This window comes from Phyllostomus hastatus, unplaced genomic scaffold (genome assembly GCF_019186645.2).
Source record: "Phyllostomus hastatus isolate PE091 unplaced genomic scaffold, TTU_PhHast_1.1 phas_contig_402, whole genome shotgun sequence".
Lineage (NCBI taxonomy): Eukaryota > Metazoa > Chordata > Mammalia > Chiroptera > Phyllostomidae > Phyllostomus > Phyllostomus hastatus.
Window position 1 is genome coordinate 2159174 of NW_025333873.1, and position 141217 is coordinate 2300390.

The 141217-nt window shown below is 54.1% G+C and overlaps 1 protein-coding gene across 1 annotated transcript; it reads right to left on the reverse strand.

Annotated features, from left to right (window-relative positions):
• Positions 1 to 944: 944 nt before the first annotated feature.
• PLB1 (phospholipase B1) lies at positions 945 to 117788 on the reverse strand. Its single transcript, XM_045844325.1, has 58 exons — positions 117752 to 117788; positions 103041 to 103045; positions 100073 to 100139; positions 98868 to 98930; positions 95361 to 95391; positions 94765 to 94814; positions 91529 to 91619; positions 91139 to 91190; positions 88961 to 89047; positions 84708 to 84770; positions 83888 to 83967; positions 82925 to 83000; positions 82037 to 82141; positions 80935 to 80991; positions 76375 to 76446; positions 75490 to 75564; positions 73662 to 73725; positions 66182 to 66240; positions 64316 to 64389; positions 62778 to 62821; positions 60554 to 60662; positions 57803 to 57857; positions 57436 to 57513; positions 54087 to 54152; positions 53663 to 53763; positions 51513 to 51594; positions 48915 to 49019; positions 48687 to 48782; positions 48373 to 48444; positions 47210 to 47248; positions 46650 to 46710; positions 45646 to 45704; positions 44641 to 44714; positions 41352 to 41395; positions 40695 to 40803; positions 40024 to 40075; positions 39548 to 39628; positions 38947 to 39012; positions 38153 to 38253; positions 37066 to 37147; positions 36313 to 36417; positions 35134 to 35229; positions 34518 to 34589; positions 28444 to 28509; positions 25220 to 25280; positions 24620 to 24678; positions 22896 to 22963; positions 22596 to 22639; positions 22278 to 22377; positions 18503 to 18554; positions 17414 to 17494; positions 15829 to 15891; positions 15189 to 15283; positions 13774 to 13855; positions 12676 to 12780; positions 12097 to 12192; positions 6099 to 6173; positions 945 to 4575 (listed from the first exon to the last, which is right to left on the reverse strand). Exons 1-58 carry the CDS (start codon positions 117786 to 117788, stop codon positions 4381 to 4383), a joined length of 4299 nt encoding a protein of 1432 aa, XP_045700281.1. The 3' UTR covers positions 945 to 4380.
• Between the last annotated feature and the right edge of the window lie 23429 nt (positions 117789 to 141217).

Genomic DNA, 141217 nt, shown 5'->3' on the forward strand with positions numbered 1-141217 from the left:
GGCCCCAGAGACAGTTCTGGAAACTGCTTATGTTTCCTGTTTCCCCAGGGGATTTCAGACCCAGAGATCCCCATCACGTCCCCTGCTGGGAAAAATGAGTTACAAAAATAGAAGCAGAAAAGAAATGTCGAAATTGAACCTCCACGTATAATGACTTTATCATCGATCTACCGGTCACAGGAGATAGGTTCTGAGCTATTTTCCCAGTAAGCGGAAAAAACCCAAGCTGCCCTTGGAGGCCTCCCTTTGGGCAAAGCCTCCGAGGCTCCGCCACAGGGCCCCGGGCGCCTCCCTCTCTAGGGGGTTGAGCCTTTGGCCTACTCCTTTCCGCTCCACGTAGACAGGGATGTTGGTTTGGTTGCTCTGGCTTTTGAGAGCACAGAGGACTAGACGGCCTGGGTAGGCCAGCTTTGTGGGTATGTGGCCTGTGAGGGGCCCGGAAAAGCCCTGCACTTGGTTTAAAGCTCTGCTGTTGCTATCTTAACATTCTTAATAATTTTTCCACAAAGAAGTCATGTATTTTAATTTTGCACTGGACCCCACACATAGAAGAGCCAGTCTGTCATCCAGACCAGGATGCGGTAGTCTTGGGGAGGGCTGGCTTGGGGGACTTGTTCCAGCTCCAGTCGTGGACCCCAGGCCCATTTCAACCTTTGACATCCAGTTTAGAAACAAACTTAACCTAAAACCAGACCTTTGTACATGGTAGTCCCCTGGCAGAGTGGGCAGAGAAAGCAGCTGCCTCCCCGCTGATCTGGGGGTTGGGTGGTGAGAGCCTGTCCCATCTTGTGTCCTGGACCCGAAAACGTTTCCCACATTTAGGGCCCACCCAAGATGACAGCACTTGGAAGGAGGCTGTGCCAAATATCTTCTCATTATTGTATTTATTTTACAAAGCCCCTTGACTAATCCATTGGAGTTAACATTGATGTGGGCAGGAAGTTAATTACCGAATACCTGTCTTTTAAACTGTAGTTTTTATCTCATTTAATTCTTCCGAAAAGACTGGGAAGACATAGCGTCTGCTTTAGGTTCCCCCGTCTGGAAGACTGAGGTAACAGTAGTGTGTCCCTCCCTGGGCTGCCGTGGGAGTCGATGACTAATACGGACTTACTGCTGAAAGCAATGCCTGCTCTATGGTAAATACACAGGAAGTAATGTTGGTTTACTAAGTATTCCATCTGTTATCTCTCCAGAAGACCAATATATCTGATTTCTAGAAGTTCTATTTGATTCTTAGTTCTTTCATAATTTTGCCTTCATTTAAAAAAATGGTGCTTTATTCTCATCTCATGTTTAAATCCCTTTGGTCTTTAACCTTTCTAAACAAACATACAGTCTGTCTTCAGTGCTGGTATAAGACTGTTATGTAAGATGTGGGGCTAATCCTGCCTTTTGTTGTGTCTGCTGATTCTCACAGGGATTGCGTCTTCATTAGAAGATTTGTCTGCTGCTAAAACTCCACACATACTCCTTGTAAAATAAATCATAGTCCCTTTCAGTAATGAAAAATATCATAGCTTATTAATGAGAGTTCTTTGGACCAATTGGAAGCAGAGGAGCTCATGGTGCCCTCCCAGCCTTGTGAAGACAATATCTTCCTTTTCCTGGGTTTTCATTTTGTACCACGTTTATCTGCAGTTGGGCCTAATTCACCACAGGAATCATCTATTTTATGTTTTGGGGTTTCCCCTGTACCCCGGACACGAGTCTCATTTTGACGAACGTCCCATTATGTAACGGAACTATAACTCTGGGCCAACTTCCTCCTCTCTGAGCCTTGGTTTTCTCCTCCGTAAAAAGGGGATGATAAGAGGGATGCAGACATTTTCACTATTGGGCACCATGGGGTCTATTGTAGTGTGAACCCTCTGTCAGCTCTTTCCGGTGTTGTATCTCTTTGCACTAACCTCTCTCAGTAACATCTATAGACTCAAATCAGATGCGGCCTGATAGCGCAACCACTGGGCCAGCACGATCACTACTAACTCCTTACCTTTCCCAGAGTGCCCCGCTAATGCCAGTGTGCCCGGCTCATCCATCCCTCCTCCTCTTCTCCCGCGTTCCTGCCGTCCTCTCCGTACACCAGGCTCGTGCATCCTCCCGCTTCACAGAGTTCGCTGTCTCCACAACCCCTTTCTTTTTGGCCCCTGACTAAATCATCTCTCCATCCTTCAGAGCACAGTTGAAGTTCCATGTCCTTTATGAAGCTTTGGACCAAATTCAACCCACACTAATCTCTTTTGAGTGTAAAAAGCCCCCGTGGAGAGGAACGTGGAGTGCAGCTTTCCCAGGATTTGGTGGCTTCGCTCACGGTGAGGCTGTGGGTGTCGTCCTAGTGAAACGGAACATCCTCCCACAGGTGAAGGGCGCGGCATGTAGCCAATGTACGTGAACTCCCGCCAGGCCCGAGTAGGTGCTCTTAGTGTCTTTAAACTTTGGCTTTTGGGTATATACTTGGTGGGGATGTGGGGGACCTGACTCGTGTTCCTCCAGAAAGGACATCTCTTTGTGACAAATGTCCCTTGGTTATGAGCCTGGAATCACTTTTTTTGTTATTCTTGTTAATTGTTCAGACTGAAGGCTCAAGGATTACTCACATAGTGTAAATACCAACCCCAGCCCGGGCTTTTTTGAAGTCAGAGCTATTGGAAGAATGGAAACTTGAGGGGAAGGGGCGTGGGGAGAGGGACTTTTGGATTTAATGCGTTCCATCTGTTGTCACACTGTGGTGAGCTAGGAGCACAAGCTGCGAAGTGACAGTTCTTCAGGACGTGTGAGTCTGTCACTATGTCTTTCGGTCCAGAGGAAGAAGTGGAGCAGGACTGCTGTCCCCATGGTACAGAAACAGAAATGGAAGCTAAAAGAACACTGGGACGGGAACTAGGTCTTGTGGGGACTCCATTCTGTTTGCAGAGGAGAGAAGGTGATGAGCCTTCACAAGAGGGAGGCAAGCAATTCTCATCCGTACACCATTGCCCGGTTCCCACACCCGTCTCCGGCCCTCTCCACTTCCCCGACAGCCTGGACCCTACCTCCACTCTCCGCGGAGGAGAAAGTAATTCCTTCCCATGTGCGCAGAGTGCAGTTACACAGCACGTGTGTCTATGTTTCTGTTTTCCAGCGGTGCCATGAGGTGACATGGGTACTGAGTCCAGTTTTATGGAGGAGCTGTCTGCAAACCTGGGGCTCGGGCTGGGGATGGGGTTTGCTCCAAAGGCCACACGTCCAAATGGCACATCTGGGGTTTTAACTCACACTCTTTGTCATCCCGAGCTGTGGGGTCAGAGACGTATTTAGAATGCAGGTGGTAATGGATTTTTTTGTTTGTTTGCTTTTTATTGAGGTGAAATTCATAGGACTTACAATCAGCATTTTAAAGCAAAAAGCCAGTGTCATTTAGAACATTCACAAGGCTGTACAACCGCCACTTCTATTTTCAAAACTCCTCTGGTGCCCGCTCCCTGGGTTTCCGTGCAGGACAAAAGGAATCCTCTGGGTTTTGTCTGGGTGAGACATCCGTCCAGCTCAGGGCCTTGTGCCTCGCAGGGGCCTGTCTCTTGAGACTCTCCAGCTCTCTCTCAGAAACCTGGTAATGTAGAAGAGAAAGTCTTTCCTAGATTTAGCACCTTGAGGGAATCAGGTTGAGGATATGTGAATTATGCATGTTCTAGTCCTCTTATTTTTTAAAAATGACATTTCCAAATTGCCTTCTCCTAGGGAACTTTCCCCAGGGAACCGCTCCTAGTCTTGAGAGCAGTCGGACACACTCGCCTCTCCGTGTCCCAGGGCTGAATTTCACAGTCACTGGGCTTCTTGTCTTTCGAAGGAGATTGTCTTCTCGGTCAGGTGCCTCACAGCCTCGGCAGCGCTGCAGTGCCCTACGCTGTCCTGGATACAAAACAGGTGTGTGACAGGTGTGTGTCGGATTGTATTGGATGGCGGCCAGCCAGCTCCCAAGTCCTAGCCACCACCTGGTGACCAACATTTTCCTTCTTTTGAAACAGTGGGTCTGGCGGCTGAGGAGCTGGGCTGGAGCTGGGCTGGAGCTGGTAGGGACTGGTCAGGCTCCGGCTGGCCGTCACTCGGGCAGTTTGCACTGCTGCCTCACTGAGCAGATGGAAGGCTCAGTTTTCCTGAGAGCTTCACACAAGTTCACCCAAGAGTAGAAGGGCTTTGGCCTTTATTTAAACTTGCCAGTTCCAGGAGCATAGGCCCCAGGCTTCAGTGAGTCGTGGAGGTCCTTTTTGTGTCCTGCGTCACCAGGAGTTGAAGCCAGTCTCTCTGTGGTGGTCAGGGGTGGCTGAGGTAGAAGAGGCCTGATGGGAAATGGTGTGGCTGGGGGCACCTTGGATGAGCGCCCCCACTCTGCGGGTGGGCCTAGAATCTCGTTGAAAGATTTCCCCTCTGGCGCCTTCTCACGGCTCTCCAGGCCATCACCGAGCCGACGCCAACGACAAGGCCACCTCCTGCTGCCACGGGTGCAGCCCAGGAGAGCACAGCGGGGCCAGCCTCAGCCTCTGCAGGGTCCTGGAGCAGCTGGCTGTTCCTCAGGGTGTGGAGGTAAGGGCGCTCCTGTGGAGGAGGGAAGGGTTGAGGGTCAAAGGCCTCTGAAACCAGCCACCTGCCCACGTCAGGCCGGCCGATCCCCGTCCCGGAGATGCCGCACCTTTCCACAGCACCTCCGTGTGTAAAGCTCCCTGATCTACACTGTGCCCAGATCTCCCGAAGGAGGAGGGCTATCCAGAGTGGGTGAGAGCCCGCTATAACCTCTTTGGGGTGTCTCATCGCATCTCCTTTCCTGTCGACCCGATTTTGAAAGATTGGGGGCTGACAGGTGACCAATGAGAGTGTCCCGGGGAGCTGGCAGAGCCCCCAACTCTGTTTCTCCTAGGCCCCCGGGGACAACTGTCCCCATCCTCCCATCCAGGGGTGCCCGGGGAGCAGAGGAACTCTGTGTAGAAGGACAGCTGGCTCTGTAGGCTGGAGAACTGAATATGAGAGAGGCGGGGGAGGCGGTATGTGGGCCCGCCCCCTGCACGCCTCCTCCCGGGGAGCACTCATTGAGCGCCTGCCTGCCGTGTGGAGCCCTGTGTGGGGAGCTGGCACAGCACCCGAGGGCTAAGATATGACCGAGAGATAAAAGGAGCCTGTCAGTGTCTTAACAGAGGTATGAACAGAACAGAGAGGCCGAGACAGGTGTGTGTGTCTGGGGTGGAACCGTAGAGTGAGATAAGGTGGAACCATAGAGTGAGATAAGGCGGAACAGTAGCCCAGACAAGGCCTGAAGGATGTGAACATTTTCCATAGGCGGGGCTGGGGGCCAAGCCTCTGGGAGAAGCAGAAGGCAGTCGTGGGGCTCATCTGGGAAGCTGTTGCAGTTTCAGGAGCAGAGTGTCCAAGGCAACTGAACAGAGAGGGTCCAAGGGGCCTCTCTTCAATGGGCAGAGGGAAACAGGGAGGGCTTTAAGCAGTCTTGACAACGCTGGAGTCACTTCCAGGGATGCTGCTCCACGTCCAGCAATGATTTGGGGGGTGGAGGGAGACAGAGGAGCTGGGAGCAAGTGAGGGACTTTGCCGATGACCTGGGTGAAGGCAGTAGAGGCCTGGGATACGGCAGCGGTGGAAAGGGAGGAAGAGAATGGCAGGCTCCCAGAACAGGCAATGGTGTCTTCTTTCTCTGTGCCTCCCTTCCTCCCCACTCCCAACCCTGCCCCCACTTACTCCCCCCGCTCCCCCCCATGGCGTGCCTGGCCTGGGAGAGCTCCTCAACCTTGTTTAAGACAGAGTATGACTCAGACTCCTCAGGGTAGAGGGTGACTCAGGTTCTGGCCAGCACTGCCGCCTCCCCTGAGTGCCTCTTCCTGCTTCAGTCTGTTGCTCTCTGGCTCCCCTCACCCTTGGACGCGCACCCTGAGGAGCTGAGAAGTGGCCGGGGCAATGAGGAGGGTGAGATTTGAGAATGGCGGCAGTGAATGAAGGTGCGCCAGGCCAAAGCCTCCCAGGGGGCTTTTGCTGTCTCCAGCTGGATTTATCAGCGCCCCCCACGCCCTCCCCAGGCATCTGGTCCGCACTGGACAGGCAGGACGTTTACTCACAGGAGAGGGACACTTGAGTTTGGTTCGGCTGTAGGTGAAGTTGTTGGAGGTTGTCTTACGGCCCACTGGTTCCAGCTGACGAGAGGAAAGAGAAACCCTGACTCCCTCCAAAGCTGGGAGGAGTGTCCCATCCCAGACTCCTTCCCTTTGCAAGAGTGAAACCAGCAAAGAGTCTAGACCCCAGGCAGATACCAGCAGCAGCCCCGGGGCCAGAGCTGGCCCTACTCTTGCTCACAGAGCCACAGGTCCGAGTCCGCCACAGTCAGGGCTGGTCCCCAAGTCCGTGTCCTGGATGTGCTGAGGCCAGCACAGACCGGCCAGTCTAGGGGCCCCAGTGAGTGGAACGTGGGGCCCAGACCTTCATTTCCTGCTTCCCTTGTGGCGGCTGTGGTCGCAGGCGTTGTGCACGTTCAGTTTATAGAATGGTGACAATCCTATTTACCAGCTTCTAGAAGTGTGCGGGGCCAGTCCATCTCAGGAAAACTTGGAAAGCACATTGGTTACCGTGACACCGTTGCCACACTTGGTTTGTCAGCTCTGAGAAGTCTGGTTTTCTCACCTGAGCATCTTGGTATGTTTTCCCCGTAGAGTAAAAGGTTTACTCCAAACATTCCCGGGAGCAACAGTGGTTCTCAGAGGTTCTGCTTAGTACTGTTGATCCTTGGACCCTCTGAGAATGAGCTGGAAGCTGCTGTACCCCCTCCTCCCAGCACCTTCAGCCAGTGGCCCGTCCCCTGACGTGTGGCCAGTCCCAAGAAGGATGGACACCTGGCACTCTCACCTATTCAATTGTCCTGAACATCTGGCCTCCACTATCTTCTAATCTGCGTCCCTGCCTGTTGTTTCTGACCTCACGGGTGCCTGACCCCCCCGCCCCCATACAGCCTGTGCAGGGAGTGAAAGTACTCTGCCAGCTAATGACCACACCTGGCTCATGACCTTGCTTTCTGTGGTTTTAAAACCTTTCTGCCTGTTCCTGGGTAGCACAGAGGAGGAAGGGCTGCTCTGACTCTGGGAGAGACAGTGTGGTGACTGGGAAGAGCACAGCGGGTCTGCAGCTGGGGCCCTGGCTCTGTGGATACTGACTGCACGTTGCTAGACTGGCTCCTGAACTGCCCCAGGGTTAGCTGTAGGGCATTAAACCCTATCCTGACCGCTCCACACTGAGCCGTTGTGAGCATCCAATGAGAAGATGCCAAGAGAGCACGTGTGAGCAGGAGGTGGCTTACACATGTAAGACATTATTATTTCCACTTAGCGCTATCGTGACAGAAGCACCTCGTGGATGCTGAAGGCCAGGTTGGGTGATTCCCAACGATATTCCAGGAACCCAGAAACGAAGTGGACTTGAGGGGGGTAATGACTGTATGGGTTTGATGATTGCATGAGTTTCTCCTTTCTTCCGGTTCCTCGCCATCAGAGCACAATGCACTGCTCTGTCTCCCAGCCTTTAACTGCCCCCTCCTTGACCCCACACCCCCTCCAGCAGCCTTTGCTCTCACTTCCTGCAACCCCCGGGCAGAGTCGCGTGCACTCACTGGCCTCCCCTCTGCTCTGACACCCGTTCCGTTCCGACCAGTCATCAGTCTCCTCGCCTGACTGAAGCTCTGGTCAGAGTCATGTATGTCCTCTATTTTGCCAAAGACAGTGGTCACTTTTTTAGTTTTTTGTCTTCATCTTGTTTGACTTTTCAGCAATATTTGTCAAAGTTGATGCCTCCCTTTCCAACCACTCACTTCTCTTGGCTCCCTGGACACAGCGCTCTCCTCGCTTCCCTCCGCCCTCCCCCCACATCCCCCTCTGTTGCTGCTGTCAGAAGTTGGGATGAATGTCCTGGGGCTTAGTAGTTGGTCCTGCACTCCTTTCCTCCGCCTGTTCTTTCCCCAGGAGCTCTCAGTCAAACCCGTGGTGTAAACGCCACCTCTGCACTAGTGACCCCCATGCTTCTTCCCAGCTCTCCATCCCTGACGGACTCTCTGAGCGCCAGGACCATACATTTAGCAGCTTAACTGATAACACTGGGTGTATTACCACATCCAACACAGAGCTGGGACTTCTCCCTCCCAAGCCCCCTTGTCTCCACCACCTCAACCATCCACCCAGTTTCCTCAGCCCCAAACCGAGGAGTCCTCTTGTATGCCTCTTTCACCTCAGGAGTCAGTCTAAAACATCTCCCACGTCTGACCACCCTCTCCTCCTCCACGCCCTCCCTTGGTCCCGGCCACCTTCACCTCGCCCCTGGACTCCAGCAGCCTCCTAACGGTCTCCCCAGGCCCACTCCTGCTTCCTTCTAGTCCATCGCTGCTCAGCAGCCAGAGAGTAAACCGGCTCACGTGGCTCAAAGCCATCCCAAACCAGGCTCCGCTCCCCTCTCTGACCTTGCCCACTCTCCGGCAGTCACACTGGCCTGTACGTTCCTCAGACGCCTCAAGTTCATTCCTGAGTCTGGACCCACACAGGCCCTGTTTCCTCGGCCTGGAAGTCTGGACCTGACCCCGCATGCCCGGCAGCCTGTCCAGTTCATGTCGCTTCTCCCGCGATGCCGCCTCCTCTCCCACCATTACTCTGTCATGTTACCCTGCCATTTTTTTTAAAGCTTTGAATGTGGTCAGAAATGACCTAGTTTACTTGTTTATCCGTCTCATCCTAACTGGACTGTAAGCGCCACAGGGACAGGGACATCTTTTCCACTGCTGCGTCCCCAGCACAGTGATTCTCAGTAAGTGGTGGCTGAGTGAGTGGATGGATGGAGAGGAGCCACTGAGCCCTGCGTGGAGCAGCCCAGGGGCAGAAGGCCTGGGGCTGTTCTCCCTAGAGCCCACCTTTCTGACGCCAGACACACAATGAAGGGCCAAGTGACAGGCCTGGGCCAGAGTGCAATGGGGGCGGGTGGGCCTCTAGGCCACTCTGGGGATGCACAGAAAGGTGGCACCAGAGTCAAGTGGTGAGGCGGGTAAGAGTCAGGAGGAGTGGGGTGGAAGGGCGGTCCAGGGTGAGGGCTGGGCCACAGCAGACACACACAGGCAGAGTCAGCACGGGCAGCGCAGGAAACTCTTCTCCTTATTAGATTGCCAAGTGCAAATCAGGGTGGCAGAGTGGCTGTCAAACAGGTTAACCAGGGTCAGGTCCCAGGGGGCCGGGTGTGCTGTGCTGAGGGGCCTGGCCTTTCTTCCTGGGGGAGGGGTGGGCCTTAGGAATTGGCAAGCAGGGTGTGACTGGGCCATATTTTCATTTCTGCGGACCACTGCAGTTGCTCTGTGCGAATAAGTCCCAGGCAATTGTTTGCAAACCCTCTATAATCATGTCACCTGGGGAGCTTTAAAAACATACTAAACCTAGGTGCCACCCCAGATGAAGAGTTTCTGGGTGTGAGGCCCAGAACATTTTGTTTTAAGTAAATTTGTTAATGAAGCTAATACACATATAGAAACAAGTACAAATCATTCCCCTCTACCGTCAGTGAGGAGCTGATGACTTTTGACGAAGTGAACATAGCCTGTAACGTGCATCCAAGGGACAGAACATTGCCAGTGGCCAGAGCCCCGCCACCCTCTCCGGGTATAAGTCACCCTCAGTGAGGCCATATGTCAATTTGCTTGTTTTTGAAATATATGTATCTCTCTCTAAATATATCCATATATCTATATCTATATATCTAGATATAGACATCTATATATATCTGTGTGTTGTTGAAGTTTTCTTCTCATTGTAAGGTATTCCATTGTATAACTGTGTCAGGTTTTTTTAATCTTCATATGAGGATATGTGCACTGATTTTAGAAAGAAATATCAATGTGTTGCCTCCCATACACGCCCTGAACGGGGGCCAAACCCACAGCCTTTTGCGTACAGGGCGATGTTCCAACCAACCGAGCCACTGGGCCAGGGCCCGCCACCTTTTTTTTTTTTTTGGATCCACCCTCCTGTTGGTGGACACTTGGGGAGTTTCCCACCTGGGGATTATGAGTGGTGCTGCTGTGAAAACGCTGTCTGCATCTCTTGGTGAAACCGTGTGTTCCTTTCTGATGGGGAAATACCCAGGAGGGGAATCTCTGGGTCACAGGGGATCTAGACGTTCAGATTTAGTAGATACGCCCAAGAGTTTTCCCAAGTGGGTGTAGGCATAAATTGTTTCTAGAAGTCTCCAGATGATGCTACTCTCCAGCCGGAGCTGAGAACTGCTGTTGTGCCGGCTGCAGCCTGGAGACAGGGACATCAGTCAGGAGGCCAGGCTGTCGCCCAGTGCCTGGGGAAATGCAGAGAGTAGCTGAGAGTGGGATTTTGACAGGAGGAAGCGGCCAGCAGTGAAGGAATAGGCATCAGGGGGAAAAAAAAAAGGAAAAGGAAAAACTTGATAAGAAGACAAAAGAATAAAAAGGAAGAGAAAAACACTTCCTGCTGATATTTCTGGCTTTGCAAAAGTCTCTGGAAGAAGCATAATCTGTTAAGAGAGGAGGAGCAGGAGACGAAAAATTCAAAGTGTGTTTACTGCCGCAGTAGGAGACACTGGGAGCATCGGCCAAAGCCTGCAGACACTATGTCACAGGGCTCTAATTACGAGACATGAATTCACCGGCTGCATATGCGCTTATCTGGCCGGGAGGGGGAAGGCCACGTGGTGCTGCGTCCAGAGCACTAGGCAGTCAGACCTGGGTTCTATTCCCTGTTCTGCCACTAACTGGCTGTGTGGTCCTGGGCCAATTGCTTCATGTCTCTGTGTTTTACTTGTTGAGCATTCTGGCTAGATAACTCCTCAGAGCCCTTTTAGGTCTACGAACCTATTATTTATCCTCTAGGGGTGAAATTCCAGTAAGAAAATAATCTGAAGAGTTGGCATGGTGTGATAGCTTTATAGCTGAGATGATTTTGGATGAAAACACTGGACTACATAATTATTTCCCCAAATTATATAGCATAGGAGAAGACATTCTCTGATGATTTAGTTCAGTTTTGTTTTGTTTTTGTTGTTTTTAAAATTTAAAGTATGGCTGGGACAGGGGTGGGTGGGGGCCATGGGCCGTGTGGTAGCATTGTCACTGTGGCCAAGTGGCTGCGTGTGCCTTCTGTCCTGAGGAGGGGAGGCCGCTAGACAGGAGGAAAGGGTGCAGCTCAGGGGAAGCCCATGCTGTGAGTGAGACCCCGGACCTCCTGCATGAGCTGACAGGTGCGGGAATATTTGCACAGCGGGGGCGGCAGGTCTCAACTGCAGTGAATCGGGCAGGAGTGCCAAGTGTTTCCTCCCCAAGGGAGGAAAGAGGGGATGTGCACATTTGGTGGGTTGGGGGGGGGGGCATGGATTGGGTTACCCACCCAATCCTAAGAGACTAAATCAAAAGACACCTGTGGATTGGAAAGGCATTTCCTTGCTCTGGGCAAGAGGACACAGCTACCTCGGCTACTGGTCCAGCTCTGGGCAAACATGGCTCACTGCTGGCCAGGGAGTAGCCAGCCATAAAGGGCAGGGGCAAGGCCTGGTGTTCCTGTGGCCCTGGGGCTCTAAGTTCGTTGCATAAGGTCTCCTTTACCACCTTAAGAAAGGATGAGAGTAGGTGGCAGCCTGGGAAAACAGGCCGGGAGGCTCTCTCCTCTCTGCTGGTTAAAGAAACACTAGTTGAGGATGTGTTGAGACTAGGGTGATGGGGCTGACATTTGTCGAATGTTAATTACTGCGCTGGGTTCCGTCCACACATTATCTCACATTTCTGAGATCTGTGTCGGGCTCATTGTTTTTACAGATGTTGACACAGATGGCCGGAGAAAGGATCATTTGCCCCGGATCACACGGTCACACGGTCAGGGCCTGACGCTGTCACTTTCATCCAGTGGCTCTGACTACACAGTTGTCCCCCGCGGCACTGGGGCATTATTACTGAGGGAGTCAAATCTGTCAGGACGGATGCATGGCATGGCCCTCCCTATTCAGCTCTGGGGAGAGAGGCGCCTTGTTAGCCAGGAGGTCGTTGACGCCAACACCCTGGCGTGGCCCCCGGGCACTCACCATGTTGTTCCACAGCGCGATGGCCATCTCGGCATGGCCACGTTCCGAGAAGTGGAAACAGTCTTCGGAGAAGAAGGTGAGGTCAGCTCCTCCTCTCTGTGACCAAAGGGAAGGGGATTATCTCCCTGGGACAAGGGCACTGCTACCGGCCACCCCCCCCCCCCCAACACCTTGCAGGCACCCTGGGCATCTCTCCTTCCAACCTTGCTGGCAACTGGCTCAGATACTGTTGGAGAGATTCCCCAATTTTTGAATTTTTATTTTTAAATAGAGATGAATCATAACTGCCCACAGTCCATCCTTTCCCTTCAGCATCCCTGCCCTCGTGGTAGAAAAAGAATAATATTTTTAGGACGCTCTCTATTCTATCCCAACCCAGCAAAGAGCAGAGCTGTGCCTCAGAAGCTTGGTCAAATGTTGCTTTTCTCCTTTTCTTTCCTAGTGCAGCTAGGTTGCAATCATACTCCAAAAATGCACGCAGGGGAAGCATAAAAAAAAAAAAGCCCACACAGAGAAGAAAATCCATCGCCTAAGATACAGCTTCTACACACATGCCTCCCAGACATGCCTGCCGCTCACCTCGTCCAGGGGGACGAGGGTGTTCTGGAAGAAAGGCTGCACGACCACCGTGAAGTCCTCGCGCTGCAGGTACTGGTGCCAGTAGGAGAACCTGGAGACACCGCTCTGTGGGTGGGGAGAGAGGCTGCTCTACCCTCCTGGCAAGGACGGACAGGCTCTGGGCCCGCCACCTGGGGTCGGTCAGGACGGGGGCCGACCCCCCTGGACGAAGGTGACTTAAAGGGTGCGTGCAGAAGTAGCATCCAATCCCACTCTGAAGTCTCCATAGGGCTGGGTCTGAGCTGCTCAGCGGCCTGTTCGGGCCACAGGCCTCCCAGTTCTCACGGCACGAAGAGGGGCCTTAGGAGACGGGCCCCAGTTCAGGTCCTGCTCAAGTGGGGCACACTTCCATGCCAGCTCCCCCAAATGCTCATGAGCTTAAGGGGATGGGAGTCCACCGTCTTTGGATTTAGTGCCAAAGTGTGGACTCTAAGAGAGAAAGACCAGGTGTGCTTATTCTTAAGGAGCTTATAATCCATTTGGGAAAGGGAGACAAGCTGTGAAGAAACCCCATGGGGACGAAGGAGGGCCAGTGGCGTGCAGGCGGGAGCTGACGTGCGGAGGTGTATGCAGGTGAAGTCCGTCAGGGGAGGTGGCTAGGAAGAGGAAAGGAGACACACCTCGTGCGTGCGTGAGACGGGTAAGTCGCGGGGAGGCTCAGAGTGGGCATGTCAGGGGAGGGGACAGTGAGTGGGTGGGACTAAGGAGCCAGAGAGACCAACAGGCAGTGCACGCCACCCTCCCTGCCCGGGTGGGCTGGAGGCCGTCACAGGACAGGTGCCCTGGCAGTGCAGTGCTGCTCACGGGCCTCACCTGCTCAGGGCTGACTGGGGGCAGTGAGGGGGAGTTCACTCGGCCTTCCCGCTGAGATTTCTCCCGCCCCTCTCCTCCCCAGCCTTGGTGTTCGAGTCACCTGCGTACATATTCCAGGGGCTGTGATCTGCCTCAGGGAGTGACCTGGCTCTCAGGAAAGCCCTGCTGAACACACAACTCTGGAACCCTCCCACTGGAGCAAAGGCACCTCCTATCTGGCGCAGGAAGAGGAGGGGTGCGGGTTACCTGAAAGTTCCAGTTCACTTGCTTCAATTCTTGCATCTCCAGCATGTTCTCCTGGGAGCGTCGGAAGCAAGAGCAGTTGCTCCTGTAAGAAAGGAGTCCCATGGAGAAGCTCCCTAGGCGCAGCCTGGCTCTGGGCCTCAGGGAAGCTGACCGCCACCCCCCCCCCACACACACGCAAAGGAAGCTGCCACCCACAGGGGCCTGGACCCTGGACCCTGTGCTGCCTCACAGGGGAAGGTGGGACACCCGTGCCCCCACAGCACATACAGCCTCGCTGACTCGTGGACCCAGGTCACAGAGCTCAGCAGCACTTGTTAAGAGGGAAGGTGGGAGAGCTGGCACCCGATGCCTGAGCATCCCCGGGGACAGGCTGCCCACCCCCCGTGCCGCCCGACCGCGCCATCCCAAGCTTGTGGCTTCGGGGGTTTCTCCAGGGAAGGACCAGGTGGGGCTGCAGTTTGGGGAAGACTGTGTGGCACCCAGTCTTTCTTCATGTTCCTGACGCCTCCCTTCTCCACCTCCGGCTGCCTGGGACTCTCCCTCGGGGCTCCAGAGCAGGGAGACTCTTGAGAAGCTGGGACAGGTCAGTACTTTGGGGCAGGTTGCCAGGTAGAATGCCAGAGCAGCAGAAGCTGGAGGAGCCCGTCGTACCCCCGGGCATCGGCTGCACCCCCTGGGGGCCGCTCGTCATCGCCCCAGCAAGTCCATCTGACCCCAGCTAGGACCTTCGACCCCCCCGCAGAGTCTCCTCCCCTGAGGGCAAAACTGGGGATCCTCTGGCCTCAGAGGATGGCCACTTCCTACCAGGGTTGCAGCTGAGCTTTAAATAAATTCTAGTCCCTGGCTGAAATTCTCGTCTCACGCTGGCTTGCAAGGACAGTCACGTCAAGGATGTTATAAAACCCATGCTTTCCTGAGAGCCTGCCCCACAGGGACCAAGGACTTCACACGCATTTCCTCTAGACCTCCCAACTACGTTGCAAGGAGATTTTACAGGCGAGGAACAAAAGGGCCAGAGAGGGTTAGGTGGTTTTGGGCACGGTCCCAGAGTCCACCGAGCCAGGGTCGAGGCCAGACACAGCGGTCATGAGCGCTCGGTGCCCTCTGTGGCCTCTCGAACGTGGGACCACTCCCATGGAGTCTGGGGTCACCGACAGTGTCGGGAGGCTTTAAGGATTATTTGGTTGGCCTGCCCGACTTTACGGAAAAGCAAACAGGGGCCCTGAGAAATGAAGTGACTTGTATACAGTAGGCATTCCATAACGTACAGGCATTTCCAACAGAGTTTCCCAGTTCCTGGCTAGTTGTCTTCCAGACAGGACTGTCTGCTCTGCCTGTACTGGTCCCATCATTGGCATTTGTGACCCCCAGTCTCCCCAGGCACCCTCGCCCTGGGGCCGTGGCCGTGTACTCACTGAGCTGCCAGCGGCATGTCACATTTCCCGCCCTGGCCCTGGTGCAGGCCGGCCAGCTCCATGACCTGCACCACGTTGACGAAAGCTCTGGGAAGCTGTGGGGAGCAGAGGGGTGGGCTTCGTGAGTCCCCAGGCGGTTGGGGAGTCGGGGCACTGGCTCCTGCTGGAATGAGCCTCAGGGACAGCACCTGCAAGCCAACTTCCCCCTCCCCAGTTTGACCAGTAAAGAAATTGAGGTCCAGAGGGGGGCCATGACTTGTATTATTCTCACTGAATCTCCTTTATCCGCCCCACTTTCTACATTGAGAAAGCAAGACACAGAGGAGTCACTTGCCCCAAGTTACATTGCTGGGAAGCCCCAGCACCTGGCTGCAACCAAGGCTGGTTGGCTCCAGAGGCAAGCTCCTTGCCACCAACAATACAGTTTAACTGAGTTAGAATTTCCCCCCAGAGGAGCTGGGCAGCTGCCTCCTCCCGTCCTGTCCCGTCCCATCCCGTCCGGCTGCCCGCTCACAGTGGGGCCCTGCTCAGTGTGCAGCTCACAGAGCACAGCTTGCCCAGATGCACCCTGGGAGCAGCCCAGTGAGCAAGAAGACAGGCGGGTTCCTGGCAGGAGCTGGGACCCACTGCTCCTTCCTACCTCATAGAGGATGTCCAGGGCCTGCTGGATGTGCCGGACGTATTCCCCAGGCGAGTGGGCCTCCTGTGAAGGAAGAAGGGGTGCTCCTCAGCCCCTGGGTTTTGTTCAGGGGAGGGGGAGAGTGATCTGATGCCCAGCAGAGGGCTGGGATGGCGGCAGCGGGGGTACAGAGGAGCTCTGATGGCACCGGACGGGCTGGGAAGCCCAGCCCTCCTTGCTGGTGGACAGAGTCTCTGGGAAGAAATCATCTCCAGACCCCTGCCGGACACCACGAACCATCCCCACCTCAGCCCTCTCCTGGGACCACAGACCCTAGTGGTGCCGCGCCCTGCCCCTTCTCCATCCCACCCGTCACCAGCCTCAGCCGTCTCTAGTCAGGACGGTGCCCCCCTGATGGCCGTGCTCTCCTTCCTCCAGGCGTCGGCCCTGCTGGCCCCACTGCCTCCCTGCCGCCCCCCCCCCCCGGCTCCTACTGTCCCTGGTGACTCAGCTCGGGGGTCTCCTCCCCGGCCCATCTGCTGACCAGAGGCTGACTCCACCCCTTCCCAGTTAGTGCTGTGGGGTGGCGGCCAGGCCCTTCTCACAAAGATGTTTGCAGGGGTGGGAACCTGTTCACACAAGGGACAGGTACTCTGAAGCTGGTAGAGACATTTTCCTGTACCAAGTATCCCCAGGTGGCCCTGGGGTGACCTCTGGCTTCCCGGACCCCCTGGAGTCCAAGCTGCAATGGTGATCCCCACGGCATTGTGGTCCCCACGGGGCTGTGTCACTTCTGCCCCCAGAGCCTGCGCAGCGAGGCAGAGCGTGGAGGGGAAGGGGCCCGGGAGAGCGCGAGCACCCCTGTGCGGGGAGGGAATCCTCGTCAAGCCCCTGTGGCTGTCTCCCTGAGGCAGGAGGAATGGACGGTAAGGGCCTTCTCCCCCCGCCTGTGTCCGTCAGACACTTTACCACAATCTCTGAGTGATGGCAGCTGTCTTTTTCTGGCCAAATAAAATACAGGACGTCCTCAACTTAGAACAAGATGTATCCCAAAAGTCACAGCTTCCCAAAGTTAGTAAGTCTGGACATGTTTCCCCACGGAACAGGGTCGGGTTCCCAGGCCGGCCGGCCAGCCGAGGCCGGTCACCTCGTGACCTCCCTGCAGCGCGGCAGGCCCTCCGATGGGGCCCAGCTCAGTTTCATCCAGCCCCTTAGGGTGTCGTTTCAGCTGCCCTCCCCACAGAAAAACACCAACACGCAGGGCAGACACTGCACACAGGTGTGGGGCGGACCTTGCTAGTTATCCACTGGACACCAGAAAACCGTATGTGCGTGCACTAGAGAGGCCCCCCCATCAGCAGTGCCCAAAGTGTGGGTGCTCCAGACACTTCTGGAGTCAGGAGACCAGTGAGGCTGGTCCCCGAGGGGCCTCTCAGCTGCAGGAAACGCAAGGCCCCCCGGAGCACGTGTGAGCCAGGGCAGACAGGTGCCAGGGCGAGCGGGTCGGTGTGACTCCCATGAGGCAACTCAGGGCCCTGGGCACGGGGAATGCCGCCGGTCGGCCACTCCTGCCTCAGGCCCCAAAGGGGGCCGGTCAGGGGCCTACCGGGTTCTCGCAGTAATGACACAAGTCGTTGCCCCCGATGAAGAGTGTGATCAGCTTCCAGTCTTCCTCCAGGTTGACTTCCTGAGGGGACAGGGGATCCTAGGTTTAGGGCTTGGTGGCGGGGGGGCACGTTGTGGGGGTGCTTCCCAGTCTAGACAGCCTCCCACCCCACCGTCTCTCACTCTGCATCACAATGGAGAGAAGATGCCCGGTGGAGCCTCCCTAACCCTGACCTTGGTGCTGCACAGGAGCTCCTCAAAGAGTGTGTGTGTGTGTGTGTGTGTGTATGCGCGCGCGCGTGCACGTGTGTATGTGAGTCTGCTCACACAGTGCAGGGGACTGACTGTTTGCCCTTTGAAACCCTCTTCGGAAAGCTGAAGTCCCCTGTGAAGAGGAGTGGATGAACCCACCCGTGAAAACGTGATCTGAAGGCCTTCAAAGGGGCCGAGGGCAAGAGACGCAGCTAGAGGCAGAAACCCAGTGCTGCCCCTTGGGAGAGCTCTTCAGGCGTGGGACAGGGAAGGGGACAGGGGAGGGCACAGGATGGGGAGCCCTGCGTGGACAGAGAGCTGCGGTGGGGGCTGGGAGGCCCTCCAAGGAGCCTGCTTTCCCCTCAGCCACCGCCATAATAGGAGTCCAGCCAGGAGTTGAGTTCCAAGGCATAAACACAGAGCATAAAAAAAACTACTGGTGAGAAGGTTGCGAGGGGCCAGCGCAGCGGGAAGGGGGCAGGATGGAACGAGAAGCCTATTTTTAGAAGCCAGCATTTACATAATAGGGCTCTGTGACACTGACTCCGGGTACAGTGGGAAGCTGCCCGAGCCCAAGGCCATTGACCTCCAACTCTCTGCTCTATCCCTCCCTTCTGCTGCCAGCCCTAGGGGTTGGGGTGCCAGGGTCAGAGTCAGGGGGTGCAGCACAGAGGGTGCCTTTGTGGTAAGGCCTGCTTCTTGTGGGTCGTTTGGTCCCTCTTTGAGGCGGACCTGGAGCAGGAGCTGCAGGGGGGCCTCGGGGCTCTTTTACAGCCTCTGTGCCCACCCGCACCGGAGACCCAGTGCCTCTCAGGGTGCCCGGGGGTCCCGTACTCACTGGGCTGTTTTTCATCCGCTCCACCAGGTCCCGGGCCTGGGCCGGCATGTCCCTGAGCAGGAGGAGAGAAGGGACTGTGAGAACTGGCCCAGGAGCAAGAGCTCAGGCTGCAGGAGTTTGGCCTGACGAGGGTGTGTTTCAGGAAGACTGATGTTGTGTTAGGTTTATTCCTTCAGAATGTACTGAGAGGCTTGTTTCTCAAGAATTCTCAACCGAGCAGTAATCAGAGATCTGCCTCGGACCTCCGAGCCACGTGGACCCAGCCCCAGCCCCAGCCCCAGCCCCAGCCCCAGCCCCAGCCCCAGCCCCAGCCCCGGCCCGGGGCTAATCTTCAAGCCTCATCTCTCTGCAGGCCGGGCCCCTTGGGCCACTCGGGGCGGCCTCTGCGCAGCCTCACCACCAGGGGTGTTCCCTGATAGCTCATCCACCTCTTCCACTGCACGCTGAGTCTGCTCACTTCTTCTTCGGGCTGCCTGCTTTAAAAATAACCTTTTGTGTATTTGAAAAAAGCCATAGCCCTAAATTATCCCGGCTTTTTCCTTTCCAGGCTTCCCGACTCCTTTAATCTCTACTTGTAAATCCCACTCTCCGTGCCGTTAATCCTTTTGCTTTTCTTCTCTGTCATTGCTTTGGATTTCTGAACCATTCTCTGTCTCCTCGCTCTTGCCTCTCCCGACAAACCAGGATGGGGGAGACGAGAATGGACAGGGCTTGCTCTCCCTTCATCTCCAGGCTGTCTGCCACGAATAAGGAAACGGATCCTTCTGGAGAGGAGATCTCTACGTCAATGGAATGCTACTCGGCAATAGGCAGACCACTGATAACTCCAGCAACACGGACGCACCTCCAAGTAAACTTGCTGGATGAAAGAGGTTAGACGAGAATACACAGTGTCCAATGTCATTCATGTAAAACTTCAGAAACTGAAGACTAATCTACAGTGACAGAGAGCAGGTCAGTGGAGTAGGGCAGGGACTGAAAGGGGTGAGAGGGAGAGATGACAAAGGGGCACAGGGAACTCTGGGGAGTGATGGATGTGCTTATCACCTTGATTGCCGACGGTTTCACAGGGATGGGCATATAGAAAACTTACCACACTGTAGCCTTTTAAAGACAGTGTATGGCATGTAGATGAGAGGTTATGTCAGCAAAGAGATACAGCCAATAAGCAAGGGTGTCAAACTCATTTTCACCGGGGGCCACATCAGCCTCGTGGTTGCCTTCAAAGGGCCGAATGTAATTTCAGGACTGTGTCAATGTAACCACTCCTTAAGAGTTAAGCGAGAGCTCGGTGCTGCCACTGGATAAAACAAGGTGGAAGGCCGGATTCTGCCCGAAGGCCTTGTGTTTGCCCCCTGTGCAACAGAGGCTTCCTTGGAAGAAGTCACAGAAACAGCCGCTGGTGCAGGGTGGCCAGTGAAAATCCCTGCGTGCCCACGATGAGCCGAGCAGGTGGCCAAGCACACCAGGCACCCTCCCTGCCTTTGTTTCCCGTTCACTCCTCCAGGATCGCACCCCTACACTGTTGCTAGTGCTGGGTAACATTGGAAAGCTATAAAGCAAGCTTGTCCTGATTAAAGGGCACCTATAACCTTTTAATGGGTTTAAGGTGTACCTAGTGGGGATTCAGTGGGGATAAGCCCACGTGAGCATTAGAGGGGAAGGCAGAAATGCCCACTTCCTCCTCTCTCCCCAGCCAGGTTCCTCAGGCTCAGAGCAAGCCCCGCGCCCCACCCCCACCCCCGCCAGCCTTCTCTGTGAGCTCCTTCATCCACACCTCCTTCCTTTCCTTTCCTGTCCCTGTGCAAAGGGCCCTGCTCTCGGAGCTCTCCTTTCAGCTCTGCTACTGACTGGCTGTGTGAGCTCACCCACGTTACCAAGACCAGCCAGGGCTGAATTTCTCTCTCCTTTGAAATGAAGGGGTTGGACGAGATGATTTCTGGGGTCCCTCCGGGCCTGCCTCCCTATTTGGAGTGCCTAGTCCTCCTGCTACGCTTCTCTGTTCTCTTGGGTGCGCTCCCAAGTACAAAGTCATTTCGGTCTGCAATGTTGCCGTATGCAACAGCTTCCCCCCGCAAAGTTATTCCTTTAGTTTCCCTAACTAGACAGCAAGCTCTCTGCACAGAGGACATTCACCTTTTGACTGTTTTGTATCTTTTAGTAACCACCTGGGGGCTCAGCCCCTGGCAGATATCCAGTGAATTCTTATTGATGGATTGAAAGGAGGTTAGATGCTTAATAAAACCTTGAAACTAAATACCCTAATAATGGCAAACTTTTTTTTGGCATACACATTATATACTGTAGTGAGCGCTTTCCATGGATTATTGTCTTGCTTAATCCTTACAACAACCCTGCAAAGTGGGTACTCTTGCTATCCTTATTCATAGATGATGAAACTAAGACTCAGAGGGGCTAAGTGACTTACCTAAGGTCACACAGCTAGCAAGTCTGGGAGCTGACAGCTGGACACACTCGGTCTGACCCCAGGTCCTATTATCTTAGTTGCTCGGCTGTGGTATTTACTTTTCTATTTAGGTGGGCTTATCGTTAACTACACCATCTTAAACACAGAGCGTGGCCACAGGAGAGAGAGAGCAATGCTCCAGCCTTGCTCACTTAAGTCAGTGGCCTGCTGTCCTTTCCCCAAACCCGGGACACCAGAGACATAACAAGAAGCTGCTACTTCCCCTGCCACTGGCTCACACTGGTGGAGGTGCTGAGTGGCAGGAAAGCAGAAAAGACAGCGAGAGGAGTGAAGCGAGAAAGGGGCTTAAATGCCCGCAGACTGAGGCATCACCTCCCGGTTAATGCAGCCGGGGCTGTGGAATAACAATGAAAGGACAGCGGTGACCATGACAACGAGAGCAATAACTGTCATAGTCACAGCAGCAGTTAGATGTCGACATTATGACCCCACGAAGCCCAGTTTTTCCGCAGAAAAAGAAGTTCTTCCTACTTATGACGTTGAGGAACTGACATCGCTTCCTGTGGCTCAGAGGCCCGACAGAGCATGGGGCCCCGGCAGGGTCTGAGCGGGGCGCTCCCTGGGAACACAGTGAGTCCAGGCAGCGTCGTTTCCTTGGTGATCTGAGTGAGTGTGGCCCTCCTGCCACAAAGCACATACCCAGAAAGACCCGCACAGGAAGTCAATGAACTCTGTGGGGCATTTCAGCTGTAATGGTCTGGGCGGGTGTCAACAACAGAAACCCGAGGGAGATCAAACACCTGCCGCTCCGTTCCAGGGGCCCGAACATCTGACTCCCTAATGCCCAAGTAACAGCTTTTTCAGAATCGAGCACTGGAGGTTCCGAGCCAAGGGGGCAGAGAGGCAGGGTGGCCGTCCACAGGGTCACACACTAAGTTCCCGAGTTTCTGAGAGGTTCAGGAGGTCAGCAGGACAGCACCCCGGGGGCGGGGGGTGGAGCTGTGTGCTTCCTCCTGCTGCCCTGAGAGGCAGTAACAGCACCGCAGGGCAGAATGGAGGCCCTGAGTCAGCCTGGCCGGATCCTAGCATCTCTGATAACTTTTCCTAAGAAGCTTGGACCATTCAGGAAACTTTGTAAGCCCCAGTGTCCTGCAGGGTGTGAGGATGAGTGAGATCATCCATGTGCGGGGCCAGCTCAGGGCCAGGCTCCCGGAGGAGCTCTGTGCGGGGCAGCGATTACTGTTCCCCTGGGCCTGGGCCCCAGGTGCCTCCCTACCGCCCCGTCCATGTCTTCCACAGCTCCCCAGCCTGCCCCGCGCTCTCCCTCCTGTGCCCACGTCCACTCACCGAGCTCTGGCCCCTTCCACAGCCACGTTCAGTCCCGCCGTCTCCTCCTGTGTGCCGGTGGAGAACCCGAATATTCGAGGATTGAACTTCTTCAGAATGTCTTTCAAGAGGGAGAAAGCAGACAGCACAGGTGAGTGGGAGACAGACGTGCAGTGTCAGGGCCCAGGTGGGGGGCTGGACAGTTTTGGGTCTTTTCGGGGCTGGCTGACTTCCCTCCTGGCAGATAACTCTCTCTGCCATTTCTCGGAGGGAAGGCCCTGGCCTCCCCGAGGGGCTGTTGTGGCCGCAGTGACGGTGCTTCTTCGTGGTGCTACTTACTGGGCAGTGTGGTGTGGGTCTCCAAGGCCCCGTCCCCTCCAACGCTGGGGGAGAGAAACACGTCTATTCAAATCCCCCGACCTGCTGCTCCTCGGGTCCTCATATTGCCGAGTCAGAACCAGAGAGTGCCCCTGGTGGGCGGGGGGGGGGGTCCCCATCACCCTTAGGACTAACAGGAGCAAGCGGGCCTCTCCCGGCATCCCGGAGCGGAGCCATGGAACCTGGCCCCGTCTCTGGAGGGCTGACAGGGACACACTGCTCACAGTGTCACCCATAGAGAATAAGTGGAGAAATCCTCACCTCCAGGACAGCCCCCGCCAGGACACGAGCAAGTCACTGGAGTTGCTGGGGCGGGCTCCCACCGCCGTCTGTGAGGGGCGAAGAGCAAGCAGGCAGCAGGTTCAGGGCGCCGGGAAGGGCCCCTGCACCTCCTGCAACCGCCGGACCTGGACTCACCTTCTCTGAAAACGGTACCAGCTTTTCCCCAGGACACTTGGTGTCCGAGCTGCCCCGACTCCCCAGTCCGCTACGTGCAACCAGTGCCCGAGTGCTAGCCTCTCCTGACCCCAGCTCCTCCTTTGCGTTCCCTTTGCCATACTCTGGGGTGAGACTGCCGTCTTCTCGCCATGGACAACCCTCCGACCTCCTACCTGACCCCACAGTCCCCAGCATCCGTTCCCTTCCCACCAGGCTGTCCGCTCGTCTTCTCCCCTGAGCGACCCATTTCTCCACCCTTCCCCTGATGCCGACCTTTCCGTGCGGCTCCCTCGCCCACAGGGCCAAAGCCAAAGCCCTTCACCAGCTTCCTGAGTTCACCGTAGCCTGGTTTCTACCCACCTTCCTTCCTTCCTTCCTTCCTTCCTTCCTTCCTTCCTTCCTTCCTTCCCCCACTCCTTTCCTGTCCACACAGACCTCCAGGTCTCAGCAAACTGAGCTGAAGGCCGAGGGCCTTGGACCTGCCTGCCCCACGCCACCCACTGCGCCCCTTCCGGGCACGCTGAGTTCCCTGCGGTCCGGCCGGGAACGTCTAATTCGTTTTCTAACGCCTGTGTCCGGCTCTAGCTCCTCTATAAAGCTTTCTTTCAATGCTCTATCTTTAAAAAAGAAATTCTTCTTTGAAACTTATAAAAATAATACCTATGCACCATAACTAGTGAAATGATTCAGTAATCTAGCCCCATCCCCACCTCACCCCTAACCCACATATACACACCACTGAAGCTGATCAGTGGTGATGAGCCTGGTGGGGTGTGTGTGTGTGCGTGTGTGCACGTGTGTGCACGTGTGTGTGCATGCGCACACACATCTTTTTATAGCTTTCTCCATGTTCATACCAAAATTAAAACACATTCCCATATTTATGGGGAAGTTGGTTGTTTTTACAGAAATAAGGACCTGATTTTAAGTCCCGCATGCTGTCTACATGATTATGTAGCTTCTTCTGTGTAAGCTTCTCATTTTCCCAGCTGAACAAATTTCTTGAGGGTCACAACTGTGTCTCATACTTCTTTCCCCCCGGAGTTGCTAGCAGAGTGTCTTGCACACAGCAGTAGCTGCGTAGTTGGCTAACATGATTCCTTTAGTGAAACTGTGCTTCCTGTGTGCTCTGCTCCCTCTGTGAATTGGGCTCCCTCTGCCCCAAAGAACACATCTTTAAGTGGGGTGAGGGGCGCTGGGCAATGTGTGGGTTGTAAGACCCCCATTCTGTGAGTCTAGCAGATGGAGATGAGTTTCCTGATAAAGGCAGGCAGACTTGGGTGAGTACCCCAGCACACAGACGCAATGCTCGGGGGTAGAGGGGACAGAGGGGAGGCAGCTTCTCCCCAGGGGTGGAGGTGGGGCCTGAGCTGGAGTGTAGAAGGGCGGCGAGTGGGGCATCTACACTGCCTGGGGATGTCTTGTGGCTGCGGTTCAGTGCCTGGCCCAGGTGGGTGTGTCAGCTGAGTGCAGAGCCAGCACTGAGGGAGAGCAGATTGTGCACGGGGCTTGGCCGGGGCCCACGCTGGGCGCGGTTCAGCACTCACCGTCAGCGAGTCACCCAGGGCGGCCACCACTCTGATGTCTGCGGGTCGGAGCTCGTGGACTAGGGTAGACAGGCAACAAGATGGATGGTCAGGGGGAGGTCTTTCTTTTAAACCATAAACTTGACCAGAAGTCTGAGATCCTGCTGTGGGCCCACAGGTTCCCATTACACTTATTTCCAGCCTAGGGCATTAGCAACATTGACTCTTGCATCCATCTAGAGCAATCCAAGGCACTGAAGGTAATGACCTTGCTGGCTATTGTCCATCCTGAGAGAGCCCAATTCACAATGGAGTGGTCCAGAAAGTTCTGGCTGTGGGCATCATGGGTATAGGCAGGGAGGACCCCCAGCCCCTGACCGTCCCCACCTCACTGGGCAGGGAGGCCTGAGGGACACCAATGGGACTAAGTGGACATGAGAAGAGGGGTTTGTGGAGAGGCCTGGGGGACCCGAGGGGGTTGCAGGCCCGCTGGCCGTGGGTAGCACTGCCCAGGAGTCAGCGAGGCCTGCTCCTGGCTCCGGGGGATGTTCATAGGGTCTCCCACCACCCGCATGTTCATAGAGGCCTTTCAGCGAAGGGGGGAATGACGTCTTCACTCACCCGAAGTGGGAACGCTGCTGGAAGGGCTCCATCCCATACACAGGAAGTCGCTGCCCCAGTTCTAAATCAACAGGAAGAAAGATACAACGCCCAACACCCATTGTGCAGGGAAGTTAGCTTCAGCCCAAGAATGAGCTCAGTGATTGTTAGCAGAGGCTAGAACTACTTCCTTGCAGGGGATCCTGCGAGGCTAAGACCTGTTGGTGGTGGACGGACTGTGAGGGACGTGAGAGGAGAAAAGGAGTGTCTGCCTCTCCCTATGCACAAAGCACACCACGGTGGGCACGCACGTGCACGCTCACACGGCGTTTTCCGTCTCCACTATCTACGCTCTTAAATGGAGCCGCAGTCCTACACCAGAGCCGGGGAGAAGCAGTGCAGTCACACCACAGCGGGTGTCCCGGGGGACCACAGGCTCAGATGCTGATAAGACATCACAGGTGGTTTGGGGACTGTTGTTTAACAGGAAGCTAATGGATACTGATTGCCATGCTAGGGCTGAAACAATAATTAGAATATTTTTAGAAAAAGAACACAAAATATTTACAATTGCAAAGTTCCTGGTTTCTATGTATTTTTTTCTGGGCGTGTGTATATGTTTTTGGATGTTTAACTTCATAGCCAACCCATTCCTTGTACGTGTAAAAAGTAATGTCTGTAACCTGCATACCTTTAGTCAAATTTCTTTGTAGCTAAACTACAGAGCAACTTTTCCAGGTGCTGGAGGAAGGGACGGGGTGAGAAGCAGAGGGCACAGAAACGGCCAATCCCGGCCAGCTGGGGGAGAAATCAGGTCTCCCCCCCAGAGCCCCAGACGCCTGCCTGTCCCCAGGACGGTCTGGGAGACGAGCCCAGGGCTGCATACACAGCCGAGCTCCACGGGCGGGGGTGGACGGGTCAGCCGGTTCTCTGCCAAGGCTGTGGGAGCTCATCTCTCCCCTTTTGGTCAGATGATGATGAAGACAAGCCTTGTTAAAACACTCCTCTGACGAGGGAGCAAAAATGAAACTTCTTTTAAATGGCATTTGCTTAATTTGATATAATTTAGTTTGTTCCGAGGAACTGCTCAATCCATCACCCTGATGGATTCCTTCTTCCGTGCGGATGTCCTACTGAAGTCAAGAATGTGTCGTGTGCCAGTGACAAATGTTGGAAGAAATACCATTGGGAAAAAAAAAAAAAGCTCTATAGCTGTGAGTACTTTAGAACCATCTCAGCTGGCTGATGAGCCAGGGCCAGCAGGCACTGCACAGACCCACAGATACAGGTGGGAGTGTGGGCGTGTGCCTCCGTCACAGGGGAGAACCGCACGCTGCAGGGTGCCCAGACACCCTGGGAGTCCCGTTAAAGGCAGACTCTGATTCAGTGGGACTGGGGTGGTGCCCAGGACTCTGCATTTCTAACCAGTTTCCAGGGAATGTTGATGTCACCTGCCTGTGGCTAAAACAGCAAGGTGTTACACACACACACACACACACACGCACACACACACACACATTCTAGGCCTGGGTTTCTAACTCTTGTAGCAGCAGAAGCGCAGACACACAGACTGTAAGATCCAAGAGGGCAGGCCCAGGCCCGCTTGGCTCTCCTTAGGTACTCGGCACTTAGCACAGTGCCTGCTTCACTCAGGCACCCAGCAAATAAACGTTACAGAATTAAAGGCCTGATGGACAAGACGCAGCTGACATTTCCATTATCATGAGTTCTGGTCAATAGCTGGCCTGGGACAAGCCTCTGTTGGGCTAATATGAGCCTGGAAGAGCCCAGAGAGGCTGGAAGTTTGGTGTTACCCTGGCCGTGACGCTGGCATGGCTGGGGCCCCAGGACTCAGAATCTAATGGTTCTTCAGGAACTTCCTCTAAGTTAGTCTCAGTGCGTCAGCGAGCTTGTAGAAGGCCCCCCTCAACCACTGCTGCTGCTCCCCAGTCCATTTTCCACACCAGTCAGGGACACCTTTTAAAGGTGAACCAGAATACGTCACCCTCTCCGTGAGCCTCCAATGGCTTCCCACATCTCTCCACTTGGAGTCCAATCTTCCCACTTAGGGATTCGGATTGTGGATGATCTGGCCCCTGAGAACTCCTCTGATCTCATCACCACCCCCACCCCCACCCAATTCACATGCCCACAGCCACCCTGATCTTCCTTCTCCTCCTCGAACACACCCAACTCAACGCCATTTCTGAACCTTTGTGTTCCTGGGTCCTGCCTGGGACTCTGGCTCTCCAGGTAGCCGGTGTCTTTTCATCCTGCATGTCCCAGCTCTCATCTTTCCTCCCCAGGGAGGCCTGGCCTGCCCACAACTCCTCAGAACTCGCCACCCCTCCCTTGCCCCACTGTGCTGTCTCACATCGCTTTTCTCTGAGTGGCCCTCATTTCCTGAAATGATTGTGCTTAGCTATTTACTGAGTGCCTCTTTTAAAAACATAGACTGTAAGCCCCATGAGGGATAAGACCCATCTGTCTGGTCTTCTGCTCTATCTCCCTGGGATAGTGCCGGGCGCATAGTAGGTGCTCAGCATGGAAATGACCTCTATGTAACTCCCCAAGGCCAGGGTCATGTCTGCTATATCCCTAAAGTCCCTCCAGCCTCTAATACAAGATTGGATATACCACAGATGCCCCACTGAAACTGGTGGTTGAGCTCCTGTCCCGGTGGCCGACAGACCTGATCTGGACCAGGCCTGTCCTACAAGGCCTGGTGTGGTCCAGGACCCTCCAGGCCACCTTTGGAGGAGCAGTCCTTAAAGCCCTGGCTCCTTCGGGGTTCCTCAGAGCCAGTATGGTTGACTTGAACCAAGCCAGCCTTGGAGACCCACCTGGATATGCATCAGCTGTCCACTGGGCCCAGCCTCTGGAATTAAGATACTTTCCACTCAGCCGCCACCTTTCAGCAAGTCAGCGGCCCATCACACCCGCTGCCTCCCTGTCATCCTTTCCTGAAAGGCTGAGTTGCCCAATCAGAGATGATGCTTGTACAAAGGTCAGAGGAAACGGACCCACGGGCACTTCTACCTGTGGGCTGCTGATGTCAGATAAGTGCTTGAGAACATGCTAGGGCAGTCCCAGAACTTTGTGGTTCAGGGAATTTTTTTTAACATTCCAATTTCCAGTTTGTAAGAAGGGTACACTTCTGCTTAAGCAAATCCTCTGAAACCTGCCTCGCACCCTGAATCACCCTCGTTTGTCCCTGAGAGAGGCAGACATGAGTCCGGAGTTACCTCGACGGCTGGCTGGGTGGGGTAGGTGTAGTTACTGTTCCGGACGGTTCTCAGGAAAGGCTCGTTCTGAGAGAGAACAGAAACCATGGAGGGGGGTTGGTTATCTGGCAATATTGAAGGTTGCTTAGGGAAAATAAGAACTAATAATCCTGTCTTCTAGATTTATTTAATGTGATTTTTCTGCACTCAGATAGAAAGAGCTGTGCGAACATAATTTTGTTCATTCCCTAGAGGGTTTTGCACATCCGCTTTGGCAAGGGAGACACAGTGAAAGGCCTGACGAGGGTTCCACGCATGTTTTATTCGGGGTTCTACGCTTCCGTTTCCCCCCAGCACCTGGACATCTCCCTGATCATCGCAACGATCTGTTTTCTTTCCTTTGTCATTTCTCTGCCAAGAGCTTCATAGCATTAGAGTGTTATGATTATCAATTTATTTTTACTATCTGCTCTCGTCCTCTTTTGAACTACGTGTCTTACCCCCTTCAGGTCAGCTTTACATAGTCTGGCCATGCCTTTTCTCACGGACACCCTCTTCGTTCCCTGCCCACCTGTCTAGTTCAGGACTGGTTCTCACACGAGCCCAGTCGAGAATCCAGGTCTATTTAGTTTCAGGCAATGGGTGCATCAGGAAGGACGAATGGAGGCGAAGGAGAAACGGGAAAAGCAAGGGACTGAGAACACGTAGACACGATGGCGAAGCAAGAACCAGTGAGCAGGACCGAGATCAGGAAGCACCAAAGGCCCAGCCAGGGCTGTCTACTCTTCAGGGGATGGGCAAAGAGTGGGGCAGAAGGGCCATGGTCTGCAGTTTGGGGACAAGAAGAGAGAACCAGAATGTTGGAGAAGACATCATGGGAGATCAGTTCCCAGGGTTGGAAACTGACTGCTCCTGGGCTGAGCCCACCCAGGAGATGTTTCGATTTGTTCTGCTTTATTTTTTGGCCTGAACGGTGTTCACAGAGGGGGAGGGGTGAGAGGAGACAGAACCTGAGTGCTCTCAGAAGAAACACGCGCTCTTCGGTCCTGGCCCCGCCACTTCCTCCTGGCGCATGCCCGATCCCGTTCATAAGGTCGTGTTCCTGCCTGGCCTCAGATGTGAGTTTGCAGCATCTGAAACCCCCCATTTTACAGATGAGGGGCAGCTGAGGTCCAGCGCGCGGAAGGGGCCCGTTCCAGGTAGAGAGCAAGTAGGGAGTGAGCACGGGGCCTGGCCTGACTTGACAGGCCTTCCTGACCAGGAGCGGCCCGGTCCCATTGCTCGCACTGGTGTCGGGCCCTGCGCGGTCACAGAGGAAGGGGAAGAGAGGGACTCAGCAGTCACCTTGGAGGACCAAAGCTACATGCACAAATCTCCCAGCCTCCAACTCCCCCCGCCCCCGGCCCGCTTTCAGAACACCACGTGTGTCTCTCCTTCCTCCTGGGTCTCTGTTCCTAGCTGGCACGTGGGCCAGAGGAGTACTCAATGCCAAGGGCAGGAAGTGCGCCCGGGACTGTCTGCAACAGTACAAGGCAAAAGAGGCCTTATCATGGCAAGTCACCATGGCTAACTAGGCTCGTCTCCAGCCAATGTCATTTAGCTTCCCCTGAGCATTCGCCACCACATGAGGGCAACCTGGGAGTACCCTACCCGTAACTGAGCCGCGGCTGCAGAGTCCCCGCGTGCTCAGAGCACTGTTCTGAGTGCCAGGGTGAGGGGAGGGCATGAGGAGGCTTACGACCCCCAATCAGGCAGAGAAGGCGAGAAGCTAGGAGGTGGCAGTGAAGCATCAAAGAATGCTGTGGCCTTAAGTGCAATGACTGATGAGGAATGGCCTTCAGTAAGATCTGGGAATGTGTGGTCCTCACAGACCAGACTCAGTGGTGGGTGCGTGGCTGTTGAATATACTCCCCCCACTTCAAGGGAGCCTTGACTGGGCCTAGGGCCTGGGGGCTGGAGCTAGTCCCAGAGCAGCCAGAATGGGGAAAGACAAGAGGACAGAGAAGCACCCTGACCTTACGAAGTGCTGAAAGTCACGCTGGAGAGTCTACTGGGTTGCATGACCCAAGGGCTGGGGGAGGGGCCGGAGAGACAGACCGAGTCAAAGGGGTGGGAGGCGAAGGAGACACCGGAATTCGGTGGGGAGGGAGGCCAGCGCAGGAATAGCAAGAGCAGGTCCAGGCCAGCGGCGGACAGGTGGCCTGGGCTGCCCAGGGCTTGTTTTATTGACCGGAGGCTGCGTGCCATGTGCATGAGTCAGCGCGACTTAAAGGCCGGGAGGAGGGATTCCATCGCCTAGTCCGACCGGCTCTCTTTGGCTCTGTTCGTAACACCAGTGAGTAAAAGGTGAAGCCCATTAAATTCCGGGACAGGGAAGGCTGTGCAAAGACAGGGTGGCCTGCCTGGGGGTGGGGCAGCGCCAGGACAGCCGCCTGAGGTGCATCAGCAACGTGAGCCAGAGGCTTCGGGGAAAGGTCATGTTCACTTGGCTGTGTCACTAGGTTTAAAGTTCCTCGGCGAAGGGGTGGTGGCTCTTTTTTTTTCCAGTTCCATGCTGCTCGGCCCAAACCAGAGCGCACAGGCAGGTCTGGGCAGCCCCTGAAGAGGGGCCGTGTGCCAAGGAGGCATGCCTACCGCATGAGACAGGGTTTACAAGGCTCACCTGTGACAAACAGCTGAGGGAACTGAGGAGAAGACTCAGGGGAGGGGGCGGGGACGGTAGGAGGGAGGAGGACCTAAGGGCCACGCCACTCCAAACGCTGGTGCGCGACATGCTAGGCTAATTCCACAGCCTGCTAATGGTTTGCCACTGGGCAGTTTGAAAGGCACTGCCTTGAGAGTGCAGAAATTTAAGCAGAGGCCATGGTAGTGCCTTGGGAGAGATGTGGTAAAATGACCCATTTATTCTATGAGAACTACATCTACGGGGCTCCCATGTCCTCCCTGCCAAGAGCCTAAGGTTATATGATCCTGTGTTGTTTTGTGATGGAAGGTCGGACCACATAACCTTTAGCAAACAAAGGGCTAAGTACCTGAATGGGGGAGGGGTGGCAGTGGAAGCCAAGGCAGGGGCGGCCAGAGGGGCTCCCGGGAGAGTCCCAGTGGGTAGGGCCCCTGCCTGAGCTTCCGTGGCTGCAGAAAGGTGCAAACACTGTAACACTGACAGAAATAGGAATGTCCTAAGGCTCTCTAGAGAGTTGGGGAGACAGATATGTAGTTCCTATTTTAGCACTCCATACTCAAACATTATTTTCTGAATGACAGTTTGTTGAGTTGGGGGTGGGGGATGGTGAGTTCAGGGCAGGATTTTAGGAGATTCAGAAGTCCAAAGCATTCAGAAGATAATAGTGTCCCCCATGTGTAATTAAAAACAGAAACACCGCAAAACAATACGTATGGTGGAATCCAACACACCTCTGCTTTTTCCAAAAGGAAAGACTGGATGTAACATCACTTGAAATTATTTTGGTCTCTCCCTTTCTCGGCCTCTCTGTCTCCCTCTCTCTTTGCATCTCTCTTTGGTTCCCCTGCTTTGTTGGTACCTGGCCCATTCCTGTAAGCTGCTGTCTGGGTAACCTTATACCACGTAGGGAAAAGCAGCTCTGAAGGGTTAGAAGCACAGAGGTGGAGTTTGGGAAAGGATCAAGAAATAAAGACACAGGTTGGGGAGTCTCATACAAAGAATTTAAGAGGATCTCCTGGAAATGGACGAATCTCAGGGGGAAGAAATGGGGGACAGAGAAGAGAGAAGAGCACTGAGACATGACAGCTGGACAGTGTGGAGCAGCTGGACAGACGTGGAGCTGGACGAAAATGTCTCAGCTCCACATTTTCGAGGCTGGAAGAAGGAAGGAGGGTTGTTAAAAGAGATGAGAATGGGCAGCAACTAGAAAAACAGGACAACAAGGTGCTTTTGCACCCAGGAAACTCACGGAGGAGGGAGTTAACTTTGTCAGATGTTTAGAGAGGGCCAGATGAATAAGAGCTTAAAAAGGACTGTGCTGGTCTTTCAGCTGCTTTCTTCAAAGCCTGCACAGCTGCCGCCAGCTGCCCTGGGCTAGGGAAGGAGCGGGCAGAGAGGTGGTGAAGGCGGGAGGGGACGGCCGCCATAGTGCACAGGGTGGTTATTCACAAGTTGGCTATGAAATCATTTGTCCATCCTGGAAGTCCACCAGAAATCCATGGAGTGTTGTTAAGAGGCCAACCTGGCCAGGCAGGATGCACTTGCAGTTGACTGGGGCGGGGGAGGAGCAGGGAGGAAGCTGAGAAAGCGCCCAAGTGTTTGCATCTGTCTTGGCCCCCTCCTCCCCAGTGGGTCCTGCCTGTTGCGTCTATGTTTAGACACAGCTAGCACTAAAATATGTGCTGCCTGGCCCCTGTCAGCTCACACTGAGATGCTGGTGGACTTTTATATAGCTCTGAGGCACACGGGAGGGAGCAGATGGGACCTGGGGAACACAGAATGCTACATTGCCTGGTGCGGTGAAATTGGGCTGGCCAACAGATGGAGCCTTTGGGAATGGGCTCTGGGGTTGCCTGGCAACCGCTGCTTCCAGGCTGGGCTTCTAGGGTTCCGGGAGGCTGGGTTTGCTCTCCTCTGCTCACCAGTGGCTCCGTCAGGCTCTGTCCGGGAGGAGGAGCAGAGCCCACTGTGACCTGAGTGTTGGTGGGGCGGCACCCTGTCGGGGCTCCTTGCTTGGCCTGGGGCAGAGGGTGTCACAGGTCACCCTGAGGTCCATGGCAACAAGTGCTCCCTGACCCAGTGCCTTGGCTGTAACCCGGTACTTAATAATTGTTTGGAGGCGGGGGATGGGGAGAACAATGACGGCTCCCCGGAATGGGTTGTTATTACTTCTACTATTTAATGGAAGACATCCATGGCTGATGTTCAGAACAGACACAGGAGTTATAAAAATGTTGACATACTTACCTCCAGCATGGTTTACAGCCTCTGCTCTGAGTCCCCAAATGCCCCTACTGCAGAGGTGGCCTGGTTCCTCCCCTAGGGCCCTTTGGACATGCTCAGGATACAGCAGTTAAACCATTCACTCCTGGCACAGCAGAGTCCTCTAGGTCTGTGCCCCGGCCCTTTGGCCAGCACCTGGCCTTCAGAGTGGAGGCATCCGTGGTACCCTGGCTGTCCCATCTCTGGACTATCTCCTTTGCTCCTTTGCTCCATGCACCAGACCCAGCAGCCAAGCCCTCTGTGGCCATGGCCCTCACTTCCTCAGCCCTCCTTCCCCACCACCCTGGCTCTCCTGATGAGGCTGATGGCACACAGGCTGAGCCTGGGCCGCAGACAGGGGTGGGGAAGGTAGCAGACAGGGCGCCCTCCCTGGAGCCCTGGTAGACACATGGGGGGGGCCACTCCCGCTCAGCCTGGAGGGTAGGACCCACTGACGCTGACGCAGCTGACCCAGGAGGGAAACCCAGCTTCCCAGATTGGGTCAGAACCTTCTTTCTGCTTTTATTGCCACTGAGGGCTCTTGGGCCTCAGCCTTATTTGGTTAAAAAGTCATAAGATAGGGCCTAGAAGAGGGAGCCGAAGGCAGGCAGAACATGAACCTGCCCCCACCCCAGGCCTGAAATCAAGCTGAACAACCACTTACATTTTCCTCCTTAAAAGGAGCTGAGTTCTCACCAAGGCCACTCCGGCTTGCCCTTCCTCCACCCAGCTCACAGGCTGTCCTCTGTGACCCTGTCCTTGCCGGAAACTCCCGATTCAGGCTCTGCCACCACGAACCACAACTCCGGACCTACGGGCTTCTCCCTGGGCCTCCCCCTGCGGTCTGACTCTCCTGCCTACCCACGTACCCCTGCTCAGACAGGCCGCCGCCTCCTCCTTCTGGCTCTCTGACTCGCTGCGCAGGAATCCACCTCGCTCATCCTGACCCTCCACCTCTGCTTGGGCCCAGGCCTCCTCTCCCACCTGCTTCTCCCCTTTCTGTTCTCATCGACTTCCTTCCGTCCTCCCGAGTCCATCTGCTTCCAGATGAGGGGCAAGATGGGCAGGGAGAATGCTGTGGGGGAGGCTGCAGGGGTGGGGTCAGACCTCCGGGTCCTGCAGAGGAGTAAAGCCGGCCCTGCTCAATTACCTGAGTGGGGCAGGAGAGGGCCACGTCTGCTGTCAGGTCCAGGGTGTCGGTTTTCCTTCCTAGTGGCTCAAGCTGATTGGGGGAAAAACAAAGACACAGGTGTACTCATTTGTTTCCATGGCCATGAACTTCCGCGGGCAGCATCCTGCCGTGGGAAAGCTCCAAACACCATTTCAGGGGCTTTGGCCTCCGTTCCTGGCTCTGCCAGCTGCCAGCTGTGGGATACGGGGCGAGTCCCTGAGCCTCTCCAGGACTCAGCTTCCTCATAAACTCACAGCACAGCAGGGCCGTTGGGAAGCTTCCGCGAGGTAACGTGGCTTAAGCCGCCCAGCACAGAGGCTGCCACGCAGGAAATGTGGACTGTGTGAAGGGCCTGCCTTGCGCTCCTGCAGAGTCCCTCGGCAGGGTTCTAGGCACAGAGGAGAGGGCGTAGCTAACCCTGGGGTCTTAGGACTATTTTCAAGTCTATAGGCGCCTACAGACGTGCCTGCCAGCCAGCCAGGCAGCCACTGCTCCTCTGTACCTTGCTGGCAAAGGGAGGCCAAGAACACTCCAGTCTATGGGAACTGGTGCTTTGCTATAGACAAGGACCCCAGGGGTACCCCATTTAATTTACCATATTGACCCAAAGGGCTCTGGCGAGCTGGGAGTGGAATTTCTGACTGGGGTGGATGCAGTCCGGGGCGAAGAGAGACGTATCCGGGCGCCCATCCTGGAGGAGAGAAATAGGCTTCCTCAAGATCCCATCAGTGCAGAGGGCAGAAGGGGAGCTGAGATCCTTGGCCTGAGCCCTGGGCTCGACCCCTCGACCCCTTCCTCCCCTGGGGGGCTCCGAGCTGTTGGACTTGCCGGGCCTGCTCACCTCGAGGGGGAGATCAGAGCAATCCCACAGAGCCAAAGCCTTGGGTGACCACCCCCAGCCCCCATCCTCCTTTCTGGCCCCACAGTTTCCCCTACTGAATAAAAAAAAAATGCCGTATTTGCTTTTAGGCATGTTGGTGTGAGGCCCTGGCCCGTGCCATGGTCAAGGGCATGAGACCCAGTCCCCAAGGAAGCCTTGGCCAGCCAGCTGGGAAAAACCACTTCCCAGCCCTCGGCCCGAGAGAACTGGTGGTCTTGGTGGGGAGAATGGGGCCGAGGCTGGGGCAGGCCTGGACAAAGCCACTACGGGGCAGTGGGCCAACCACCTCTTCCTCGAGGCACTCAGCGGTGCTCGAAGCTCCCTCCAGTCAGGCGGAGCCCTTAGCCTGGAGGCCCAGCTGGACAGAGCTGAGGGCCCACCCCGGCCCGCTCACAGCACTCTCCTGCTCCGGGTGGGAGTGTCAAGCCCAAGGCACAGCCAGGGGTGCAGACCGAATACCCCAAGCCCTCCTTTATGACTATGGGGTCGTGTACATGTGGCAGAAAGTGAATATCTGGGGCTGGAAACGTTCACATCTGCCCTCTCCATCCCGTATTTCCTGCATGACTGTAGGAAGACTGTTGACACCTCTGAGCCTGTGCTATATGGCGATGCTAAAACTCACCTCAAAAGGCAGCTGTAAAGATTGTGCGTCTGGCAAGCACAGTGCCTGGCACATAGCAGATGCTCAGCACAGCAGAGGCTGCTTGCCCATGCCCGGTTGCCTCTGGGAAGGCAGCTCGGATGGTCCAGGAGGCTGCGCCCACCAGACCAGCACCCGGAGAGCCGCCCTGGTTGTTCCCATTTACTCACACTCTGACGGAAGCACATGGCCTCTTTGCCCTGAACTTCCTGTCCTCCCCGGAAGCCCCACCGGAGAGGGCAGGGACCTACCTCCAGGAGGGGGAGGCGGACGCTGTGGAAGAAGGGCTGCAGCACCACGGAGAAGTCCTCCCGCGTGTCATAGCGGCCTGACTCCACCAGCTCGCGCATGCTGCTCTGGGGACACACCCACAGGTGCCTTCAGCACAGGCCCTAGGTGGCCCAGGAGCCCAGCGGGGAGGGGTGGGATGGGAGTGGTGGACGGAGCCCCATCCCCCTGGGAAATGAAGCGGGTGCCGGCTCAGCCCTTCCCTTGGGCAGGCAGACACACTTGGTTGCAAAGCTCTCTCCAGAGAATTGGGAACAGGTTGGGTCACCTTTTTCTTTTGCTTTTATGTGAACTGCAAACTCTGAAGGGCCAGGCAAGAAGTCCCAGAAGGAATAAAAACCTGGGAAGAGCCTCCAGAGAGGCCCCAGGCCTGCCTGTTGACGAGGTGAGGAGTGGGTGGGGTAGGGGCCGCTGGACCCCCAGGGCGCAGAACTGGGGCTCCCATGGGGCACCCAAGGCTACTGTCCTCAGGTTGAGTGTTAGGGCTAAGCCACCATGGGTGACTGGGCCACGGGGGCTTTGCCACCTCGATGCCTTTGGAATGATGCCACCCAGCCGGCTACCTGAGACACCTCTGCCAGGTGGGGCGGAGGAAGGGGCCTAGACGGTGAAGCTCCCCTCAAACCCTGCATGGCTCTTCCCTCCCCTGTGTGCCTCCCCTCAGGGGCTCGGGGCTGGCGTGCTCGCCGAGGTGGGGGAGAGCTTCTCGGTCTCACCTGGTAGGCTCTGGTGACGACCTCCAACCTGGCCAGCTCTTGGGAGTTCTCCCGAGGGGTCAGCACACAGTTACAGAAAATGCTGCACAAAGAGAGGGAGGCAGGGGGCCGAGCCGAGGCTCTGGTCAGGGGCTGGTCCTGTCGCACGGGGCGGGTCATCTGAGTTCGGGCTCAGGAGCAGGTGTGCCGTGAGGCTCTGATGCGCATGCCCCGGGCAGGTTTCCCACCTGACACGGGGACTGGGCAGGTCCCCACGGGGGCATGGATGAGCACCCTCTCACAGTAGCAGAGCACCAGGGCTGGCCTGCAGGCGCTGGGCCCGAAGCAAAGCATGATGAACGAACGAATTTAGCCAATGAAGATACCATGTGCAATTTTCTTACATAAAACAGAAGTGCACCCTCTGGTACTGGGGCTGGGATTTGGGGGCCTCCAGTGGCTCATGTCCCCAGACAGCTCCTTCGTTGACACTAGTGACACTGCATCTTTGCTTTGCTTAGGAATTATTTCATGCCCACAAAATATACTTAATTTAAAAGAGACTGCATCTCTAAAGCGCTCAGGACAGTGCCTGGTTCACAGTGAGTTCTGTAAAAGTGTTTGCTCAGTAAGCAAGCGTACCTACGAGGTACAAAGAATAATACAACATATACCCACGTATCCTCTCAAGCACGCAGCTTAAGAAACAAAATCCGAGCTTGAAGTTCCCTCCCTAACTCACTCCTGCTAACCGTGACGAGATTGCGTGGGTCATTCCCTCACCTCCGCTTCAGTTTGACCGCCCCATGCTGTTCCTCACAGGCTGGGTGACAGACACCGTCTCTCAAGCCCTGGCCTCTGCCCCAGCCCTGGCCTCTGCCCCAGCCCTGGCCTCTCCCTCTGGGCTCCCCCGTGTCACACAGGTTCCTGCTGACACCCCGAGGTTGGATAAGGGGTGGGGCATGGCTCCAACCATCCAGATAGGGGTGGTCCCGGCTCAAGGACCCCTTTACAGTGTTGGGCACATGGACAGACCAAGTCACAAAGGCCCCGAGGAGCCACGGCCGCACAAGCCAGACCAGGGCCAAGGGCGGCCGGCACTGCCTACCTGGCCTGCTGCGCCGGGCATGTGTCTGGGCTCCCCAGGAATGCCTGCCGCATGACGCTGGGGCTCATGAAGTCCACAAGGTTGACCAGGGCTCTGGGCACCTGAGGGCAAGAATGCAGGTGAGAGGGGGCCCCAGGGGGACCCCAGGGGCTCCCCCCTCCGGCTGCCTTAGGGCCCTGAGAAGTGGGAACACGCTCCAGGGGCCCCGTGGAGTGCCTGCCCAGATGTGCCCGAGTGGAGTTCTGCGGAGGCGTCCAAACCGGGCGACCCTAGGATCCTGCGGGCCGTGTGCACCCCGGGGCTGCAGTGTGAACGGCACCTCCTGGAATGGGACTGCATGGCAGACCCAAGTCTGAATGCTGAGAGCTCAGCCCCATTCAGCCATTGGTTAGTGAACTCAAGTCTGCTAGCTTTAAATTTAGTGGGACAGACACCCGCTTCGGCAGGACATTAGCCCCCAACCGTTTCTCTCTAGCTCTGCCTGAGCTCTCTAGCTCTCTAATGCTGCTGAGCAGGCCTAGGGACGCAGCCATCCAGGGAACCACCCGGGGGCCAGAGGACAGCAGTGGCTTGCCTATGCCGGGGGGTGGGGACAGAGCCCATTGCTGGGCACTGGATCAGAGAGGGGCTTGCTCTAGACACACTGTGTGGCCCAGAGCACAGTGCCAGCTGCTGCCACCAGGGAATGTCCCAGGGAGCAGTGTGGGGACAATTAGCACACACACTGCTTTCCCTTCCTCAAGCTTGAGAGCCTTCTGGGCTGGTCCCAAGTACAGGGAGCTGCTGCCACCCACCTCTCTGTGCAGGATGTCCAGGGCCTCACGGAGATGGGCAAAAAAGTTGGCTGCAGAATAGAGATTCTGGGAAGAGACAGGAGGGAGAGGAGGAGCTGGTTAAGAGGAGGGGGCGCGGGGGCAGTTACAGGTCCCCCGCCCCCGGCTCAGCCCCGAGACCTGTCCTCCCTCTGGCCTCCAACTGTCTCCAGCTCATCCTGCCAGGATCTGAAACGAACAGTTGACCCCTCGCTGTTATAAAAGGGGGCCAGCCAGAAGGCTGGCACTTTCAGCCAGAGCTTTATTTCAGGGGCAGAAAGTGGAAAGTCCTCCTTCTTCCTGCCTGAGGTTTACAATTCCTTCTCTTTCTGAGTGCTCAGGAAGGGTGAGAGAGGGAAGTAGAAGCACCACTGATCTGCCACCTGCCACCTCGCACTACTGGGACATCAAGGTGGGGCCAGAAACCTGAGGGCAGTGGGTAGGAAGTACGTGCGTGCACACGCAGAGGTGTAGTTGTACGGTTCTAGGGTTGACTTTAAGGGCTGTTTTCAAAGAGGCTCTCCAAGGCCTGCCTACAGGTCAAAGTCAGGGGCAACCAACAGGCCCGCCCCGCCCCCGTTACCGAGTCTGTGCAGTAGTCGCATAAGTCACTGCCTCCAATCTGCACCGTGATGACCTTCCAGTCCTCGTGGAAATTTACTCTCTGCACAGAGGGAGGAGAACGCTCGGTGACTTCCCACAAACAAGCAGGCAAATGCAAAACGCCCCAGCTCTAGGAAGTCCATTTAACCCTCTCAGACTTCCTCGCCCACTTGAAATAATAGAATCAGAATCTCAGAGCTGAAAGAATTTTAGAGGTTTATTTATAGACCACAGAATCTCAGCACCAGGAGGGACCTTCAAGGTCATTGTGACCAGCAATAAATGTCTTCCCATTGACGCAATCTCCTCCAGAAGGCCTCCAACCAGGGCTGCCCTACTGCCGCTTGAATGCCTCTCGTGACAGGGGGCTCCCTAGTTTCATGGTAGACTAATCCATTTGGGGACTTTTGTGGGTTAGAAAATGTGTGTTTAAGAGTAACCATAAATCCGACTCACGTGGTCATCTTTCATCCTCTGTACCAGAGCCTGGACTTGGCCTGCAAGCTCCCTGAAAAGGAGAGGAAATCAGTCTCGTTCAGGAACGGTGCCTGGATTTCCCCGCCTTAAAAGGTCTGAACTGGAGGCTTCCATAACGTTAACCCGACTGCATGAGCTGGTAGAGACCCTGGGAGTCTGAGCGCTTCTGCTTCACGGCCTCTGGCTCCTCAACTGAGCTTCCTGTTAGCTCCACTGAGGGCTAGCGACAGGACACCAGTGGCCTCTACAGAAGGAGGTTCTGGCTGGCCCGTCCATTTGTTTGGCACACTCTGACCTTTGCGGGGGAATGGCCGCTTGTAGGGCTTTGGAGAGGGCGCATCTCTCTAGCACCATCATGCCATGGTAAGTTGTAAACACTGGACGAGGCTGGTCAGCTGGTCGAATGATTAGAACATGCTGCACATGAAAGTGAGGTCAGGAGTTCAGCCTTTAGGGTCACGGCCGTGTCCAAGTTCCAGCCTCTCTAGCTTAGCGACCGGGGCGGCCAGGGAAGGGAGTGGCAGGGAGCCTATCAAATCACTGGTGTGAATGGATGAATGTGCCCTTTGCACACAGAGGGCAGTATGACAACCTTAAAGGGGAGTGCCACCTACAGCCCGCCCCCCCCCCCACCCCCGCAAGTGCCGTACTCAGCCTTTGCTCCAGGAACAGCCTGATTGAGGAACGCATTTGTGTCGTTGGCACCACCGGTGCCCAGTGCGTAGCCTGTGAGATAGCCGTTAAACTTCCGAAGGATATCTGGAAGAGGAAGGGGTGAACAGGACACAGAGTGCTTAGGACAGAAGGCCAGGGACCTTTCCTGGTCTGGGGTCCCCGCAGGGGGCTGCGTTACCATTCTCAGGCAGCCCGGGGAGAGGCAGCAGAGGGTACACCCAGCAGGAGCTGGGGCCTCTCTGAGTTGAAATGCCTGGAGGACAGGGTGGGCCAGGGCAGCAAGAGTCTCCGCTGGTTTGCTCACTCTCTTTCTCTGTCTCTCTGACAATTCACAGAGGATTGTGCAGAGAATCCTCACTACCTCGTTTGATTTTCTCTGCACGCTCTGGGCCGGTGGAAGAAACCTGAGGCTCAGGATGTTGGGGAACTCGCCCTAGGTCCCCTGGCAAGCACAGAGGAGAGCCAGGGCTTGACCCCAGGCCCCTGGGCTCCATACATGGTGTTGATTTCACCCGCTAAGCCGCCCATCCGTGGGCCTGTCCTCCCGTTTCAATGGTGGTTGGAAGGAAAACGCTGTTTTCTCCTTTCTCAGCTGAGAGGCGCCCTCGAGCCCCAGCCTGGCAGTCACTTACTTGGTAAGGTGGTCACAGTCTCCAGGGAGCCATCTCCTCCTGAGCTGTAGGGAGTAAGCCAGTGAGACTGAATCAGTACGTAGGTTTTTCTTAGCGCCCACACCATCAGCACCTGTACATGGTTTCATCTGTGTGTATTCGAGAGAGTCTGAGAAAACCTGAACCCCCCAGTGGGCCGGGTCCCCCGTAACCCAGGATTAGAAGGTAAAAGAGAGCTGTTTCTTTTCTCCACCAAGTCGGGAGTGCGAGCGCTCAGCCGGAACACACTGCGTGCCCAGCCCAGAATGGCACTCTCCACGGCGACCTAGACCCATAGGCGGTGGAAATCTCTCTCTCAGCCCACTTTAGAGTGAACAGTTCTAGGAGAAGAGAGAGAATTATACAAATAAACGTGAGACAAAAAGTGAAGCCCTCATTTTGACCAGATTTACATGAAACATGAAAGAAAACAGATCCACACGAAACAGCTAGTCTACAGGAGACCTGCCAATTAACGTAATTTGTGTTCATTGCACCATGAGCTCCACAGCTGGGCTTTGTTCCTCTGTCGTCACCACGGGCAGAGAAACACAGAGTAGATGTTTCACAACTCTCTGTAATGCAGGGTTCAACTCCTAATTAACAAGACAAAGAAATGCATTTTTTTTTGGCAAGTAAATTTTATTTTGGTCCTTTGAACGGTGCCCAACAAGACAGTTTATTTCAACTGAGGAAAAGGCAAGGCTCCGAAGACTGGTGGGCCCTGTGACTCCCACCGCCCGGGGCCCTCGGAAACCAGGGCTGCCACACCTCCCTCTGCGGGTCCTGCCTGCAGCCGCCACCTCCCATCCCGCCCGTGAGGTCGCTCTCTCCACTTTGTGATTTTTTTTGGAGGAAGAGGCTCAACTCACAATTCTAATTCATTTAGAATCATTCATTGCTGAGCATTTCTCATCCAGAAGCTTTAATGACTTCAGAAAATTGCTTTTCTCAGGCTAGCCCAGTACAGTGATTTTTCAACCTTTTTCATCTCGTGGCATACAATTCGCATTCTGTTGCACACCAAGAAATACATTATATTTTTTGATGATTTGACCAAAAAATAGGTATACTATCGATTCATTCACACTGAATGGCTACTATCGTGCTGGCAGCTGTTATTTTTTAACTTGATGATCTAAGGGAAAGGCAGTCAGGGCCCCCGACTAGACAGCCAGGTACGGCCTGCTTTGAAAGTCCTTGCTGCACACCGGTGGAAGGTCATTGCCCTAGCACGTGGACAGTCCCCAGGAGATGCTGACAGGCACATGAACAAAGAAAGCATTCTGGGATTGAGGGAAACACGCGATTAAACAGATGCAATTTTTAAAACCTTTTTCCATGGTAGGTATTCTCAGAGCCTTTCATGTGCTGAGATGCATGTGAATTCCCCAGAGGAAGGACACAGTAGGTAAGGTTTCCCGAAAGTACAAAGACTTTTGCCCTCTTCAGGACCATGGCTGGGGCTGGTGTTCCACTGAACAAACTTTGGGAAACGTTAGTCTATGTGTTCCACCGCATGTCGAGCTGTCTCTCCAACTCTGACCCCGAGCTTCCGTTTTTAACACATGGGGACCTGGGGGCAGGTACGTGAAACATTTAGAGCAAGCAAAGGGTTTAAAGGCATAGCAGCCATTGAATGAATAGAGGAGGCTGAGTATGTGAGCCACTGAATACGTAAGGCTGACACATGAGGCCTCACGGGACTTCACCTGCAGGCAGAGGCAGCGATGGCTGGGTGTTTCCTCTGCTGCAGAGAGAAACGTTTAGCCGAAGGTCTCCTGCCTGGGTCTGACTCTCGGGGCCTGTCCAGTGGGCCTGTGGGTAAAGTTGGGCAGATCACCTCCCTTCCCTGGACCGCACCACCAGGCACAGCTTCTCCTTCACCCGGTGGCTGGTCCATCTCTTTTCTGTCTTTCCGCGCAGTGATGGGTGGCCCCTGCCTCGGTCAGCTAAGGCTAAATGCAGCTGCCACAACCCCATCCTTTGCCGGGGCTGGAATGCGCTCTGCTTTCTTTCTCTCCCTCTGGCTTTTCTGTTTCTTGCAGCCTCAAGAACACCTGGGGCCGGGTGGTCAGGAGGGGAGGCTCTGGTTGCCGGCCTGTTCGGGGACCCCCTACCTGGTTGAGGCGTGTGGGAACCTAGGGGCATCCGGGGCTCCAAGGCATGTGCCCCAGCTCTTAGGGGTGATGGTCTCACGCTTCCCACGCCCTGGACCCTCTCTGTGGGTGGCTACAGGCTGAGCAAGGACGCCTCTCTCACCCAGGAGAACCTTTCTCTCCGACGCTGTCCTCGGGGTTGACCAGGAAACTGTCACGGTCCTAACTTTCCTCACTCCCTCTCACTTTCTCAGAAGGAACATTTCATGTGAACGCACCCTGAAGGGAGGAGGCCAGTGCACTGTTAGCTGCGCAGTTTCTCATCAACACTCTGCCCCCTGGTGGCTGGTTTTGCTCTAGTCGTTCCAAAGTCTGAGCTAATCGCCAGTCATGGAGAAGCACACACAAATCTGAGCTTTATTAGGAAAAAAACTTAAGAATGCCCCCGTCCAGCCACTCACCTGACACCTTGTGTCTGGGATGTTCTTTCTCACCCGTTCCATGACCTAACTGCTATTCTGTCAGGACATGACGGGGCTACCACCTCCTCTGGGAAGCCAGGGCTGGGTGTTCCCCTTCCCTTCCCTGGCAGCGCTGGGGCACCCTTTACCGCCACAGGGCGCCAACTGCCCGCGAGCATGGGCGTTTGCCCGCGCCTCCCACGCGTGCCCCTCGCTCAGCGTCTGCTGTTGTGATTTTGTCTTGGTTATTTCCTCCCGAAGTGTGTCGCACTGTGGAGTTTTCTCTGCAGGCGTGTACATGCATGTACATACACGTAAAGGCGGAGGTGTGACCACAGACTGACGTGAACAAACACATAGAGACAGGACACAGAGACGTATACACGCAAACGGGCAGGTGGAGACTCAGAGATTTGGTGCTTTTCGGGTGCATTTCCTGTTGGATTTGCTGACCCAGGAGCCTGATAAGAACCCTGGGTTGCTTTTTCTGCACAATTTAAAAAAAAGAAAAAGAAGAAAAAGGTCATCAATAGTAAAAGACCCTCTCCACTCACCACACTCACACTTCGCAGGCGTAACATAGGTTTTCCTTCTGGAAGCCCCTTCCAGACCAGTCCTTGCTCTTGGTTATTTGTTAATTCACAGGAGACAAAGCCCCCCCAGTCTCCGGGGATGAACCCGGGGTAGCTAGGGGTCAAGGGTTATCGTTACCTATAAGACAGCCCCCGATACTGAGTGGTGACGTCAGGAAGGTCGCCTGGTTTGGAGCCAATTCCATTGCCAGCCTTTGAAAACACACCAAAATCCAGAGGGAAATCAGCAAGCCAGAGAAAACGGAGGCTGTCAACGCGCACGGAGTCTGCAGCTGGCTCCAACGCCCCTCACCACGCATGCGCGAGCGGAACGCTGGGCCGGCGGTCAGAGGACCCGCACTCGCCTCCTGTGGGCGGCAGCTGGCTCCCAACTGCGCTGGGGACGGGCCTTGCCTGCCTCACAGGGCTCTTTGGACGCCCAAACTGGATCGGAGCTGTGAAAGGGTGTGGAAGACCCTAAAGTGCTTTATGAGTGTGAGACACGCTCCTCAGTTCTTCGTAAGCAACGAAGAACAAGCTCGTGGGTCTGAGTGGATGGCCGGGGGCAGATTCCTTGTGAACTTCGCATTTCTCTTCTTTCCCGCTGGGACAGTCTGTAAGGCGCTCTCGTGGCTTTAGAGGTGCTGCCGCAGAGTGGTCCTTGGGGATGGCAAAGAGCCCCACTCCTCAGAACTTAGGGGCAGAGCTTTAGCCACAGCTTGGGTGCCTTTGAGGCTTCCCACGCAGATGCAAAGAGGCAGCAGGTGGGAGGGTCTGAGTCGCTTGGAAAGCAGCATCCGAATGGAAAGGGGCACCCACACAGGTAGGTGTAGAAGATTTTTTGAGTCAAAATGACATGTTTTTGCAATTGTTAAGAAAGTGTTGTTAGGTGTGCAGAACCTCTACTATCTGAGGTAATTCAGTTCACTCCTAAAAAAGACTTCCCTTTGCACACCTGAGTGAGAAAGTGGCTGCAAAACAAGCCGTCGCCATGTTCTTGGATTGACAAGGCCTGGAGAAGGCTGGGTTGGGGGGTGGGGCATAATGCAGGGCTCAGGAGTGCAGGCCCTGGAGGGAGGGGGAGGACTGGGACCTGAACAGACACAGCCACCCCCACCCCACCGCAGGGCCCAAGAGTCCTTACGGTCAGAGAATCCCCCAGAGCAGCCACGACTCGGATGTCTGCAGGTCTCAGGGAGTGCACTGGGGAGACAGAGGGACACGCCTGAGTCCGTGGAAAGGAAGCTGCAGTCAGAGTCTAGTGCGTCTTTAAGCGAGATCAGAAACACTGCTCAGCTGTGCTCTGGCCACGCAGGACTCAGGGTCCATGGTGCCCTAGAGGCAGAGGTTACATTAAAACAGGCTTTCCCTATAAGAGACTTAATGAAGGAACCCTGGACCTATGGGGAGAGAAGGGTGCTGAGAGAGAGGGGGAAGGAAAGGGGATGGGTAAATGGGTGCGAAGGAGGGGAGGAGGGAGGAAGGAAGGGAGGGGAGGGAGGGAGGGGAAGGGGAAGGGACAGCATGGTGGGATCCCACCACGGCAGTGCCAGCAGTCGTGTGGGACACCAGCTGTGACCTGTATGGACAACCAGATGGACACTGGACCATCTGAAATGAGGGTTGGGGCCTGATGCACAGTCCAGTTAGAGCTGGGTTCCATATTTTCATCAAGAATCTGAGACACAATCATGCCAGGTCTTTCTGGGCCCTCAAGTGTCTCCCAGACTCCAGGAACTCTCCAGCCCTGCAGGCGCCGGCAGTGATTGCAGAGCCGGAAGCCCCAGGACAACCTGGGAGCTGGCTGCCTCTTGGGACTCCCTGGGCACCTGGCCCCACCTCTGACCTCATGAGGTCACTCCACAGGGCTAGGTCACTGGACGGGGAGCTCACGTGGCTCCTGCACTGTGTTCCCTTTAAGAGACAAACAGTTCCTGGCCTGGTAACCTGGAGGCCTGCTACACAAGCCATCTCCACAGAGCAGAGGGGGACAAATCAGGGACTTGTCCCAGGTGACCACCCAGACAGGAAGCAAGCACTGGCCATAACTGCATCACTGAGTTACATGTAGAAATTTTGTCAGAACATTCCTGGGCTCCTGAGTCCTATGGAGAGGTCCTGTGTCCCGGTGTGTCCCACGGGGCTCACCTGAGGTGGGTGGTGAGGCAGAAGGGGCTCTGTCCTCGCACAGCAGGTGACTCCCATGACCCTAAGGGCAGAGAATGGATCTCAGGGCTGGAAGGGACCAAAGAGACTCGCCGGGTGTCAGACACACAGAGACCTTAACAAACACAGACTCCTGCATACCCCCAGCCCAGCCAGGGAAGAGCCCAGAAGGGCATTTAAAGAGGGTCCCTTGGCAATTCTGAACATCAGCCACCCTGAGGTCGGCTAATGTCGTTCAGAGCCCTCCACCAACTAATGGAAGAATCGGGGCATCAACAACCCCCCCCCCACCCCCGCTTCCATAGCGGCTTTATAGGGAGGATAGGTTCTTCACCTACGTCTTTGCTGAGGCTGAGAATTGATTGGCTGGGCCCCTTCTGGGCTGTCACTTACTCTGCTCTCCACCCCATCTGAGGTGTGCGTGGATGGATTTTATAAGAGTGTGAACACCCTTGTTCTCACCCACCCTGTTGGGCGAGTCCCAGCCCAGGGGGTGCCCCCTGCACAGGCTGGCAAGGGGAAAGGAAGCAACAGGCAGTTACCTGCACACTGTTCTTGTAGGTCCTCAGGAACGGCCAGGCCTGTGGAAGGAGGGGGTGAGCAACCGCAGTGAACTTGGCTTCTTTTCTGCCTTGCCCTCTGTTCGCCCACCCTTGGGGGTGCGGGGTGCTGGCCTGGGTAGAAATGCTTCAAACACGGTCAGCCTCCCCGCTCCATGTCACAAGCCCCTCCCTGCCAGGGCGACCCTAGGGGCTCCTTCCCAGGGTGCACTGGGGCCTTCTCTGCAACTCAGACCCAACCCCGACCCAATCGGAACCCACAGGAACAATCAGAATACACCCTGCAGTGGCTCCTGGGAATGACCATGTCTGCTCTTCACCTCCTGTGCAGCTGGCTGGGGGGGCCGTGTCACCTCTTCCTCAACCCCGGCCCCTGCCAGCAGAGCACCCCTCTCTGCCAGCACAAGCCCGTGTCCCTACTCCCTGGGCCCCCCTTGCCACTCCATGCCACTCCTACCCTGCAGCAGCCTGGGTTCCTTCCTGCCCAGGCAAGAAAATCAAGCTCTCTGAGGTCCTGCCTCATGCAAGCCCAGGCCAGGGGGACCCCACTGGGAACACAGAGGGGCTCACAGAGGTGAGGGAGCCGCTGCAGAGATCCAAGAACCTTTCAATCCCACGTGGGTGAGTGGGGGGATTTGATTGGCTTTGCCTTCCCGGTTAATGTCTGCTTTCTTAGCTCCAGCTTCCAAACGACCACCCCCACCCCCACCCCCGCCCTAGCAGGGGGTTTCTGTTCCTCGCTCCTCCCATCGTGCCATGGAGACGGCTACATGGAGTGTCCTTCTGTCCCTTTCTGCCCTTGATGCTGTCCCCAGCCCTAGCCTTCCCAATGAGAGTTGGATGGTAACACTGTGCTCCCCTTTCAGACTGGAAGGAGCTGCATGTACTGGGGCTCACTGTGACGGGAGGAGACAGGGGAGCGCCCACGGCCCCCTGGCCACCAGGGACTGACGTCCATCCCAGTCCACCCGGATGGGACACCGCGGACGGTGACCCGGAGTCTGGAGTGAGTGAGCAGGGGAGCAGAGCTGGGGCTGAGGGTGGGGCCCTGGTAGGCAACGGGCTGAGAAACCGTAAGGAGACTTTAAAAGGCTGGAAGAGAGGCTTTGGGTGGAGCCGTGGCAAGGATGGGCTTCTCACTCTACCTCGTTCGGACACGTGATGTTGATCTTGCTTTCAAAATCATGGCGCGTCGTCTTCTGGCCGACGGGCTCCAGCTAAGCCAAGAAGCAGGAAGATGGGGAGTGAGAAAGAGGCGGCGAGAGTGGGAGCCCAGGCCGTGGTCCGGGCTGGAGGAGGGTGGGGGTGGGGGGGACAAAGGGAATGGGTTGGCTGTCCTTGCCGTGCGGGGCTCCCATGGCCTGGACCTGGGCGAGGGGCCTCTGAGCCCCAGCGAAATCTTTCTGGAGTCTTTTTCTTATCAGAGGGAGGAGCATTCTTCCCGCCTGGGTCGCCTTACCATATTGGTCCAGAGACCGCTGGCTGCGTGGGCATGGGACTTCCTGCTGAAGTGGAAACAGTCGGGAGCGAAGAAAGAGCTGTCAGGCAGCCCCTCCTGGTCGCGGGGCAGACAAGAGGGGCTGAGTGAGGAGACGTCCGGTGGTGCAGGTGACGCTCAGAAACAGCTGGACACCATCTGTGCCACGCCCCCCCCTCCCCCGTTGTCCACTACATTTGCTTTACTTACCGAGGTCTTCGGCATGTCCACTTTTTCGAAGAACGGCTGCAAGACCACCGTGAAATCTTCCCTCGTGTCGTACCGCCCACTCTCGACCAGCTGGTGAGTCATCTCCTGTGGGAGGAGGCAAGGGGGACAAGGGTCAGGGGCTCTCCGCGTCTGCTCGGTCTGCATGCGGTCCCCTTCTCTGCTGCCGTAGGATTAGACGGAGTCTGGCCCTGCAGTGAAATCACTCTGTGGCAAAATATCAACTGATCAGGAGCCAGCTAGTGACCTTTTAAATCAGCCTTTACCTCCATCCCCGGCCCCAACCTCTGCTGCCATCGCCTGCTTGACCTAGGCCTCGAGAAAAGGAATGTAAGGAAAACTCTGAGGCCGTCCGCTTGATCCCCTTTAAAGCTCCTGATTCAAACTTGCGGGAGGGGGGCGAGTATTTGATTAAATGATTTCTTTGGATAATTCTTACATTTACTTTTTTTCCGTCCTACATTTATTCAGAAAATCAAAGGTGAGTCACCAGCGACATTTGTTGCCTATTGCGGCGCTGGCCCGTGGTGTGTGTGAGCGCGTGGGCCCCTGGGCCTGCACGCTCCCGAGACTCTCGGATCTCCCTGGGAGAGTAATGAAGCTGTCACTCTCGCAGCTTCCACTTGGCCTCAGCTCTGGGAGGACTGATTAACCCAGTTCTGGCTCCCACGGGTGCCAGACGGCCATCCCACGGCTTGCCAGGTTCGTGCCATTTGGGGCCAGAACCCTGGCTGGAGAGGGAAGTCAGGTCTGCATACACGAGAACATTAGTGTGGCCACTTCAGAAGATACCGAGCACTTTCTTTGCCCAGTGGGAGCCAGAAAGAGGGCCCCTGTACTGGAGACACCTCAATTTTGACCTCCCAGGAAGTCTCCTATTTATAGGCAGAGCCATGAGGCAGAAGGTGCAATGCCACAGACTAGCTGTGTGACAAGATGCTTTCCCGCTCCAGAGCTCTATTTGGCAAGACCTGGACCATCCCTTAAATCCAGTGCCGCTGGTTACTCTGTGAACCAGCCACACTGGCTCCCAGGGGTACCGGGCGTCTCTGGAGAAGTGAAAGAAATAGTGTCTAGAATGCCTGGCACAGGGGGCACTAACAGCAGCGATCGTCTCCAGGAAGAGGGAGGGGAACCGTGGCTTTGGCAGGAAGTGGGGAGTGAGGGGATTCGGAGAGAGGGCATGATGGCCTCAGGTGGCTGAGCTGTGCGCTTCTCCGGGCACTACGTTAGGGTCTCGGATCAGACCTGGGAACAGCCGGCCAATCTAGAAAGGTTGGTGAAGGCAGGTTTGGTGAATAGGTCCTCTTTTTGTCTACCCAGCATCTGAACCCACTTCCTATGTTTGGAAAACTCTGCCGTATGAAGAGCAGCCTGCCTCTCGCTGCAGCGGGTGAGAAAGGCGAGCACTGGCTCTCTCAACGCCCCTCACAACGAGGGCGCGGGCACTCACCAAGGGTCTCCAGTGAACACTCCCACTCGGGGGCAGAAACTACCCCGAAGAAGATGGAGGGACGGCACAAACTCCATTCTGCTGAGGGTGGCAGCCGCATCCTGGGCTAGTTCTTTGGTCTAATTTGGACTCTTATGGCTTGGTCCCTAAAATTCCATGATTCTGGTAGCTTGGCCTCTGGCTCTAGCTTTCTAGCTCTTCCAGATATTGTGCTTAAATAATAGACCTGCTTAAATAAACCAGAACTGCATAAGCCTTTGTTGCGTGCACCCGAGACGCCCACCTGGAACAGGTTTGCTCTCAGGGCCTCAGCGGCCTTCCCTGTCCTGGTGTAGCCATGGGGACACAGGCGCCTGCGTGCAGAGAAGGCAGTGCAGCTGGGAGGCATCTGCAAGGCCGGCCGGTGGGGCCACAGCATGAGAGAGAGAGGTTCGTTCTCCTGGGCCCCGATATCCCTGGCGGGGACGGCTGCCACCCAAGAGTCTGCTGGGAAGTGGTTCTGCTCTAAGGAGTCCCTGGACGTGAAGGATGAGTCCACCCTAGAAGCGGTTTGCAGTCCATTCTAGAAGGGCCAGACAGCTACTACGGTCCTCTCGAGTGACTGGACAATTATCTGGGGGGAAACTCAAGACTGAATCAAGGGAGTCAGCTGCTCTGGTCCAAGCTGTGATGGGAAAGGCTTGGAACGCACAACCCACAGGGTGTTTAGAGAGCTCCTGCCGGCTTTCCTTCTCCTCCTGCTCCCCAGTAAGGCCTCTTCCCTTGGGAGGGGAGGGCAGAGGGAATGCATGTCACCTCACGGAACCCCCCAGGTTCTCTTGGCTGGAAAAGGCTTCCCACTGGGAGTTGGGCTCACACGCATTCCCCGTGGTCAACGGGAAACACTTGGTTTCGTGTAAGGTCAGGAACCGAGTCTTGGTGGTGTGTCCAGTGACTTGGTTTTAGAGCTTGATTCAAATGAAAGGAACCACAGCCCCTGCCGCCTTGCAGGGTGTCTATAAATCTGCGGACCGGTCAGAGAGAACCTCACACTCAGTTGGGGTCCAAAAACACGTAGGCGTGTGCTCATCGTCCAACCAGAGCAACCACGTCACACAGCAGTTCCCGTGCAGCCCGCTCCGCCTCACCTGGTACCTCCTGTTCACCTCGATGAGGGCGGCGAGCTCCGTTGAGTTTTCCTCTGGCGTCAGGACGCAGGGGCACAGATTCCTGCAGAGCAAATGGAAGAGATGCCCCGCCCCCCCCAAATCACCATCTGAGTGCACGATGCAGAAACAGTGGCTTGAAATCCAGAATCCTTTAATGTGGAGGTATCAGGGGTCAGTGCTAACCAGGGCCCTGGCTGTCTGACTTGTCAACAGTGCCAGATAAAACTGAAGGAAATTTCCCAGACCTGGATTTGCTCGTGAAAATGAAATAGTTACTTCTCCTGACATCCGCAGGAGATGCCTTTCACGGAGCTCAGCTACTTTGGGATCGTCTGAAGCAAGGAGCTGGAGGTCAGGCAGGCCTCCTACTAAATGACGGTAGAGACAACAGTGATCATGAGAACAGCTAACACACCATGAATACTTGCTGTGCCAAGGGGTTTATGGGTATTAACCTGTTGAATCCCCTTTAGCCATTCTAGAACTGTCATTATCCCCATTTTATAGTTGAGAAAACTGAGGCTCAGTGCAGTCATCTTCTCAAGATCACACAGATGCTAAGAGGAGGAGCCAGAACTTGAACTCAAGTCTGCCTGGGATGAACCTGAGCTCTTGATCCCTAGTTAAACAGCTTCTGCCCAGTCTGTAGCTCTGATCTGGACGAACAGCTTGCAAATCCGGGCTTTTGCTCTGAGAAATAAGGGGATAACATTGTGGATGGCTCTGGGTAGACTCAGTGCCTCCAAGGAAAGTGCCACCACCGAGACGAACAGCAGAGAGGCAGGGAGGGCAGCGCACTGCAGAGGTGGTGGGCCAAGGTGACCTTGAGCCTGCCTAACGCACGGTCAGTGACTTGGCCACTTCAGAGCTGAGAACCACCCTGGCAAATGCCTCCTCTGAGCCTTTAGCTTCTTCGATGGCCTAACAAGCCTGCAGTGACGGGCGGCAAGAGAGTTTTGGGTGAGCTGCTCTGAAACGGAGTGAAAACACTGAGCCCCGCGTGGCCCAGAGGCTGGAGAACGTGGGAGCCAGGGGATGAGTCAGCGGCTGAAAATAGGACGCCTGACACCAGCTGCGCTAACAGGCGTGTGTCACCCAGCAGCCATCCTCCCACTCTCAGCACCCGCGGGCCTCCTGAGGGGCCCCGTGCAGTCTGGGCCCCCAGGTGAGGTTTGGCATGATCTTCGGGGGAGCAGCCAAGATACCTCTTCATTTCAAAGAGCAAACCTGGCCCTTGTGAATTATTCATTCAGCCATTCAGCCAACAGCCACTGGGCCCCTGTGCTGTGCTAGCAGTGACTCAGACACAGGGTTCAGGGCTGGGGGAGAGGCACATGAATAGTTACCATGTGATACGCTCGGGGCTATGGTGTGGGGGCGGGGTGCAGAGCTGGGGAGGTGGGGGGCGGGGATGGGCACAGCCACAGTGACCTCAGCTAATGGTCCAGAGGAGCCCGGCAGGGAGCAACGCCATGCAAAATGTTCACGCTCGGTGGGAAGGACATCTTACTCCTGAGGGTCACGGACATGAGTGATACGAGAGAGGGAGCCACCTTCGTTCGGCCGTGGAGACTGGGGATGAAGAAGGCCTCCTGGGGCCACCCCAGGCCCAGGGCTCTCTGTTCCCCGGGGGAGACTCTGTCCTCCAGACCCTCCTGGTTCTGATCGGACCACGCTCTCCTCTAACAAGCAAACGGCCCTACGTTTGTCAATGCCCAGCCTGCAGCACCGTGCCAGACAGAGGCTCCCTCTGTCCTGGACTGGACTGGAGTCCCTGGGGGAGGGGGAGGAGCTGAACACACTGAAAGGTCGGGCCTAGCAGCGGCCAATGAGCCTGGCCCACCCAGGCCCCGTCTGTTCCTCATGCTTGACTCTTCCCTCCCTGGGGGACTGGAGGGTGTTCCGAGCGGCCATGGCAACAGAAGCACGTGTGGGTTGCAGGTGCCTAGTCCAGGAGGAGCCGAGGTCTCCACTGGGGTCACAGAAGTCTCCTCCATTAGACCCTGTCAGCTTAAAAAATGGGGCAGTCTCCACGCTGCTCCCGCTCCTTTCCTTCAGTTTTCTAACTCCTCAGAGTCACTTTCTGCGAAGGGTCCTATGGCCCTTTCGGCAACGGGGGAGAAGCTCACCTGAGGATCAGCCTTGGGCAGCTGACTTTCTTCTCGTTGTACAGCTCCCTCAGGTCGGTGATCTCCAACACCTTTACCAGGTTCACAAATGCCCGGGGAACCTGAGCGAAGTCAAGGTCGGTCACCGATAGGATCAGGGCTGGGCGGTTGCTCCTGCTGGGGGTCAGGCCTACGGCCTTCCATCTGGCCGGGTCCGCTTCCTGCATCCCTGCCTCCCCCTCCTCTGCCCCTCCCCTCCCCGACAGCACCAGTGTGTTCAGGCTGCTGGGACCAGGGCTGACAGCGGGGTCACGCTGGTCTCCAGGCAAAGGGGACCTGACAAGGCGGTCTCAGCCAGGAGCCAGAGCCGCCTCCAGGCCAGGCCTGAGGCCCAGGGAGAGCCGTGGTCGGGCTGCACAGAGGCCACGTGCGCCGGCCTCCGTACCTCAGCATGCAGGATGTCCAGGGCCTTCCGGATGTTGTCCGTGAAGTTCTGCGGAGAATAGTGGGCCTGCGGGGAGAGGAAACACCCAACACTGTGTGTCACCCAATCTCTGCGCAGACCAGGGCCACTTTTTCTCCTGCACCCCCTCCTTCCTTTGTGTCAGCCAGAATGGGCGACCCTGAACACAAGTTTGCCTTGGGACCCCAGCCGCCACACCACCCCCACAACCCTCAGGCTCATCACGGCTATGACCCCCGTCTCCTGAGGGGGAGACGCTCTTTCTCCTGCATGGAGCCACGGAAAGCTCCGGATCCATCTCCTGTCAACTAGGTGCAGAGCCCCAGCTAAGGCGCGTGCCGTTCTGGGCCCCTCCAAAACGGGGTGTTGGAGCAGAGGACCACTGAGGTCGCCTACAGCTTGAACACACTCGGGTCCTGTACCTTGATTTCTTCTGCTCAGACCTCAAGCGCCCACAGCCCAGCCACACCACTTAAGGAGGGTAACAGGGCCCCGGGAGACCACTCTGCCAAGCACCAACACATTTTAATGGTTATTTCTCTTGATTTTGATACTTGCGGTTCTTAAAGTTTTTTAGAAACAGTGGAACGCTTTCTGAATGAACTCCAACAGAGAGCCCTGCTCTACCAAAGGAAGCAAAGTTGCAGGGAAGTGGGGGAGGGGTCCATGGTCCCATCTGTCCCAGGAGGCAGCCCCAGGGGTCCACCATGGGCCCCTCCCATCACAGCCTGAAACCCCCACACCCTGGTGACTTTGATGCCAGGAAAGGAGGGCTCTGGGGGGCAGGCTCACCCCTCAGGCCAGGGGCTCCCAGGCCACAGCAGGTCTCACCACTTCCTAAATCTCGCTCAGCTGGTCCCTTTTCTGCCTGACAATGGTCCTGGACTTCAGGTCCCAGCCGGAAAGTGTCCCCTGCTCTGTGTAAACTCCTGACACAGGAGTTCCGCCTTCAGACGTCTGTGTGCACCCCCAGGACCTCGGTGTGGTGCTTTCCTCACCGGGGTACGGTGAGCTGTCTGTGTTCCCCACCCCCCTTCCCACGGGCTGAGCATCTTGAGGACAGAGCCTGTGTCTCACTCGCCTGCGTCTCACTCGCCTGCTCGGCCCCCAGGGCAGTGCCTGGCACGTAACACGCACCCAGCAAATGGTACTACAAACAAAAAGCATCTTGTTTATCGGAAAGCCCTGCAACCAAACTAAATGGAAGGCACCAAGTGGGCAACACCTATGGCAAGGGGTTTCTATAAATCAATAACGAAAAGATAAATACCTTAACTGCAGACAGCCAACAGGCATAATATAGAATTTACCAAAAGGAGAGATTCAAACAAGGGAAACAAAAGTTTATTGCTATGTAGGAAGTAAAAAAAAAATGCAAAATTTGAAAACAAGGTTCAGTTTTTCTCATTTATCAGAATAGCAGTTATTCAATAATGCACATTGCCAGCTGGGGTGTGGGGAAAGAGGCCTGACTGGGATACACAGGCTGGCAGTGACTTGGTCATAGGTATCCAAAGCATTAACAATGTGCAGTCTCCAAAAAATCAGATGGACAGAAATGTGTGCATACGGCACAATATTAACAAGTGTAAACTCTAGGCAGTGGGCGCACGGGCACTTACCACACACACCTCTCAGTGCCTCGGTGTGTTTGGAAATACAGCACTGGGGGGAGTATACATATGTTTTTGCTTATAAAGCTTGCTACCTAGAGCCCTGGCTGGCGTAGCTCAGTGGATTGTGTGCGGGCTGCAAACCAAAGTGTCACAGGTTCGATTCCCAGTCAGGGCACATGCCTGGGTTGCAGGCCATGACCCCCAGCAACTGCACATTGATGTTTCTCTCCCTCTTTCTCTCTCTCTCTCCACCCCCCGCCTTCCCTCTCTAAAAATAAACAAAAAAATCTTTAAAAAAATGTTAAAAAAAAAAGCTTGCTACCTAGAGTACACACTAGGAAACAACTGTGGACATGCATAAAGATGGTTGTTTATCCTGGTGTTCATGTGTAATAGGCATAATTGGAAGCAATGCAAGGTAAGCACCCAATAATTGGGAACAGTTAAGTAAATTACGGCCAATCTACATTACGCGCTGCTATATGGTCATCAAGAATTATTTGAGAGAAAAATAAATATTGATAGAGGAATACCTTCCCAATGTGTAGCTATTGAAAAAGAGCAGGTGACCAAACAATACTTTTGGAATGATATCATTTTTAGAAAATAATAAAGCATTTTCTCCACATTCACAGAAAATGCTCGAGACACTTGCCAAAGTGCTAACAGTGGCATTTCTGGATGTTGTGATTAGGTCACAGAGAATGTTTTTTTTTTCTCTGCACTTTGATATGTTCCTGTGTGTATTACTTACACAATTAAAAAAAAACTTTTTAAAAAAAGTCAGCTGCATTGAATGCAGAAGAGGCTTGCCAAGAGTTTGGGCTTAACACAAAGAACCACCACAAGCCCTGGCTGGCGTAGCTCAGTGGATTGAGCGCGGGCTGCGAACCAAAATGTCGCAGGTTCGATTCCCAGTTGGGGCACATGCCTGGGTTGCAGGCTATGGCCCCCAGTAGGGGGTGCGCAAGAGGCAACCACACATTGATGTTTCTCTTCCTCTCTTTCTCTGTCTCCCTCTCTTCCCTCTCTAAAAATAAATAAATAAAATCTTTTAGAACAAAAACAAAAAGAAACACCACAAAACAATTTACACCTGCTCAGGTTACTGGCTAGGGCCACCTTGCAAATTAAAAAGCTGCCCAACCTGGAAACATTCTTGGACAACTGGGTTCTGTGGAAAGCACCTTTGCTGAGGGTGGCGGCTGGGGGGGGATGGCTAGGGGGGTGCCTTCCTGCTCAGAGCTCCTGGGAGTCCAGGAAGAAGCATCGCTCCTTCGGGGTGGCCGCCTGGCCCTGGGGTCTCCCACCAGCCCACAGGGGACTGGGCCCTGACCTCAGCCTCAGGGCCTGCGTTAGGAGCTCAACTTTCCCGTACAAGTGACAGCACAAAGGCGGAGATGGTGTGGCAGTCGGATACTGGAGAAAGGAGCCGACCTATAATGAGCTATGAAGACATGCCAGACTTCTAGAGATCATTGGAGTGTCATCTTGGTTTCTAGAATGATATGCTCAGGCTCCCTTGACAGAAAACCTAATCAGGACTCATCTCACCATCATTCCCGCTGGTGCTATCGATGCTCTTCCGGGAGGTGGATGCCGCCTGGGTCTTGAGGCTAAGCCCAGGCTGGAGCCACGCCAGACCACAAGCCCCAAGCCCCAGCCCCGCCGCACTGCTCGGGGGCCCGGGGCAGAAACCCTCCCCTGGGACCTACCGGGTTGTTGCAGAAATCGCAGAGGTCATTGCCCCCTATAAACATGGTTATTATCTTCCAGTCTTGCTGAAAATCTATCTTCTGAAATGAATAGAAAACGAACAAGTAAATGTCTCACCCCAGAGTCATGTCAAGGAAAACACACAGTGCCGAACGCTGGCAGGATTGGGCCCGTACACACCCCAGGTTTAGAGGGTGTTGCTATTGGTTATTGTTGTTTTTTTAAAGATGAACTCTCTGGACTTCCCAGTGGCCCTGTCCTCCCCCAAAGCTGCCTCTCTCTGTCTTCATGGATTTCTTCTGCCTAACCCCTGTTCTGGGACCTCCTACCACAGGTGGTCCCAGGAGGCACCTCCCCCAGACTTACCAGTGTGTCATTCTGCATCAGGTCTACCAGCCTCCTGGCCTGAACGGTTAAATCCCTGCGGGCGGACACAGGAGGGAGTCATGTGCAAAGCAGGGACTGTGAGGCTGGGGCTGGGAGGGGACTCAGCAGAGAGGACAGGAATGAAATCTGTGTCAGGAAAGCTGGACTGAAGGTCAGGCTCTTGTCACAGAGCTGGGGGAGTGGTGGGAGTCATGTCCGTGGGGCGAGAAGAACAGCACACACCACACGTCAGGAGGTGACTGCCGGGGGACTGTGTCCTGATGGGCGTATTTGATCACCTGCTTTGCTTTCCGTCCCATGCCAAGCTCATTCCAGGCAGACAGAAGGCTGCGTGTGAGCATTCCGTGTCATGCGTGGCTCATGCCATGGCCTCGGCCTCAAGGGGCCCTCACCCTCCAGGTGACATAGCTGAGCCAGACATTCTTGAGTTTGACATTGAGTTACCTCTTGGTAACTGTGGGAAGGTGATTTAAGTTCCCAGTCCAAAAAGACTACAAACGCGGAGAAAATCCCCAGTCTCAGAGGGTGCGTGGGAGCAGGAAGTGAGATGGGCAAAGCAGCCCTGTGCAGCGAGGGTCCTCACTGATGCCAGACAGCGTGGGTTTGAATCCCAGCCCCGCCACTGACCAGCTCTGAGACCTTAGCAAAGTACTCGACCTTGCCAGCCCCCCGTTTTTTCCTGTGTAAGATGGGGATGGTGAGCACAGCTTCTTCACGGAAATGCTGGGCAGATTCAATAAGGTGCCCCGAAAGGACTTAGAACAGCCCATGGTCAGCACCCACAGGATAAATCAACCCGTGAATTATTTGTGCCACCACCATCAGCATTATCATCAAGGACGTCTCTGGCACAGCCGCTAGCAGGAAACATTAGCCATCCTCTTCCTCTCTCGACTATCGGCCCAGCTGGCCTGGTCTTAGTCACAGGAGAGTGGGGATCAGTTGGCCTGGGTGGGAATTCTGGGTGAGCCACGTAAGCTCGTTGAGCCTCCGTTTCCTCGTCTGGACATCTGAAGTTATCAGAGCAGCTGCTCTGTCTGCGGACCTGTGTTTTGGGGTGCTTTGTTGGCCTCCCTGTATCACCAGTATCGCCATTAAGAAAGCATGGGTACCGGACCCTCCGCTTTATCCATGGCACGGTCCCTGTGTGGAGCACAGGGGACAGGGGAAACAGAGGTACTTTGTAGCCTGCTCGCTGCCGTGTATGTCTGAGGACTCGCCGTCAACCCCGGGACAGAGCCCGCAGGCACCAAGCCAGCAGACCACGTGCATGTGGCTGGGCTGACGCATCTGCTCAGGCCCCTTTGCCTCCTTGTGCTACAGTTTCTGTGACATGGGAACAACAGCCTCTCACCCTGCCCTGCAGCCCAGGACGTGCTGGATGTCCTGAATGGGTTACTTGAACGAAAGAGCCCCAGGCCTCTGGGAAAGCAGGGAAGAAATCCAGGGCCATGTGAATCACGCTCCGTTTTGGCTGCTTTTATGACTAAGGTTTCCTTCTAGGATGCCTTCCTGACCTAGTCATGCTCACAACTGCCTCTCCGCTCACCCCACCAGCTGGCATGTGCTGGGAAGGAAGCAAAACTACAGTAGCACTACGGTAAGCCGAAAATTTAAAGCAGCGGAGTGGTAGCCTTTCGGCCCGCCCCCACCAGAAGGACAGCGGAGCCACGGAATACATTCTAAACCGCATTGGGTTTCGCAGGGCCTCTGCTCTGGGCAGTTCGCCACCTTTCCCGTCCTGAACACCTGAGAGTTAGTTACCTGGGTGGCTCCTAGAATGAGAACTGGGAGGACGAAGCTAGGGAATCCAGGAGCCAAAACGCAGGAATCCCTAGGAACTACGTGGTAAAGTGAAGCTTGTGGTTATTCTGGAGGAAGAACAGGATGTAGAACAGGATCTTTCCTCTCATTTTCCCTGGTCTGGGAGCGGCATTCACTCACTCTCCGTCCAGGCAGCAAACCCCGTGGAGCGCTCAAGGCCCAGGACCTCGGAGAGACATGCAGCTAACAGGACCCAGGAAAGCCAACCCTGTCCATTCGGTCGGTGCCCGTGACCATGACACGGGGGTTTGCTCGCTCACTAACAGGTTCCCCGGGTGGGTCTTGCATCCCTGCTGTCCTGCTGCTGGGACCACCGTCCTGACCCGATAGGTGAGTGCTATTTACAGCTTGCCAGAACTTCCACATTCAACGTGGCATTGAGTCCTATGATCACCCTGGGAGGGTTCACTGCCAGCCCTTCCCTTAGGCTAAGGCTTCGTGAGGCCAGATTGGGAGGAAAGGGGGACAGGGGAGCCAGGACTCAGACTCAGGGGACGGGTGCCCTTTCCATGCTCCAGGCAGGAGGCAAGATCTAGAGCCCGAGAAAGCTGCTCAAAGAGCGTGTCTGAGGAAGGGAAGGTGAAGAGGAGAGGTAAAATAGAGATTAGCAAACAATGAAAACCGCCTCACAGTGGGCCCTCTTCCGGTCACTGTCTTATGTGGACGTGAGGTTCAGAGACAAGAAGATGTAATTTGCTCAAAGCACACACCTCGCGTCAGAGTCGGCTGCCCTGGGGTGGCGTTGGGGGTGGGCCAGCGGCTCCTTCTAGTGTCCCTCAGCCCCTTCCGGTCCAGCCTTTGACCCTGAGACCGCCCCGCAGACCAGCCCCCCAGCTGTCAGCCGTAAATCCCCACCCAGGCCAAGCCCTTCCTTACGCAGGTCCCCAGAAGGCCCGAGCTGCTCACCCAGCCACGTTTCCCGCCACAGCCTGGTTCAGGAAGGCTCCGGGGCTGTTTTCTTTCCCGGTGCCAACAGAGAAGCCCTTGAGGGAAGGGTTGAATTCCCGGAGGATGTCTGCAGATACAGGGAAGAGGGAGTTTAGTGTTCCCCAGAACAACGTTCCAATTCCTCTCACACCGCTGGTGGGTGGTGTTCAGGACCAAGCACAGCCCTACCCACCGCCCCCTCCCCGTGCCAGTCACTCAGCTAGGAAACCCTGCGACAGTTGCTGGTGCTGAGTGTCTTTCCAGGTGCTGATCGGCCATTTGTGTGTCTTGGTTTGGAGAAATGTGGATTCAAATCCTTTGTCCGTTAAAAAAATTACAGTAAAATACACACAGTAAAATTTACCACCTTAATCATTTTTAAGTGTGCAGTTCAGAGGTATTAAATATATTCGCAATGTTGCCTTTGCCCATTTTTAATCGGGTTATCTTTTTATCTCTGAGTTATGAGAAACCTTTATATTTTCTAGATACAAGTTTCTTATCAAATATATAATTTGCAAACATTTTCTCCCTCTCTTTGGGTTGTCTTTTACTTTCTCTGGGTTGTCTTTTTCCTTTGAAACACAAAAGTGTTTAATTTTGTCCAATATATCTATTTTTTTTCTTTTTGTCACTTGTGCTTCTGGTGTTATATCTAAGAAGGCTTTCTTTAACCTAGGGTCATAAAGATTTGCTCCTCTGTTTTCTTCTAAGAGTTTGTTTCAGCTCGTGCATTTAGGTCGACGTCTCATTTTGAGTTAATTTTTGTGTACAGTGTGAGGTGGGGGTCTGACTCCACTCTGTGTGTGCAGCTATCTAGTTGCCCGAGAACCATTTATTAAAAAGATGGTTCTTAAGCTCTGGCTGGTGTAGCTCAGTGGATTGAGCGTGGGCTGCGAACCAAAGTGTCGCAGGTTCTATTCCCAGTCAGGGCACATGCCTGGGTTGCAGGCCAGGTGCCCCTACAACCGCACATTGATGTTTCTCTCTCTCTCTTTCTCCCTCCCTTCCCTCTCTAAAAACAAATAAATACAATCTTTTTTTTTTTTTTTAAAAAAAAGATGGTTCTTTCCCCATTGGACAGTCTCCACATAGGCTACCTGTGTCAGGAGAGTCCACCTGAGGGGTGACATTGTCTCAATCCTTTGTAAGTGACTTTGGCGAAAGTTTGTGAGCCTACTGATTTTCAGTTATGTTATCCATGGTAATTGCACGGGAATCAGGGAGCCCAGCAAGCTGTTGTATAAGCTGGGCCTGCTCACAACCAGTCCATCTCGCTTACAAAATCAACCCAATCCATCTCTGAGCAGTAGGGGAGTTTATTAGCAGCTCTTGTGTATAGACCTGGAAATAAAGAAGACAGGGAGCACTTGTGCCCCAGAACTGTACCTACTAAAATTCAACAGGATTTGCAAAGAGCAAAAACAGATAACAAGCGTGATGTCCAATCAGCTCTGCCTGTGTGGAGATTGAGCAGTCCCTATCACCAGATTCTTAGTGAGTTAAAGCTCAAATAACCTCCTAGCTGGGATATATCTGAAGATATATAACCAAGGGAAAATTGCAAGAAGAATAATTGAGACTGGGACTGATGAAGTTCCTCTTGGGTGTAATTATTAGCTATAAGATTGTAAGGGGGAAGAAAGCAATTTTAACACTTATTGCGTGTGTCTTTAAGAACAAGCACAATGACGTGTGTACTGAGAAGATTAACAAGACAAGCTTTAAAAAAATCCTTCCAGGCAGTCACTTGAACTAAGTAACTTCGTCTTTACTGCTGCAACAGTAGCGTTTCCTAAAGCTACACACAGGAATGGAATGTCTTTGCCTGCAGTGGTGCCTCATGCAGCCCAAACCCTGATCAATGTCTCTCAGTAAGAGAAAGATGTTCTGCTCAGAATGACAGGCATAGACAGCAAAGAAGTGTCTCCTTTCCCTTCTTTCTTGAATCATTTCTCAATAATGACTTGCACTAAGATTTGACCTGAGATCTCTAAATACAATTTCAAAAAAAAACCCCCAAATCTCCCAGGCTTTTATCTCAGTGCGATCACATCGGGGAAGCAGCGCCCCCTGCCGAATGCGGCTGTCTCCTGCCACCGGTTCCCTGCTAAGCCCGAGGCCGCCGCCAGGGGGCGCTGCAGAAACGCTCAGGGTGACCACGAGCCCGCCCTAAAGCCCAAGTAAGAGTGTGGGGACTCACTGGCCAGGGTAGTGACGGTGCTGAGGTTCCCATCTCCGCCGACGCTGGGTGGTGGGAAAAAAAAGAAAGTGAAGGTTAAAAATGCCAGCGACTCTGAAACATCTCGGACACTACCAAGACAGACGTTTCTGCTTCTGAGAGACACCCCAGGGGCTTGGAGACTTTGACTTAGGATTTCAGTAAAAACCTTGAAAACCAAACCAGAACACAGCAACTCCTCTCTCCTCTCTCCCCACACACCTGAACGTCCACACAGGAAGTGGTCGTGGCTGACTTTGTTGGTTTATAACTTTGAGTGTTGACCTTGGGGCAGGGGTGACTTTCACAGCGGCCGGCTTCTGCCCAGCTTCCACAGGGAAAGAGGCCTTCCTTGGACTCAGAGTCCCCTCTTGCCCCACTAGCCCTGCAGCTGCGCACTGCTGCTGTTACTGAAAACCCAGTAAAATGGGATGCCCTCATGGCTCTTTTCCTCCTCGGCTTGGCCAAACCCGTTTTCCGAGGGGATCTCTTTGAGAGCAACCCATCTTCCAAGCCACTTCTCAGACTCCAAGGAAATCAAATTGGATGGGTTTCTAGGCATGAAAACATATAACATTCCAGAGTTTATTGAGCCCTTTGCTTTTCCAGATTCCTTCATTCTCTGCCAAGTATGTCTGGGAACGTTTTCAAGGTTCTCAAAGTATTTGGGGTTTAACCCTGTGTAGCAGCAGGAGGGAAGATGCCAGGGATTCAACATGCGGCTGGCGCCAGAGACGCCGGAGTCCAGGCCGAGGAAGCCCCAGGCCTGCCCTCCATGCCTTCGAAGCTCAGAGGTCACGTTCTGCTCGCTGCGGCTTGGGGAGGCCTGGATTTGACTGCAGCCAGAGCAGGAGCGAGGCTGCAGGAAGCCACTGTACAAATGGGGGGAGCCACCAGGTTAGGTGTCAACAAGCATCTACTCTACTTCTTGCTCTTTGACCATCTGGCTGTGTGATCTTGGACAGGTTACTTGCCTTCTCTGGGCTTTGCTTCCTCATCTGTAAACTGAAGGCCCTTTAATAATGACACCGGCTGCCACTTATCCCTACTTTGTGTTGGGCACTGTGCTGGGGTACTCAAACCCTCATGACAGTGCTCATGCAACATTATTACCCCTGCATCAAAGGTGAGAAGACCAGCTCAGAGAGGTTAAGTAACGGGCCCACAGTTGCACAGAGCTGGCAGCCAGGGTTCAGGTACAACTCTGGTTCCAAAGGCTACTGCCTCCTTCCAATATTACTTCTCAGAGGGGGAAATGGGAGCTAGAGAAGCTTTTCCAATCCAAACATTTATGTCGTTTCTTCTCCAGACTCTCCCTGGTCCCAGCTCCTGCTTTGGGAAATGCAGTGGTTTGGGGAAGCCGACTAATACCATCCTCATATTAAACCTAGAAGTTCCTCATGAGAAGTACTAGGTGGCTCATCCCTCTGCTGGAGGAATGGTTTCCCACGATGCCCAGGGGTCCTCCCAGCCCTGCCATAACAGGTCTCCCTTTGGGGCCTTGCCACACCGTCACTCACCTCCAGGACAGACCTCGATACTGAGTGAAGACGTCCAGTATATCCCCGGGCCTGGACCCGGCCCCGTTACCTGCCTGAGAGGGAGCAACAAAGCAATGAGTTTCCCTGCCCGCTGGCCAGGAGGCTGGACCTTGTTCTGGCCGGGATCACTGGAGCACTCCCCAGAGTCCAGACGGCACCCTTTCCAGAGATGAGTGACAGCTCCTGCTGGGAAGCCTGGCCTGGCCACCAGTGGGCTCAGCCTGGGAAACCCTGCTCAGACCAGGCTCAAGTGGCGCCGGTCCAGGAAGAGCACTGTGAAGAGTAGACTCTGACGTCCATTCTCCAAAGGGCACATTTCAGGGCCCAGCTTTCGTCACTGGTAACAAGCCCTGAAATCCCTCGTAAAGGAAAGCGTATCACAATCCTTCTACGTCACCCTGTCTCACATAAGAGCAATGTAGAGCAGTCATCAAGTGACGTGCCACGTACCTGTCCCTCAGCGGACGAAGGAGCGGGGTCTTTAAACCACAGTCTGGGCGCGCTCTGCAGGTGCACAGCCCTGGCCGAAGGTGTGTTATTTCTGGGCAGGGCCATGCTGAAGGGCACGAGAGCCACCCCCCGGGTGCAATCCCTGATCTGGCGCCCAGTTCCTCTGCTACCTGCCAGGTACGCCGCACTCAAAGCGCGGCCTTCCCAGGAAACCCTGAGCAGCTGTGCTGGTTCTTGCTCACGTCCTATTCCCAGAGCATCTTCCAAGAGCCAGGTGTGGGAAGGGGGAGCGTGGGGTGGGGAGCGTAGAGGCAGGTGATGTCGGGCCACACCTGGCAGGCAGTGGTTAGGGCAAGCATTGCTAAAACCAGCTTGCCTGTCCTTCCCTGGGGGTGAGGAGCAGCAGGGCCTTTGGGGTGACAGTCACTGAGGGCTCCGGAGGAGACAGCTACAGCACAGGGACAGAATTCTGGACTGGGAGGCAGGACCCATGAGTTCTGGTCCTGGTCCGGCACTTACAAACCGTGTGGCCAGGGACACTGACTTTTCGTCACTTGGCGTCACCTTCTTTACTGGTTTAGGGAGTGTCAGACTCCAGGGGGCTTTGTTGAGGACATTGAGTGAGATAATAATAACATCAGTGCGAACAGGCCGAAGACATGGAGGGTGTCACTGGTCTTGGGGGACACTCGGCTGGAGGCCCTGGGGCTGTTGCCGGCAGTGGGGCTCGCTGGCGAGGAGCTGCCGTCGAGTGCAAGTTTCCGTCCGGGACGCTCCGGGACTCCCCAGCCAGGCTCTCTGAGGCCTGACGGGGCTTTTCACAGATAGCTCTTTGCAGGACAGAGCTCTTTGTAGGGCTGGGGTGTCCCCAGGGAGGGGCTGCAGAGATGGGCCAGGGTCATTTTTAGGAGCTCTGGCGCTCCCAGGACCCGTGTGCTCACACGGCACTGCCCCACCCCCACCCCTGCCACCCCCATCGGCACTGGTTCCCGTCTCATCATCTCTCTGCCCCTCCCTCAGCTTCCCACATGGACAGACACGGCCCCAGGTCTGTGAAGGGGAACTGCTCCGTGGGTGGGAGACCTAGTCCAGCTCTGCTGTGTGATTTGGGCTCGGTCACTTCCACTCCAGGGCTCCCGTTGGCACCCCCACCACCTGCCCTCTCATTTGTTCCAGCATTGGGAGAGGCAGGACGAGTTTAGCGTGAAGGTGGGAAGAGGAGATGGGCAAGGAATGCTGGACCCCAGGGTGGGTGCGGGGATGGAGAGGGACAGAAGATCAGGACCCGAGATGGCAACATTCAAGAGCTGGGCGCGAGGTTCCCTCTCTCCCGGTTCTAGTGTGAACCCAGGAGAGCCCCTCCCCACCCCTCCCCGTGCAGTCAGGGTGACTCACCGTGAGAGAGTCCCCCAGCGCGCCGATCACCTTGATGTCCGCCGCCTTCAGCCTGTGAACTGAGGACCCGCAGGAGTGAACGGAAGAGCGAGGTACCCACCTCCTCTGAAAACAAAGGACGATCTCCCAGGAAAACGGAGAGAAGGTCCGTCTCTAACAGCAATTTGGCTTGGACAATGACATTAGGGGCCCATCCTTGTCACAAGGCTCAGCAGCAGCAGCAGCCCTGGAGCCGGACTACCAGTCTCCCTCCCTTCAGGGCGCCTGCGTGCAGGGCCCAGGGCTGGACCGTGACCAGTTTTCCAAGGGGAGTCTGCGGGCTTTCGGTGACCCCGGTGCCGCAGGGCGCGCAGTCCTCCTCAGGGTGTGACATGGCCCACGACCGATACTTAATTTCCCCCAGGATCTGGTCGTATTTGGGGTACAGCGACTCGTCCTACTGCAAAAATTAGCGCAGCTCCTCTACAGTGAAAAGGGAACTGCTTTCATACCACTATTTTTAAAAATCCAGGTGAAATTCATAGAACACAGAACGAACCGTTTCAGAGCCAGCAGTCCCGTGGCACTGAGTGCTGAAGTCCCAATGTCGTGCACCCACCGCCTCGGCTGGTTCCGAAGCATCTCCACCGCCCTCAGAGGAGAGGGGCCCCTAGCAGCCGCCCCCCCATTTCTCCTGCTCCCCCCGCCCCTGGCAACGGCCCATCTGCTCCTGGCCGTGGGTCCTCCTATTCTGGACATTTCGTAACAAACTCGTCCTGTACAATACACGGCCCTTTGTGTCTGGCTTCTCCCGCGTCCACGACGTTTTCCAGGTTTGCCCGTGTCACAGCGTGTGTCAGTGCTTCACGCCGCTGATGGCCGAGCGGCGTTCTGCTGCACGGATCTGCTGCCCCGAGGGACACTGGACACTGGGTTGTCTCCGCCTGCAGCTCTCCCGAATACTTCTGCTGCGAACACCCGTGCATCGAACACGAGTGTTCACCCCAGTGCCTGTGCTCCATTATCTGGGGATACCCCTAGGAGTGGGAGTGCGGGGTGGCCGGGGGTCCTCTGATAACCCTCTGTTCAGCATTTTGAGGAGCCACCGAACCGTTTCCTACAGCCTGACTCCGTTCTCTCGCGCACGTTTACGCACCTGCACCCTGTGCTGTGGCCGAGCAGCCGTCCGCTCGCAGGACAGACACATTCCGCCCCAGGCAGGGGCTGGGTGCCGGGGACTGCGCAGTGACCAGCAGTGTGCAGTGCCCCCGAGGACCTCGCAGGCTGCGGGGGCGGTGGGAAACACCCCTGGCTGTAACAAGCTACAGGCGGATGAGCACTCCGCGGGGTGGGAAGGGGTGTGCAGTCCTGGGGCTGCGGGGCTGGTCCGCCCTAGGGCAGCGGCGGGGGGCGGTTCAAACCCGGCTTCACGGAGAAGGCGACGTTCGAACTCAGCCTCGGGACACGGCTCGGAGGCAAGGGGGCGGGAGAGCCAGGCCGGGGAGGGCGAGCGTGAAGGACGGATGCGGGCTGGTGATGCGTGGGGTGTCCGTGAAGGACAGACAGTGGTCCAGTTTGGCTTCAGTGCTGGGTAGTGACGGGGACTAACAGCAATAACGCTGAAAAGCAGGTTGGGGCCACAGGCCTCTTGTGCCTGGCGAACCTGAATGTTGCTATACAGGGTGGGGCAAAAGTAGGTTTATAGTCGTTGGTGTGGAAAATAATACAATAATTAATAATATATAAGAACACGCTGTGTTTTGTGTACTCCCCACTGCAAACCTACTTTTGCCCCACCCTGTGTGCATAACCCGCAAGCGTACATCCGCACTACATTTATCCACCCAAGCGCGTTTTGGGGACCTCACCTCGGAGTCTTTCTGCCGTGTGTGGCTCCGCCCCTGCCCCACACCTCCCCTCCGTCAGAGTGCCTTACGGCCACAGTCACCCCGACTTGCCGTCGCTCCCCTTTCCTCCCCCATGTGCCCCGCTGTCTCCAGCTGAACTCAACTGTCAACTAGCTTCCAGGCCCTGGGGGAAGTGGAACGTACCATCTGTACCAGGGGGCGGCCCACTGCCAGAGGGAAGAAGCCCATCCTTTCAGTGGGCCGTTGCTTCAGGTGGATAAACTGAAACTTGTGCGCATGGAGGCTTTCTCGACACCACCTCTGCGCCGACTCCCTCCACCAACATGCAGTGAAACGCAGGGGCCGACCGTGCACCTGGACTACCTAGAGCCCGCTTTATCCCCCAACGCCCAAATCACGCTTGTATAGTTACGCCTGTGGAGGAAGCTGTACTGACACTCAGGGCAGACAGTGTCTTGTTTCCCTCCGTGGAGACGTCTTGTCTACCTGACTTCCACCCTGCTTGCGGATGGGGAACCGCTGCCCCCTCTGAGGACCTGCTCTCATTGGAAAAGCGAAAGACCCTGCCTCTTCCTATCACAGCGTGCAAACTAACAGACACGTGGGTGTGAATGAGAACATGCAAAATATGTAGGTGTGTGGTCCTCAGATGTGAGCACGCATCAGTATCCTCTGGAGAGCTGGTTAAGCCACAGATGGTGGTCCCCACCCTCAGAGTTTGGGAGTCAGTCGGTCTGCAGCGGGCCCAAGGATATGTGGTCAGAAGAACAATTTCAAGGCGCAAAGCCAGCTGCACACATTAATGCACATCCACAAGGCTGAGCCCCAGAACTTCAAAATGACCTCTTCTCAGAGAAATCAGACTGTGCAAAAGAGAAAGAAAAGGCAACCGAGACCACCTCCCCCCAACTCTAGAGAGTTCATTTTAGCTCCTGGTGATGACAATCAATCACCATATTCTTGTTGCCATAACGAATGATGCAGTGAATTCTGAGACCGCTCTAGGGTGTAAAGGTTAGAGGAAGTCTCTGGGGTTGACAAATGTGGAATGAGTGGATATATTTGCATCAAAAGCACATTACGTTTTGGTAAAGAGGCAGCTGAAAGGGGCCATTCCTGTCTCCAAAATTTGCAGCAGACAGAAAACACACACGGGGGCACGTGTGCATCTGTACGTGTGTAGAGAGACTGGGTACTGTGTGGTGGGGGAGGGGGCTTCTCCTGTGGGTCAGTCTAAAGGGTTTCCTGCAAGAGATAATAAACCAAAGGAGCCAAGCCTCGATAGGAGGAGTGTGACTTACCTGGACTTTTGTTAAGATAGCGCCCAACACATATCATCGGCTTAATAGCTACAGACCTTGATTTGAGCTCTGTTAGTGTCATCGTATATGACAGAGACACGGCTTGGAAACACAGCAGAGCACTTTGGCAATCGCTCTCCTTGGGGAAAGAACTATTTAGAGATAAGATTAAATGTGTGTGGGCTGATTAGCTAAACATTATCTGGTACAAACTGTGCACCACCTTGAAAGAAATTGATAAACACATCATTAAATCATCAAGATTTCTTCAGAGGGGACCTCTTATCAGAAGGCCATCCAAACGATGGCGAAACACCGCACGTAGCAAGGAAAGGACAGGCCAGTGCAGAGAATGCGGAAACGGCTCTCTGCACGTGAGGAGAGGGGTGCCCAGGAGACAGGCTTGGGCTTTGGAGTTTTGTCTTGTGTAATCCAGCAACTTAAACCACTGGGTCCATAATCTGAACCCCAACTTTCTCTTCTTTGCTAGCTAGGGATGCCCAACCCATAAGCTCTCCGATCGTAGGGACCCACGTAAAGACGTCTCTGAGGGGGGTCAACGGCCGGCACAAGCCTGGAACCTTGTTTCCGCCTTTGAAGTGCTGTTGGTGTGAGTTTATACAAAACGCATGCGCCTCGCACAGAGTAGGAACTCAAGAAATGTGTTAAAGTAAATGACGGGCTACGTGAGGGCTCTGTGTCAGGGACCTGATGGCTTTCCAAACTCAAAGGGATGGAACCTACAGGGAAGGGAAACACTTATCCATCCAGACATCTTGGGGTGAGTTTGAACTTGCTTAGGCTGGTCCTGCCTAGGGACGGACGGGCTGCCCCTCCCTGCGGGGTGCGTCAGTACTCCCTCGTCACAGGCGAGGTTGAGCTGCCAGACCCATGAGTGAGCGTGGCTCCAGGAGCAGTTCAGGGTCTACACTGGCCATCACGCTGCCGATTCACAATGAAGCGAAGCCCTCCGTGATCACTCAGTGCTGTACCCTGGGGCACATTCGTATCAGCGTCTGAGTGGCTCATCTCAGCCAAATGGGTAAAACAAATGATTTCAGGGACTTGGGAACCAATGGCTTAAATGAATGCACTGTTCTGATTCATACTCCTAGGGACAGTGGCATATACTATAATTATAATTACATAATTAGCTTTTTGGATCCCTGCGTTCAAATACCAAGATGACCAGCTTCAATAGACAGCCAATGAACCATGTGCCCTCTGGCTTCTGATTATTCCCACTCTTGCCTGCAAAGTGCTACTCCTTTCCTTACTGGGAAAGCTTTAAGGCAGCTACTAGGCCCCCCAATCTTTTTTAAGTTATCCCAGTTGTGTTAGGGACAAGGCCATGGAGTGATATAGAATGATACACGTATTTACCAAGTTTCAAAGCCCGCGGGAGAAAGCGCCTGGCACACTGCACTGTGTGAACTGAACTGGAGGGAAAAACGAGAGGCTTGTATTCATTCATTGGCTACCCAATGCCCAGTGGGCTACAAAAAATCACATCAGCCCTGTCTTTCTCTCCAAAGCCCCACAGATCCGTGGAAGAGGCTTAGCACCTGTGAGCTCCAAGGCACTGAGAGCGCGGCAGCCTGGGGTGCTGCCAGCATCCCTGGCCTGTGGAGGAGGCAGCATCCTGTCTGGAAACACCACTTTGGTTGGCTAGTTACATGTCTGTGCACTGGTTTGAGAGAAACACTGGAAAAGGGGACGACCGAAGGTTTCTGGAAGTAACTCTGAAGGCAAAACACTTACTTTATAAGAAAAATGGTTTGACAGAAGATACTTTGGTCTAGTTGGTTTTGAAAGCCCTTTCAACCATGAAAGCGGTTGATTTGCTGAGTGAGAAATATTTGAGGATTCAGACTAGTTCAGCAAACAGGTATGGGCCCTGACCAGGTGCTGAGTCACTGGGGATATAAAGATAAGATAATCTGTTAAGCATGTATCAGATGCCTGCATCTCCAGGAGGAATTGCAAACTTGATCTCCAGAAGAGTCAACGACCTCACCAGAAATTCGATCATTATCAAGGGCAAGTAATAATGTGACCTGTGCTAAGTCCTTCTGCCCGCCCCCACGGTCACGAGTAGGTTTAAAATGTCAATCACAGATCATGCACAGTGTGTTTCTCACTACTGTCCTCAGTGGTGGCCACTTGTCCAAACGACACTCTCCAGGTGGGACTCGGACATGCAGGCCCAGGCCGATCTGTGAGTGCGGCCGCGCAGTGGGAGAGAGGGTGCGGGCCCCAAGCGCACCTGGGTAGACCAGGCAGGCTGAAATCTACCCGTCTGAGTATTCAAATGGCTCCCTATCAGCAGAGTATCTCAGATCTCAAGGTCGTGAGATTTCTGGCACTTCCATGTCCACGTTCCAGTAAACAACAATCTTCGGGGTCAGGGAATGAAGAAGAGGTTCGTGTTTTATTTGGTTTATCTCAGATGCTGAGATATGCTCTCGTGAACTGGTTGGCCGCCATGGCCACGGCAGGAGAGTAATCTAGACAGGTTTCGAAATGCTATATAGATCTCTCTCCCAGAAGGATAAGATTAAAAAGAGGCTGGGTGCTATTTCACTGTGAAGACTACGGCTATTAAAACATAGACGTTCTCCCTCTCCTCTTCTCTCTCTATACATGGACACATACATATATTACACACACCTTTGTGCTTTTGCTATAGGAAGGCCTGCATGTGAAGCTAATAATTTATCTCTGCTGCTAAAGTCCTCCTAGTAAACTCACCAATAGGCGTGGGTGTCACCAAGCATGTGTGTGGGGGGGGGCAGCGGGGGGAGTCAAAGACTAAAAGTGTTCGAGTGTGAGACTGTGTGTGCGTGTGTGTGTGAGATCTCAATCGCCTATTCCTTCAGTCTGCAGTTTAGGACAAGAGCCAGTTACACACTGAAATTTTAACTCCCCACTCACTTGGCTCCGTGAGAGTGTGTAGGGCCGAGACACGGGTGAGGGAGAGGCTAACGGCAGCCCGGGTGTTTACGTGTTCTGCGAACACGCAGCAGGAGGAGGCAGCTGAGGACAAGGGTCTGCATCCCTGAAAGAGTCCGGCTGGGCGCTGGGGCACCTCCACACTTAGTTTTTGATCCTGGAAGGCCCATGGGAAGCACTCGGCAAACATCCGATCCATGAATGGACGAGCGAACAGATCAATGAACAAATGAGTCTCCCTCCAGGGCCCTAGCTCACTGCTGCAGAAACGCTCCTGGCTGCCGTTTTGTGATTCCTGCGAGTCCCCAAGAGCGAGTGCCTGACCCCCAACCACCCCCCCACCCCGCCGTGAGCGAGGCCCACCGCCATCGCTCCCAGACCAGCTGGCCTGGAGGAAGAGGCTCAGCCCTTAGGCAGCCCCCTTCTGACATGGTCTCTGCCTGGGACGTTCCATGACTCTCCTCTTCATGGCCCAACACCAGTCTCTTTGGAAACACTGAGCAGCAGCAAAAACAGCGCATTTCTAAGGCAGCGCGACCTCCCATTCTGCACAGGGTTGGAGGGCACCCAGCAAGTGGCGCCGATGGGGAGTGGGGACTGGCTACAGTTGCTTCTGGCTTCGAGGTGGTTTTGCTTTCTGAGAGCAAATCCACCTCATCAAGGCTCAGAGGCAGGGACAATGACGTGAGCTGTCCCTTTGCGGAACATGGCCTCGTGCCCAGTTAATGCTTCATAAATGCTTGCTGATAGTGTTATCATATCTTGTATATCATATGGCAGCATACCGTATCATCCCCTGCTTCAGTTATCAAATATCCAAACACAGGCGTGAACTTACAAGTGTACAGGCACCTGGTACACAGGTTCCAGACCATGACAACAGAGGGTCACAATAAAGTGACTCATCACCTTTTTTGCTGATGGAGGGTATTGCCTTCCATTTGTATTTTTTTTAAAAAGCATCATCGCCCTGGCTGGTGTATAGCTCAGTGGATTGAGTGCGGGCTGTGAACCAAAGTGTTGCAGGTTTGATTCCCAGTCAGGGCACATGCCTGTGTTGCAGGCCATGAACCCCAGCAACTGTACATTGATGTTTCTCTCTCTCTTTTTCTCCTTCCCTTCCCTCTCTAAAAAAATAAATAAAATCTTTTTTAAAAAGTTACATTAAATCAATATTCTTTAAAAAAAAAAAAAAGCAACATCCACGAAGCACAAAGAACCAGGCATGCCTGTGTACACAGAGCTATTTCTACTGCCCTCCAAAACCCTCTCAGTGAATCTCAGATTGTGCGGAAAGCCCTCATCATCCCATGGTTGCTTTTACTTTGGGGAGTTCAGGCCTCAAACGAGCTTAAAAACCCCTTGACGCAGGCCCTGTACCTGAGGTGGGAATCCTGTCGGAGGGATCCTTGTCCAGGCACCTGATCTCCGCTCCGTCTGTCACCTGGAATGAGACACGTGGAGAGATAAGGGGGAACGGAGCACGTGCAGTTGGGTGAGAAGCGGGGTCTCCACTTTGGAAAATCTCACGTAATACAGCAACCTAGGTGTCTCTTACCGTCTCTCCCTCTCCTGCAGCACTCACAGTTGGGTGTCCACAGCATCCTGTCCACGTGCTCCCAACCCTGCCCCCTCCTCAGGTCCCTCCGCCTCCGCCTCCACCCAGGCCCCTGGTGCTTCCTGCCCGGGATACTGCCGGGTTCACAGCATCATCACCTTCTGTCCGCTGGGCTTCCGCCCCAGCTGCTGAATCCACCCGGAGGGGTCTCTCTCCCTCTCAATACAGTAGAACTATGTCACTGCTCTGCCCAACTTCTCAGTGAAAGCAGGGATGTTTGTCTGTCTGGGGTATTGGCTGTTTCCCCAGAGTTAGTTGCTCTGACTCGGTGCTCCCTGAAAACCCCACGGGAACTTGAATTAAGGGACTTATTCCGCTGTGCAGTAATTGCTGGTTGACTCCACCAGACTGAGTTCCTTAGGACAAGCAAGTATTTCATTGACATTTTTACCTCCTGTGCCGGGTACCCATCCTTCCTCCCACCCACCCACCATCTAGTCATTCAACAAATAGTGACCAGGTGGCGGCTCCGAGTGCCCGCCTTCACTGGCCTGGAATCCTAGGGGCACAGAGCAGGTAGGCAATCAATGGCTGTATCCTGCAGGAGTGTATCGCTCCCTATGATCAGACGACAATAACAGCGACACTCATCACAGCAGGCCAGACACTGCTGCAGGTGCTCTATACTTGTCATTTACTGTGATTTACTAACAACGCCACGAGGCAGGACCGTGACTTTCGGCACTTCCCGTGTGAACATAAACAAGGCACGGAGAGAGTGAAGCACCTTGTCCCGTGACACAGAGCCAGTGAGTGGAAGAGCGTGGATTTGAACCCAGGGCCAGCTCTCTCCCCTCCCGGTGCCATGTGACCCTCAGGTGTGTCCTCGCTGCTGTCAGGAAGTGCGGGGCAAGCCGGCGAAGGAAAGCATGTTTCACTCTGCATTTCTCGGGCTGTGTGGGGCTGGCCCAGGCCACCGGCGCTGCCTCCACCTGGGGTAATGCTCACCCTCGTTTGTACAACAAGGCGGCAGGGATGGCACTAGGTCGAATTCGTCACAACCCGTGTCAGCCCCCAGTCCACGGAGAACAAGGACGCCAACCTGCGAGTGTCTCTGTCGGAGCAGTGCGGGTGCCCTATCTACTCTTAGCAGGAAGTATCCGGGAGAGTCACGAGATAAGCAATAAGCAGGACGTGAGTAAGTGGAAGGTGGCTCCTGAGGTGTGGGCCAACTTCTGGGGACTTTTGGTCTCAGAAGTTGTCTGGTTTCGCCATATTTCTTGGCTTCTTCTTGACTTTCCCTGCAAACTAAGGCCTCAGCCGGGTTTACAAGGACTTTTTCGAGGTTTGAGAAGGGCCAGAAGAGCCTTGCCTCCCAGCAGGATAGACAGGCCGTGGGCAGAGCCGAGCACCCGACACTCCCCACGAAGCCATAGGGTTGCCAGGCTGGTCTCAGGACGGCGCCGTAGGGCAGACCTGCTCTAAGTACCGAGGGGACAACCATGCGCCTGCTCTGCCGCCCATCCCAGCCAGGACATCCCACGGGGTTCCAGGACACAAGGAACCACATGGAAGCTTCCACTACTCAGCAAGGTGCATGGCCCCCTGGTGCACTCCCACGTGCGCCGACCACAGAAAACCTCTCCGTACCTCTGACTTCTCGTGGAGGTTTGTCAGCGTGGGCAGGTAGTCGCTGTTGCTATAGGTGAACAGGTAGGGGTTTTCCTGCAGAGAAAAGTCAGGGGGTGTAACCACGACCCAGAAATCTAGGCCCTTTCATCCTCAGGCTGTATCATCCAGCCGTGCCTTTGACATTGGGACATTCACACCATCATTCAGATGAAAGCCATTCTCTGGCTTCGCCTCTCTGTCCCGCCCAGGGGTCCCCTGAAGGAGCCCGCTAATGCTCCAACATTTCCCCGGTGCGACAGTCCTCCTCTCTGGCTCTCCACCTGGAGGTGCGTGCTGCCAGCAGGGTACATATATTTTCATGAAAGAACAACTTAATTGTAAGCTTCCTGGCAGCCAAAGGAAAGAGGGAAACAGGGTGAATGATATAGTTCTTATAGCCTAGTAACAAAAAACTTACAACTCATTGAGAAAGCCAGAACGTTGACTACCATTAAGGGGTAAAAGGAATTCTACTCATCGATGTTATTTTCTCATCTGTTTATTCAGCAACTTTAATTATATCCCTATTACAGATTTGGCACTTACTTAAGAAATCCATCTTCACATTTGGGACAGTTGGTGCCAGGTGAAATATGGTTTTTGTCCCTCCTGTGCCTCCACAGGTGTGGAAGGAGCCATCATTCTACTAAAACAGCTCAATTCTGCTAAAACGGTTAAATTTGATAAACCTTAGGCATACCAAGTATGCAAAGCTGGGATCAGACCCAGAAAAACAGACCTAAGACTCTATAGTGGCTAATGTCTCAGCCAGACAAGCCATCACTCCACGGCAAAGCCCCCCTGGTGACCCCGTTTCTCTCCCGGTTCAGTGACAGATGCCCTCCCCACCCTGCCCCAGCCTACCTGAGAGGGACACTTAGTCAGCCTTCTCTCATTTGCACGGAACGGCTCATCCTTCTGTCCCGCAGGCTGCATCTGTGAAAGAAGGCGACCTCCAGAACAGGTGCGTTGTGCACAGGTGGCAGCACTCCAGGTGCCACTGAGAAAGACTCGTCGGTCTGATGTCTCTCCGAGTCCGACCGTGGACCAGCAGCCCCAGCGCCACCTGGGAACGCACCAGCGAGGCGGATTTCCAGCCCCCACCCCAACCTACTGCGTCGGAAACCCTGGGGTGCGGCCCGGCTCTCGGCATCCAACGGGCCCTTCCCGGGAACCTAGCGCCCGCTTGAGCTGAGGCCCAGGGCACTCGAGGAATCATGGATTCCTCGCCCACATCCCCTGACAGCACGGGAGACACTGAACCCCAGGGGGGCCGGGCTGGGACCAGGACATCAGGGTCCTCATGGCAACCGCACGCCTCTCGGTGGGTGCACGGCTTCCTATGGCTATGGATTCAGGGATGAGAGGCGGCGGCACCAGCTCTGACACAGGCAGCCGCTGAAATAATAACCGAAGCCCATCTGACAGCCCGGACAGAAAGCGCACAGTGGGGCCACAGGCGGAGGCATTGAAGGCGGGAGGGGAAACGAGGGCGGTGAAAAACTCGATGTGGAGGCAAGTTTTTAAAAGTGCCTTCTGCTGTCTTTACACGCTCGTTCTGAGTCTGTAAACACTTAAAAGAAAAGGCAGTGGCCTTGAGACATCACAGGTTCCCTTCTGCACATTGAGCTCCCACCACTGGAGGAGATCCCTTTAACACCTCTGTGTGGGGGTTAAAAATTATCAGAAACTGTTGAGGAGAAGGCAGGGAGGCTCACAGTTGCTGTCAGTGCTACTTCCCCCAGCATCCGGGCTCCTACGATAATATCTCTGTCCCTTGTCATCCCTCCAGGGACCTTGACGGGTACACAAGAGACAGGAGGCTCCAGGATGGAGCACCGTGTCCGGCTCGGTCACAGGCTCTGCCATCCCCTGGGAGGGTTTCAGAGTCCTGGGCAGTATCTTATCCCAGGATCTGCGCCCACTAAGCAAGAAGCAGGGAAAGAATTTTAGCCTTAGAGGAGTGGCAACCCTTCAGCTCAAGGGCTGGAGGAGGAGCTGAGGCCCCTTTTTCAGTTTTATTTTGATGGCGGACACTCCTAGAAAGGGGAGGGCCCCCCCAGAGTGGCCAGGCCCGCTCGCACAGGGAGTGTCGAGGGGGCCTGGGCTGGCAGCCAGATGTCCGTCTGGCCTGCTTCCTTCTCTCCAGTCTTTCAAAAACTTAATCAGTAATAGGGTCTGGAAAGAAGCATTGGAAGAGCCGCACCTTCATGATTCTGGTGGATGGATACAGCAAGCCTATGTGTCAGGGATCTCAAAGAAGGAAAATTCATAAGCTTTCCCAGCAAGCCCATTTCCCTGAAGAATCTTGGCCTAAACATCATTCTTAGTCACCTGCATCATCCCTCCTGCTTCCACTCGTCCCCTGTCACCCCACTCTGGCCCTCGTCCTCGAGGGGACAGGGAGGGACCACCACCGTGTCCCTCCTCCTCCTGCCACCTGTGGGCACACAAACGCACACCTGCCCCAGGCACATCAGGGCTGGCATCTTTAGTCGCTCACATCTCCCCTGCACAGCTTCCCTGCCACCCTGACGTGACCTGGAGTGTGGGGGAGGGGGGCGGCCTCAAACGGTCTCTCCGCGGAACATGTCCACCGGACCGGGAGCAGTGGCTGCCAGTTCCCACCCTGCCCTGTGGCTCCAGCCCCTGGCCCCGGGCTTGGCACAAGCTGGGGGTCAGCAGTGGCTGGGAGGGCCCGGGAACTGAGTTCCCCGAAGGTAGACTTCCTTAAAATTGCTGTGGGGGGGGTTAAAGCTTATCAGAAGGTATTGGGGAGAAGGCAGAAGGGCCTAGGCAATGACTCATGTCCCCAACGCGAGACCCTCCTCAGCTCCGTGCCGGGAGCCCAGTTCAGTCTGGGGGTGCATCCTGCCGGGACGACGCCAGGCATGCGGGGTTCCTGTCACTGGCCGCTGGCCCTCAGAGCTCATGCACACGCTGGGACTTGGCAGTGGGGGCCGGGGGGGGGGCGGCAGCAGACGTTGGTGTGGCCCCACACAGCCACCCTGCTCCCTGGAGTCCTGGGCCGGGGGCAGGAGAGGGGCGTAGAACCTGGGCGCCCGTGGTCACGGCGGTTCTCCGAGCCCCGCTCCGCTCCCCGCTCGGGCGGGGCTGCGTGTGTCTGCGAGTGTGGGCACGGGCAAACACACCGGACTGTTAGCTCCGTGCTCTCCGTGACGCCCAGCACGGCAGGGGCTCAAGGGGCGAAGGCAGACTCCTGGCCCCACTGTGTCTCTGGGAGGACCCAAGATGGACCCAAGCGTGAATCACTCCCAAAGCCCTTAGAAGCCAGCGGAGGGTTATTACACCCCTTTGGCAAGTAGACAGAATGGAGACCCGGAAAGGCCATGTGACTCACCTCAAAAAACAAAACAAAAGACACACCTGGGACGAGCCCTCCCTCTTTGCGGGCCTGGCCGCAGGAACCCCGAGAACTCTCCCCAGGAAACGACGGGTGGTCGGGGGACATGTCTGGGGAGAAAGGGGGAACTGCCCACCCAGAAAAGCCGCCCCCGCCTCCTCGGAGCCCCTGTGACATCTCCTGTGTCCCGGCTCTTTAGCCTCCAGTGTGAGGGCTTCTGTGCCCCCCTGCGCACCTGCGCATCCTCGTCCTCGCTCTCAGGTGGGTTATAGTATAGGACACTGCGGCGCCGGTTTGAAAGGACAGGACATCACCTCCTGTGCTTTCACCTGGAGTGATCACCTGGGCTCAATAAAGGCAGCTGTCACTGCTGCCACCACCCCTGCTGATGCTCAATAGCAAGAAGAAGGGAGAAAGAGGGGAAGTGGGATCCTCTCTCGCTCTTTGCTCTCTCCAGCGTCTGCCTGGCTCTCCAGTGCTCCCTCTGTTCTCGGGGCCTCCTCATCCTGCCTTATCAGACCAGCCTACGGCCTCCTGACGATAGTGCATGTGGCTTCCTTCCCTCCATGCCCCGCACTCACAAAGGTCTCTTGCCTAGGAATGCCCACCCTGACCCTGTCTGGCACACCCTACAAAGCCAGTTCAAATCCCACCACCGAGGGGCTGTCCTGACCTCCGGCCCATACTGCGTTTGGGTGCACAGTCCAGCAAATCGCTGCTGGCTGAGTTCAAGTTTACTCTTGCTCCTCTGAGTCGCCTGACCCTTCCAGCTGTGCCCTAGGCTCAGTGGAGGCGAAGGCCACTCGGGGTGTGTTTTGTACCTTCCTCAGACCCAGCACAGGGCACACTGAAGGCTCCCTTCTGTTGCTTGCGGGGGGAGGGGGTGACACGGGAGGGGCAGGAGATGGGCTTGGCTCAGCTGCAATCATCAGCCCCTCTTCCCCAGCAGGAGGGTGGCGAGAGGGTGGCCCCGGCTGGAGGGGCTGAGTTCTCTTCTTCTGCCCTTCACAGGAGACCAGCAGCAAAGTGGTTTCCTGGCGGGAATATCCCACCCAAGGGCCCGACCCACTCACCAAGAAATCGAGTGCTTTCCTATTAAAGGAGAGCGTAATTCCTTTGACTAGGGCTGCCTGAGGCCAGTCCCTGCCCCCCGTCCCGCCCTGCTCTCTGGCTAACCCCGCTGAAACACAGCTGCTCCTTGAACACAGCGGAGCACGGATTTGAGAAGATGGGGGGAAAATGTTCTAAGCCAAGGAAGAAGAGAACCAATCGCCTGCCACTGGCCGTCTAAAAACAGGGCGGCTTGGATGGGGAAAAATGCACGGCGAGATCGGGTGCCTGTCTGGGGCCCTGGAAAAGCTCAGTTTTGACATTCCAGTCCATCCACCGACCGTCCCAGGTAGCCCTGGGGGGCCTTGGAGGGGTGGGCCAGACCTGTCATGGTGACGGGAAGAAGGGCTGTCTGGGCCGAGCGCTCCCTCGGGGCCTCAGTGAGCCATACACCTGCTTGTGCTTGGGCCAGATGTTATGATCTGGGCTTCGTGGAGACCCTGAATTCCCACGACTTGTGAGAGCCAGAGCTAGGATTTGAACCCAGGTCTTCATCACTTGAAAGCCTGAGTTCATCCCGGGGACCAGCCTGGGCCTTGAAACCACGTGAAGGCGCTCGAGTGGGACGTGACAGGCAGCTGGCCTGCAATCACCCTGTGAGTCATTCCCCTGGGCCCCGCCTCCACGTGCAGCTGCCCCCGGACTTCGAGGCCACGCCCCCACCTCTGAGGGGAGCAGGACTGAAGCCCAGCGACCCCCGCACACCACCAGGGCTGCTGTTGCAGCTCTAGGGCGAGGAGGTGAGACTCCCAGGTGGTCAGAGCTGGGCTGGCCCCAGATGAGGGGACGATGCCTGGTGGCCCAGAGCCACTGCCCAGGGATCCTGCTGGAGCCCCGCAGCCCCTCCCTCAGAGCAGCGGGTGAGTGGGTGTGGCCGTGGTAGCCCCGCCCCTCCTGTAGACCAGGTCCCCAGGCTGACCCTGCACCTCCCCTGGTCCCCGGCAACTCACCATGCTGTTCCAGAGATTCAGGGCGAGTGTGGTGGCATCCTGGAGCGGCCACTCCTCCTGAAAGAGAACAGATTAGAGCCCCTGTGTGCCCCCAAACATGGGGTGCACCTGCCACGCACTTTGAGGGTGTCCCTGGCAGAGACGGGGTGGCCCTGATCCGTCCAGACTCTTTTCTCTCAGCCCCTTTCCACTCAGCAACAGCAGGCACTTACAGGACCTCTGTCTGGGTTCTGGGCTTGCAGGAACGGGTCAGACCCCCCCATTATCATGGGGTTCTCCCTAACTGAACTAAACAGAAGCAGTGGTGACAGGGGAGTGACTCATGTGTGGTCGGAGTGGAGGGGAATGGGAACTAATTTTCCTCCTTCTCCTTCCAAACCACTGTTAAACATCGAGAAAGTCCTGGAGAGGGCACGGCGGCTCCAACAGGCAGGAGCCAGGAGCCTGGGGCAGGGACTGTCCCAGACACACAGTGCTGAAGGCTCAGCGGTGTCAGAGACCCTACGGAGCACGTGCTGACCCGCCACCATGCCCATGGTCTGGGCGCTCCTCTGGGCAAAGGGCATTGGCCAAGTGACCTGGGGGGAGGGGGGCAAGTCAACCCTCTCTTCCGGAAGGGGTGGAGGGAGAGCTACAGACAGCCTATGGACGGAGGAGGGTGACATGCCCCCACTCAAATTCCATCCTGAGTAGTCACAACAGCTAAGAGGTGCTGAGGGCCTCCCAAGTCCCCGACACCCATTTACTCCTGCAACCTGATCCTCGCCCTGGAGGGAGGGACTGTTGGTAATGGCCCTGATTTCACAGAGGAGGCACCCACGGCACGGAGAGCTCCAGCAACTTGCCCAAGGTCACACAGCTGGCCAGTCTCAGAGCCGGCAGCCATCTGGCTCAGGCCCACGCTCCTGACCACTGGGCCGCTCTCCTCTAGGAACCTCCTCACGGGGCTCCCCGGCCCCGTGGGAAAGCGTCCAGGAAGTGTAAGGGAAACCTTACACTGCGGTACCTTCCCCCTGAGAGTGCACGCCCTGGGCTCGGGGAGTCCCAGCTGAGTGGGAGGGGGAGAGGGTGTGGGCCAGGCTCCTACGGTCACCTCACTCACCGAGCGTGGTGACAGGGCTGTCTCGTAGAAGAAGGGCTGGAACACCACGGCGAAGGACTCCTGCTCGTTGTACTTGCTGGAGGCCAGCAGACGCTCCCAGCTTTCCTGAAGGGGAGAGCAGAGACGGGCGCCCAGGAGCTCGAGCGAGGCACAGCCTGCCGGGTCCTCCGGCCGGGAGCTCCCAGCCACCCCTCCGTCACAGCCGCCCACTGCACGCCGGCCCGAACCAGCACCCGACGTAGATCTGACATATGTTCCTGGAGAGCGCAGGAAGCACACACGCTCCGTCCACGGGCTGAGGGTGTGCCGGCAACGGATGTGCCATTAACGGCACAAAACATGTCACCTCTGGAGTAAGAGAAGTGCCACACAGCTTCATACATAACTTTCTTCTTAAACAAAAGTCATCGTGTCAACCAACATATGACAACAGGAACTGTGCTTTGAGCTGCGTGCTGACAGGGATGATGGCTTCCACTGAGCCATCCTCGCCCTCTTGGGGTCTCTTCTCTGAATCAGAAAGCACAGCTTTGGGGCCTCCGAGGCGCCCTTGGGCTGTCGTCTGGGGGCTTAGCCCAGCTTAGGGAGAATCAGCTCAGCAGTCACAGATGCTGCGATCAAAACCATTTCCAAACAAATCTGCCAAGTCCTTCGCTATCTAAAGCACCACCCCGCCCCCACCCCCAGCCTGCCGGGATCGACCTCCCCACTTTAGGCACCGGAAATCAAGTCGTGGCCAGGGAGTGCACCGAAGGCAGCTCTGCGGTCCCTGACTCCGCTGGAGAAGTCCTGCAGTCGCAGACTCATGCCTTCATTGTGCCTGTCGCCCCTGTTCTCCCCCATAACCCCCTGCCCCTGCAAGCCGCCAGTCTCCCAGGGTGGGCTCACCTGGTAGGACCACTGTGCCACGAGCTTGGACAGCTTCGAGGTGTCCCCTGAGCACGTACAGGGCTCTGCCGCAGGGCTGCGGGGTAAAAGAAGCCAGAAAGGAGAGCGTGGATGCAGCGGGGGCTATGCAGGCTGCCCCATGGAGGAATGAGAGGGCTGGGGGGCTATGCAGGCTGCCCCATGGAGGAACGAGAGGGCTGGGGGGCCTCGGTGCTGCTCAGGGAGCGGGGAGGAGCTGGATGTCTCGGCGGGTGCAGGGAAAGGAAGCATGTCCACGGCGGAGAGAACAGAGGGCAAAGGCCCACTGTGATCTGGTTGGCGGTCTGTCCCTCCATCCGGGTGCGGAAGGGATGTGGGGACGAGCTCCCTCTCACTCTGCCTCCCAACATACTGGCCCCTCGCTGCCTCCACACCGAAGCCCACCTCCAACCCTTCCTCCGCCTGCTCTGCGTGTCCCTGCTCTTCAACACCCTCCTCTCCTCCCCGCTGCCCGCTGCCCGCAGCCCCAGCGGTCCCTCCCCTGGCTTTCGCCACGTGATCTTCTTTTCTGGGTGCAAAGCCAGACATCTTAGGTTTTGGGTTCAAGGAGTTTAAATTCTGTGACACACTTCAGAACTACATGGGAATTCAGCTCGGTGAAGGTAAGATATATACATATATATAGGCTACATGTTTTTGTTTGTTTCCATTTTGCCAAACCTGCCTCTTAAACTCTCAGATCGTTCTGCTGGGGGCAGGCCATCTGCTTACATCACCCCGACTGCGTAGTTCGCCCTCTGACTCCGTGGCCAGAACACCGCTCCAGCCACCAGCTGCGTGACCTCGTGCGTGTGGTGGCTTCATCTCTCTTGCCCCCCATCCTTTAATCTCTCCCAGGATCAGTGTGTGTGAAGTGCCCCACCCAGTGCCTGGCACTCGGCAGCCACCCCACACACGCTGGGTCCATTCCACTCCCCCTTGTACCTGAGCTGGGTCCCCTGACGCCAGGGAGAGACCCCCACAACCTCGGAGAGGTCCACCAGGTTCACAAAGGCTTTAGGGACCTAAGAGGAAACCAGGGGGAAGAAGAACATTTGCAACGTCACCATGGCTGCCCAGGGTCTTCCCTGGGGCCATTGGCTGGAGGCCTGATTGGGGTTTGGTTGAGCAGGAGGTGCCTCTTTGGGAGAAGTTTGGTTGGGGGTGGTCCAGAGCCACCTTCCCTGCTGGTTAAGCAGAAATGCGTCACTCACTGCTGCTTGTGGTGGGCGGGGCACCACCCTACCGCAGTGACCATAAGGAGGGGGGACCACGATGGGAGCAACACAGAAGCTGCCCTCTGGGAGTCTGAGAGTCTGCAGCGCTGGCTCTCCCGGTCACTCTAGGAAGGGAAGTCTCGAAAGCTCTCAGGGACCCTCCAGGTCATCCCTGCCCCCGTCTGGGCAGGAAAGGGTGGGGTCGTGAGTCCCCAGGGTGAACTGTGCTCTGCTCCTTCTTCCTGCCCACAAGGCTCTGTCAGAAACACCTTTTGCAAGAGAGAAGGGTTCTACAGCTGACCCAGGTTTTCACGCAAAGGATGAAAAGACCGGCTCCTCCAGACCTCTTCCCTAGTCTTGACCTTCCTCATGGGATGCCTGCCACTATGCCACTTCTCAACCCCATGGAGGCACTTTGAGAGAAACCAGAACCTTCCCTGCCAACTCTCAGGACAGTCTCCCCCCCCCCACCACCCGTCTGTGGAAGGCGGCCATGAGGAAGCGCCCGGGGCGCGGTCCCCCAGAGCTGGGGAAGCCTCGAGCCTCACCTCCTGGAGCAGGTAGTCCAGCATCCTGGTCAGCTGGTCCATGCCGCCTGTCACGTGCCTCTGCTGCGGGAGGAGAAACATGCTGAGTGGGGGTGGGAACGGGAACAGGGGGCCGAGGAGGCCTGGGCTCACAGGCCTCCTCACCTGTGCTTCCCCCTCCCCAAGCCCCCACCCCACCCCGAGATGATAGAGACAGAGGCCCTACTGGACCCCAGTTTCTTGCAAACAAGCAGAGAGTTCCCAGAGCTCCCTGGGGTTTCTGTCCATTCTGACTTCCCCAACCCACCATCCACTAGACAAAAATCAGACTCCCCCAGATAAGAAGTTCCACATCAGGGAAGGGCAAACTCAATGTCGAGGAAACTCGACAGCTCGCACTGAGGGATGGGAGACAGGACTCACTCCAGAGGCTGATGGAGTCACTTCTGTCTGAAGAAAATCAGGTCCAAGGGGGAACACAATTACCCTTGGATTTCAGGCCCCAGATGGGCCTAAAACTTCCACATGGCGCCCTTTTATCAGACTTCTCCCTGCCACCAGGTGTTTAAAGAACGCCTTCCCACCCAGTGCCTGGCAGGTAATGAGAATAAACAAGCTAATGAGAGCATTTCAAAAGTAGACCCTGGCTTACCTTTTCCGAGTAAAAAAAAAAAAAAAACCCAAAACAAAACAAACAAAAAACACAAAACAAAAATAAACTTTTACACCAAGACAAACTCCTCAGCTGCCTGCTAACCAGCTGTCCCCCGAGGGGACGTGGCTCAGACAGGAAGACGCAGGAGGCCCAGGAGCTGTGCTGAGTCCTGGGGGAACACGGGCGGTGATTCTGCAGACAGCTGCCAATCACTCAGGCTGTGGCTGCCTGGACGGCTGTCTCCCTCCCTGCTCTGGAGCACTCCCCGCCTCCCCTCCCCCTGCAGGAGTCCCAGCTCGCTGGGGTTCGAGGCTGTCCTCTGGAAGCCAGCTCAGCCTTCTCTGTTGCCACAACTAGCAACAAAGCCTGGTGCCTCATTTCCTTCAGTCTCAGTGAGGCTCTCTAAACGGGACCTTAAGCGTCTCCATTTTCCCTCTGAAGAGTCTTGGGGACTGTCTGTCCAGAAAGCTCCTGGATGCCCACATTCAGGTCATCATCACCCTGGGTGCTGCTGTCCCAACTGCAGACCCTGCTATAGAAGCCTCTCAGCCCAGGGCGTATTCATGGCTACGGAGGGAATGGGGCCACCCAGTCACTGCAGGGACTGCGTGGTGGTCGCCTGGGCCCCGACTGTCCCTGGTCCGTGGTGGAAGACACTACATTCTTACAAAACGTCCCTTGTCTATAAGGGCACATGTAATAGACTCCCCCTTGAATCCAAAGTCAGGAAAAGCTTATTTTCCCAAATGGATTTGCACATTTTTATTTATATCTTTTGCTTTCAGTCAGAAGAATGTTCTATTATGAAACCTGCGCCTGAGACAAAACTTAACTTTTTCTAATAATTTTTTTCCTTGGGATTATTCCAAGGAGTAGGATTGTTCAGTCAGAAGATACCCGAGTAGCCTCCACTGCTTCTAAAGGCATTTGTGACAAATAAATGCGTCGATTTTCTTGTGGTGCCCCTGACTATGTGTTTTTTCTTCATTTTGTCTCTTCTTCTGACTGCTGCTTTCATCTTACTCACAACAAACCAGACTTCACAGAAGAGTGGTCAGCGTCCAGCCCTAGAAGCATCTTTGTTTCACCACAGTGGGCAGCCCGGAGCCAGCCGGGAGCCACAGGGTCCTGTGTGGGAAACGGAAGTGGAGGTGGGACTTACTCCCGGCTCCCAAGACTTGGTGGTCTTTGCGCAAAAGGAAAATCAAGATAAAAGGGAAAAAATGCAGGAAAAAGGGAACTTGAGTAGATGCAAATAAGCATTGGCACGATGAACTAAATTTGTGGAGCAGACGGCCCAGCTGAGGTCCTAAGGTGCGAATAAATCCGCACCTGCCAACCTGACTAGGTGTCCACATGTTGGAGGGACTGCACATACTGACAGTTTGATAACAAGTGCTGGGGAAGTTGTCGGGGGTGAGACCCCCGACACCGGAAGGATGGAAGGGGTGCAGCTGCTTCGCACGGTAACCGGGCAGCCTCCGTTACAACTTAAAGAGTGTGTGCCTGATGACTAGCGATTCTGTTTAAGACTCTGTTCTAGGGACTTTTCTCCCAATCACTTCAAGCATGACCCACGGAGTAAGAAATATGTCACATTACCACCCAAGGCACACACCTCTGCAGGAAACAAAGCCCAAAAACCATGAGTCAATATTTACCTTACAACATGTAATTGACTGTAACATTTCACAGTCTATTCTTTTTCTATTTTTATCATTTTGATTGCAGTCTTTAAATTTAATTTTGACCCACTAGTTTATTTCAATCTGCAACCTGAAAATCACTGTATTCGGGAAAACACACACATTCTGGGAAATGAACAAAACTAGAAATACCTGCATGGCCATCAGTAGGGAAATGATGCAACACAGCTTAGTAGGTCTACACAGTGGGATACTATTTAGCAAGTAACAGGAACAAACTCGATCTATGTGTATCAGCATGACTATATTTTAAAAATATTCGGTCAGTGAAAAAATTGTTCATGATCTAATATTATCTGTGTTAAATCTCTTTCTCTTGCACATACACACAAAATACTATATACTAAGATTCACAGATATGTAAGAGGCTTGGAAATGAAAAGAGGGAGAGGATTGGAGGTGACATTGTAGCTTTAACTGTCATATTTTAGTTATTTTAAGGAGAAACATTTGTGCTTTGGTGATCTAACTGAAAATTAGCAACAGTAACCGAATGAGTACATGCAGGTGCAGGAAGGCCTCATAGCCAAGAATGCTTCCAAGCATAAGTACGTGAAAGAAAGCAAGAATTCACATTTGGACGCTTGAACTCGAAAGCATAGGGGAGAAATCGTGAACGAGTGTACGCATCTGTGAAGGCATTCGAATATTTAAAAGTCAAACAAAAGCCAGCAGGAACAGAACTCACCCTAAATACAACAGCACGTGCCTGCACGTAAAAAGGGAAAGTGAATTCCCGCACAAAGAGACAACTCACAGATGGGCAGGTCGATGAATGGATACACAGAGGGCTACAGCAATGCCTAAGAGCTCGCATGAATACATAAATCCATGCAGAAATTTCGGGGTGCACTGTCTCCAAAAAGAGGGCACAGAATAAACAGGGCTTGTGAGCTTCACTTTGCATAGGAGAAAACAGAGGGTGAAGTAGAACAATGAACCTTCAAGATCTATATCCCACAAACCCAGGAGATGTGTCGGGCTATCCTTCAACAGGGGCTGCTCTGGTGAGGTGGGCTGCCATCTGCATTTTCCCAGGGCCCAGCATCACCAAAGGAAGGGGTTGGGTGGAGGGACCTCGGTCCCACTCAGGGGGAACACAGGGCATTTGGAAGAAGGCCAGAGTGTATGTCGTGCGAGAAGGGCACAGGTCGGAGGAAGGCAGCACCCCAGAAACTTCACCCGTGCCTGTGCCATGGCCTGGCAGAGGCCCTACGGTGGCTGGGAGGATGGCGGCAGGTAATTGGTCTGTCATGAGTGGCAAGGACAGCGTGGTGTCAACCAGACGGCAGGCCCTTGAAGAACATGTGTGCCATTTACATCATCATAGCCCAGGTGTCTCCCCAACCCTTCCACTCTCAACTGATCCTCACCTGGACAACCGTCTGTCAGGACATAAGTGCTAAATAGTCACCCACAGAAACAACAAACGAAGCCACGTGTTGCAAGTCCTGCATCCGGGAACACCAGAGAGCCTGCAGGATGGTCTACACATGTGAACAGTGGGCTTCCCATCACAGCCAGAGCTCTCGGTGAACTACAGCTCAAGAGACTGCATGCCTTGCTTTAACCCCTCAATCCAGTGCTTAAATGAAATCAGAGTTAAAATAGGCACAATGCTTTTTCCCTAGGAGGCCAATACTTCTCAAGTGTAGCATGATCATTGGCTGAGCTCCTTCCTCTACATCTCAGTTCCCTTTACCTGATAGGAAAGACGGGTGAGTTACACCACCTGTCCCTGTACATGGTTCCTATCCATCCATCCATGCATCCATGCATCCATGCATCCATCCATCCAAACTGTGCAATAGGTGCCACGAGGCCCCGCCCAGGTACAGATCAGGCAGGTTTAGTTCACTGGCTCTGCACCCCCCAAGGCACTGCCGTCCCTCTGACCCCAGCCTGTGGCTTACCTGTTGGGTGAAGAGACACAGGTGGCAGTGGTTGGTGTTAGTGAAGAACACGTTGATGAGCTTCCAGTCATTTTGGAAGTCAAGTTGCTGAAGAAAAAGGCAACGGCATCAGAAAGGGATGGTGGTAAGACCTGCTTCCAAGAGAACGCTCTTTACATTATTTTTCAGTTTCACACACCCACATGCGTAAAATCCTATTTATGGACTTTTTAAAGTATATGGTGGGTAACTCAATGTGTATAACTGCTCTCAAAAGCAATTTGGCAAAATCTACTTTAAAAAATTTTAAGGGCATACCCTTCGTCCAACAATTCCATTTCTCCAAATGTCTTTTAAGGAAATAAGGATGCTCAGAAGGTTTAGCTGCATCAATGAAGCCTTGTTTCTAACATTAAAAAACTAGAAACATGACCTGGCTGGCGTAGCTCAGTGGATTGAGCGCGGGTTGCGAACCAAAGTATCACAGGTTCCATTCCCAGTCAGGACACATGGCTGGGTTGCAGGCCATGACCCCCAGCAACCTCACATTAATGTTTCTCTCTATCTCTCTTTCTCCTTCCCTTCCCTCTCTAAAAATAAATAAATAAAATCTTAAAAAAAAAGAAGTAGAATCTCAAGCTAGGCATGATTTCTTAAAAAAAATGGAAACAACATAAATGTCTAAAATAGGGAATTGCTGTGGAAACTGTGGAACATTCATTATACAAAACACTGCATAGCTATCAACATGGTGTTGGAAAATGTAACATTGTCATGAAGAAATATCACAGTTAGAAAAGCAGGTTATAAAAAGTATCTACATCTAGTAACAGCTCTGTTTTATAAAATATACACATGTGTTTGGAATAAATGTGCTTGGAAAAAAAAATGGAAGGGGTTATACCCTGAGTTATCAACAGCAATTATCTCTGGGTAAGATTCCTTTTGTTTACCTGTGTTTTCTGGTTTTTCTGTAATAAACACGTATCACTTGTGGAACAAAAAAATAAACATTTGTTTTGCTCTTTTAAAGGCACCGTGATGCAGGTGCGGAGTGCGAGACTGCAAATCAAACACTGGATTGAGCTCTGACTGGCTGTGTGGACTCGGACTTCCCATGAATCCCTGAGACTTCAGTTTCTTCATCTATAAAATCACAGGGCTAGATTCAAGACCCCCCAGGTATGTTCCGGAATGTTGTGATTACTCCAGAAATTCTGGCATTCTCTTGTTAGGGGGGAAACCAATTTTTTAAAACTTTTATTTATTTTTAGGGAGAGGGGAAGGGAGAGGAAAAGAGAGAGAGAGAAACATCGATTGGTTGCCTCTCGTACATGCCCCAACCAGGGATCAAACCAGGCATGTGCCCCGACTGGGAATCAAAGCAGCAAATTTTTGCTTTGCTGGATGATGCCCAACCCACTGAGCTACACACTGGTCAGGGCAGGAAACCAGCTCTCTATGGCATATCCCCTGCATTTGTCCTTGTCCCTGTATAACCTGCAATGACCCGGCTTTAACGCCTGAGCTCTTTAATGAGCACGTGGCTGATGGGGACGGCGCTGCCCTTGGTTCCAGTGGTCCAGGCTCAGTGCTTGGTTAGAGCCAGCTGGGTACCAGGCCCCCGGCATGTCGCCCAGGCACCCGGCCAGGTCACAGAGGCCTCCACCCCTCCACCTGAGAACTAAACACGGTAATTAATAACAACCACCACCACCACTTCTGCAACGATGACAGCTACAGGCCTTCACGGAGCATTGCCTCTGTGCCAGGCACGGCCACCACCTCATTTACTACTTCCTAAGTCCTGTGCTACAGCCTCTCGTTATGCCCACTTCACAAATGGGAAAACTGAGGCTTAGAGAGGCTAAGTGCCCTAACCAACATTATACAGCGAGCAGGTGAAGAACTCAGGGTTCCCATTTAAACCGCTCTCCCTCTGGGCCAAGCTCTCTCCCACCTCCCTAAGTGGGAAGTCACGCAGGCCCTCTGCTACCACACAGACCACCACTGTGCACCTAAGAGGTGGCCCTGTGTTCCAGCAGCCTCCAGGAAGAGCATGTGAGGAGCGCCCTGGCCACGCTGGTGGCTGAGTTCAGGGCACAACGGCCGCGGGGCCACAGCGGCCTGGAGTGTTTGGTCCGAGTGCCTCTCGGCAGGCACGCGCAGCCCCAGCCACAGAGCCGGGCGGAGTCCTACCTGGTTCTCTTGCATGCTCCTCACCAGTTCTTTCGCCTGAGCCCACAAGTCTCTGCACGGAGGGAGGTGGGTAGAGAGAAGATCAGTTAGATACAACTTTGCCCAGGGCTGGAAGCTTGACCCTTGCCCCAGCCCGAGAGCCAGGCTCTGAGTTCAAAGCTGCCCTGTACCACCCCTGGCTTCTGGAGGGCAGACCCTGACCTGATTTTTAACATTAGGCCCATCAGGGAGACTTAGGTCAGCACAGGAGATGCATTTTGGCCTTGGCTTAATACAGATCTCTACTTTTAAGCCTCTTCGACTAGTCCAGCCCCCACCCCCGTCCTCCTGCCCAGATGCCCGAGACCGATGGGAGCGCACAGCCCTGGGAGGACCAGCGAAGGGACTTACTCAGCAGCACTGTGGGGCACCGCTCTCTCCCCCAGGGGGCACACGGGCCTCAGCACAGACGGATTGAAGTGTCTGATGATGTCTGAAAGGGCTAAAGGGGGAGCTGGTGTGAGGGTGCGGCTCTGATGGTCAGGGGTCACCTGTAGAGACTGACCCCTCGGGGGTGAAGTGCCCAGGGTGGCTGCCCCTGTTCCAAAACCCTGCCCTTCACACCCGCCTTAGGCTGTGAGGTCAGCCTCGCAGCAGGCCCCTGGAAGCGAACTGAGCTAAAAATTAATCTCTCTCAAGGGCTAGACCAGGCTCAGTGCTGAGCGCCTTATACTTGTGAAGGGGAAACTGAGGCTAGGAGCAGGTACACAGCCTACCCGAGGTCTCTAGGCTACCTGGAGTTGTGTGCTGTCGACCCAGTGGGGAGAGTGTGCTGGGCAGGCTGCCTCCCAGCCCCTCGCCCCTCCTGAGAGTGACAGCAGGCTGGGAAAGCTCCGGGAGCGACAGGGAATATGTCCCAGAGCTGACAGCCAGAGGACCGCTAAAAATAGTGCTGCCAGGAGCAGCGCGGTTGTGTCTTGCTCCCGAGAGAGGAGAGGGCACAGCGGGGAGAGTGTCACGGGAGGGAGGCGCCCCCGCCCCCTCTCAGTTCTCCCCTCCTTCTGCCCCCACCCAGGGGTGCCGGGGGCTCCGCGGGAGCGGGATCCAGGAGGCAGCGCTGGAGGCTCCTTGAAGGAGCTGACGCTGCAGGCAGGAGGGCGTGGGGGCAGCAGAGCTGGGCTGGGCGCCAGGAGACTGGCCGCTCGGCATCGACAGCTTGGGCAGCCACTCAAAGCTGTGTGTGTGGCTCAGTCGTCCTCATCCTCAGCCGAAACTGCTGAGCTCCCTTGTATAAGCCCTGGCCAGCCCGGGAAGGAGCCCACTCTCACACGTGGTGAGAAAATAAAAAGCTCTGGGGCCAGTGGACGACTACAGGACAGTGTGTGTGTGTGCACATGTCCGTGTGTGTGAGTATGAGTGTGTGTATGAGTGTGGGATTGTGAATGTATGTGAGTGTGTGTGTGTGACAGTGTGAATGACTGGGTGTTAGAGCCTCTGAATGAGTATATGAGTGTGAGTGTAAGTATGAGAGTGTGTGTGACAGTGTATGAATGGCTGAGTGTGAGAGTATGAATGAGTGTGAGTATGAGTGAGTGTGAGAGTGTAAGTATGAGTGTGTGTGTGACAGTGTGTGAATGGCTGAGTGTGTGAGTGTGTGAATGAGTATGAGTGTGAGAGTGTGTGACAGTGTGTGAATGAGTGTGAGTGTGTGTGTGAGAGCGAGTGTGTGGGGGGACCTTCTCCTCCCTGGCATCAGGATGGTCTGTGAGGGCGAACGACCTCCCCAGTGCTAAGTCTTTGGAAGAGAATTGCTTTCTAACTAACGGCATTTGTATCATGTGGCTTCTCTGGTCGAACAGGACCGGGGCTCTTTTCCCCCAAACCTGCCTGTCACTCCATCGACATCCGCTGTGCGCCTGCTCTGTGCTGTCCGCCCCTCTCTGGCTCTCCGAGGGGCTGGGCCACCTGTCTTCTCAGGGACCCTGTCTCGCGCTGAGACAGTCCCTCCCCGCCCCTTTTCAGTGTCCCCATCTGCACACTGGCTGTGGTGGGCGAGGGCACGGCTGGATCCGGAGAGCTCTGCGGTCCTGGGGCTGAAGGACAGGCGGGCTGAGCTCGGGCCGGCCCTCACACACTGCGTGGGCAGAGCTGTCCCTAGAGCCCTTTCCCCCGGGAAGACCAGGCGCTCCTCTGCAGGCCCAGCCACCAGCGGAACTTCCCGGCCCTGCGCTCCTCTCCTCCCCGCCTCCCCCGCATTCGGTGGGCCGGATTCACTGGCAGCTACAGGAAGTGCTGCCTCTGAGGACATCCAGGTGCCCGCTCTGCTCTCACTGCCCTGCCTTCTGCGGCATCTCCGGCCAGGTGGGACTCCTGGTCACTCTGCTTAAGGACGGGCAGTCAGGACTCGTTACCGGGTGGGCAAGGGACAAAAAGAGGAGGCAAATTGCAAAATCAGGCAAAGCAGCTGTATTTGTGGTTTCAGGGTCTAAACTACATCTGATCCTCCTAGACACCACAAATACGCCATTGCATTTCTTTCTCCCCTTCCGTTTAAGGGAAAACAGGGCCAACCCCAGGCAGAGCTGGGACAGCCACCCAGTCAGGGGTGGGGGAGGGGCTCCACTTTCAGAATCCTTCGACCCTTTCCCAGGGGACTCTCCTACCACTTTGGCCACCAATATCCCCTCGCCTGTTGATCGGGTCCTGGAGGGCTGAACACCAGGCCCCCGGATCCCCTGCCGGAAGGGGAGGGCTGCAAGCAGCCAGTGTCTGATTCACCCCTGCCCTCTGCAGGAGCCTCGCGATTCCCAGGCCCTGGTGAAGCTCACTGGCTGAACCAGCAAGACACTAGCCCCCTCACTGCCCCTGCTGTCACAGGAGTGTCCGCTCTGCAGGGCACACACACTGCGTCTGAGCCTTCTCACTCCAGCTGTCAGCAGTGGCTTCCTTGGCAGTGACCGTGAGCACCAAACAGGTGACTCTCACATCCCGCTGGGCTAATTCAGCCGGTGTTAAGGGACTCGAGGTTTCAGGATTACCTAATACAGTCACAGGGGGCTCCCATGTTAAATGGGAAAAAACAGGTTACGGGTGGCCTATTATAAACACATTCTTATGTAAAAAGGCCAAAACATTACAATGATGATCTCCAGACAGTGGGATACAGGTGGCTTTCATTTCCTTCCTTCTTCTGAATCCAACTGACATAGTTGTAAGTGAGGGAGTTGTTACAAAAGGAACAATAGACCAGGTCTTCTCCCGGCGGGGGTGGGGAGCGGGGAACAGGGGTGGTGGGGGCAGTTCCCCAGGTGAAGCACTGCTTGTCCAGCTCTGGGGTCACAGGGGAGACGGAGCCTCGGGACCCTGGCCTGGGCCTCTCCCGACGCCCCTCCCACGTCCTCTAACCTACCAAAGCCTCCTGGTCCTCTTTGCTTGGGGACCCTCAGACACAGTTCTCAGGCCCTCCTTCCAGGGTACATTGACCTTTCATACCCAGGTTCCCTGTCTGTCCTTCCCTTTTCTCCTTAGGCCCCATGACAAAGTGGCCAAAGGGGAACATCTCTTCATTTAGCACAACGCGGCGGTGTCAGGAGAGACGGGGACCTGGCCACGAGTCTGGAGTCTGGCCATGAATGCCCAGAACTCACCTGTCACCACGTCCACGCACGCCTGCTGTGGCCTAGTTCGGGTCCTGCAGCTAGAAGGGAACAGGCACGGGTCAGGCTGTGTTTGTCACCTGCCCGCCACCCTTCTCCCGGGCTGCTATGCTCTGCTCCCTGACACGCTCCAGCTCAGCCTGGCTCCGCCTCTTCAGTGACCCCCCCTGGAGACACAGCTCAGATGGCAATGGAGCCGCCCGGACAGGTGCACAGCTTTATCTGGCCCAGAGCTGGAAGGGGCTGTGGCCCCCGGTGGAGAAGGAGGCTGGCCCTGGTCCACCCCACATGCTGCCCCCTGAGCAGAGCAGGGGCACCTGGCTGCTGGTGGGAAGCGAGAATCCCACATGCGTGTTCCCTGCTTTTCCTCCCATTCACCCAGAGGAGCCCGGGGTTGCTCGATGGCACAGGAGGCAGGAGACTGGGTTCTGGCCCTGCTCCTAAGGGACACCTGCTCCTGGGGGAGCCTGGAGCAAGGCCTTTTCTCCCCGGGCCTGGGGTTTCCCCGTCAGTGGAGCAAGGGGAGCAGATCCTCAGAGGCTCCGCCCAGCTCTGCTGCTCTGTGACTCCAGCATAGTTACCATGGCTGCTCCTCTGCGCCGGCTGTCCCCGAGTCTGCTCTCTGGAAGAGATAGGAGGTGGCGTTAATGCAGCCAGGGGAGGGGGCGGAGCCCGTCTGTGCCCCTGAGACCGCAGCTGCCTGTCAGACAGGCCCTGTCACGGATTCCCGGGGGCCATGGGTCGGCAGAAAGGTCCAACTGCCCATGCTAGTTTTGCAGGGAGGGAAGAAAATCAGGCTTCCTCCGCATCAGGGGCGTCAGAACCCAGAGAAATAGGAGGTGGGCGTGTTTCCCTCAGAACAGAGAGCAGGTGCTGGAGAGCGTAGATTTAAATGCACGGTAAAACCGTATGAATATTCTAACTAGAAACAAAAGAGACTGTGTGACTGTCCATCCTCTACAGCTAACTTGGTTCATTGCCTGGGCCCCTGGGGAGCACGTAAGCAGCACCAGGGCAGGAGTCTGCCTGGTCTGCGCTCTGGACTATGTTTCTTGGGCCTAGAACAGTGCCTGACACATCATAAGTACTCAGTAAACATTGGTTCAATAAATACTAGCTGAGTGAATGAAATAAGTTTCTGATTTTCCTCTTGGTAAAGTGCTGGATGGCACAGGACCCTCTCTATTGGAGACGTGCCCTGGCCGTAGGGCTGGAGGCGAGGTTGTGGTGACCCGCCCCCCCGCCCCTCCCCCCACCAGGGAGAGGGTCTTTTGCAAGGTCCCAGGGACGTTTGGAGTCCTTCCCGGGACATAGAGGGTGCTCAGTGCACAGGAGCTATTGTCAGTGTTATTATTTTCAGAGACGTTAATCCCTAGAAGACAGAGTCTCCAGGTGCGGTGCTGACAGCTGTGCCCACCCTGCCCACACCCGGCCTGCTGCCACTTCCCTTCAGTACTGTCATCATATCCCCCCAGCGCGAACGACAGCCAGTCTATAAAACTGGGTCACACCCGAGGAGCCCCTCAGCAGGACAGGCTGGCCATGTCATTTCCCGGGAGTCCCTCGTCCTCAGTGAGGAGGAGTGCGAAAGGCAACATTTCCAGGGAAGGATAACCAGTTAAATAAAAGTCACACCACAACGCCAGTCAGGGATCACAAAGAAAGATGCCAGCAGGTGGAGTCCTGAGGGAAGCAGCCCCCCACCACCCCCGGATCCCGGCCCTGGGGCCGAGGCCACAGGGACACCTGTGCCTGACCCAAGGGGGTCTGACCCACAGCAGAGCTCTCGCTCAGGACAAGCTCGATGGTGGGGGTGGGGGACAGGGTAGGTGAGGAGGGGAGCAGAAGGGGAGAGTAAGAGGAACAAGGCTCAGAGTGGGCAGAAGAGCTGGGGAGAAAGGTAACGCGGGCCGACGCAGCACACTCCTGCGGCTCCACCGTGCCCACAGCCGCACTCCCTCCCCACCCTCCCCTGGCCGAACGCCTGGTTGCAAGACCTAGCCCTGTGGCAGGCCTGGCATGGGGGACGCAAAGGGAAGTCAGACACAGGCCCCGCCTTCACGGTGTGGGACAGAGTGGATAGTAACGTCCCTGGCATGGAGAAATGTCTCCGACACTTAGTCAACGCCCAAAATGCGGACGACGTATTACAGGATGACCTTACTTAGGTCACGCACACACAGGGCAGCCTCTCCCCCGTCCCAAATGTGCGTGTGTGGGCGTGTGCCCGCACACGCACTGAGGCAGACGCGTAGGAGCAGTGAATGGGGTCTTCAATATACACACGCATTGTGGTTGATTTTTGCTTATATTAAACACGAATCACAAGTGCTAGTTTGAAAACAATTTTTACAAACATTTACAGATCTGATATTTTAGTTCTCTGACGAAAAGAGAGTCCGGAGCAATTAAACAAACAAGGGCTGGCCACTGACAGAGGTAAGTGTCTGTCCTCAGTTACAAAAAGCCCCAGGATCTCAAAGCAAAAGCATCCGCATTGCGGACTTTTTCCACTTGAAATTCAGTCTCATTTTTCCCAAGCCTGGCTTTTTAGGTGCCAGGCTAGGCTCACAACAGCCGGGAGTCACCCGCCCACCCACGGGGCAGGCAGAGGGGGGTGGCCTCAGGGGAGCTGGGCTTCCAGGCTTTGTCCTGAAGGCTGCGGTGCCCGTCAGTGTCAGTGTCACGGTAATGATTCTGGGGCCGGGAAACAGCCCTGGACTGAAGCTGTGTTCCGTCACCTAGGGCCTCGGGCTCACCGGAGAAAGGATGAATTGAGTGACAGGCTGGAGCTGGGGGTGGGGGGGCGGGGGGTTCTGAATAATTCATGAATTTGGAGCTCTTTCAGAGCTGGGGCCACAGAGCGGGAGTCACTGATTGGCTGCAGGTAACTGGAAGCCTGACTTGGGTGGAGATTTTCCTGCGGGAACTTCCTGCCCGAAGTGGAAGAACACAGTCCTCGGGGGCGTGGCACTCCGTCCAGACCCGGGAATGCTACCGTCAGCATGCCGGGGCCGGGGCTGGGCGCTGAGCACTGGCTCCGCAAGGTCAACGCTCTGTCCGTGACATGAACATGTCTTTTCCCGCTTACTCCCACCTCCCCCTTCACGTCTCTCCCAGCAGTAAACTGCCACCCTCACCCCAATGCATGCACACACACGCGCACACACAGAGTCACACAGGCAGCCTCAGCACCACCAGCACCTCTAGGAGAAAACAAGGGTAGGGAGCTCTGCCTGCCTGTCTCACTGGGGTTTCTCAGGTGAAGTCTCATACTTTGCATCCGGCCACCACTGTGCTGGGGGCAGTGGGCTGGGGCCTGCAGGGAGGTGGCCTGAGGGAAGGGGCTGAGGTCGCAGGGAGTACCGTCTGCAGCAGGACCAGGGGAGAGACTGTGGGGAGCAGATGACGCTAGAGGGAGAGGAATGCCCTGGCTCGGGTGTGGGAGGGACGGCAGGACTCTGGGGCAGAGCAGAGGATGCCTGGCAAGTGGTCTGTCCAGCTGGGGGCCACTGGGACTGGGGGGCGCTGTGGGCAGCAGGGCTGTGGGCTTTCACTCAGACCAGGGCAGGGGGCACTGTGGGGAGCCAGGGCGGGCAGTGACTCTGGCATCACTCTGCCGCCCACCTCCCTGGTCTGTAGACGCCTCTCTTTGTGCGGGTTCCTCTCTCCCCGTCTCCTCTTTTATCACCTTCTGTCTCCTTCCGACATGAGAAACATACCACTTAAAACGTTTTAGCAAGGATGCATGCATTTTCAAAACTTTACCAGTTTTTTTTCTTTATCTTACAAATAAAAAGTTTAAGAGATTACTTTTAAAATTCAGTGTGATCTTTGACTTAATTTATCAATCAGTGGGTTTAATTTATTAATGAGAAACTCCAAAAGTTTTCTAACCTGAACGTAAAGGGAGGCATTGATTTGATTAAAGAAAAAAAAAAAAGAAGACTCACAACCCCTTGGATGATAGCATTTCTCCAACTCAGAGAATAAGCTTCTCTCCCAAAACGAAATATCCTGCCGGGCGACCTGGAGCTCCTTCAAAGGGTCACCAGCCCCAGACCCTGCCTCCCACCTCCATCTTCTCGAAATACTCACAGTCTCCACATCGCCAATGCCTGCCACAAATCTGATATCAGAAGGTCTCAGGGAGTGGACTGCAAAGACAAGGACCCAGGTAAGAAGGTTAGGTCTGCATCGTCCACGATGAAGGCCAAGGACACCAAATAGGAGGCGTCGCCCCAAGGCCCCCAGGCAGAGGACAGAGGCAGAGGTTGAGTCCTTCAGCCACGGGAGCGGGGAACTGAAGACCAGGCGGTCGGTGGGGGCCTGGGAATCTGCTCAGAAGAGGCTCCCTCCTCTCCAGAGGCCACACTATGAACTGATGTCAAGGTCTCCCAAATGTGTCCCAAGGAAGGTCTGTCATGGCCCTTATTTCCCCCCTCACCTGTTCCACGGCTCTGTATTTCTGGACCACCACTAATAAGAGGGCAAAATTAAAATGCAAACCACCTGGGTACACAAGGGATCCCATTGGCTCGAAGATTGCCAGGGAACAGCCCTCAGGACTATGAACACACATGAACATCAGATGCCAGCGGCCTGCAAAGGGTCCCCCAGGAAGCCTCCTCGACGCATCTGGGTGGCCGGCACTTTTATAATTAAGTCTCCCCAGAAACCTCTGACTTGCTCCCTGGTCATGTTAGGGGCTCCCAAAGAAGCCATTCCCTAAGTCGTGTGCACAGATGTCTTTTTCTGCCCACTCTCCTCGTAAAACAGAGTGCAAAGAATGACACGCTTAACTGCAGACCCTAGGAAGTCAGCGCAATGCAAATGTAAATAAAGCCTCTAAACCGTGTATGACTTGGTCTCTTAATAGGATAAAGCAAGAGGCCATGGCCAGCTTAAGAGCAGCATGCAGAGCATCCGGGTGCTAGACAAACGTAGCCCATTACAGGGGGCAAGTGCCGAGAGCAGCCACTGTGGCTACCTTACAGAACTGGGGAAGGCACACGAGGGACTGGCCTCCAGCCCGCCACTCCCATGACACTGCCTGCCCCCTGCAGGCGAGCGCTCCCGGAGGCCGCCCACATCAGCCAGGCACCGTGGGCCATGCTGGCTTCATCTCCGACTGGTCCGTCGGTCCGCGTCCCTCCATAGAAATAAGTGAGGGGAAAAGCAGAAGGGCCTAGGGACTAAGGACGGGAAAGAGGGAGGCGTTGAATGGCCAAAAGGCACAAGAGATGTAGGGTCAGAGCCTCTGCCAGCCACACCGGCGCCACGGTTCAGGGTCACCCACCTGACGTAGCAGGCGCGTCGGAGCCTGACTTCTTCGGGTCACACAGGAACTGAAAGGTCTCCGGGTTCTGCAAACACAACCGAACAGCAGGAACATCAGCTGCCTTATGTGGGGCTGCTGCGGGTCCAGGCAGCTTGGTGTAGAAAGGACCGTCTTGTTCTATCGAGACTCAAAATCCAGACGCAGCAACTGGCCACAGTCATGGTCTCACTAATCCCTGCTCACCCAGTACAAGAGGACCCGTGCCCTCTGACAATGACTTTAGCAGGTGGGATGGAGAAGGAGGGAGAGTAAAACTCAGTTCTTGGGATGACGACAAAGTCCCGGAGGTAGACAGTAATGATGGTCACGCAATGTGAATGTACTGAACTTAATGCCACTGAATTATATACTCAAAAGTAATTAAAACAGTAAATTTTATGTTATGCACATTTGATCACAGTAAAAAAAAAAAACCTTTAAGAAGAGACCCAAAGTCCCTAGACTAAAAGATTAAAAAAATTCATCTATGTGCCCTGACTGGTGCAGCTCAGTGGGTTGGGCGTTGTCCCACAAACCGAATGGTCGCTGGTGTGATTCCCGGTCAGGGCACACACCTGGGTTGTGGGTTTGGTCCCCAGTTGCAGTGTGTGCAAGAGGCAACCGATGGATGTTTCTCTCTTGCATTAATGTTTTTCTCCTTTTTTCTCCCTCCCTTCCCCTCTCTCTAAAAATAAATTAAATTTAAAAATTCATCTATGCTATATTGATTTGCATTATCTCCTTTCTCTCCTTTGATTTCTTACACATAAGTGGGTATTTGAGGCATTATGTTTGTGTGCTGCCAGAAACTGGGTGAACTTGACATTGGAGACCTGTCTCTCCCCGGGGTTGGCCTGTCCTAAGCCCAGAGGGTTGCCAAGAGCAGAGGAGGGGCTGGGCAACCAGGGCTCTGGTCCTCCGGGCCACTCGAGCTCCTCAGGTGCTTGCAGGGGTCCAGAGCAGCCTCTGCTTCTGTGAATCACATCACAGGCTTTGGGAGGGGAGATCGGATGTTTTCTCCCCACCATTGAGAGTGGAAGAGGAAATACAGCAGGTCCTTAACTGAAGTCATCTCATTCAACTTGTAAAGTTGATGTGATGCCATAGCACCTTAACTCTTGTTTATGCCAGCTGGCCTATGGTAAAAGTGGTTTCATTACAAGTCGGTCCCTGCAGTTACAGGAACCCGATGGACGACACGGAGGACGCACTGTTCTCCTACAAAGGAAAACAGGTGGTAACTGAGTCCCTGGACCACGCCTCACTATCACAGGCTAATCCTCTTCAGTTACTGATTGCAGGAAGAGATAGAGCATTTACTCTCAACCCTTATCTTGGGGATGTTCTGGGAAGACCTTACCCAGCTGCCTTCAGATAACTCAAGGCCGCTGCTTCAAGGTTCACAAAGATAACAAGCCCATTTACAGCTCCTTCTGGACACTTCTGGGAACCACCCACTCAGTCTTCAGGAATGATGGGCCCCCAGGCTCCAGGAGGGACGGCGCGCTGTCTCTGTCTTGCCAGGCAGCCAGACTGCCCCTGCGGGAAGCAGCTCATCCAGCCCATTCCCTCGAGGAAGGAACCTGCCAACTTGCATGGAGACTTGGATTCACCCCCTGGAAGAGACCCCGCCAGCCCTCCGAAGAGGACACAGCCCTCACCTCTGGACACAGCTGTTCTTCCAATGTATTCTCTCCAGGAAAGGCATGGGCCTGGGTGGTCCCTAAAATAAAGCAAAAATATACAGTTCCAGTTATTTAGCTGGAATTGACTCCCACCCAGATTTGTACATTTCCTGCCCTTCCTCCCACCAGGGCTTTGTGCCCAGCTCATCAGCATCCTTCGAGTTAGGGAAAACCTGGATTCCAATTCTCCGGCTGTCACCTCCGCTGTTTGGGACCCTGCACGTCCATGCACGCAGACCATTAAAGAATCACCAGGCTGAAAATGAACGTGTCACCTGCCAAGGGTCTGCAACGACCCCGCCCCACATGCATGCACATCACTGTGGATTCCTTTCTTGGTTCCTTAGCAACGGGCAGGCCTCCCGAGGCAGGTAACGTTGGACAGATAGCAGCTGTTGTTTGGGAAGCCAGGACATGGATGGGGAGGGGAAGGACATTCTGGAACAGGCTGATGAGTGGTGCGAGCTTAGGAGAAAGGCGGCTCATGGGATTCCCAGCAGCCGGGACCGCACGTGACGGCTGGACAGGGGTTGTGTCCTGGGGCCTCGGGGCCGTAGGTGACAGGGCAGAAAAGCAGGTAGGGAGTCTGCAAAGACGCTACCCTCGTCTCCGCTTGCTTTGGGCCGGTCTTTTAAACCTTTATTTTTTTTACTTTTAAAAAATAAAATTTACATACAATAAAACAAAACAGACTCATTAACCTTATAAATATGTAAGTAATAGTATAGTACAATTAACGGTGCACAGACCACTGCCAAAGGCTGGAGGTCAGGGCACGTGACTGGGAGTAGGCCACGGGAAGGTGGGTGGGTGGGGCTTTGCAGACAGACAGCAGGTGGGCTGTGGAGCTGCAGCTGTGCTGGGTCTCTGAAGGGATGAGTGTGAAGGAGTGTTTTAAGATTCTCATCACTCTGGGAGCAGTGAGGTAGATGAATGAGCAGGGCAGAGATTTGAGGCTACTCTGCTAATATTTTTAAGCCAGGACGAAAATCGATAGGGTAGCCAGCTCTTATACGCAGCTTCTATGTTCCGGGCACTATTCTAAGCACCTCCACAAGATAATTCAATGAATGCTCACAACTCCAGGAGCTAACCGTTGTCCCCACTTGACTGGTAAGGGCCCAGCAAGGTTGAGCAGCATGTTCAAGGTGACTGCAAATGGTGATGGCAGGATTTGAACATGGGCAGTCTGGCTTCGTGGGCCGTGCTCGCAACCGAGAAAGTAAGTCCGAGTCTGGCACCTGGACCAGGGCTCGGCATACCTGTCCTGCAGAGGGTCAGCGGTCAGCGGTTTAGGTTTTGCAGACCGTACGGTCTCTCTCACAACTACTCAGCTCTGCTGCCATCACGCGAAAGGAGCCACCAACACGGTGCGAACAAATTAACCTTATTTATGGAGATGAAAACTTGAATTTTATCAAATTTCCATGTGTTGTGAAATATTCTTTTCTCCCCCAACTACTTAAACAAGTGAAAGCCTTTGTGAATATCAGCAAACTGATTTTGAAGCTTAAAAGCCAGCAGAAAATTAAAGGAGACAAACAAAGTCAGAGAGCTCACGCCGCAAAACTCCACGACTCATTCTAAAGCCGCAGTCATCAAGCCAGCGTGGCCCTGGCACGGGGACAGACAGAAAGCCGACTCTTCCTGGCCTTTGAGAAATGCCCCACTCAGCACCCCTAGTCTTCCAGACTCCAAGTCTGAGAAGAAGAAAAAAAGGCTCTTCAAAGAAAGTCATTGACCCCCTGATATAAACAGTAGTTTTCTTTAAAAGAAAGAAAAGAAACAAAAAGGAAAGAAACGGGAAGGGAAGGGAAGGGAAGGGAAGGGGAGGGGGAGGGGAGGGGGAGGGGAGGGGAGGGGAGGGGAGGGGAGGGAAGGGAAGAGATTTTGGGTCCTGGCTGGTGTGGCTCATTTGGTTGGAGCATCAGCCCATAAACCCATAGGTTGCACATTTGATGCCTGGCTAGGGCACATGTCTAGGTTGCAGGTTCAGTCCCTGGTCAGGGCACATGCAAGAGGCAATCCATTGACGTTTCTCTCTCACATGGTTGTTTCTCTCCCTCTCTCATCCTCCCTTCCCCTCTCTCTAAAATCAATAAGCATGCCCTCAGGTGAGGATAAAAATGTAATAAAAACTTAAAAAATATATTTTTATGACAGTGAATATACTCAGAACTCTATAAACATTTTAAATTAAATAATATAAGCAGAATATCTAGCCCAGTGCCTGCACAAAGTAGTTACTGAACTATGTTAGTCTGGGTAAAAGGTGCTGCTGTTTTACCGCCAGAACAATCCAGGGAGACAGATGTCACTATCGGCACAATTCCATAGCAGCAGAAATTAGACATTTCTCTTGAGAGAGGCAGGATTTCTCTGAGAGATCCCGTGTGCTGACTCTAGTTCTAAAAAGCCTTAAAGGGGCTCAAAGATGTTATTTCTGAAGAGAGTTGATGGATTCCTACAATTTTTCCTGCAGTTGTTCTGGACTATTCTGGACCATATTTTTTTTCTCTATAGACATTCTATTATTATACGTTTCCACATTGAGGGGGAGGGGGTGGAGGGGGGAGAGTGGGAGGGGGAGAGGTTGGGAGGGGAGAGAGATTGAGAGAGACCATCTGTTGAGAGTTGAAAGTGCAGCAAGAGTTTGAGGGGCCCAAAGTCAGAGAGACATAGGGTAAGCCCCACATTTGATGCTGTTTTTACTCCCGAAGCATTTGCCGCATCACAGGCAACAGTACCAGAAGGCAGGAGGCTACTGTGCTGTGCAGGGCCGCAGCAGCTCTGCGGGGCTGGGGAAGACACGGGTGTCCAGGGCCCATCAAGGAGGAGGGGCTGTGGTCAGTGACCCGGGCTTCCAGTTGGGACTTCCAAGAGCTAGACCCTTGGAGCAGAGATAAACTTGAAATAGGCCAGCCTCCGAAAAGACTGAAGCCTGGCTCTTTTTTTTTTAGGTTTTGGGTTTTTTTTTTTCAAGTTTTCCATTACAGGTTACATGTGTATTAGTTTCAGAAGTATAGTAGTTAGAAAATCGTGTACTTTATCGAGTGGTCCCCCTGATATTTCAAATGCCCACCTGGCCCCACACATAGTTATTATGACATCACTGACTGTGCATGCTCCCTGCTGCAATTTCCATCCCTGTGACTATTCTGTAACTATCAACTGTGCTTCTTAATCCCTCCGCCTCTTTCACCCAGCCTCCCCAGCTCCTCCCCGCTGTCAGCTGTCAGTCAGTTCTCTGCATCTATGAGTGTTTCTATTTTGTTTGTTAATTTTGTTCTCTGGATTCCACATGTAAGTGAAATCACATGGTCTCTGTCTTCGTCTGACATAGGTCACTGAGCACAATACCCTCTAGGCCCTTCCATGCTGTTACGAGAGGTAAGATTTCATTCTTTTGTGTCACATTCTTTCTTAGTCCACTGTGTATGTTTATCACGGGTTTGAGTCTGACTCCAGCTTGGATGACAGTGACCTGTCTCGACCTGCCTGCCCGAAGCAAGAGTAAAGCCTTTATGGGAGACGATAGCACCACCCCAAACATGATATTCTTTCTACTTATTCATATCTGATGCCTGACATTTAATTTTAAAAATAATTACCAGGAGGCAACACAAAGTAAGCAGAAAATAAGAAAGGAAAAAAACAAAACAAAACAAGACAACAGACAGTGAAAGGCGGTGGAGTAATGTGGGAATAAATGGGTAACACCTGCAGCTCTGCCAGCCTGACATTTGTTCCCTGTCAGGGATACAGGTGAGCCCATCAGACAGTTTAATGGGGAAACCCCCACAATGAGAAGGGCTGAGGTATGCTCTTCACACAGTTCGGGCTGACTAGGAATCTGTGTGCATGGTGGGGAGACCTGCAGGAGCCCCATGTAAGATTAAAGCAAAGAGATGCTGGAGGGTTGGCTGCAACTCTGTGTTTCTTTTCCAGCCTGCTCACAGACCAGTAAACAGAGCCTGACAAATGCACAGTGTTTGAGTGGGACCTCTCTCCGAGTCATTGGCTGGTCACTAAACCTGCAGACTCAGGCACGGCCCCCAAAGATTCTGGGTGAAAAAAAGAAATGCAAGAAATAAAAAAACTGAGCAAAGACACCAGTGGCTACACATAGTGAGGGAGACAGGTTTCACAGTTTAAATCCAGGCAAGTTACTAAGAAATAAATCACTGACTCTCAGAAAAATAAAGCATAATCAAGAATCGCTGTTTTATCAAACATGTTTGGGTAGTTTGGGTATTTTGGGTATCAACCAAAAGTTGCCTCAAACCTGGAAAGTTGGTCTTGTGTCCAGGGAAAGAGCAGTGAATGGAAACTGATCCCAAGTGGGCTCTGATGTTGGATATGTTTATATATTTATATATTAATGTTCAAAGAATTAAAGAAACTATGTTCAGAGAACTATAGAAAAACACATAGATTAAGACTCAATAAATAGAAGAGTTATGTATCTTCTTTTACATTTACATAGTTATAATATATTTATGATAAATATAACAAATTCCAGAGTTGGAAGTACAATAACTGAAAGATTTCCCAGACAGGCTCAGCAAATGATGTAAGATGGCAGAAAAAAGAATCTATAAACTTAAAGACAGATCAAGAGAAAGGACATTTCTGAGAAATAGAGGAAAAAAGATTTAAGAAAATACACAGAGCCTCAGGACCTGTGTGTGCTGTCAAGCATACGAACATACAGGTAACGAGTTTTGGAAGAATCAGAGAGAAGGAGGCAGAAAAATATTTGAGGAGATAATAACGGAAACCTTCTCACAATGGATGAAAAATATTGAGCCAGACAGAAGAAATGGGAAAAAAAACCTCAGATAGAGAAAAATCACAAAGAAGATTTTACCAGGACACATCAACTATAAAAACTAATGTGTCTAGGTATAGTTCTAAAGCCAAGAAAAAAGTCTTTTTTTTATTTTAATTGTTGTTCAAGTACAGTTTTCTGTCCTTTACTCCCATCCCAGCCTACTGCCCAGCCCACCTCCCTCCCATTTCCACACCCCCCCTAGTTTTTGTCCATGTGTCTTTTATATTTGTTCCTGCAAACCCTTCCCCTTTTCTCCTGAAATTACCTCCCCTCTCCCCTCTGGTCACTGTCAGCCTGTTCTCTATTTCAGTGTTTTTGGTTATATTTTGCTTATTTGTTTGTTTTGTTAATTAGGTTCCTGTTACAGGTGAGATCATATGGTATTTGTTTTTCACCACCTGGCTTATTTCACTTAGCATGATGCTTTCCAGTTCCACCCATGCTGTCACAAAGGGTAGGAGCTCCTTCTAAGAAAAAGTCTTGAAAATAGCATAAGACAAACAACTTTTCACATAAATGAGACCAACATTACGGCTGACCCATCATCAGGAACAATGGGGGCCAGTAGACAGTGGAATGACACATTCAAAATGCTAAGAGGAAAATGGTTCCTGAGGGAAGCATGGTCATGTAAAAGGGAATGAAGTACAGAAAGAATAAATATGTAGGTAAATCCAAAATAAAACTGACTGTAAAGAAAGAAGCCAGAAAACTTGCCCGCAGGTCAACTCTGCCCACACCCTATTTTTGTATGGCTCTCTAGATAAAAATGGCTTTTATGTATTTAAAAGGTCTTAGAAAAAACAAAAACAAAAACAAAGAACATGTGGTAGAGACCATTTATGATCCACAAAACCTAAAATATTTACCATTTGGCCCTTTATAGAAGAAGCTTGCCAACACCAATATAAATAATAAAAAATTATGTAGCATGGAGTTTAAAGTATATGCAACATCTGCATGTTGTAATCTTAAAAAAAAAATATGTATAATCTTCAAGTTAATGTTGGGCAGGGTGGTAGAACTGAAGCCAAATAAATAAATAAATAAATAAAAGGAGAAATAAAATCACAGAGCAGGCAGGGCACATTAAAAGTGTTAAACAGTCAGATATCACATTTAAACACACTTGGGGAAACAGAAGAGAGACACTGAGGGGAGGTGTATGAGAACTTCCTTTAGCATCTAAAGGGCCAGATGCCCAGGGGCATCTGGCCTGGTTCTTTGTGACACCCCCCAAACCAGGACGAGACCAGTGGACACAGATTGTCCCTTAGTAGAACAGTCAGATTGACCTGAATAAGAACAGGCCACCAGGGCGAGGGTCCAAGCAGAGGGTGGGGTGAGGGCAGCCTTGTTGCAGGCACACCCCAGCAGAGGCTACCAGCTGGACACCCTTGGCCTAGTCACTCTCTCTGTGCTTCCGTTTCCTGACCCCTAAGACAAGGCTGATCATACCAGCCTCATGGAGCTGCTGTACAGACTAAATGCATGTGAACACAAAGCAAAGTTATCTGACACGTGGTAGAGGCGCAGTGATTGGTAGTTGTAATCATGATAACTTCAGTGTCAGAGAGATGGTTAGCACAGACCAATTTTCAGACCCTGTCAGGCCCTGTATTCTGGGATTTCCTCATGTAGCTCTAGAATTCACATTTTCACCTTGAAGATCTGAATCATCCATGATAACTGACTGTCCTGGGGTGTCACACAGGGGTTCTGCCTGGAATCCATTGGGTTGGCCAAAAAGTTCATTTGGTTTTTTCCCATAAGTTGGCTGTGGGAGCACTTAGTTGTCTTTAACATCATTCAAAACAATTCTGTTAGATTGTATAGTGACAGCTGTCATATCAGCGTGCATTAAAAAAACACATCAAAATTGGTGAATTTATGTGTAGCCATTTTAATACTGGAGATGGGAGAAACTACACAACATTTTCTGCATATTATGCTTTATTATTTCAAGAAAGGTAAAAACACAGCTGAAATGCAGAAAAATATATGTGTAGTGTACGGAGAAGGTGCTGTGACTGATCAAATGTGTCAAAAGTGGTTTGTGAAGTTTCATGCTGGAGATTTCTCACTGAATAATGCGCCACAGCTGGGTACACCAGGGGAAGTTGATAGCAATCAATTTGAGACATTAATTGAGAACAATCAGCATTATACCACATAGGAGACAGCTGTCACACTCAAAATATCCAAATTGATCAAGTTATTGGTGAAAATGAAAAATGTATCTTTTATTTTATGGAAAAAACTAAACAGACTGTTTGGCCAACCCAATAAATGCTATAAGTCCAGACCTGAAGACCCACATGGAAACTTGGGACCCCTTGGTCCTATTCCCACTGAATCCTTGAGTGACACTCAGTTTTTTGCTTTCCACCATGTAAAGGGGAACAAAATCTCTTACCTATCCCTGCCGCAGCCTGAGGCTTTGTGGGAAAAATCATCCAAGCACTCGTGACATGCTTGAACCCCGATCACGGAATCCCAAGGGGATTTTCCCCCTTCGAGCAGTTGTTTCAGCCTCAAGCTCACAATCCATGAAAGACTTAGGGCTGCCTGAAAAAATCCCACCTCCAGAAGGTCAGGAAGAGAAAAAAACGTGTACTTTTCCACCCCGATGGGAGTGAGAGAGAGAGATACCTGTGGGCACTCTGGGAAACAGTCTCGGCTGAGATCAGCCATCCACGCTGGACTTATTCCCTCAAGTCTGCCTGTGGGTGCCAAGTCAGAACCGTGAGCCACACCCGGCCGCTGGTCCCACACCAGAATTCCCAGTGCTTTGAGGAACACGGGATGTTAGCTGGGGGGTCACATGCCATAGTCAGTGCAAGGTGACACTGAGGGCCAGAGGACCTCTCTGGGGTAGCCAGTCTGACCTCTGAATGTTTGTCTTAGAACACAGGAAAGGCCGAGCTGGGTGGGTCTTTGAGATCATCTTGTCAATACACCTGGAAACTAAGACTCAGAGAGGTTAGCAGATTTGCCAAAGAGTATTCAGTAGGTTTCAAAAAGGGCCATGTGTGGGGCTTGAGCCTCCTTAACCTATGCTGGTATGCTTTCCTCCGGAGCAAGGGCTTTTTGAAAGGAGGTTATAAAAAGGCTTATTAGTATGTATGTTGTTCTGTAACCTGAGTCCCCAGGGTAGGGAAGTTTATTCTGTCGCCATGTCTACCAGACCAATGTGTTCAGCATCCCTTACCCGTCAGTCCATCCAGATTTGTCGTCAGAAAGCCAAAGAATGCAATGTGATTGACACTGTCACAGCCTTTGAGCAGACACAGCCTCTAGTCTGATGAGATGATCAGAAACATTGGAGACGATGTGGAAAGCCCCAGGCCACCATCCTCTAACGCTCAGTGTCCTGGGCTGACCACCACAGGGAGATGCCACCGCCCGTCACAGGTTCCATCACGGTCAGAGACCAGCGCCCCCTCGTGTCTGCACCCGAGACCTGGCAGCCACACCCTGCGCCCCCAACAGGGAAGGTGGCAGCTCTGGGGAGTGTCCCGGCAGGAGAGCACACACTCGAAGTTAACTTGAGTTTTGCTGTTGAATGACTTCATGACCTCAGACAAGGAATACTTGGCTTTGAGATTGTATTTTCCTCAACATCCTCACGAGGGCAATTGAGGCAGACCCAGGGTCAGGAGGGACAACCTCAAGAGGGTCCCCTGGTGACAGTGAACAAGTGGAGCCTCGTCCATGACAGGCTGGAGCCCTGACTCCATCCGGGATCGCTCCCAGCTTTTCCCCAGCCACCCCTGCCCCCACCCCAGAACTTTAAAGGGGACCAGGGACCCTCAAAGCTGGAGGGAGTGATGGTGATGATTAGTGAGCTCCAGCCAGAAGGGAATCCCAGGGGACTGTGTGAGGGCCGTGTGGTTACCCCACCAAGAAGGTCTGCCCCCAGAAACCACTGAAACATTCTGCTGTGAAGAAGGGAGCACTATTTCTTGCTGAAATGCAAGAATGCAAGAGGAAGCAGTTGCCTAAGGTGGAAGAAAACCACGAGTCCTTCCCAGAGCCCAGCAAACTCCCTGCCGGTCTCTTGCTGGGAGCCAGGCACACTGGTTGCCCAGTGTGTCCTTTCTTTTCACTCGGGGCCTTTTACGTCTGAAGCTAGTGACCCCCCCTCCCTTGCCCACTTGCACTAGGCTACCTCCCCGCTGAGGAACCTTCATCGGCCCCCACTGCCACTCTGGCAAATTCACATTCTAGCTAGCTGCATGACCTTGGGCTGGTCACTTAACCTCTGCAGGGTTCAATGTTTGTAAATGTAAAAGATTTGGATAAAATTGTTTCAGCAGTCTGTTCAAGCCAAAAGACACCGTGATCACCTCTACTGTCCTCCTTGTCTTGGGATTTCAAAACTCTATTTCCTCTAACACATCAGCTCCCCAACGCCAACCCTGCACCCCAGCTCAGGCCCGCGCCCTGCTCCTCAAGCCCACCGCCCACCACGCCGAGCCCCCACTCTGCCCTTGGCTGTGCAGCCGCCCACACAGGCACGTCCTCCCTGTTCCTCCGTGTTTGTGTGAATCCCACTCAGCCTCCAGCTCTCAGTCGAGTTTCGCCTCCCACGTGAAACTTCCCCAGCCCACGTGCGCCTCAGTTCTCTGAATCCTCTCGCTTTTATCACGGCTCTTCGCCCCTATTTTGGTACTTGATTCTTCACCAGCGATTTTATGCAGATCAGTTCCGTCTCCCTAGAGGGTTCCTTACCCTCCTGGGTTTGTTCCCTACCAGGCAGGCTCAGCCTGCCTCCAGTTCTTAGAAGGGCGCTCAGACAGTTGACTGACAGCAGTGAAAATGCAACTGGATGAACTTGATTGACAATAAAGGCCTAAACATCTACAAGGTACAGGTGACATCCCAGGAAGGCAGGACTCTGAGCTTTCAGAGACAGTCCCACCCCCGGGCTCGCTGCCGCGGCAGGGCCCTGGAGGCAAGTGTGCAGGCTGCCATGGGGGAGGGGATGCCACCAACTCCGGGTATGACTCAAGCAAGTCCCCTCCCCTCTCTTATCAGTGACTGGAAGGACAGGGGCCACCAGAAGTTCTCCGAGGTTGCTTTCTACTCTTATTTGGAAAGACAGTATTTCTAGGAGGCTGGGCAGGCGACCTCCGGGAAGGGCCCTGAGCCCCGTGAAGTGGATGCTGACCGGCTCACTTGTTCTGAAAACGAAAGAGGCCCTCCCGTCCTCCCACAGCGAGTGCACCCAGCTCCCGCCTTTGGCTTTGCGGGGACAGGCCTGGCAGCCTGCTGGAGAACCTCCGACCCATTCCAGGAACACGAAATTCAGGTGAAATTGTGTTTCCTTAAACACAGCAATTTCTTGCCAACTTCCTTTCGGCGATGGCAGTTTCGAGATCATGATGTCACAGTTTTATAAACCCCAACTTTCAGAGCCAGAATCTGTTTTCCGATGTGTTGTGCGTCCGCTTTAAAGCTTAAAGTAAAGCCCCGAGGGGACTCTTCCCTCCCTTGGGCTGGATTGAAATGCAGGGTGGTGGCCAGAGGTCCCGGCTCTGGGCTCAGACTCAGGACTGAAGTCTGACTCCTGTACTTATTAGCTGGATGACCTTGGGCAAGTCATTTAATTTCTGAGACTCAGTTTTCTCATCTGTAAAATGGGGATAATAGTACATCTCTCTTAAAGGGAAGCTGTTATATATGTAGTGCTTAACGTGGGGGTTGGCTGTTCTAGAGAACCTCACACCACGAGCCTAGTTTGCAGTGATTCCCAAATGGCAACGCCCCCAGTGCCTGACAGAAGGACATGTACACAGTCTATGAAGAGAGACATTTTTATCCTAGGCCTCAAAGAACCTCACAAAAAATTTGTAAGGGGTCTGAGCAGCTCACAATAACAAAAATAACCAAGCACAGAAAGAAACAAGATTTCAAGGAGCAAAAATTAGCATAAAAAAATAAAGCAGAAACAGATCAAAGACTTTGGATACTGAAATTAGCAGACAAAAATTATAAAACTGTGTTTTAAAAAAAAGATAAATTTGAGAATATTTATAGGAACACAAAATCATTTTTAAGAGTGGCATTTGGCCCTGGCCAGGGTGTCTCGGTGGTTTGAGCACCCTCCTGTGAACCAGAGGGTCGCAGGTGTGATTCCCAGTTGGAACACACGCCTGGGTTGGGGCTTTGGTCCCCAATCAGGGCACGTACGAGAAGGCAACCGAATCGAGGTTTCTCGCTCACATCAGTGTTTCTCTCCCTCTCTTTCCCTCCCTTCCCCTCTCTAAGCATATCCTCAGTTGAGGATTTAAGAAAAAAAAAAGGTAACATTTACAAATTTGGTAAATAACTAAATGTCTATTAAATTTGAAACATCAAGTCAGTTTTCAAAATCTTCAGTGATCTTGCAGTCCTCGGGTGTAATAGCACATTGGACACCACCGAAAGAATGAACTAGAACGCGTGCCGTCGTCAGTCAGAAGGCGCACGGAGGGATGGAGGCGGGGGGGCGGGGCCAAGAGACGCGGCATGTGGAGTAAGGGAGCCAAACGCACGTTTCAGGTTCATTGCCCAGCGGAAAAATCAAGATGCAAAGAAGTGTATAGTAGGTTCCCTTAATGAAAAAGGAAAAAATAAGAATGTATATTTGTAAAAAGAAACGCCGAAAGAGTGGGAAAACACTGCAATTGGGCACCTACAGAGGTGGGTGGACACGGAACAGAAAGTCTTGGGGAGGGGTGGGATGTCTCTGGGAGCTACATCTCTTCTCGTAGTCTTGATGTTTTAACCATGTTCACGTGATCCATTTTCAAAACTAAAGTACAATCAACATGAGCAGGAGAAGCCTTGTAACTGAATACAAACAGACGAACTTAACAATATGCCAGACAGAGAACATCACCACAGAAAGAAAACGAGAGAGAAAATTAACCCACTGATTTTGAACGAAGTCTTTTGGTTACACACCCTGCGTGGATGTCATCCAAAGACAAAGAACAGCAAAGAAGTTCTGAACTGCATTTGTCAGTGGTGACGTTACTGCTGTAATGACTCTGATGTTATGGTGCATGCGTCATAGGGGTTAGCACATGAATCAATTTATTGATATTTTATGATGCTGGTTTGCACTGTGGGAAGACAGTACAAATCCAGGATGGGGGAGGGAGACAAAAGACTATTTCTGACTGAAATTACAGATGTCTGTGTAAAAACATTGTTTAAAAAAGAAAACTGTATTTCGTAGCTCTGTCCCCTGAGAGGGCTTAGACGCAATGACACCCCAGCAGCCACGAACGCCCCGAGCACCCAGCTCTTGGTGTCTAAAGAATATCCTTACCAACTGAAGAGATGGCTAACTGCACGGCTGAGGTAGGAAACAAACAAACAGAACAGGTTAGCCTGGAACAGCTCGCCTGTACCACAAAGTTCAAACGTGCTTAAAAATGGACAGGGACATGGTGGTTAGCCTAAGGAAGTTCTCACTGGCCAAACCTGTAACAGCTCGAGCATCAGAATAAATGACAGACAGGACTGAATTATAGCACCCTGATTAAGAACAGACTCTGCAAGTCCGTTTTATATGAAAAAGACAAAACGTACATACAGTGGGCAAGAGAAGAGAATCTTTTTTATGGAGCATTTCCACCTAACAATATTAGAAGGGGTGGTAAACATTTCAAAATCACCATTTTACACTCATAATGGTGATAATTCAGGCAGGAATCATCAGTGGGTGCCAAAAAAAACCACTGGGCATAAGAACAGTCACAAGGTAGCAGCACGGCATCTTTCCATGGATAACTTAAAACCCCAAGTGGGACGGCATCCCCCAAGGGGAGAAACCGGGTGGACCCCACCAAAACCAAACCATCACATTTAATGTCACCAGTTGGGGTGCTGCCCACCTCAGGTGGAGGCCCTAAGGTGATGGAACTGGGACGTGACATTCTCTATGAGGCATGTCCATTCTGAGAGTTTAATCTGACGCCAGCAATAAAGAAACTATTTAATTCCACTGCTGGGACTATATCCTAAGAACACTAAAACACCAATTCAAAAGAACCTATGCACCCTGATGTTCATAGCAGCACAATTTACAATAGCCAAGTGCTGGAAGCAACCTAGATGCCCATCAGTAAATGAGTGGATCAAAAAACTATGGTACATTCACACAATGGAATTCTATGCAGCAGAAAGAAAGAAGGAGCTCCTACCCTTTGCAACAGCTTGGAAGGAGCTGGAAAGCATTATGCTAAGTGAAACAAGCCAGGTGGTAAAAGACAGATACCATATGATCTCACCTTTAACAGGAACCTAAACAACAAAACAAACAAGTAAAATATAACCAAAGACACTGAAATAGAGGACAGGCTGACAGTGACCAGAGGAGAGAGAAGAGGGAATTTCAGCAGAGAATAGGAAGGGTTTACAGGAACAAATTTAAAGGACACATGGACAAAAACTAGGGGGAGGGTGGTAATGGGAGGGAGGTGGGGAGGTTTGGGTGGGTGGGCTGGAATGGGAGTAAAAGGGAGAAAACTGTACTTGAACAATGATTTAAATAAATAAATAAATAACATATGAATAAAAAAAGAAACTATTTGGACAAATCCAAATGGAAGCGCACGTGACCAGAACCAGCCTAAAATTCTCACTGACACAAGCAAACAAACAAGCAAGCAAACGAAGAGGTGAAAGCACTGTTCTAATGAACCGCCCTGGAGACTAAAGAGGCAGGACAAGTCAGTGCCATCTGTGATCTTTGGTTAATCTAACCAGCCATGACTGAAAAATATAAAATGAGAAATCGACTAATTGAATTCACCACAGTAGCAGATTAAAGAAGCAAATCATACAATCATCTTAACAAGTGCAGAGAAATATTAGATAAAATTCAACATCCACTTATGATTTTTTTTTAAAAAAAACCTCTTAGAAAATTGGGAACAAAATTGAATTTTCTTAGTTCTATAAAGAGTACCCACAGAAAAGCCAGTAGCGAACACCATACTTTCTGACCAAGCATTAAACACTTTTCTTTGACCTTGGGAGTAAGGTGAGAATACCTCCACGGGCCACGCTCGCGAAGTGCCGTCACGGAGGCACCAGCCAGCGCAGTAAGGCAGCAGCAAGAAGCGTACACAGATGGGAAAGAGAGCAGCGAAATCCTCGTTATTGGCAGGATTGTGTACACAGGCGATCCAAAAGCATATACATGGAACTTATTAACATTTATGAGAATTTAATTGGGTTCAAAATCAATATATTAAAATCAATGTTATTTCTAGATATCAGTAACATTTTCAAAATAAAAAAATTGAGAAGCCATTCACCATACAGCAAAATCATACATCTAAGAATAATGAAACATATGCAAGACCTCAGCAGAGAAAACAATAAAACTTTGAGAGGCATTAAAGAAGATCGCAGCACACTAGTCACAAAGTCAACCCCAGATGTATCAAGACCACGAAAAGAAAATCAAGTTCACAAAACTTTTAGGAGGAAATATAGGATGATATCTTCCTGACTGTGAGGCAGAAGAGGGGTTCTCAGATAAGATGCAAAGCGCACAGGCCATTATGGAAAAGATGAAAAACTTTGGAAATCGAGAGACAATGTCCAAACAGACTGTGGCCAGACCACAGGTAACAGCGGGACCCTGGCCACCCCACACCTGCAGCAGCCTGCCCAGGAAGCCCAGCCACCGCAGCTGCAACCATCGGCCTGGACGGTCAGGACTCGGTCTGTGTCTGCAGCTTCCCTACGCTTGTCCCTGCTTCCAGCTCAGGACCAGCCGCAGAAAGCCTGGCGTGTTCCCCCAGCAAATCACTTAAAAGGCGTGGCTTCTGGCCACAGAGCCTCCAGCTTTTCCATGGCAACCACCTGTGAGCGGAGCACACCTGAGCCCTCCCCCTTTTCACTCTCAGGCTTTCCCTCTCCCCCACCTGCCTCAGAGTCTCTGCCCAACACGCATGATAGGGGCTGGCCCCCTCGCTAGAGCAAACCCTGAGGAAATACCCTCCATTTGTTCCCATTTGGGTGGTCTGTGTTTCCCCCCCAAAGTAAGGAATTGGCTCATCCAACGTCTCTCTAAAGAGAGTGGAAAGACAAGCGTCAGAGTATGAGGTATCTGCCGATGAAAAGAGAACAAACCTGTAGAAAAGTGGGAAAACACTTCAACAAATACGTCACGAAAGAGGAATTCAAGTGGTCAATAAACATTTTTTTTGAAAAGCACTTCAGCCTCATTAGGAGAATGCTAATTAGGAGAACGCAGTCACTCGTGCCATAAGTATAACCGATGCCATCATCCCCCCACTTCGCACCCCACCCACCTTGCACCCCCACCCCAGTCCTCCCCCCTTGCACCCACACACCCCAGACTTGGAGGGCACTCGGACCCAGCCAGGCCCGGGCTTCAGCGGCAAACCTCCTCCTTCCCCTCTGTGGCCGCCGACACAAGTGTTTCCCACTCTGCGCCCAGGCCTCTCACCTGGACAGGCTAAAATAGCTTCAAGACCCTGTTCAGGTTAAAGGAGTCTGCCTTTCTAAACAGAGGGAGGAGGGAGGAGCCGGCAGGGGTTGGATAAGGGGGAGCCGGGAGGGACTACTTCAGAGGCACGATCTCCTAACCCTCAGCGGCGTCGGGAGAAACCCAAAGCCCTTCCCGGGAGCCCCCTCTGTCACGTCAAGTCCCAGAGCACTAAAGGAGGGGGGCAATCCTTTAGGATGTATCACCCTGAAACCTGCCTTCCTCTGTCCTTTCAGCAAAAACAAAAGCCGTAAATAGAGTAATCAAAATGTGCTTTTTCATTAGCAGGAGTATTTCCATGTTAAGAATGAGAAAAAAAAATTCCAGGTCTAGGGAGGGAGCATTTGCCCGGGCCGCACGGCAGGGAGAACTGGAACCCAGATCCCGGTGACTCCCTGCACTGGCAGCTTTGGTTCCCTGCCACGGAGCTGCTGCCTGTGCCTCCTCACCCATCCCAAGACCCTCCTCTGGCCCCGCAGCCGTGGGCACTTGGCCGCAGCACTCCAGCCTGCCTGGACCTGAACCGTGCGTTTTGTGCTCACGCAAAGGGCACGTTCCTGTCCCAAGCGCCATGGCCCAGTGGCAGGGGCCGCCAGCAGGGCGGGCCCTGGAGGACTTACCTTGCCCCAGGAGCAGCAGCAGCAGCAGCAGCCCCATGCTCAAACCCTCCGGGTGTCGCTGGCCTCGGATGGACAGGTTCTGCAGACGGGTGGCCTGTCACTCGTCCCCTTTTATGCTCTTCTGTTGTCTGATAGTGTGCCTGTCATAAATTTTACTGTGTTCACCTTTGAAAGCGGGCAGTGGCCAGCTGTAAATGATAAATATTAACATTTAGGCAGGAGGTTTCTCGAGGTGGATGGGTCAAAGATGGGCAGCAGGTTCTAGACTCGGGCACCGACAGACCAGGCCCACACGGTGCCCTTCGTGTGGCTTCCCGGGTTGGTGGGGACCCAGAAATTGCCACTGTTGGGGACTGGTCTGCTAGGAGGCATGTGGGGCTGGAGACCCCGGTGCTGGACTAGAATCTCAGATCTTCCAAAGCTGTGAGAATTTGGGTGTGTCAGGTTCCCAGCTGTAAGTTCTGTACAACTTCTCAGCTCTAAGCTCTGGAAATAAAGCCGTGAAATGAGTGAAGCTACTTTGTAACAGCTGTACACCACCAAGCCACTTCCAAGTGTGAGATCTCCTAGTAGTCCCTGTGAAATGGGCCCGCACTGGGGCCTCAGCAGCGCTGCAGGGGACCCTGGTCTCCATGGTTGCAGAGGTTCGTTTCTGTTGCCGCCCCTCCCACCTCCCCACCAAAGCACCGGGTGGCCAGGATGCTGTTGGCCTGACCTGTACACCGCACACCCATTGTCAGTGTGGTCAGTAGAGAGATACCAGCCCACGGTGAGTCACAGAACTTGCTGGGCACACTCAGCACTCTCTTCTGGGCACACTAGGGGGGAACGCTGACCCCAGTGGGTCTAAACTGGCCAGGCAGAGCTGAAATTTAAAACCTGGGTGACCAAATGCCCTCAAGGGTGAAATTTAAATTTTCCTTACAAATACTGAGGAACAATACCCTTGCATTCGGTCACCCTTATGGCAGCAAGGCCGAGAGCCCGACTCCTGGGACCTGGAGCTGGTTTCTGCTGCTGTCACCCAAGCTGGGATCCCGACCCGGGGCTGGGTCTCTCATTGGTTCAGAATCACAGGTGGAGCTCAGTTATCTCGAGTGTGAAGTAAAGACTGAGTAGGCGGCCCTTTGCTCCTCGCTCCCTGATACTAAGGTGTTTTCCTGTCTTATCTGCTCAGAAGAAGGTGGCTTGTGGGTGACCACTGATTTGGCCGTGACGAAGGCCCAGCTGCAGAGGAGCACAGAGGTCTCAGGTCACTCACACGGGAGGGGGGTAGGGCATAGATACAACAGCCCAGCCGGCTGGTCCCAGAGCCTGGCAGAGAGCAGCACAGAGAAGGAAGAAGAAAACACCCCTGAGGCGAGGTCTGCGGGGGCCATTTGGGCATACACACTCCTGAGCACCTGACTCTTACCCTCACTTGACGGCCCACAGGCCCTACAAGAGATCCAAAGCTGCTGTCCCGCTACTGAGAGTCCCCAGACCTACTTGGACGGGATGAGCATTTAACAGGTCTCCACGCTGGCTTTGGCTGGTTGGAGGCGGGGTGGGAGGCATGATGGGAAATGGGCAGAAATGGGCCCAGCTCTACAAGCCATGCATTTGCTTCGTCTCTTAACGGCCTCTCTGCATGCTCACCAGGCCCCCTTGGCTGGCACACACACCAGCTGAACCTCTTATACATTTAGAAAAATGGCTTTAAAACATTGTTGACCTTTGGGAGGCATTCTTAAATGTCCTCTTAGATACAAGAAATCTTTGAGTTCTCTCAGTGCATCAAGAAACCCTCACTGGCTGCGAGGCCCTGGGGGAGTGATGTCGTTGGGCCGCACACTACCAGACACAGCTGTGGGCTGTTTGCAGCTTTATTGTGTGATCTCTTAGCAGCTGTGAAAATGAGGGGGCAAGCACTGGTCAAAAGCCAGAGACAGGCTCCATCACTTATTTGTAAATTTTTGTTCTTTGATTTTTGCTACTCAAACGTCTTAAAAAGACATGTCCTAGAGGAGGAAAGATGCTCCGTGCTAGTTTTTCGCTGCAATTGGCAAATGTTTCTGTTGGGAAAAGCCTAGGACCATAAATTCAAATCCTTTAGGTATGGCAGGCAGTCCACGCCTTGGCTGAGTGGTTGCTGCTGTCCAGCAATCCACAAGGAGGCGCTAGACCACGCACGTGGATTAAAGCAGACAATCTTCAAACTAGGCGTTATGGACAAGCCATTATTATCCCATGGATTTAATTTGGTAAGCAATAAACCCTGCTTTAAAAGAATGTAATAGAATGTGAAATATTCCAGGGCACTGCATTCGGTAAAAGTAAGTAATGTTTGAGGAAACTTCTGTTTCAGCTACATGTGCTGATGCAACCTGTTTCTTAATATAAATCACAGTAAAACACACACACACACACACACACACACACACACACAAAAACCAAGAATTTGAAAACCACTACCACAGAGAGTAGTAGAACAGATCCACAAAGAAATCCCTAGACTCTGAGCAAAGGAAAACAGGTTTGTGTTTCCCTCTGGTGAAAAGATGCAGCTGCACCACACTCCCTTGTACCAGGAGCTAGAAACAATGCCCGTGGCGAGCTCTGGGCCTGGGGAGGGAAGCGCAACTAGAAATGTGTAAGGGCTGTGAGCAGAAAGTAAGGGAGATTCTCCTCTTCTTTCAACAGGAAGAAAACCTAGTCCAGGCCTCCTGGTGAACCCGGCCAATGTGCCTGTAGCCTGCCACCCAGGACAAGTGCCCCTCAGAGCTGACTTCAGGGAAGACGCACAGTAGGAGAGGAAGGGCACCCACGACAACTGTGGGAGTGACGGAGCCACAGTGCTATCAGAGTAATATGCACCGATGCCGGCAAAGCCCTGAGAACTCTGTGCCCCAAGCTTGGGTTCTTCTGAAGTCCCTACTGGCCCTCACCATGGCCCCTTGTATGGCTCACTCCTCCCTGTGCTGGTGGGGGGAGGGGCTTCCCAAGGGCAAGGCTGGACCTTCCTCTTCCTGCCGTCTTGGCACCCAGAACCTTCTCCCACCAGAGAGCAACTAGCTCTGTCTCCTGTACACGTAAGGCCTTTAGTAACCTTCCTTCACTGGTTGGGCATTGTCCAGGGGCAAAGAGACAACCCTGTGATCTGTTGGGAACCACCCTGCCTGGTATCAGAAGCTGTAACCCCTGCCTAGGCTAAGGCTAAGGGAACGCCCTTGGAACCCTAAGCCAGCAAGGAGACAAAAGCTTATCTCCCTGGCAGGAATGCTGCTTCTGCTGCTTCATCCATAACTGAACCCCAAAGCTTGGTCGGTTAGCCAGTGACGGGTAAGATTCCCCAAGGGGGGAATGACCTAAGACAGGCACGATCACGTGGGAGGCCCCCAAAAGAAGGACTTTGGGGGCTACAGCAAAAGGGGGTGAGGGACCCTCGCTCCTCGGCTTTGACATAGCCTGAGTCCTCATCGTCTGGGAGAAAATCTCCTTATCTCCTGGTTGCCTTAGTTCCCTTGCTCCACCTAAGCCTGAAACAATGACAGGGGGGTGCAGCTCTGTGCTGAAAAGGGTGGGTTCCCCAGGTGATCAGGCCTAAGAAAGAATATGTAAATTCCTGTGAAACCTTCTTTGTTTAGAATGCTCAGTTGAATGATAAGGGTCCAAGGAGGAAGTTAGTTTGTTCTTTAAAGTCTTATAGCTCTTTGACCTTGACTCAAAATAGGCCCTCAGACTTCCTTGTTCTCTATTGTTTGATCCTTACTTCCTAGCAATGAGTAATGAGCTTTACCTGAATTCTTATGCAAATGAAACCAAAAAGCCTCTCCGGAGGGGGAACAGGGCACTCTCCCCACCGGGGAGGGTGGCCAAGCGGCGGTGCCCTCCAGGAGAGAGGGTGGCCAAGGTGCTCCCCACGTGAGGAGTGGCCCTGCTGTTCCTATTCCCCCACAGGACCTGGTTGTCTCTGTGTATGTTTTTCTCGTGTTTCGATGAGCCATCTGCAGTGTTCCATGATCACTGCTGGCGGGTAACCCACGCATCAGTGATCTCCAAGACCCTTCCCAGTCACAGAAGTAAAAGGAGGCGTGGATTGGGAATCTCCAGACTCAAATGCTCTCCAGATGCCAGTGCTCCTGTGCACACACAACACCACACCACACCTGTGTGTACACACACACACAACCTCATGTAATGCCTACAACTGAGCTGACTTAGTTTCCCTTAGTGGAGGCTTTGTTTACAATCAATGTACTAAGATGAGAGTTTGGTTAAGGGATGAAAAAGAGACAAAATGAAGGAGGGACCACTGATATATGTCTATAAAAATTGCTTCAAATGTCACAGGAAAAAGAAAAGAACAGGACACACTGCAGTTGGCACGCACTCCACGAGACCCGGCCTTCTGGTTCTCGCCGTGTCCCCAGCACCTCGCTCTCTGCCTGTCCTCACGGGCAGTCATACGTGGGTGGATGCGCATCAATAACCAGATGAAAGGAAAGAGACCAAGACTGCTGTAAAAAAGCTCGACAGGACAGAATAGCAAGACAAAAGAAATACAAATCACGGTTTAAGATAGAAAACTAAGGAAAAAGAGAACACTGGTGGGGAAAAAACCTTGGAGAAGCAACACTAAGGTTCACAGCTCACGGCTCTTCCCCCAAAACAGAGTAACAAGAATAGCACCGTTGTCCGCCCAGGGCGTGGTCCCCAGTGCCGACTGCATACTGGAATCTAATTCCAATAGGCTTCGAAGACAAATACCTGTGCCTGGGCTTCACCCTCGGACATTCTGAGTTAACCTGGGCACCAGCCCTCCGTCGAGTTCCCTGACGGGTCCTGATGAGAAGGCAGGGCTGCCCAGGGCCCAGAACCAGGCATGAACGGGGCCCATCTCTGCAGCCGAGGCACAGACCCTGCATTAGCAGACTCCAGCGTAAAGCATAGGGCCCGCATCTCCATCCTGGGAAGGGGGTCCCGTGGAGACCGGCCAGCCGGCATGGCCAGTGGGCACTGGCACACGGGAGAAACTCTTCCCTGGATCTTCCAGACCTGAGATCCCACGTGACAGGCCCACGGAGTGCTCTGGGGAGAGGTGAGCTGTGGGGGTGTTCTGCCCACCAGGCGAGCCCTGAGGGACCGTCTGCCCTGCGGCTAGTCTTTCCCTTCTCGGTTTTCCTCACATCCTGTCTGTGAGAGCTCTGATCTGCTCTCCAGAGCCAAGGTGATGACCAGGTCTCTCCGTCTTTCCTGGAAGGCTCACATGCTCCACACCTTGCTGGGAGGCGGCTGGCTTCCGCAGCCCCAGTCATCACGTGCTAACCCAAGTGCCTCCCTGGCCTGCGTTCAGAGCAGACCCCCTGCCCCAGAAGAAGGCTTCTCCTGGACTAGGGGTCCAGGGAAGGAAGGGAGCCTCCCTCCCACCAGCTGGGAGCATCCCTGCATCCATGCTGCTGTTCTAGGATAGGGCCCGGGGCCTCCGGCTGTGGGGCAGGGGACGGCTGTGGGGCAGGGGACTGCCGTGGCACAGCGTCCCCAGCTGGGCTGCCAGCCCTTCTCCCCCCCGAACACACTGCACATGGTATTAGCTTTAGCAACAATGACAACGCACAAATGTGTTTGCTTTGCCAGCTCCCTGGTCAAGCCTACAATTTACCTTTGATGGCCCCACCTAAGGAGGGCTGGGAGCGTGGGTGGGGAGAGGGGTAGGGCTGGCCTTCTGTCCCAAGGCCCTGACGCAGACGGGCCTGCTGGGCCGGGCTGGGTCAAGAGGGCAGATCTGATCTGACCTCCAGCCATCAGGACAGCCAGGCTGGATGGGGCGGCCCCGCCCATCACTCCTTTTCCCACTCAGATTCAGGAAGGGCCTTGTCCACAACCGGAAGGCTGGTGCTGGCAGAGGAAACCCGAGGACCAGGGGTTTGCAGGTTCCACACTCTCTCCACTCCGATCCACACACATCTGCTCACACGACAACATTTCTGAAGGCAGGCTCTGTCTTACGATCCACGGAAATGTTCAGAAACTCGCCCCACATCACACAGAGAGCAGGTGTGAAGGCAGATTTTTAATGCTGGGTTTTCGGCTCCAAAGGCCAGTTCTCGTAACCCAAGACACAATACTTCCTTCACTTCTGTGCACTTCAGTGTGTCCCTTCATGGACCCGCGAGGCCCCTAAGGGCCCCTGTGGCCAGGAGCAGCAGGGACTCGCGCCTCGACCGCCGGTGCTCCAGAAAGCAGCCACCACCTTGGCGCGGTCTCTTCGGGGTCCCAGATGGCTCCTTCTCCTTCCCTTTCACCTCCTTCCTCATGTCTGGGGGTGACTGTGGGCCTGTTCCCAACTGCTCCTCTGCAGACACCGAGATCGTGTTTTCCTAACCAGAGTGAGGCTCCAAGCTCTTGAGTTTTATCGTCTCTTGTCTGGATTCCTGTACCAGTCCCCACAGGCTGGCTGCCCCGGGCCCTCGCCCATCCCGAGGGTGACCTTTCCCTTCGGCCCCCGGCTCGGTGGGGCTTCTGCTCCCATGGCTCCACCAGAAACGCTCTACGGGCAACAGTCTGGACATCAGGTCCTTGGACCTCACCCTGCTGGACATCTCAGCAGCACCTGGCAGGTGACCTCTCGCCTCCTCTCAGAACGTTCTGCCCCCACCTCCCTCTTGTGGCTCCCTGGTTCCTTCTCGCCAGCGGTTCCTCCTCAGCCTCTTTTGCCAGCTCACCTCTGCAGCCGGGGCTCCTCGGGACACGGGCCTGGAGCCTCCTTGCCCTCCGTCTGCCAAGGCGCCCTCTCCCACCCCCACGGCTTCCCTTAAAATCAGCGCGTCCACGGTCCCCGCATCCCCATTTCCGGCCAGCACACCCCCCCTCTGGCCGTCAAACCCCGTAAAGGCATTCACCGGCTCCACGGCTCCACTTCGATGCTCACGGGCACCGCACGCTCAGGGGTGAAGGGCCGAAGGGAGGGTCTTCCCCCCTGCATCCTCACCCCTAAAGGAAATGGCAACGTGGTTGTGGGCAGACCCAGGAGCAACCCCCAAAGCTCCCTCTCCTCAGCCCCAACAGAGCACCGATCGCGACCAATTCCATACCCTAGATCACCTCATGACACCGCTCGCTCGCCATTCTCCTCCTCCACCGCCCCAGCCTGGGCCCCAGCCGCCACCTGGGCTTCCCCGAAGGGCCGAACCGTGTCTGCTCCTGCTTGTTCCGACCCATTTTTCCCTTCTCACGCGGCAGCCCGAGCACCAGTTTCAAAGGGGAAACTCAGCGGCACACCCACCCCTGCAGGAAACCCTCCGACAGCTCCCCACACCTGTGGACAGAGTCCAGCCGTCTCCAGCTGGTTAGAAGGCTTTGCATGCCCGCTCTCCCTGCGGCCTCAAGCCCCATGCCCCCCTTTTTCTCCGACCCCCGGCTCACGGGGCTCCTTTCCCTTCCTCGAACACATCATCCATTTTGCCAGCTCAGAGCCTTAACACATGCTGTTCCCTCGCCTGGAACTCTCAGGCCACAGCAATCCCCCTCTTATCGCTTGGCCTCACTAACTCTCCTCCTTGTAGCTGAAATACTTCCCAATTAGGAGATGCTCTCTCTGGCCCAGCCAGTGGGAGGTCCTGTCCCACGCCCCCCTGGCCTTCCGGGCTTCTCTCCCAGTACCTAGCTTCTCTCACACTTGTAACGGCTTGTTCGAAGTCTGTCCTGTCTGTCCCACCGTGGGCGAGGACCGAGGGGCTTGATGCTGCGGCCCCAGCACCTAGCGCAGGGCCTGACATCGGCTGGTTCCAGCAATAGCTCTATGGGTGAGAATACCCAGCCTCGCCCGTCACTCCTCCGGGGCCCCTGGTGAACAGGGTCAAGTCCTCCCTCCTGGCAGGTTAACTCCACCTGCCTTCTCTGTGGCCCCATTACACCACTCAGTTCATCTTGTCAGGTATCAAAAAATTGTTCAAGCCCCTGGCTGGCGTAGCTCAGTGGATTGAGCTCAGGCTGCGAACCAAAGTATCACAGATTCGATTCCCAGTCAGGGCACATTCCTGGGTTACAGGCCACGGCCCCCAGCAACCTCACATTCATGTTTTTCTCTCTCTCTTTCTCCCTCCCTTCCCTCTGAAAGAAAGAAAGAAAGAAAGAAAGAAAGAAAGAAAGAAAGAAAGAAAGAAAGAAAGAAAGAAAGAAAGAAAGAAAGAAAGAAAGAAAGAAAGAAAGAAAGAAAAAGAAATTGTTCAGTTGGGGCTGTCTTCTTGGCTGCAAAGGGTGTGGCCCATGCTTCGTTCATCTTTGTAGCTCCCTTCCCTGTGTCCCCAGAATTGCACTCTTAGGACCAAGAGACGGGGAGCTGGCTTGACCCCTGCCTGACCTAGATATCCTCTCATGCTTTCCCCTCTAAGAGATTTTAAGAAATCTCTTAAAACAATCCTCCTAAAAAACCCAGGGAAGCCTGGGAATTTCCCAGTCTTGTAAATTACGGATAGTGACCCAATCAAGCATGGCCATCGATGTGCTTGGAGGTCATTTGAGTCTCCCCTGTGTCCAAAAATCCCCGCTAACAGAATGCACGCCGATCCCAGACGGTCAGTATTTCCTTTTCTTCTTTATAAAACTTACTCTTTTTTGAGACACCTCTGACCCCTGCTGAAATGACAGTGACTGTTGTGGCTCTCTGTTTATTAACAGCCTCTGCAAATTTTGTCTCTGGTTTTGTTTGATTTTTGACTGTGACCTTGGTGCTGTGACTCAGATCCAGCCTGACCTGCTCGTCACCGTGGACCTTGGCTCTGCTCTTATCTGGGTGTGAAGCCCACCATGGCCCCTTGAGCCTCACAGCCCAGGAAGCATCGTCCACGTGGACGAGTAAGTCTGCGTGGGACCTCACCTCCGCTCTCTTGGCACCACTGAGTTCCTTGGCGGCTGTATTCTCTTGCCAAAGCCTGGGTGTCTTCAATTTGGTTAGAGCTCCCCTCTGGGCCTGCATCCTTGACTGTTGCCTTTTGCCTTTCTCTCCATTTTGCCTGGTGTCCTTATGTGTCACTTTGTCATGAGGGAGAGGGTTGTAGCGTGGGATGCAGCCGCTGGCCCTCTGAGCTGGCTGTTTGCGCCGACTTCCCAGACCAGAGAGTCTGCAGTTCTCTCCAGACCAGCAGCCTCCGAGGACAAACCGCTGCGAGTCACCGACATAACCAGATGGGATGCCCCCCGCCCACCCCATCCTGGCTGTTTGTCCCAAGAGCTCAGTTTTGACTCGGAGAAAACATACTCCCTCCCTCTGATGTACTCCACCTGCCAGGGACTCAGATCGCTGGGTCTGTGCTCAGAAGTCACTGACCACGAGGTCGGGGCCAGAGACACAGTGTCGTGTGACCACCTCCCACTGACCACACTGTCAACTGACTGGAATCGGGCGTCGTCGCCGTCTAACCTGTGTCCCCTTCTGGGAAACACTGCCTCTCCCAGGGGCCCCATTGCCACTGTGACTCCCAGACTGCTCCAGAGGGCAGAACCCCACCATGGCTGATCTGGGCCTTCGGTGGACACTTTGGGGACACTGACCTAGACTGCTCGTTTGAGAGGTGCCTTAGAACAAAACGGAACAAAGTTCCTCAGGCCCAATGAGCAGCATCTTTTCATCGGTGCCCTGATGCTTCTAAGCAGGATTCCAATTCTGAAATGCCAGTGCTATCGGGAATGTTCTGATGAAGTCTGAACAGGGGACTTGATGATTCAAGCGTGAAAACGGTCTGGGATAAAACTGCCCCCCTGTTCAGCGGCCACCCTCCAGCGCCCCCTCATCACCGTCCCTTCCCGTCCCCAATTCCTCCACCCCCTGCCACTCCTTCCCCTCTCCTGGGTTCCTTGCCTTTTCTTAACGAGGCCCCTACACTCCAAAACATCGGTTTCCTTCACAAACACACCTCTTCCGAGACTCACACGTGCCTCGTACCACAGAGTTTAAATCCCCATCTCAGCAGAACTAAGAGCTATTTCTAAGATTGCCCCAAACCGACGAGACACACATGTCTTTCCTGGAAAATTCGGACTTTCCCAGGGGCCTGTAGTCCAGGCCTTCCAGATCCCTGCCAACTAATTCACACATTGGTAGGATCTTCCTAAATTATCCACGAAAGAAGCAGAAAAGACTGGCCCAGGGCCAGATTTCAGGGATTCCAGTGTACACGCGGAACCAGCAGGCTTCAAGGGAGCCCAGAAAACACATCAAAAATTTACTAGAAGTAAATTCTGGGACTTTCCCTGAAAAACATTTGGAATCAAGAGAATGAGAAGGCAAGCCACAGACAAGGAGAAAATATTTGCAAAAGTGATATCTGATATAGAACTTTTATCCAAAATATACAAAGAACTCTTAAAACTCAACCAGAAGGAAATGTACAACCTGATTTTTGAAATGGGCAAGAGGCCTGAACGGACATCTCACCAGAGATGACATCCAGGTGGCAAATAAGCATCTGGAAAGATGCTCCACATCGTATGTTGTTAGGGGACCGAGAAGTAAAACAATAAGGTACCACTGTACACCCATCGGAATGCCTAAATTCCAAACACTGACACCGCCAAATGCTGGTGAGGATGCAGAGCAACGGGGACTCTCACTCGTTGCTGGTGGGAATGCAGATGGTGCAGCTGCTTTGGAAGGCAGCACGACAGCTTCTTGTAGAACTAAACGTGCTTCTACTACACGATCCCACAGTCACTTCTTGGTATTTGCCCAAAAGAGTTGAAAACATGTCCACGTAAAAACTTGCACACAGGGACTTCTAGTCAAGAGGAGGCATAGGTAGACACAACTGTGTTTCCTTGCACAACCAAAAAAAGGACAACAACTAATTTAAAAGCAAAAAAACAACCAGAACTGACAGAAAATTGAACTGTATGGAAGTCTGACAACCAAGGAGTTAAAGAAGAAACATTCATCCAGACCAGTAGGAGGGGTGGAGAGGACTTGCAGCAAGAAGGTAGCTGGAGGACCAGGGCAGGCAAGGCAGCAGATTGCGGACTGGGCGGTCCCACATTCATGCACAGATAAACCGGGAGGAACAACTGGGGAGCGAGACAGACCATGCAACCCAGGGTTCTAGCAGGGAAACAAAGCCTTAAAACCTCTGACTGAAAACACCTGGGGGGTGGGGTTGAGGAGGCAGTGGGAGAAACTCCTAGCCTTACAGGAGAGTTCGTTGGAGAGACCCACGGGGTCCTAGAATGTACACAAACCCACCTACCCAGGAATCAACACCAGAAGGGCCCAATTTACTTGTGGGTACTGGGGGAAGTGACTGAAAGCTAGCAAAGAGCTGAGCAAGTGGCATTGTTCCCTCTCAGACCCCTCCCCCACATACAGCACCACAATGCAGTGATGTGGGTTGCCCCACCCTGGTGAATACCTAAGGCTCTGCCCCTCTACGTAACAGGCCCAGGGAGACAGAAAAAAATATGGTCCAAATGAAAGAACAGATCAAACCTCCAGAAAAAAATATATAACTAAGCGATGAAGAGATAGCCAACCTATCAGATACAAGTGTTCAAAACACTGATAATCAGGATGCTCACAGACTTGGTTGAGTATGGTCGCAAATTAGAGGAAAAAATGAAGGCTATGCAAAGTGAAATAAAAGGATATGTACAGGGAACCATCAGTGATGGGAAGGGGACTGGGACTCAAATCAATGATTTGGAACAAAAGGGAGAAATAAACATTCAACCAGAACAGAATGAAGAAATAAGAATTCAAAAAAAAAAGGAGAGGCTTAGGAACCTCTGGGACATCTTTAAACGTCCGAATTATAGGGGTGCCAAAAGGAGAAGAGGAAGAGCAAGAAATTGAAAATTTATTTGAACAAATAATGAAGGAGAACTTCCCCAATCTGGCAAAGGAAATAAACTTATAGGAAGTCCAGGAAGCTCAGAGAGTCCCAAAGAAGTTGGACCCAAGGAGGAGCACACCAAGGCACATCATCATTAAGTTGCCCAAGATTAAAGACAGAGAGAATCTTAAATGCAGCAGGAGAAAAGGAGACAGTTACCTGCAAAGGAGTGCCCATAAGACTCTCAGATGATTTCTCAAAAGAAACCTTGCAGGCAAGAAGGGGCTGGAAAGAAGTGCTCGAAGTCATGAATGGCAAGGACCCACATCCAAGATCACTCTATCCAGAAAAGCTATAATTTAGAATGGAAGGGCACATAAAGTACTTCCCAGATAAGGTCAAGTTAAAGGAGTTCATCATCACCAAGACCTTATATTATATGAAATGTTAAAGGGACTTATCTAAGAAAAAGATAAAAAGTATGAACAGTAAAATGACAGCAAACTCACAATTATTAATAACCACCCCCAAAACAAAAAGAAAAACAAACTAAGCAAACAACTAGAACAGGAACAGAATCACAGAAATGGAGATCACATGGAGGGTTATCACCAGGGGAGTGGGAGGGGGATAGAACGGGGAAAAGGTACAGAGAATAAATAGCAGAAATGGTAGGTAGAAAATAGACAGGGGGAGGGTAAGAATAGTATGGGAAATGCAGAAGCCAAAGAACTTATATGTATGACCCATGAACATGAACTAAAGGTGGGGGGGAATGTGGTGGGAGGGGGTATGCAGGGTGGAGGGGAATAAAGGGGAGGAATGGGACAACTGTAATAGCATACTCAATAAAATATATTAAAATTAAAAAACTTGCACACAGATGTTTATAGCAGCTTCATTCAGAATGGCCAAAACTTGGAAGCAACCAACACATCCTTTGGATGTAAATGGATAAATAAGCTGTGGTCCGACCTGACAATGGAATGTTATTCAGGCTAAAAAGAAATGAGCGATCAAGTCAGGAAAAGATGTAGAGGAATCTAAAATGCATGTGACTGAGTGGGAGAAGCCAAACCAAAAAGGCTACACGCTGTTTCATTCCAACTCTATGGCGTTCTAGGAAAGGCAAAACTACGGACACAGTAAACAGATCAGGGGTTAGGAGGGAGGGAAGATGGACAGGCAGAGCACAGTGGGTTTCTAGGGCAGTGAAACCATTCTGCATAAACACGACAGCTGTGGATACACGCCATTATGGTGTTACATTTTGACATTTGTCAAAGCCCACAGAAAGTACAACACCGAAAGTGAACCCTAATGTAAACTGTGGACATTGGGTAACAATGTGTCAGGTAGCTTCACTGATTGTAACAAAGTAGCTTCACTGATGGTTGCACCCTCTGGTGCTGGGTGTTGATGATGGGGATGGGGGAGGGCTCATGAGATACCAGCATTCTCTGCACCTTCCTCTCAACGTTGCTGTGAGGCTAAAACTGCTCTAAAACTAAAGTTGATAAAACAATTAAATTTCTTTAAAATGATGGATCTAGATTCAGTCTTGCAAGCAGAGAAAAGACGATTCAAAAGAAGCGTTTAGGGTCAGACTAGAAATGACCCTCCAGCCAGATTCGGGAGCCAGGCTCCAAGCTGCCCACTCATCTCACTTCGTCAGGGGGCTAAAGCTGAAACAGAGACTTTTTGCAAACAAAAAGTCTGAACTACAGCATCTCCTGGGATACTCGGAGACGACTCTGAGACTGAAACAATGTAAAACTCCAAACACATGATGCTGCAGATAAAACTTGGCTGTCCTAATTCTGACTGAGTCCCTTTGATGCAGACGCCTATGAACACTGTAAACAGAAGGGACACTGTGGGGGTGGCGGGGAGACGGTGCTAATGCTACCACGTCTGGTCCGGGCAACCCCCTTCTGGTATCGGATGCAGTTCCTAGAGGCTGGCCTCCTCCCCGGAACTGCCCTGAATTCCTTGCAGCTTGGCTCAGGCGGCCTGATTGGCACCTGTGACCTCCTCCTGGAGGCCCCTGGGTCCACTGTTTCCTGAATCATGGCTGACTCGGCAGCACCCGGCTGAGCCTCACAAGCCCTGCCAGCCCTCTCTGCCTGCCGTCTTCCCGGCCTGACACAGCCACGGCAGAGCGAGAGCCCAGGCCTCCCCAGCCGCCCTGCCTGGTCCTGCAGAACCATTCTGTTGGATACCTGAGTTCTCGGGTGCCCTCCACCCACCACCCTCGGCCCAGCGTGGGTTGGCTGAAGGTCAGTGTGGAAATAGCATGGTTAAAAGGGACATGAGAATGGAAAGTTACCTTAGGGAATCTAGTCTTCTGCTCAAAACACAGCCTAGAAACAGCACCGCGGGTGCCGTCTAGGAGCCTGCTGGAAAGGCGGAGTCCCAGGCTCAGCCCAGACCCGCTGCATGGGGACGTGCAGCTGAAGGAGGTGCCCAGGGGTTCTGTGGGCACTCAGAGCTGGAGAGCCCTGTCCTGGTGGACCCATAGAATCAGAGCCTCTAGGAGTCGGGCCCAGGCACTGTTGCTGTTACTGTTGTTAATTTGTTTGTTTGTTTAGAGTTTCCCAGGCGAGTCAGTGGAGTACCCAGGGCTGAGAACCACCGGAGTCTCAAGCTTTTGTTTCGGAGGAGGGGAAGCAGAAGCCCAGCGGAGGGCAGCGGCCTCCAGCCCCGCCCCTTGCTGCTGACGCAGGGCTGGCCCGCCCCGACCCGGGACCCTTCTGATGCGCAAGGGAGCGTCCCGGGTCCCTGCCGAGTCTCGAGACTGGCCAGCATAGATTCCTGCAGCACTGCGGTTCTTTGAAACCATGCCTCTGTCATCCGAACTATTAGAAACTCTGTAACTACCCATCGGCAGAGCAGTGGCTGAGCAAGCGGTGGCAGGAGACCGCGTCCCGCGGTAATGAGAAGAAGGGGGCGGATCGCACCTGCGGAGAAGGCTGGTCAGGGGATGATGGTGAGGGAAGAAACAAAGTCCAGAGGTGTGTGTGATGAGAGACCTTTTTGGTGAAAAGAATAAGAAAACAAACAGGAAAACAGCCAATACGACACTACCTGTATCCTGTGGAGAGCTACATGCGTGTGCGCGTGCGAGCACGTGTGTGGGGGTGGGGATGTAGAGGAAATCACCATTAGCTACGGCTTGGTGGTTGTCAGCTCTGTCCTTCAAGTGTTGTTTCTCTTCCCGCGTGCAGGGTATATTTTAACACGGCTCATGCAACTAGACATTATTGTTGAGGGGGCAACAACTGGGACCCTCTAGGTGGGTCCCTGCTGTGTGGATGGATTTAGATTGACACCCGATTCTGCTTCTTGCCCTGTGATTCGCTTGCTTTTGGAAGCTTCCGTTTTCCCATCCAGTGTCCAAAATGGGAATAGGACCCTCCCTCGGGGTTGACGAAAGAATCAACCAAGTGAAACGAGAGACTTTGGACCTCCCCCTTGCTGTGTCAAGGTCAGGTTCAGGTCCTGTTCATCCCTGCCTCTTCCCCTCCCGGGCTCTACCTGTGCCTCCCGGCTCTGGCTCCGCCCCCTGGACTGGCCTCACTCTCTTGGCTCCGCCCCCTGGACGGGCCTCACTCTCCTGCCCCCGCTGTTTCACGCATCCTTGCCTTCCTGATGGTTCACAGAGCGGGAGGACAAGAGTGGCTCTTCCTTTTGTCGTGGCGTTTAGGCAGAGCCCCAAAAGGCCAAGAACAATTCAGCAAGTGCCAAATACGCCACATCCAAATTCGGGGTGCGGGCGCCCCTCTGCTGTTTGAGTCCGAGTCTGAGAAATCCATTGTGGCCCCCTCCCCCGCCCCCCTTCAGCCCGTGCCCCACCTCCAGCTCCGCAGGAGACTGGGGAGGCCCACGGCCAGGCTGTCTCTGAAGGGAAGTTACCTGTGGGCGGCCTATCACCCCCACCCTCCCGCCAGGGTAGGGGGTCTCACAGAATCTGACAGGTGTCCCCGGAGTTTGGGGAGCGTCAGAGGGGGTATCTGACCCCTGAAAAGCCTCCTTGAGAGAAGGAGTAGCTGGAAAACGAGAGGGTGCCTTGGCAGGGCCCGAGCCTCCAGGGTGCTGGAAGCCCTCACGTCCCCTGCGTGGCTCCCTCACCCTCGCACTTCCGCCAGGCGGCACCCCTGACCCCAGACGCGCGGGGTTCCAGCGAGTCTGTGGCACCAGCCGCTGCCCTGCCGCTCAGCGCAATTCTGACGCGGTCCACCCAGAGACAGAGTCAGATCCCGCAGGCTGGGCGCTGAGTCCCACAAGACCGCCCCACCCCAGATCCCAACCACACGCAGGAGGCACCCGTCGCAAGTGCGGGCTGTCACAGCGCTTCTGACCCTCCCGCTGGCAATCAGAGGCTCTCGTGACTCCATCCTGGTGGTGCTAATCTGCTAACGTGGCCCCCAGAACTCAGAAAACAGCTCCCTTTCTCTTCACCCGTTTGTTGTAAGAGTGCGTAACTCAGGGACAGTCAGATGGAAGAGACGCACGGGCCCGGGATGTGGGGAGGACGCCAGCTCCCTGGAGCCCGGCCTCAGGGGAGGCGGCGGAGGTCTCACCCATCACACAGGCCCGACTGAGGAGATCCCTGGCCATCGGGTGGGGGTGAGCTCCGTCTCCAGCCCCTGTCCGCTCCCCAGACGTGGTGGTGATGGGACAGGAGCGGGTCTAGGACTGACGGTGCCACCTCTCTGGTCTCCTGGCTGGCAACCTCAGGTGCAGCCTTTGGAGACTCAGGGGCTTCCCAGAAGTTGTCACATTAACGTAACAAAAGGCACCTTTGCTACTCCCATCCCTTAGGAAATTCCAAGGGGTTTAAGAGCCCTGTGCCTGGCATCGGGACAAAGACCAGACGTGTATCTCTTATTATAAATCACAGCGTCACACGGGCTTTGGTGGAGCAGGGATGGGGCAGATGCAGGACCCCCCGCACCCCCCCACCCTGCAGAAGAGGCCCTGAAGGACCAGGTGAGCCCGGGGGGAGCCAGGTGGATCCCGTGGGGGTCCGAGAGTCACTGTCTGTGTCAGTGAACCCCACGTAAAAAACCCTCCGAGGCCCCACCGTGACCAGACTCCCCCTCCAGAGAATCTAGCTTTCTGGTCTACCTACCCCAGGGCCCAGGGATGCACACAGCTGTGAAAGCCTTGCGGGCCCTCCCCCGCCCACCCTCCACCCAGGCAGCCCAGCTCTCCCGGATGGGACAAGCAGGTGGAGAGAGAAGGACAAGAACGGGTTTCTTTCCTCTGCCCCTGCAGCCTCCTCAAGCCTAACTGAGTGGGGGAGGCCTTTCCAATGGCCTGGGGCTTCGGCGTCCCATGGGGCTAGATAGTTTATCACATGAGAGGGACCAGAGGAGGGTGGGAGCTGCCCCGGGTTTCCCTGCAGGAAGGAGTGGGCCCAAAGAAAGGTGTGCGGGCGCCGATGAGAGCGAGCACGGGTGGTCCTGCTCGAGCCCGGTGTCCAGCGCTCCGCAAAGCGGCCACCTGGGTTCTGACCTGCTTCCCTGGGCCAGCAGCCCAGCTGTGCCCCCACACACAGGTGGAGTGGCCCTTGTGCCACGGGGCCCCCTCCGACTGTCAAGCCTGCGGCTTCTCTTTCCCTTTCCATTTCGCACCACAGCTCAGTTTCTCTGATCTGCACGTTCTTCCTGCCCTATTCGAAGATTTCAAAATTCAGGTGTCATGAAAGTTCTCCACGAGTACCCCAAATCTTCCAGGTGCCAGCCCCCGGGTGCCATAAGTAAGGGTGGCACCCAGCAGCCCAGCCAGCCCAGGGGGCCCTGGAAGAGCGGCAGCCAATAACATTCTGCCTCCGTGGTGGGGGCTCAGAGAGACCCCGGCCCAGCCACGCTGAGCGCAGCCCAGACGGGGAGCCTTCCCCTCAGCCCCTCACAGCTTCTGCAGGTGAGACCCCACCTGCCAAAGGCTCCAGGGCTTCCTGCAATTGCCCAGTGAGCAGGGGTCTTGACAGCAGACATGGCAGAGTCTCCAGTGAGTGACAATGACTTAAAGAGAGCACAGGGGCCACCCACCTTGTGATAAAGGCTTCAAGTGGACTCTCCCTCCTTTCTCCCATTGCTGGAAAACAAAAACAATTCCTCCCCCAATTCAAGGCCATGTCCCTCGGTCACTGTCTCTTCTCTGTCCCTGTGACCATCACCCGCAGGCCCCCTCGGCCCCTGCCCACTGCCTCCGGTGCTGGGCCCAGGTGCGCACACCTGACCCAATGTGGGGACAACACTCGTTGCCCCAGAGCTTGGGGAGCAGACCCCAGCAGCACCATCTCTGCGAGAGGCCTGCGTGTGGGTGCACGCTTCCTGAGCTACTCTTACGTGCCAGCGGAGGCCCCTGGCCTCTTGGAACTTATATTCTAGGCAAGTAGAGAGAGAAACGTGAACTGGTTAGTTCCACAAGCGAGTGTGAAATGACAATATGGAAACTCGCGGCTGGGGGCCTCTCCCAGGCTGCTTTCACTGGCGGGCCCTGGGGGAATTCCACGAAGGGAAAGGCCGTGGGGCCAGCATGCAGAGGGGAGGGGGGCTAAGGCAGCTGAGGCAGGCGGGGGCTATCCGGGGCCTCCTGGACCTTGCTGACACCTGGGCCTTTATCATCAGAGAAGCAAGAAGCCAGTAAAGGGTTTTAAGAGGGGAAGTGACAGGATCTGCTTCCCACTTGAAAGAGATGGCTGGCAGCTGGGTGGCAGGGAGTGGTCGGTGGGGAGATGGGAAGGAAGCTGGGAGGGCCGTCAGGAGGCGGCGGAGATGGAGAGAAGTGGGAGCAGAGAGGTCGGGTTGGCCAAAAATCTGTGCGTCTTTTCTGTAAAGTAAGAGACACATTTTTCATTTTCACCAATAACCTTTTTGATTTGGGTATGTTGAGTATGTCAGCTGTCTCCCATTATTGGCTTCTAGTGGGCAGAAGCCAGGAGTGCTGCTAAACCTCTTCTAATGCATCAGGCAGCCCCACAGCAAAGAATTATTTGGCCAGAATGTTCACAGGACCAAGGAACTTCACAGACCACCTTTGACACGTTCGATCAGTCACTGCACCTTTTCCATACACTGCACGAATCTTTTTCCGTGTTTTAGGTGAGTTTTCACCTTTCTTGAAATAATAAAGCATCATGCACCAAAAATATTGTGTGTCCTCTTCCATCTTCAATATTAAAATGGCTGCACACCTGGCTGGCATAGCTCAGTGAATTGAGCGCAGGCTGCGAACCAAAGTGTCGCAGGTTCGATTCCCAGTCAGGGTACATGCCTGGTTGCAGGCCATGAACCCCAGCAACTGCACATTGATGTTTCTCTCTCTCTCTCTTTCTCCTTCCCTTCCCTCTCTAAAAATAAATAAATAAAATCTTTTTAAAAAATGGCTGCACAAAAATTCACCAGTTTTGAAAAGTTTTTTTTTTCAGTGCACACTGATATGACAGCTGTCACACTACAATCTAACAAGATAGTGTCAGGTGAAGGTAAAGACAACTAAGCACTACTAGAGCCATCGTATGGAAAACACCAAACGAGCCTATTGGCCAACCCGATAATTAGGGAGTGGAACGGGCGGATTGTGTGTAAGAGGGAAGACAAGACGGCGCCCTGGGGTCTGGCCTGGGCACGGGCAGGGGCTGCGTAGGGACCACTGGGCAGGGTTGAGGTCTCCTGGGAAGAATGTGGAGGGAAGCCATACACTCAGGTTTGGGGATTTTGAGCAGGAGGGGCCTTTAGGACAGGAGCTGGAGAGATGCCAAGGGCGGAAGGGTCGGACGTGCAAACGAGCATCCTGAGCTCGAGCCACGCGACAGTCAGATGTGGGTGGCGGCCACCCCAGCTGGGCCGGGGGAGTCTGCCTGGGGAGCGTGGAAGGAGGGTGGGTTCTGGGAACAAGCGGACAGCAGCGGGTTCATGTCACGGAGAGAAGAGCCTTTCCAAACTGGGGATACTGCCGAGAAGTTAGGGGCCGGAGGCCTGGACACTGGGTTCTAGCCAAGGGGGTCATCACGCATCTGCATCTTCGTGGCGTTCCTCAGAGCCTCGGCTCAGCCGTGCGCCTGGGCACCTGCGCCCCACCTGGGGCTGCTCTCTGCCCCTCAGTGGAGAAAGAGGGTTGGAGCTTTACCCCGCTCCCTCCCAGCTGAGCATTGTTTCAGAGAATTGTCTCGGACGAGGCCTGCTCCAGCGCCTCCCTGGCCCTCCGCCCCACCTGCGTCTCTCCGCATCCCGAGTTGGCCTCGGGGTCACACTCCCAGTGTGGGTGGAAGGGAATTCCCCCTCCTTTGACACTCTGGGAATGCTGGGCCTCCATGACCCAATCTGAGGCGTTACGTGGAAGACAGAACAGATAGAAGATGCGATCTCTGCCCTCAAAGGCCTTATCATCCCTTTGGGGAGATAAGATGAATGTACATGAAAAATAAAATCTGGAGACTACAAGCACAGGAAAGACCATATCAGCACACACAGAGCTGCTGAGGGGTGAGCCCCTGAGGAAAAGCTGCCTGGAGGAGGCAGCCCTTGAACCAGGTCTTAACACAAGGGGTGTGTGCTGATCGGAGGACTCGAGCAGAGGCTGGGGGTCATCGGCAGGCTGGCTGGAAGCGCAGACCCAGGCCCCGTGCACAGCCCGGGTCCCAGGTCCGGTGGCACAGGGCCTGTGCCCCGTGGGACAAGCAAACGCAGACATCATCCCGTAGAAACCCGTTCCCTCAAGAGTCTCTTCAGCCCAAAGAGACAGACGCCGACTCACCGCACAGCACAGCCAGGCTGGGTCTGTGGGAAACACCTATGTGTCCACGGTGGGGTGGTTCTCACCGGAACTGCCCCTCCTTCGCCCCCCCAGCCGAATCAACGGAGGGTCGTTTCTCACCTTGACCACGCACGAGCTCCTCGCTCTGCACCCAGGGGTGGTGAGTGCTGCTGGGCTTCTTCTCCCTGAGGGCAGCCGGCTGCACCTTCAGCCCAGGACGAGCATCTCTGGGTGGCTCTTCTCCAAGAGGCTCCACTGCCCACACAGGGCAGGCCACTCCGCCCCTCCTCCTTCTGGGCCCAGCCCACAGCCCAGCACACCCTCCTTCCCCCACCCCCCGGGCCGGCTCTGCCCTCTGCTGTCATCACACCTCCCCTCCATCATCTCTCTTCATTCCCCCCGCAGGCACATCCCGTGGCCTCCTCAAGGGGCACCAGGCCCTCGTGGCCTTTCACGGTACGCTGAAGGCTCTCCTTCTGGCCTCACCCCAAGATTCCCTTTGAGCTAAGCACACATTCCTGGGTCCACACTGCCCCTCCATCTTTGCCCAGGCTGTGCCTCCAGCCTGCGATGCCTTCCTCCCACCTTCATCCGACAAGTTCCTCCCCACCCTCCAGGTTCACCTCAAACCCCACCCGTCTCCTGCAGTGGCCAAGCAAAAGGTGTGGGTTCACCCTCTGGTGTCAGAGACGTCTGACCTTAACCTCTGCTTGGCCACTTGGCGGCTGTGTACCCCCGGGCAAGTCACGTCATATCCTCTGAGCCTGTTGCCCAGTCTGTAAAAGAAAAGGATGACCCATACCTTAGAGAGGTGGGGATTCCTTGAAGTCAGGTGTGTGGAGCACTCGGCATGTCGGCACGGCACCTGGACCCTGGCAGGGACTCGGGACGCTCACTGCTGGAGCCTGCCTCCAGCCCCCTCCCACCGGCTGTGGCCTCGCCCCCCTCCTCCCCTGAAGCTCTGGAGCACGTCTGGTGTCTGTCAGCTCCCCCGCCAGCCGTCTATCACGGGCAGCAAACTCCCCTAAAGCAGGAGCTCCTTGCATGCCCCTCTGGGTGTTGCACGGAAAATGTTTGTTGAATGGAAATAGAAATTGTGGGCAGACCTGTAATGACCCATCCGGGGGAGAACACACACTTCCCCGTGGCGGGAGATGCCCCAAAGCCCGCAGAGCCCAGCACCTGCTCTCTGACGCCCAGACCAGCTCGCCGCCCAGTCCTCGCCTCAGCACAGCGCCTCAGGCCACTCTGGCCCCTTCCCGGCCCTCCGGTCCCTCCAGCACAATGATGTTGGGCAGGAACGGGCTGGGCTGACCCCCAATGATGGCCAGAGAAGCAGCTGCACCCCAATGGACCCTGCCTCCCTGGTTCGGCTGCTCAGCAGGGCCTCATTGCTTTGTACTGTGCAGACTGAATGCCACACTCAGGGAGTTTCCTTCCCAACCCTTGATGTCCTTGCCCACCAGCTGAGCTCAGGTGGAGCCACCTCCACCCACCAGAGATGTCAGCGCTGATAGTCCCCAGGGAGCAGACGGCGCGCTCCGGAAGTCGCTCAGGGCCACCGAACAGCTGCACTCCCCTCCCAGCAACATTCAAATTCTGCCTACAAAGGAATCTGCAGGGAGGACACTGTCCCGTCACACCCTTCCTCACCCCAGGACAGCACGTGTCTCCCTACGGACGTCCACATGGCAGAGCAAAGAGAACCTGTTCGGGGTGGCAGAGCCGAGGCTCCCCTTACTCAGCCCCTTCCTCCGGGGGGAGAGACCAAAACCCCTTGGACTAATCCTGGGGCGTCATCCACACGGAGAGACAAGGGTGGCCTCCTCCCAGGGGCCTGGACTTTACTAGCAGGTTGAACGGGGTGAGTTCATCAGCAGGCCAGCGGCCTCCCCGGCCTGATGGATCTCTAGAACCCAGGATAGATTTTCATCTGTGCCCCTGAAAAGCCGCCTTGCCATTTCCTTCACCCTCTGTGGTATCCCTCCTCTGACCAGGCCCAGTGGCATCCTGGGTCTCCTGTAATGGCACTTGCCCCTGGTCTTTGGCGGATCACAGGCCTGTCTCAACACAGCACAGGGCTCCTTGAGGGATCTGCCTCTTGATAGCCCCAGTTGCCTGTGCATGTGAGCACATAGTAGCTGCTCAATAAAAATGTGTTGACATGAACGAACCATGCATTAGGAGGTAGATGAAGTCTTAGACATTAAAGTCTTCCCATTGGTGCAAGGAAGCAGTAAGGTGAAGGTTCCTTTTCGTATCCGAGAGACTCTGTTCTATCTTCCGGGCCCCAGACCTCCACCATCTGACTCCCTCTCCTTGCCCTTCACCTCCACAAAGCCCTTCCTGACCACCTGAGTCCCAGGGGCCCTTTCCCTCCCTGAACCCCCGAGCCCCAGCTGCCTGGTCCCTTCACCTGGTATTTGATTTACCCTGTTTTGGCTCCTAATTACTCTTGGCCATGATTGCTCTTCCCAGAAGCAGCCCAGGTGCGGTCCAAAGTCAGCGTTTTGTCAATCAGTAAAACGACTGAGTGGATTGCCAAACGGCTCAATTTCCGAGGGACGTTCCGCAGTATCCCACAACTCCACACGCACCTGCGGGGAGCAGTGAACCGCTCACGTCTTCTCCGGGGGGCACACTTGCTGTGGCACACGGCACAGGGGGGTGTGCCCTGCACACTCCCCTCAGTGTGCACAGGCCACTCTGGGTCCCTCACACCCCCACACGTCTGGGGGCCCTCTGCTCCCACTCCAAGTGCCTGTCCCCAGTGGGGGAGAAAGAGCTCGGGGGCTGAGGAGGGGGAGCCCGACGACACCATCCTGGCGTGGGTCCCGACCTACTGAGAGGTCCAGCTGGACATGCTCCACCTTTCTGTGCCTTCGCCTTTGTCCCCTTTCTC

Bases quoted from the DNA above. Each gene is read 5' to 3' on its own strand.
- PLB1 (XM_045844325.1), bottom strand. From the start codon at position 117,788: ATGGGGCTGCTGCTGCTGCTGCTGCTCCTGGGGCAAG. The intron at 95,392-98,867 runs GTATTTCGAGAA...TCTTCCAGAGAG, and splicing joins TGGCGATGTGGAGACTGTGA to CAGACTCGGGGACAGCCGGC. The intron at 82,142-82,924 runs GTGAGCCCACCC...TCTCCCCTTCAG, and splicing joins TGGCACAGTGGTCCTACCAG to GAAAGCTGGGAGCGTCTGCT.